The 130,612-nt window shown below is 40.4% G+C and overlaps 5 protein-coding genes across 6 annotated transcripts; all 5 read right to left on the reverse strand.

Moving 5' to 3' along the window:
- Window positions 1-294: 294 nt before the first annotated feature.
- On the reverse strand, window positions 295-14,427 carry r3hdm4 (R3H domain containing 4). The gene is made up of 8 exons (XM_063013238.1): window positions 14,304-14,427; window positions 7,390-7,544; window positions 7,039-7,157; window positions 6,845-6,962; window positions 4,657-4,742; window positions 4,474-4,559; window positions 4,271-4,326; window positions 295-2,209 (listed from the first exon to the last, which is right to left on the reverse strand). The coding sequence occupies exons 1-8, from the start codon at window positions 14,339-14,341 to the stop codon at window positions 2,106-2,108; spliced, it is 762 nt and encodes a 253-aa protein (XP_062869308.1). The 5' UTR covers window positions 14,342-14,427; the 3' UTR covers window positions 295-2,105.
- A 2,295-nt stretch (window positions 14,428-16,722) lies between these two features.
- Window positions 16,723-61,157, reverse strand: abca7 (ATP-binding cassette, sub-family A (ABC1), member 7). Its single transcript, XM_063013246.1, has 50 exons — window positions 61,102-61,157; window positions 57,355-57,456; window positions 57,180-57,273; window positions 54,981-55,122; window positions 54,772-54,899; window positions 53,395-53,516; window positions 52,267-52,461; window positions 51,442-51,534; window positions 50,027-50,264; window positions 49,743-49,882; window positions 48,612-48,728; window positions 48,272-48,469; window positions 46,984-47,189; window positions 45,549-45,725; window positions 44,897-45,119; window positions 44,467-44,688; window positions 43,304-43,508; window positions 42,297-42,410; window positions 42,040-42,211; window positions 40,789-40,920; window positions 40,550-40,689; window positions 40,332-40,469; window positions 38,868-39,091; window positions 38,729-38,786; window positions 37,744-37,946; window positions 37,390-37,474; window positions 34,871-34,891; window positions 34,609-34,751; window positions 33,868-33,992; window positions 32,797-32,889; window positions 32,519-32,714; window positions 31,507-31,601; window positions 31,370-31,402; window positions 31,171-31,276; window positions 29,673-29,747; window positions 29,416-29,585; window positions 27,190-27,367; window positions 26,970-27,085; window positions 25,495-25,639; window positions 24,218-24,341; window positions 24,007-24,136; window positions 23,803-23,926; window positions 22,655-22,717; window positions 22,054-22,160; window positions 21,820-21,961; window positions 21,583-21,717; window positions 20,770-20,873; window positions 20,493-20,585; window positions 19,318-19,561; window positions 16,723-17,851 (listed from the first exon to the last, which is right to left on the reverse strand). Exons 2-50 carry the CDS (start codon window positions 57,418-57,420, stop codon window positions 17,468-17,470), a joined length of 6,978 nt encoding a protein of 2,325 aa, XP_062869316.1. The 5' UTR covers window positions 57,421-57,456; window positions 61,102-61,157; the 3' UTR covers window positions 16,723-17,467.
- Window positions 61,158-63,354: 2,197 nt separating this feature from the next.
- Window positions 63,355-83,079, reverse strand: si:ch73-40i7.5 (amyloid-beta A4 precursor protein-binding family A member 1). The gene is made up of 11 exons (XM_063012466.1): window positions 82,879-83,079; window positions 78,920-79,992; window positions 78,721-78,754; window positions 78,487-78,632; window positions 76,686-76,772; window positions 75,573-75,749; window positions 73,030-73,203; window positions 68,927-69,139; window positions 67,363-67,482; window positions 67,127-67,267; window positions 63,355-63,897 (listed from the first exon to the last, which is right to left on the reverse strand). The coding sequence occupies exons 2-11, from the start codon at window positions 79,616-79,618 to the stop codon at window positions 63,826-63,828; spliced, it is 1,863 nt and encodes a 620-aa protein (XP_062868536.1). The 5' UTR covers window positions 79,619-79,992; window positions 82,879-83,079; the 3' UTR covers window positions 63,355-63,825.
- Window positions 83,080-85,451: 2,372 nt separating this feature from the next.
- pex11g (peroxisomal biogenesis factor 11 gamma) lies at window positions 85,452-91,821 on the reverse strand. The gene is made up of 5 exons (XM_063012892.1): window positions 91,605-91,821; window positions 90,381-90,569; window positions 90,104-90,282; window positions 88,210-88,278; window positions 85,452-86,634 (listed from the first exon to the last, which is right to left on the reverse strand). The coding sequence occupies exons 1-5, from the start codon at window positions 91,665-91,667 to the stop codon at window positions 86,436-86,438; spliced, it is 699 nt and encodes a 232-aa protein (XP_062868962.1). The 5' UTR covers window positions 91,668-91,821; the 3' UTR covers window positions 85,452-86,435.
- A 4,169-nt stretch (window positions 91,822-95,990) lies between these two features.
- si:ch73-40i7.2 (FYN-binding protein 1) lies at window positions 95,991-126,959 on the reverse strand. 2 transcript variants are annotated; one of them, XM_063012797.1, is made up of 16 exons: window positions 126,880-126,959; window positions 114,218-114,758; window positions 112,734-112,788; window positions 109,374-109,453; window positions 107,809-107,846; window positions 106,368-106,405; window positions 106,116-106,248; window positions 104,380-104,539; window positions 102,281-102,428; window positions 102,157-102,176; window positions 102,007-102,070; window positions 97,778-97,841; window positions 97,496-97,658; window positions 96,935-96,968; window positions 96,793-96,830; window positions 95,991-96,285 (listed from the first exon to the last, which is right to left on the reverse strand). In XM_063012797.1, exons 1-16 carry the CDS (start codon window positions 126,880-126,882, stop codon window positions 96,251-96,253), a joined length of 1,614 nt encoding a protein of 537 aa, XP_062868867.1. In that variant the 5' UTR covers window positions 126,883-126,959; the 3' UTR covers window positions 95,991-96,250. The 2 variants fall into 2 exon arrangements, with proteins under 2 accessions (XP_062868867.1, XP_062868866.1); XM_063012796.1 differs by having other exon boundaries at window positions 109,371-109,453.
- Window positions 126,960-130,612: the final 3,653 nt, after the last annotated feature.

The raw sequence follows: 130,612 nt of genomic DNA on the forward strand, positions 1-130,612 counted from the left end.
CTGAACAAAATGGTTTTGGATTGGCCTAGTGAGAATCCTGAACAAACAGGCAGCTCCAATGGTTTAATTTGAGGGGTGGTAACATGGGTAATATAGACTAAATGGCCAAAAGTATTGGGACACCAGACAACAAGCTTGTTGGACATCACAGTAGCCGCGGTCTTAAGAGCTAACACAATACAAGGCATTTTAGTTGTATTTGACTGTTTAGTCAGGTGTGTAAGTACTAGGTGTGACAGGTGACTTGCACCGGTCACACAAAGCTCATACAAATATGATTTTCAAAAGCATCTAGATATCAGTCATATTTTTTTTTATTTATGCCACATATAACTATACACACATATACACACACAATTACACCTCACCATTTACAGTGCATGAAGCTAACAACCTCTACTTAATATATTAACTTATAACATCAAGGGCAAAGTAGTGTCCATATTTTACAAGCTCTAGAAGCCCAGCATTTGCATGTAAAGCAAATATTGGGGAGACTTGGCTTTATATGAAAGAAATGTTTTGACTGTGTAGAACTCTACATTCATGAGGTTGATGCCTGAGAAAACGAGCAACCACACTTTTTTAATTTGGTTAGCAATACCAACACACTGGCTAATCGGTGATCAAGTGTCTCCACTCTACTCACAATGTAAACTCACAATGTAAAAGTCTATAAATGCAATACATGAAAATGAGTGCAACTGACAAATTGGCATGCACAAATAAGGCATGATTGTAAGTGCAAGCTGTTAAAGCATTCAGCGGTTCACTCACAGATGTAAAGACTGTGAGAATAGGGCAAATGTTACAGTTTTAAAGGGTACCATAACTAAATAGAACCTTGTCACACTGTAGAATACACGGATTCTTTAAATGTGAAAATTGTAAACTCTTACAATTAACGTGCAGTTTTCTAACTATCCTGATAGAATAGTAATTTTATATAAAAAAAAAATCATAAAGCACAGAAAAAGAGCACCAAGCATGGCAGTTCCTACCATTTCAATATTACATGACTTAACCAGGAAAAGATAAGCGTAATATTTAAATCAGAATTATTGAGTAAGTCTAAATGGCTTCAAACCATTAACAATACAAACTGAATGAGATACACAACTGGTACCACAACTTCTAAAAGGCTGGTAAGATTTAGTGGATGTAATAATGGCATTCATAATTGTGATCAGTATTGTGTACAGTCACACACTGCTCTCCAATATTCCCAATATCTGTACAGGCGCCATCGAACAGCCAGCAACACAGAACCCCCCCTTAGCCCGCCCACCCTCAGACATAGACCAATAGAGTCTGTAAAGGTGCCCAGCCAGCCGATAGCAGTGCTGATAGTTAAACTCGAGATCTGGGCAGCTTGTTTTACCGCTGTACCACCCAGGCACCCCGACTGTGTGTTTCTTCACCTTCACTTTGCTCCCAAGTTAATCCATATGATAGTTACATTAAAATCTATCAGCTCTGTAGCGGTTTCGGAAAGAGATGCTCGAAGCTGCCATCCGTAAGGCATTTGCTAACACTTTTGCTTTAATTTTTGTAAATCAAGCTTTTAGGATGTAATGCTTACTAAAAAAGTTCAATCATAACTTGGTTTATATTGGTACAAAATATCTAACCTTTGTACCTAAGCAACATAGACAAAAACTACCCAAAAACTTGGTAGAACTTTTACAAATATTTTAAAAACGCAAATCACTACAGTCTTCTTTTATCTAGATTTTGGATGTGATTTTTTTGACCAAGAAACATGCATTAATCAGATTCACCAATAGCACCTAAACAGCCCTCTATGACAAAACAGTACATCCTGCAAACGGCAGTAATCCGAAGGACACATGTGTACTTTTCAAATAAGAGTGTGACCTATGTGAAGTCAATTGAAGATCCAAAAAGCATTTCCAGTATAAACACTTCATCCAGCAACTGGCCCTAATAGGTAGTTAGTGGATGAGCATATCAAAAACAATAGCCTATGTGTTTTATACAAATGAGCAAAAACATGTGTTTGTGACCAGTAAAATGACAGGAGTTTGGCTTCTATATTTTATACTGGCCAGTTCAAGTGGCAGTGCTGGAATACTGCTGTCCTTTCAGCTCTTCTGCTCCAAGTAAGCTGACAGTAATGGGGATGGAGGGAGGAACTCATCCTGTTTGTTCACAACCTTTGTTTGTCGAGTGCCATTATGGGTGGTGCCTGTGATAAGACAAAATACACATGTGTATTATATGTTCATATTCAGTGTAACAAACACAAAAAAACATATAAAACATTTAATCACACTAAAGAAACATTATAAAGCACTGAATATTATCATTCACAGTGGGCTAAAATTGGCTGTTTTACTTAGTTCTAAGGCTTTTGGTATATTTTTACACATTTTTACTGGGTTGGGCTAGGGCGACACAGTGGCTAAGTGGGTAGCACTGTCGCCTCACAGCAAGAAGGTCCTGGGTTTGATCCCCAGGTAGAGCGGTCTGGGTCCTTTCTGTGTGGAGTTTGCATGTTCTCCCCGTGTCTGTGTGGGTTTACTCCGGGTGCTCCAAAAACATGCAAGTGAGGTGAATTGGAGATACAAAATTTTCAATGACTGTGTGTTCGATATTACCTTTTGAACTGATGAATCTTGTGTAATGAGTAGCTACCGTTCCCGTCATGAATGTAACCAAAGTGTAAAACATGACGTTAAAATCCTAATAAACAAACTGGGTTGGGCTAAGATTAGTTTTGCAAAGACAACAATTAGATGATGAAGTTGACAGCTCAGATTCAGAGCTAGCTGATTCTAGAGCCTTTCTTTTCAAAACCGTAACACTCTAGTTTGTGTAGGGACCTACTAAATTCACCGGAAAATGTGCTTAATCATGGACCTCGTTTTTCAAAAATCACAGATTTTACTGATTTTTACAGAGAAGTGCCACATTTCATGGCAGTCATTAAATAACATTCATGAATTGAATGACAGAATGAATAGAAGCTACAATAAGCATAGCATAATTAGGGCAAACTGTAGCCTAGTAATTAAGGTTCTGGTCATCAGAAGGTCACTGGTTCAAGCCTCACAGCTGCCAGGTTGCTGCTGTTGGGCCCTTGAGCAAGGCCTTTAACCCTCAATTGGTCAGACTGTATACTGTAACTGTAATGTAAGTCGCTTTGGATAAAAGCGTACGCTAAATGCCGAAAATTTAAATGTAATGCATAGCCTACCTTAACTGATGAATGTAAACCTAGAATGGTTGACTGTGAATCCAGCGACGGTCTCAAAGACAAGAATTCTCATCTGTGTTTTGACCCCCACCCCCAGAATTGGTTGGAACCCGAGTAGTGTTTTCAAATTGAGCTGGTTTACACTGACATCTCAGACATTTTGACTAATCGATCACTGTCGCCTCACAGCAAGAAGGTCCTGGGTTCGAACCCCAGGTGGGGCAGTCCAGGTCCTTTCTGTGTGGAGTTTGCATGTTCTCCCCGTGTCTGTGTGGGTTTCCCCCTGGAGCTCCGGTTTCCTCCCACAGTCCAAAGACATGCAAGTGAGGTGAATTGAAGATACTAAATTGTCCAAGACTGTGTTTGATATAACCTTGTGAACTGATGAATCTTGTGTAATGAATAACTACCGTTCCTGTCATGAATGTAACCAAAATGTAAAACGTGACGTTAAAATCCTAATAAACAAAGACTAATCGATCGCTAAATTAATTGCCGTAGGACCGCCTCATAGTGCAAATTAACTAGTGAACGTGAGGCACTTAAACGCTAAGTTAAAATGTTAATTGGTTTGAATTTCACAGCAGTTTGCATATTACACGGGTAATGGCTCACTTCACGGACCAAGACGCAATTTTCACGGCCATGAATTAGATAGGGTTTGTTTGTTTGTCATGTTATACATTCATGACAAGAAACAGTAGTTACTCATTACACAAGGTTCATCAGTTCACAAGGTTATATCGAACACAGTCATGGACAATTTAGTATCTCCAGTTCACCTCACTTGCATGTCTTTGGACTGTGGGAGGAAACCGGAGCACCCGGAGTAAACCCACGCAGACACGGGGAGAACATGCAAACTCCACACAGAAAGGACCCGGACCGCCACACCTGGGGATCGAACCCAGGACCTTCTTGCTGTGAGGCAACAGTGCCACCCTCAATTAGGTAGGGCCTTAATTATGTGCTTCATTGCATCACTCGTGTAATGCATTTCTCTCGCAATACAGTTTAAATATTGTTGATGTAACTGCTCAATATACTTACTGGCTGAGGCAAGATCCATGTACTGGCAAATAGCATGAAGCAACAGCCTGTCAAAACTGGTAGGCATACACATGCAAATTAATAATTAATAGTCTCCTTTAAAGAAAGGGTTCAACAAAACATTCATAAAATGAACTGTATGAAAAAGCAAGTGTTTGAGCAGCTTATACTGTGCATCCTGTGTTGTTCTCTTATGGAAATACCTGCTGGTAAGCTTGGTGACATAAATAGACTGTGGGTGAGCTTCAAAGAAGGTCAGCAGTTCCGACTCCAAAAGCTCCAGCGTTGCCTTAAATTGGAAAGGAAATGAATAAAAGCTTGCTAAAGCTGACTGTATTTCGATGGCTACTAGCCACAGTTTATTCTGAATACTAAGCAGAACTTACCGTTGGTACATGTTTGCGTTTCAATGTTGCACGCAACCGCCGATCAATCCTTTGGAAGCATTCCTGAGCAGTGAAGTCAGGGTTCACTAATAAAACAGAAACCATTATTAAATGTTACAAACAGTTACCCCTTTTTCACCGACGCGGCACTGAGCCCATTCCGGTTCCCGAACTTGACTTTGAACCGGTTCCGCGTGTTTCCACCGGGGAAAAAAGAGGTTCCAGACAGCGAACTAGCGGGCCAATCTGGCGGCCTCGGAATACTTGGTTTTTTAGCCCGAACCGTGACGTCACCTGTGGGCGTGTCATGTTGTACAGCATAGCGACAGCAACAATGGCGTCAGCTGGGGTCTCGTATGGAGCTGCATTTTTATCTTTTAAAGTTCACCTGATTACATTTTGAGCCAGTTTGCCGCTGATATTTTCAAAGCGATTTAAAAAAGGTGAAATGTGTGATATGACGTGATAAAAGTGACCCGGACAGAACGAAACACGCTTAACGTAAAAAATAAAGCGTGAAGCTTTTTCAACTCCCCGAGCTGCATAAACACACGTGAAGTAAATCCAGTTAAACACAGATACATGTTGTATTTTAGAGTAGATTTGATGTTTATTTCACACAGATGGATGTTCGTGTTGTGGAACTTTAATGATGTTTCACTGCTCAAGCTGAGCGCTGAGCAAATCGGCTATTTGTGCCGAGGGTCGCGGTGAAACCGAAGCGCAAAGCGCTTCTCACGTCAATAAACTAAAGAAAACAACAACTGAGACAAACACGTCACATCTTCTCATCACCGATTGTTAGATCGATGCTTTTTACATAAAAACAAACATCTGTAACAGCAGCACAAATGCTCGCACATAATCTACACACTCCGCCATGATATTACTACTCTTAACTTTCGTTATGTAACGCCCACCGTTGATGACGCTGCTTGGTTCTCAAAAACTGGTGGAAACCCGCGTTGGTTCTCTACAGAACACCAAGGTTCAGAGAAACCTGAACAGAACCGGTTCAAGAACCATGTTTTTTTTTGGTGGAAAAGGGGTAAGTGTATCCTGTTATAGATTCACACACTGGTATAGCAGTTGCAAATTCCTTGTATTGCTTGTACAAACCCTATTTATAGAAAAGTATGGACATTTTGTAAAATAGAATAAAAACAAGACAAATTTAGACATTGATACTTGTAACACAATAAAATAAGTTGGGATGGGGCAAAATACGAGTGAAAAGTTTATAGAATATTTAAGCTCCACTGTTTTGAAACATTCCACAATAATTTCTAATAGGTAATGCCATCATGACTGGGCATAAAAGTCTTTGCAAGCAAAGATGGTCCATGGCTCATCACTTTGTGACAAATGTTGCATTGGTCAATTGTTTGTTTGATTTTAATGTCATATTTTACACTTTTGGTTACATTCATGACAGGAACACTAGTTACTCATCACACAAGGTTCATCACTTCTCAAGGTTACATTAAACACAGTCATGGATAATTTAGTGGACACGGGGAGAACATGCAAACTCCACACAGAAAGGACATGGCCCGCCCCACCTGGGGATCAAATTTAGCACCTTCTTGCTGTAAGGCGACAGTGCTATCCACTTAGCCACCCCATTTGTCAATTATTAATCAACTTAAAAAGAAAATTTTCCAAGACAAGATTGCAAATAATTTAGTTCTTTATTATCTCTTGTGCAAGGGCGGCACGGTGGCTAAGTGGGTGGCACTGTCCTGGGTTCCATCCCCAGGTGGGGCTGTCTGGGTAGTTTCTGTGTGGAGTTGGCATGCTCTCCCCATGTCTGCGTGGGTTTCCTCCCACAGTCCAAAAACATGCAGCCAGGCTAACTGGAGACACTGAATTGTCCTATAGGTATCTAGCTGCCAGGATGCATAAACCAGTGCATTGTAGGGTCGGTCCAAAGCCCGGATAAATAGGGAGGGTTGTGTCAGGAAGGGCATCCGGTGCAAAAACTGTGCCAAATCAATAATGCGGATCACGATCCGCCGGCGACCCCTAACGGGAGCAGCCGTGGTAATAGATAGATAGATTATCTATTGTGCATGATATTGTGAAAAGATTCAGGGAATCCAAAAAACAAATCAATCCATGTAGGGGCAAGGCCAGAAACCACAATATGTTTGACCCTCAAGCCATGTTCATGTAAGTGGTGCCTCACACTCTCTTTGGTCTTTGGGGCCCTTGTTGGAGTTATTGTGTCTTGCCGCCTCTTCCTGCAGCAGGGACAGCACTTTCTCCTGCTCCTCTCCTGAGCGGTTCATGAAGTCACTCCAGTACTGAGAGAGATTGGAAAAGTGCTTTTAAAAGACACTATTGCATATTTAAATGAATCACTCGAACAGGCTGTGGTACCTCCACATAGTTTCCATTGGTGCAAGCTTCAGTGAAGATAGTGGGTGAGGCAGTCTCACTCGCTTCCGCCTGGTCTTTAGAGCACTCATCTCGCTCCAGAAGATTATCCAGGTAGCGAGCTATGGGGGAAGAGGAAAAAAACATCAAACTATGACAATTCTGGAGACAACCAATATCTTTTGCCATGTCCCTGTGTAGGTTAACAATGTGAAACATTTTAAGAATTCTAAATGACTAAGAGTAAGCCTGTGTTGTATGTACCCATTGAGTTAGGTATGGAAAACATGCTGGCTTTATTTCAGAGAATGATGAGACATTCATCCAAGTTTATGTAAATGGAAAAATACGTACTGTTCTCTAGTCGTCTAAGGCTTTTTTTCCCCTTTGCTTTGGGTGTGAGATCAGAGTTGCGTATGGCTTGGCTTATAAAAAACTGCTTCTTTTTGGCTGGAGAAACCCGTTTGGCAGGAGAGCTGGGCAATGAGGAGCAGCGCTGTTCAATCAAACTAGCAGACAAAAACAAAGGCAGATGTTTATTAATATAGAACTTCTTCTGTTACCTTATAAAAATACTACATTGGTAATTACCTCTACAAAATGTAAATCCCAAAATAAAAAGTCAGAAGTTCACAATTCATTATGACCACCATCCTAATATTGTGCTGGCCCCCCTTTTGCTTCCCCATACGCAACAAACTGTAATGCACTGTGTATTCTGACACCTTTCTATCAGAACCAGCATTAACTTCTTCAGCAATCTGAGCTACAGTAGCTCGTATGTTGGATCGGCCCACACGAGTCAGCCTTCGCTCCCCACGTGCATCAATGAGCCTTGGCCGCCCATGACCCTGTCGCCGGTTTACCACTGTTCCTTCCTTGGACCACTTTTGATAGATACTGACCACTGCAGACCGGGAACACCCCACAAGAGCTGCAGTTTTGGAGATGCTCTGACCCAGTCGTCTAGCCATCACAATTTGGCCCTTGTCAAACTCGCTTAAATCCTTATGCTTGCCCATTTCTCCTGCTTCTAACATCAACTTTGAGGATAAAATGTTCACTTGCTGCCTAATATATCCCACACACTAACAGGTGCCTTGATTAAGAGATAATCAGTGTTATTTACCACCGGTCAGTGGTCATAATGTTATGTCTGGTCGGTGTATGAACTGCACATTTTATATCAGAAAGCATTAACCTTGTTAACAGTGTTTTTCCAATTCATTTTAATACTGCATTAGCTTGGTTAGGGTAGCGACAGGTCTGGTTCAGCAGACACAGGGCGCAAAGCAGGAATACCCTGGACAGGATACCAAGTCATCGCAGGGCTTCAGCCATCCTCCCTCAGACACAGCGAATCATGTTCGTGTAGATGCCTGGTGTCTATGGTGAGCTGCGCTAGAGTGTAACACTGTGCCACCCTAGCACATTGTTACAGAGTTTTTTTTTTTTAAGTGAAATATTCACTGTAGAAATAACTCCAGGTAATACATATCCTGTACAACCTGATATGTTAATAGATTTTTAAATCATATTAAAATGTTCCTTTTGTGGTTTCCAGAGGAAGAGAGACACTTTAGGACATCCAAACAAACCAATTTGTGGAATAGTAAATTATTAATGACAGTTAAAAAACAGTAAAGTGGATGTTGTGTTTCTACACAGAAGGGTTGCATCAGGATGGGTATCCAGTGTTAAAACAGTTTTGTGGACCAGAATGATCTGCTGTGACAACCCCTAAAATGTAAGCAACTAAAAAAAGAGCTGAGACATTGAGGACTGTACACCAATCAGCCATAACATTAAAACCACCTCCTCTTGTTTCTACACACACTGTCCATTTTATCAGCTTTACTTTGCTTTGTTAGCCCCATGTCATGCTGTTCTTCAATGGTCAGGACTCTCCCAGGACCACTACAAAGTAGGTATTATTTGGGTGGTGGATCATTCTCAGCACTGCAATGACACTGACATGGTGGTGGTGTGTTAGTGTGTGTTGTACTGGTATGAGTGGATAAGACAAAGCAGTGCTGATGCAGTTTTTAAACACCTCACTGTCCGTGCTAGACTGAGAATAGTCCACCAACCAAAAATATATCCAGCCAACAGCGCCCCATGGGCAGCGTCCTGCGACCACTGATGAAGGTCTAGAACAGAGGTCACTAACAGGCGGACCGCGGTCCGGGTCCGGACCCAGAAGCTGTCCCATACGGACGCGGACCTACAGCCAAAACAGAAAGTTATGATTTAAAACCTGACAGAGCGCTTCTATTTTAACCGGCGCAGCTTTTGTAGTCTTTACGGTAGCGGTTTAGCGGATGAGAAAACGCACAGACCAATCACGTGACACCACTCAGCCAATTAAGTTTGTGCATTCCAGCCGATAAATACTGCGACTCTACAGTGCAGACAGATGAGAGAGTTAGAGGCGAGTTACATGTGAAAAGACGGTGGAAAGAAAAAGAAAGATAGCGAATGTAGAGAAAACGAAGGGAGAGATACAGACGACTGTGCAGCAGAAAGTTGAGAAAAAGACGAGTGAGACAGGAGACAAATGGCGCTCTCCAAAAAAGAAACGTGTACAGCGAAAATACAGCATTTAATCCATGATGGACTCATTTCTGTTCTTACTCCCCACTGGAGCACAATTTATTTTTATTTTCTCTTAATTTGATAAGAGAAAGATTTGATAAGGTGGGGCGGTCCGGGTCCTCTCTGTGTGGAGTTTGCATGTTCTCCCTGTGTCCGCATGGGTTTCCTTCGGTGCTCCGGTTTCCTCCCACAGTCCGAAGACATGCAAGTGAGGTGAATTGGAGATACTAAATTGTTCATGACTGTGTTCGATATAAACTTGTGACCTGATGAATCTTGTGTAATGAGTAACTACCGTTCCTGTCATGAATGTAACCAAAGTGTAAAACATGACGTTACAATCCTAATAAATAAACAGACATTTGATTTGACAGTCAGTTATTGATTACATGCAGATGTTGACACAACTACTAGGCTACTTATATATATATATATAGCAGTGATAGCTCAGTGGTTAAGGTATTGGACTAGTAAACAGAAGGTTGCTGGTTCAAGCCCCACCACCACCAAGTTGCCACTGTTGGGTCCCTGAGCAAGGCACTTAACCCTCAGTTACTCATTGTGTTCAGCTCATTGCATTGTGTAAGTCGCTTTGGATAAAAATGTGTGCTAAATGCTGAATATATATATTTAGCAACTAAAATTTAAAGAGGTCCAGTTAGAGACAATTTCTTGAAGCAAAGGTCCAGAATGTTTAACTATATATATATATATATATACAGGGGTTGGACAATGAAACTGAAACACCTGTCATTTTAGTGTGGGAGGTTTCATGGCTAAATTGGACCAGTCTGGTGGCCAATCTTCATTAATTGCACATTGCACCAGTAAGAGCAGAGTGTGAAGGTTCAATTAGCAGGGTAAGAGCACAGTTTTGCTCAAAATATTGCAATGCACACAACATTATGGGTGACATACCAGAGTTCAAAAGAGGACAAATTGTTGGTGCACGTCTTGCTGGCGCATCTGTGACCAAGACAGCAAGTCTTTGTGATGTATCAAGAGCCACGGTATCCAGGGTAATGTCAGCATACCACCAAGAAGGACAAACCACATTCAACAGGATTAACTGTGGACGCAAGAGGAAGCTGTCTGAAAGGGATGTTCGGGTGCTAACCCGGATCGTATCCAAAAAACATAAAACCACGGCTGCCCAAATCACGGCAGAATTAAATGTGCACCTCAACTCTCCTGTTTCCACCAGAACTGTCCGTCGGGAGCTCCACAGGGTCAATATACACGGCCGGGCTGCTATAGCCAAACCTTTGGTCACTCGTGCCAATGCCAAACGTCGGTTTCAATGGTGCAAGGAGCGCAAATCTTGGGCTGTGGACAATGTGAAACATGTATTGTTCTCTGATGAGTCCACCTTTACTGTTTTCCCCACATCCGGGAGAGTTACGGTGTGGAGAAGCCCCAAAGAAGCGTACCACCCAGACTGTTGCATGCCCAGAGTAAAGCATGGGGGTGGATCAGTGATGGTTTGGGCTGCCATATCATGGCATTCCCTTGGCCCAATACTTGTGCTAGATGGGCGCGTCACTGCCAAGGACTACCGAACCATTCTGGAGGACCATGTGCATCCAATGGTTCAAACATTGTATCCTGAAGGCGGCGCCGTGTATCAGGATGACAATGCACCAATACACACAGCAAGACTGGTGAAAGATTGGTTTGATGAACATGAAAGTGAAGTTGAACATCTCCCATGGCCTGCACAGTCACCAGATCTAAATATTATTGAGCCACTTTGGGGTGTTTTGGAGAAGCGAGTCAGGAAACGTTTTCCTCCACCAGCATCACGTAGTGACCTGGCCACTATCCTGCAAGAAGAATGGCTTAAAATCCCTCTGACCACTGTGCAGCACTTGTATATGTCATTTCCAAGACGAATTGACGCTGTATTGGCCGCAAAAGGAGGCCCTACACCATACTAATAAATTATTGTGGTCTAAAACCAGGTGTTTCAGTTTCATTGTCCAACCCCTGTATATATACAGTACAGGCCAAAAGTTTGGACACACCTTCTCATTCATGCGTTTTCTGTATTTTCATGACTATTTACATTGTAGATTCTCACTGAAGGCATCAAAACTATGAATGAACACATGTGGAGTTATGTACTTAACAAAAAAAGGTGAAATAACTGAAAACATGTTTTATATTCTAGTTTCTTCAAAATAGCCACCCTTTGCTCTGATTACTGCTTTGCACACTCCTGGCATTCTCTCAATGAGCTTCAAGAGGTAGTCACCTGAAATGGTTTTCCAACAGTCTTGAAGGAGTTCCCAGAGGTGTTTAGCACTTGTTGGCCCCTTTGCCTTCACTCTGCGGTCCAGCTCACCCCAAACCATCTCGATTGGGTTCAGGTCCGGTGACTGTGGAGGCCAAGTCATCTGCCGCAGCACTCCATCACTCTCCTTCTTGGTCAAATAGCCCTTACACAGCCTGGAGGTGTGTTTGGGGTCATTGTCCTGTTGAAAAATAAATGATGGTCCAACTAAACGCAAACCAGATGGGATGGCATGTCGCTGCAGGATGCTGTGGTAGCCATGCTGGTTCAGTGTGCCTTCAATTTTGAATAAACCCAACAGTGTCACCAGCAAAACACCCCCACACCATCACAGCTCCTCCTCCATGCTTCACAGTGGGAACCAGGCATGTGGAATCCATCCGTTCACCTTTTCTGCGTCTCACAAAGACACGGCGGTTGGAACCAAAGATCTCAAATTTGGACTCATCAGACCAAAGCACAGATTCCCACTGGTCTAATGTCCATTCCTTGTGTTTTTTGGCCCAAACAAATCTCTTCTGCTTGTTGCCTCTCCTTAGCAGTAGTTTCCTAGCAGCTATTTGACCATGAAGGCCTGATTTGCGCAGTCTCCTCTTAACAGTTGTTCTAGAGATGGGTCTGCTGCTAGAACTCGGTGTGGCATTCAACTGGTCTGTGATCTGAGCTGCTGTTAACTTGCGATTTCTGAGGCTGGTGACTCGGATGAACTTGTCCTGAGAAGCAGAGGTGACTCTTGGTCTTCCTTTCCTGGGTCGGTCCTCGTGTGTGCCAGTTTCGCTGTAGCGCTTGATGGTTTTTGTGACTCCACTTGGGGACACATTTAAAGTTTTTGCAATTTTCCGCACTGACTGACCTTCATTTCTTAAAGTAATGACGGCCACTCGTTTTTCTTTAGTTAGCTGATTGGTTCTTGCCATAATATGAATTTTAACAGTTGTCCAATAGGGCTGTCGGCTGTGTAGTAACCTGTCTTCTGCACAACACAACTGATGGTCCCAACCCCATTGATAAAGCAAGAAATTTCACTAATTAACCCTGATAAGGCACACCTGAAAACCATTTCAGGTGACTACTGCTTTGCACACTCTTGGCATTCTCTCAATGAGCTTCAAGAGGTAATCAGAGCAAAGGGTGGCTATTTTGAAGAAACTAGAATATAAAACATGTTTTCAGTTATTTCACCTTTTTTTGTTAAGTACATAACTCCACATGTGTTCATTCATAGTTTTGATGCCTTCAGTGAGAATCTACAATGTAAATAGTCATGAAAATACAGAAAACGCATTGAATGAGAAGGTGTGTCCAAACTTTTGGCCTGTACTGTATATATATATATATATATATATATATATATATATATATATATATATATATATATATATATATATATATATATATATATAGTTAAACATTCTGGACCTTTGCTTCAAGAAATTGTCTCTAACTGGACCTCTTTAAATTTTAGTTGAATACCCCTGGTCTAGAAGATGACCAACTCAAACAGCAGCAAAAGATGAGTGATCGTCTCTGACTTTACATCTACAAGGTGGACCAACTAGGTAGGAGTGTCTAATAGAGTGGACACTGAGTGGACACTATATTTAGTGCTGAGAATGATCCACCACCCAAATAATACCTGCTCGATGGTGGTCCTGTGGGGGTCCTGACCATTGAAGAACAGGGTGAAAGAAGCTAAAAAAGTATGTAGAGAAATAGATGGACTACAGTCAGTAATTGTAGAACTACAAAGTGCTCCTATATGGTTAGTGAAGCTGATAAAATGGACAGTGAGTGTAGAAACAAGGAGGTGGTTTTAATGTTATGGCTGATCAGTGTATATACATTGACTAACAAAGACATCAGCTGGTAGACTAGCAGGTTCTGCCAATCAGTGAGATAAACAAGCTACATAACAACCAATTTATTTACTGGGGAATTTACAGGACGTGTAAATAATATATCTTGATAGCAACGCCCTGTTCGGTGTAATTTTTTGTTTTGACAGTGTAAAAATAATAACATATATTAATAAATAAATAAACATTCGATATGCTGTAGTGTCGTCAGTTATTTAGTTAGCTTGTTTTTTATATTGATTCTCGGTTTGTTTAGACAGGTCTATTATGGCTATTATGGTGTTATAGAGTACAAAGTAAAACGTTAACAAAGCTGCTACATATTAAATTTAAACAGACACTTATTATTTCCAGTTGGGTCGAGCAAACACGACTATTTGCTTTTAATTTAACAATGAATTAAAACAGACCAACACTTGTAAATACCAGTGACATCGCTAGCAGCGAAAACAGTGCTAACACAGTTAGCGCTAGCAAGAACCTAACCTGTCAAAAAATATATACTTATTAAATCAACCACTCACATTATATCATGTTCTTCGTCGTTGTTAAGTACAACCATCTCGCAATTCCCGAGTTAAAGACAAGCAAATCAAAGAAATTAAGTAAATAAGGATTGTTGTATGCAGAGCAGACGCAAAGCTAAATGTAGCTGTTGTTTAGCAATGTAGCCGAATCGAACGCCTATTATTTTTGTTCAATACAGACAGGGTTGCCAGATTGCGGATAAAACTCGACAGCCGGGGTTCAAGTTGACAGACAAGAGTGTCCTTCAGGTCAACGACTTGCAACTGGTTTAATGTATTTAAATATCATGTTTTTTGTGTTGCATGTTTGCCTAAAAGATGCCAAATGATGCTGGGTCAAAATTATTTTTCAAACACTATCTATTCGCAATCGCAATAGGAGGTACTAAATAGGTGAATGTGTGTGTTTGTCCTGTGATGCACTGGTGACCTGTCCAGCGTGTTTTTGTACCCACCGCGACCCTGAATCACTAGAATGTTAGACTTTGAGAATAAAGTGTTGAAATAAGGTACATTGAGGATTTGTTAAAGTATACCTTCGTATCAGTTTAACAAATAAAGAAATACTCAGACTCTTGGCACTCGTCAATGCTTTTCTAAACTGACAGCCCCCTACAATTAACTTTATCCTTAAATATTTCAGCTATATTCTTTTTTTTTATTTTTTTATCAATTTTGTAAAAAAATTTTCCCTAATTATCCCCCCTAATCTAGTCGTGTCCAATTGCCCTTACTGAGGACACCTTTCAACTGACATACGCCCCCTCCGGCACGCACAGTCAGTAAAGACTGCATTTTTCACCTGCACGAGTCGACTTCATACACAGATAGAATATAGTTAACAAAATAGAATATAGTTGAAATATTTAAGAATAAAGCTAATTGTAGGGGGCTGTCAGTTTAGAAAAGCAAGGACGACTGCCAAGAGTATTTCCTAAACTGTATTTCCTTTCCGAAAGTACAGTATAACTTACCAAATCCTCAATGTCCCTCATTTTAACACTTTATTGTCAAAGTCAAAGATTCTAGTGTTTCAGGGTCGTGGTGGGTACAGAAACACACTGAACAGGTCACCAGTACACCTATTTAGTACCCCCTTGTGCGTATAGATAGTGTTTACTGGGTGTCGGTGTACTAAAAATACTTTTGACCCAGCATACTTTGGCATTTTTTAGACAGGCGCCATCAACCAGCAGGGGCTGCAGTTGCACCAGTTATGAGGACCTATGATCCGACTTTTTACCCCCAACCCTATGAACAACAGCCAATCGTTGTTCATATAGCCGCCCAGCCCAGTCGGAAGGCAGAGCTGAGATTCGATACGATGTATTCGAAACCCCAACTCTGGTGCGCTAGCGTACTTTTACCACTGTGCCACCTGAGCAGCCTTCAACTCTATTCTCAAAATAAAACGACTTATTCTTAAAATATAGTGAAGCCCTAAAATGCCATCATAGTTATGTGCAGTGCTGTAAAAAGATGTTTCAGATATTACAATAATTTTAATACAATGTAAATTTATTTCATTTATTGAAGATAAAGATTAATTTCAAACCTGTATCCCCCATTTGAAAAAAAAAAAAGTCTGGCCCAAGCATGAACTGCTCCTTTAGAATTGGTTTTTCTTGCTTGTTAAGGTCTTGGTCAAAACTGACCAAATGTTATCAACAAACGAACTAAAACAGGTCCCATTGAGATGCTGTGCTTCTAATTTACAGACCTGTTTTAGTTAGTTTGTTGATAACATTTGGTCAGTTACACACAAAAATGTCCAAACAATTCTAATGAACCCTGCTTTGTACACATAAAAGCAAGTTAGGGCCTTTCCCCAACGGCTGTGACAATATCAAGGGCCCACAATTCATTTTATATAATTGATTTTAATAACCTGTTAAGAAGTAGGATGGACGTGGCCGAAACACCTGAACTAAGTCAGGAGGGTGTCGCTTGGGAATCAAATCCGCAGCCTTTTTGCTGTGAGACAATAGTGCTACCCACTGAGCCATCCTGATTAAAAACTGTGTTGGTCCTAGATGTTATGCTATATATTTTCACTGTTCTTAAAGTACAGCAGTCTGCAAATTACACATTGCAACAATCATCATTAAGAACAAATAAAATTGATTTGACCTACCGTGTCACAGTGATGACGAATGTTCAGACTGGGTTATAGTGACACAGCTATGACAGTAAAAACTGTTGAGTAATTATATGTCCCTTAAGGGGTGCTGGAAAAGAATACAGCTTAACTGCTGTTGTCACTCTGCTCCTAACCTTGCTGCCGAAACACTTAGAACACAAATGACATGTAATTACATTTAAATAAATGTTAGATTTTTATCCAAGCTTATACTTGGATACTAGGTGTCTTGGATAAAAAAAAAAAACCCAGTATATATAATAACAAAGGAAAAACTACAATTTAACATATTTACTTTAATAAATGTATTTTTAAATACATTATTATAATATAGCATAATATGCAGTATACAGTTTATAAAGTGCATCATATTTGCATTGACCGTTTAGATGTGCAGCTACTTTTATGCTACAGTGCCTCAAAACAAACCAAAAGATGTATTGTCAACTTGCATTAAATGTACAAAAACGGAGAAATTGACCCAACAAAGGTAGCTTTTGTGTACAACAAAATGTTTGCAATATTATTTACAGGCTTGTACAAAAATAGTAAAATAATTAAATTAAAATCTTCTTATTTTTAAAAAGTTGCCAAAGACAAACACTGAGTAAAATGCAATTCATGATATAAAGCACCGTTTAGATTCTTTACTCATTTTCAGATTGGTCCTGAGAGTATTACATTTCATTAAAAGTTCATCAATTCATTCATAATTATTTTATTTCCACTAGTTACTTTATCCTTATCAAGGCAGCCGTGGATCAGAGGTTTCCCAGAAACCCTAGGCGAAAAAGCATCCTGGACGGCGTATCACGGCATATCATCTCAGGGCATCACACGCTCACCCATTCACTCACAGCTAAGGGCAATGTAGAGTAGTCAATTCACCAGTGAACCTAAAGGAAACCCTATGGAAATACTAAGACCATTCTTCACTTAAATTTCCCAGACAACAACTGGAGATGAGGATGGAACCCAGGCCACCAAGACTCACATTGCTCACAGAGAGCTGGAAGAATCTTCAGGTCTTGACGACAAACAGCTTGGTAAGGTCTTTGCTCTGAGATTTCTCTTTAGGGCTGCACACCGATCCATTAGCTGCTGACTCCACTAGAGGTTTCATCTGGATTAGCTGAGGTTGCTTTGTCTCTGACGGTCCTTTAGGCTTGCTTTCTTTAACTCTTGACCCTCTGGAATGAGAGAACTGAGCAGGGGAGGAAGATGCTGATCTGCTGGGTCCAGGGGAGGCGGTTAGAGGAGGGGAAGATGGTACTGGGTGAGGATGGACAGTTTGATTAGACTGCTCATGTCTGCTGGACTGAGCTGTTACTGATGCACTGTTTACAGCCACCTCTCTGAGTCGGTCATCATCATCCATCTGTTCTTTGGCAAAGTTAACAAACACCTATGGAGTGAAACAAAACGTAGCATTTTTATCTAGTGGACAGAAAACCTTTAGTATCAGGAAAAGTGAACTTCTAGTAATTGTTTAGTTTTAGTATTCAGTTTGTCAATAGGACCTAAAGGTGATTAGTAATTGCATCATTTTATTTCAATTTTATCAACCGCTATATCCTGGTCAGGGTCATGGCAAGTCCGGTTTATAAGTAAAACATTGAGCGCAAAGCAGAAATACCCTGGACAGGGTGCCAATCCATTGCAGGGCTCCAGCCACCCAACTAGACATAACTGTGTAGTCTGTGTTGACACCTGGCTGATAACATAGTTGAGATTCAAACCTGCATTACAGCAAGGGTGGTCTAGTGTAATAGACTGCTGCACCTCAGTAATAACTGATTAAAATAAAACCATGCTAAGAATTGTTTTGTGTTTGCAATACGCTATGATTACAAGAAGTCTGATCATGGGGTTCGGGTGGCACAGCAGTCTAACACGCTAGCACACCACCCATGAGTCACAGTTGGCCGTTTGTGATAGAGGGAAGGTCAGACTGGATTTCTTCCCGCTGCTGCTGTGATATGAAATCTCCCGGACTGGTCTGGGTGCTTGCGCGAGAGGGGCAGGATGTTACATGGAGCTTAGCATGGCTTGTGTGGAACCCTAAGACTTGCAGGTGATAAGAAGTTTCCGCAAATTGGACACATATTGTAAGGGGTGTGTGGTGATCCAGCTCTCCTTGATCTGATCGAGGGTTGTGCAAGCGGCAGCAAATTCCCAATCGGTAATTGGCAATGACGAGTGAAAGGGGGAAAAATCCAGAAAAAAATGATAAGCGACTCTTCTTCAGCAATTTCAGCTACAGTAGCTCGTCTGTTGGATCGGACCATACGGGCCAGCCTTCACTCCCTACGTGCATCAATGAGCCTTGGCCGCCCATGACCCTGTCGCCGGTTTACCACTGTTCCTTTCTTGGACCACTTTTGATAGATACTGACCACTGCAGACCGGGAAGACCCCACAAGAGCTGCAGTTTTGGAGATGCTCTGACTCAGTCATCTAGCCATCGCAATTTGGCCCTTGTCAAACTGGCTCAAATCCTTATGCTTGTCCATTTTTCCTGCTTCTAACACATCAACTCTGAGGATAAAATGTTAACTGGCTGCCTAATATATCCCACCCACTAACAAGTGCCGTGATGAAGAGATAATCAGTGTTATTTACTTCACCTTTCAGTGGTCATAATATAATCCTGGTATGATGCCTCTAATCACGTAGGGCAAAAATACAATAGCACATTGGACTTTTCTTGTTGCACAAAAGTCAGAAATGCAACAGATTTGAGGTACTGCTTTTGATATGATCAAACACTTTTTCTAAGATTAACATATTCATACCAGTTCTTGTTTTTTCTGTCTTGGTTCCTATACACAAATCTGAACTACAATTCAACAAGAGCATACATTTTCTAACCTGATCCAGTGTGGTCTGAGATACAGAATAATCTGTTATTCCCAGCTCTTCTCTGTTCTTTGACAGAATATCAAACACACGAGCGAGGGAGCAAGCTTGAGTGGGCAGCTGATACTGCAGGACATTGTGGTGTCGCTCCTTTAGCTCTATTCCGGGAAAGGACTTCTGAATGTAAGCATCCACTGGGCAGGGATCCGGAGATGGTGCAGACAAGCGAAGAATAATTGTGTAACCATCTCCAAATCTGTATTAACAAAAGAACACCAAGTTACTGTATGTGGTTACTTAGTAAAATACAGTCCCCTCCACAATTATTGGTACCCCTGGTAAATATGAGTAAAATGGGTTATAAGAAATTATCTTAATATAGGAAAAACCCAACTTTATTAATTAACGAACTTTAATTCAGAGTTAAAACAGATTACTCATCTACAAATAAGGTTACAAAGTTTACATTCTCTGAGTCATTGTTCAACATGGGAAAGACAAGAGGACACAAATAAAATTAAGTATGTTGATAAATCAGGGAATGACTGTAAAACAATAGCTACAAGCCTAAATGCCCAGATCTAATTTGAAAGTTCCAACCAACTGTGATGAACTAGCCTGTACCAATACTGAAGTTTGTTTTGCCCCCATGTACAGTGCAGATGATTGTGAGAGGCAAAAAATAGTTAAAGAAAAATTGCATCTTGGAGTCACTAAGTCTCCAAAAGTACCATCAGATACCACCTTGATGCCAACAGATTTTTTGGAAGACTAACCACAAACATTAGGAGCCTGGATATTGCATAACGCTACTGGGACTTTAACTGAACGTCATGAATGCAACTAGTGTAAAATACTGTTAAAATCCAAATAAATAAGTAAAAATAATTATTTCCTGATGAGATTATTTTTCTGAATACATTTATTTTAATTAAAGGTTGAATTTTTCTCAACCCCCAAATTCCCCCCCAAAGACCAGTGTGTCAGTAATTGTGGAGGGGACTGTACGCCTTTAATAAACTATGTGTAACTGATATATTGATAAAATAAATGTTTAATTAAATTATAAATTATATTTTTAAGTTCTTTATGCATTATAGTTTCTGAAATGAAAACAAGACATGATGACGCAGTCAGACTACGAGTGCAGTAGTTTATAAAACACATCTATTGGACTTGGATGGTACCTGTTTTTAAGATGCTGCACTGAACCCAAACACTGGAAACTGCCATTGACCATGATGGCCATTCGGGTGCAGAGTGCCTCACATTCTTCCATGCTGCACAGAAACAGAGCCATTAGTACAGTAGTGATCAATTGTACAAACCCATGATACAGTGAGCAGATAATGTTTAGACTCTTGATTTAATGTTCTTATTGTGCCGTGGCGAAGGTTCAAATGGTCAAAGGACTGATAGATTGTGAAGCTAGCTTGTGTTTAAAGCTGTACATATGCCCCGTACCTGTGGGATGTGAGGATGACAGCTCGGCCTTCTTTAATAATGCTGAGAATACAGTTCCACAGGAAGCGCTTAGCTTTTGGGTCCATTCCTGTTGTGGGCTCATCCTGTATGACAGACAGAGGAGTGAAACTAAGTGGACTGAAGGAGACCAAAAGGTTTTTATTTATAAATAGTAAGTAGTAAGTAAATTGGATGCTCATTTATGTTTATGGCATTTAGCAGACACAGAAGGGACTTAACAACTGTTATTGAATACAGTCCAAGCTATTGAGGGTTAGGGACCTAGCTGAAGGACCCAACAACCTGGGAATTGAACCAGCAACGTATTTATTATTAGTCTAGTACCCTAACCATTGTGTGGAGAGGTTTTGGGTTTACTTGTGTGGTGCAGTGGTGTAATGCACTAGCCCACTACCGTTGAGGTCTCGAGCTCTCAAGTTCGAATCTCAGGGGGTGCTATCCACCTGTCCGGGTATCCAAACATGCACAGTTTGGTTGATGTGCCCGCACTAGTGATAGGTTATCCACTAGTTCATAGTGTGTCTCTCCGTATGTCTCTCTGAGAGACCCTGTCACTGTATAAAAATAAAAATGCAGCCAGCGACTGGGGATAGGGAAATTGGCAGTGATTGGATTGAAAGAAATGCAAAAATAATTAAATACTTTATTAGAATTTGCATATTTAAGAAACTTATATGTTCAATATATGGTAATATGTCTATATATATTTCTACAGAATTATAAGGCATGGTTACATACATACAAAAATGATATATATGATATAATTATAATTAATATTATTCTAATACATACCAGAAAAATAACTGGTGGAGCTCCAATAAGAGAAATAGCAGTTGAGAGTTTGCGTTTATTGCCTCCACTGTAGCCCCCTGCTTTTTGCTCAGCATAGTGTGTCAATCCCAGCTTTTTCACACCCCACTGGGCGACCTATGGGACAAAAATCAATTCTTAATGTGGTTCAGACATCAAACGGCTGAAGTCTTTTATCAACTTACTGACTGCTTATAAGTGACCTGTAATCTGTAGTACCTTTGTCACATATGCCTCGGGGACTCCTCTCAATCGAGCGTAGAACTCGAGGTGCTCACGTCCAGTCAAAAGATCACTGATGGCATCAAACTGAGGACAGTAGCCCATGAGCTGATGCACTCTGTCCATCTCATTCAGCACACTGTGTTGAAATCAACAGACTTAGTTTAAGATGCCATACTGTACATTTAAGATCTGTGACATTGATTAGTAAGATACAACTAAAAATCTGACCTGTAATTGCTGAGGAAAGCATCCCCATAGGTGATGGATGTGTCTCCTGTCAGCATGCGGAAGGTGGACGTCTTTCCAGCCCCGTTTACTCCAAGCAGCCCAAAGCACTGTCATGGGAAGATATGAAAATTATGATTTTGTCACTGTTTTCATGAATGTTCCCTAAACTTATTGTACCCAAAGTTTCTCCTGAATTTAGACATTGCCAATATTCACCAACTAACCAAATCTATCCTATCACATGATTGCCATTAATTTGGGAGATAAACGACAAGCATGCAATATTTCCAAGACACTTGACTCCTCAGAACTAGAGCTTAGTGTGTGGATATGGTATTTACTAGCAGGATAAATAACTTTGCTAGTGATTTATCTCTATATTAAATAGCATCTGCACTGTCTCCTTTCTCATAGTCTTCCTATGGCCTTAATAAATGGAGCTATGGAGTACAATCCTTATCAGACCATAACTGCCTGTTTTCTTTCTGTATTAGGGGTCCGAAACAGTGGATTATTTTACTCTGCATAGCTGATCTGGTACTGTTTAATAACAGACGACAACCCTGCTATTTTTTTTATCCAGGTTTAAAAATTTACAAACCTCTCCTCGAGGAATGCTGAGACAAAGCTGGTTCACTGCCGGCATCCTTCCAGCTTTATACACCTAACAAATTAAAAGATTAAATTATAAACCTAAAGATTAAAAGATACATAAAACGATTTAGGAACAGGCACCCTGTCTTGATCTAAAGGAATTGACTTAAAAATATGAATGATTCAGAACTAAGAGCTTTGTCCAGTTATGTTCTAGGACAAAAACACACTTGCATCTACATAGCATTAAGTTATACCAAAGTAGCTTTCATTAATCAATTATACATCTTCAACAACCACTCTGTCGCGATTAGGGTCACAGTGTGTCCTGGGCTATCCAAAAAACTGGGAGCAAGGCATGAATGGAGAATTGTTTGCAGGGTGAAATTGGTCACTTCTAAACATTGACCGATCGCAAGTATAAACTCAGGTCCCTAGGACCCTTGTAACTTTAACTACTGTGACACTTCCAAAACATAGTGATTGATATATTGCAGTTAAAACCTTTATTTAATGTTGCAGACTATGTCAATTGGCACACTGACCCCTGATCTGGTTACCCAGAAAGTATTCAGACCCCTTGACTTTTTCAAACTAAGTGTTTTGTTGATTTTAAATTGACATAGTGAGTTCTTAATCACTTATACTGACAAGGTGGAAATCAAAAACTGAAATCCCTTTTATTATTGTTGGGATGCCTCTAGGATTGGAGTCCACCAGTTGCCATTTGAATGTATTGGTCATAATTTGAAAAGGCACACATCTGGGTCTACGAGGGCAAGTCCATGGGACTGTCTGTAAATCTCCACAGTCGAATTGTGGCAAGGTGTTGGCATCAGGGCAAGAGGGGCCTAGGTTAAGGAGTTAAGGAAGAACCCAAAGATCATAAACTCCAAAAGTCCTGTTGGATGATCTCCACAGCACTCTATGAATCCATTCTATGAAAAGCCATATGACATGTTTTAAAATCAAATCCACAGCACAATAAATTGCAAAAAGTCAAGGGGGGCAAATACTTTTTTTAATCCAATGTACAAAATACATTAGCAATGCATTCAAAATTTGGCCCTCAGTTTAAAAAAAACATAGTGAACAGATGTCATACAGGATTCTTCATCCTGCTATCTGAGAAAAAGGATTTCAGTCAGTACAAACCTTGCTTAAGTCTTTGACAGTAAGGATGTCTCGATCCGTTTTACCATTCTTTACTCGTTCTCTCTCCTTCGCTACGTCCTCATCCTCTAAGCCCAAATCCGGCAGGACAGGATCAGACCACGGCCTAGGAGAAAGACTTATGAGATCGAGATCTGCTGTAGTGCCACTACAAGAAATCAATGAATGATTGACACAATACTATACCTGCAATGTATGAAAAACCTATACTGTAACAGTAGAGTAAATATAAAGAAGACGACCCCCTCCACTGCCATAGCAAATAAATTCTTCCCTACAAAATCCCAGGCCAGTGGTTCTAGTGTCTGTTTGTTCCCTACAAACACACAGATGCAAATAATTTACATTCACTGGAGGTAAATGACTGAAATTAAACCACTGATGTGAGATCATTTACCCAGTCTTTGGAAAGCATCTGCCATTGCCTGGTTTTTAGCCATGTCAATAAGACCTCGACCCAAACAAAAGTGAGGAAAGATCAAGAAGACCTTCTTCAGAATTCTGTTCACCTCATTTAGATGCTGGAAATAAAAGAGATCAGTTAAAGGATGCTGGGAAATTCTTTTTACATCAGTTCTAGACGAACAAATATGATCTCATCATTTTACAACAGATTAAATAAAATGCAAGTGTCAGTCTGTATATATATACACTGATTAGACATAACATTAAAACCACCTCCTTATTTCTACACTCTGTCCATTTTATCAGCTCCACTTACCATATAAAAGCACTTTGTAGTTTATTTGTTTCACTACATACCTTTTTAGCCTGCTTTCACCCTGTTCTTCAATGCTCAGGACCCCCACAGAACCACTACAGAGCAGGTATTATTTAGGTGGTGGATCATTCTCAGAACTGCAGTGACACTAACATGGTGGTGGTGTGTTAGAGTGTGTTGTGCTGGTATGAGTGGAGTTTTTAAATACTGTGTCCACTCACTGTCCACTCTATTATTCACTCCTACCTAGTTGGTTCACCTTGTAGATGTAAAGTCAGAGACGATCGCTCATGTATTGCTGCTGTTTGAGTTGGTCATTTTCGAGACCTCATCAGTGGTCACAGGATGCTGCCCTTCCAGGCGCTTCTGGCTGGATATATTTTTGGTTGGTGGACTATTCTCAGACCAGCAGTGACAGTGAGGTGTTTAAAAAACTCATTGCTGTGTCTTATCCACTCATACCAGCACAACACACACTAACACACCACCACCATGTCAGTGTTACTGCAGTGCTGAGAATGATCCACCACCTAAATAATACCTGCTCTGTGGGGGTGGATGGTCGTTTTGGATGCAACATAGATCCCTAAGTCTAAGAAAACTAAAGTAGAATTCAGCAGAATTCAGCCAGGAAGCTGAGTTAGACAATAAAACCTTTACTTAATGTCATGCTTTTTAACGTATGTGCCAAGTTGGCGCCAAGTTGACAAACTTCCAAATGTACAAAACCTTTTGTACATAGATTGTATTTGTATTGTATTTATAATTTTCTAACCATGGATAACCACAAGAATTGGTCAGACACACAGTTAAATATCTAGCTATACCATTATACCCTGAACAAAAACCTTTGTCCATCCAATCCCAGTTTGACTACACCTATTTTGCAAGGTGATTTACACTACGGGTTTCTATTGTTATCACGGCTCACAGCTTTTCTTTCTTTTCATTACCTCATCAACAATGAGTTCAAGAACAAATGTGGCTATGCTGCCATTGATGCCGATGAAGAGGTTGATGGAGGTGAGGACCACATAAGCTGTGCTGGGCACAGAGAACACAAAAGACGCAGGGTACATGAGAGGAGTGATGGACCAGCTGTTGAAGAGAACAGAAATACACATGGTCATTGCACATTAGTACCATTAGCACCATTATATTATTAGATTTACTATAATTAAACAATAACAAAACTAATAAGTAAATAATAAACTCTAACAATATGCAATGAATCTAGCAATAGATAGATAGATAGATAGATAGATAGATAGATAGATAGATAGATAGATGATCAGACAAATAGATAGATAGATAGATAGATAGATAGATAGATAGATAGATAGATAGATAGATAGATAGATAGATAGATAGATAGATGATCAGACAAATAGATAGATAGATAGATAGATAGATAGATAGATAGATAGATAGATAGATAGATGATCAGACAAATAGATAGATAGATAGATAGATAGATAGATAGATAGATAGATAGATAGATAGATAGATAGATAGATAGATGAAAAGCTAGCTAGCTAGCTAGACAGACAGATAGACAGGTAGATGAACAGATAGACAGATAGACAGATAGATAGATAGATAGATAGATAGATAGATAGATAGATAGATAGATATATAGATAGATAGATAGATGATCAGACAGACAGACAGACAGATAGATAGATAGATAGATAGATAGATAGATAGATAGATAGATAGATAGATAGATAGATAGATAGATGATCAGACAAATAGATAGATAGATAGATAGATAGATAGATAGATAGATAGATAGATAGATAGATAGATAGATAGATAGATAGATGATCAGACAAATAGATAGATAGATAGATAGATAGATAGATAGATAGATAGATAGGTAGATAGATAGATAGATAGATAGATGATCAGACAAATAGATAGATAGATAGATAGATAGATAGATAGATAGATAGATAGATAGATAGATAGATAGATAGATGATCAGACAAATAGATAGATAGATAGATAGATAGATAGATAGATAGATAGATAGATAGATAGATAGATAGATAGATATAGATAGATAGATAGATAGATGATCAGACAAATAGATAGATAGATAGATAGATAGATAGATAGATAGATAGATAGATAGATAGATAGATAGATAGATAGATAGATAGATAGATAGATAGATGATCAGACAAATAGATAGATAGATAGATAGATAGATAGATGATCAGACAAATAGATAGATAGATAGATAGATAGATAGATAGATAGATGATCAGACAAATAGATAGATAGATAGATAGATAGATAGATAGATAGATAGATAGATAGATAGATAGATAGACAAATAGATAGATAGATAGATAGATAGATAGATAGATAGATAGATAGATAGATAGATAGATAGATAGATAGATAGACAGACAGCAGTTACCCATAGAGCAAAAGCAACAGCACTAGTGCAGGAAGGTTTTTCTCTGATACATAAGACTGCTGCTGGAAGCTTATGAAGATAAGCACCACCATTGTAGCTGGTACGGTGTAGTTCAGCTTCTCAAACAGAAAACAAAACACAAGAAATAAAACATTGCTAGCATTACCTACAGTATGTTCCATAAGATGTTAAGATGTAAAATAAGGTCTTAAAAACTGACCATGTCCCAAACAAAGTTGGCCGTCCAGTACAGAACTGGTTTGACCCCACTAACAAACTGGAGGTGCTTAGCCTTGCTGACCCTCTCTTCAATCAGAAAGAGCACGAAACTTGCTGGCACAAAGGACATGGCAAAAATCACACATATGGAAACTAGGACATCCACTGATGTGGTGATTCTGGAACAAAATGAAAGACAGAGAATGCCAGTCACTTAGGGAATAAACTCAAGTTTGTATTCTAATTCTAAGAGGCCTGGGTTTTTAAACGGGCATGGTAAGCCGTGAACTAAAGTTTCGAAGATGCATCAGTTTGACTAACTAATAGGTCTAGGCTGCCTTCTGTAAAAGCATACGCTGTGTTTTCAACCTAAAAATAGGCTATAAAAAACAACTAATAAACATTTACAATTAGTGGCTAAAATCTCCAGTGAGCCGGCAGAACTATTTTTGAAACTATTTGTGGTTCCATAAAATTTGTACTGAAACAAAAATATGTTTTATTAGCCGCTCAGGTGGCTGGGATTTTGAATACATCGTATTGAATCTCAGCTCTGCCATCCGGCTGGGCTGGGCGGGCACATGAACAACTATTGGCTGTTGTTCACAGGGGTGGGAAAGCCGGACTGGATTCCTCATAACTGGTGCAATTACGACCTCTGCACAAAGTTGGGGATTAATGCTGATCAGGGTGTGGCTCTCCGTGCACAAGGCTGATCCACATATGAACTCGCCTTGTGCAGGTGAGAAGATGCAGTCGGTACTGCGTGTGTCAGTTGCAAAGCTCCTCAGTCAGCAGTGGAGGGTTGTATCAGTATAAGTGAAGCGTAACGCAGTCAGGATAATTGAATATGACTAAATTAGGGGAGCAAATTGGGGGGTAAATTTGGAGAAAAAGAGAAAAAAATATTTTTTATTAAATTGCAACATTAATATCTAGAGCCTGATTTATTTTTTAAAACCTTTACCTGAAGCTAACGCTCATTCACCAGTGGTTTTCAGCCATGCCCTACACAGACTAACATTTCTCTGAATTGTGTAAAACTTTTCACAATATTATGTACAGTAGATAGTAAAAATCTACTGTACTATCTACATTTGTTTACAGAATACAACTCTGTTGGTCAGGGAAATATTGTCATTTCCTTGTACTTTAGTTAGTTAAATGAAGGCTTAAGAGAATAAACATATGACAATTTTTGTCCCAACTTTTCTGGAAATGGGGTTTGGCGAAAGTGGTGCAAGTGGCAGAGAAGTTAAATACCTGGGGCAACTAGCTGAATACTTAAATACTTTCCACACTGTAACTTCACTTTTAATTTACACCAATCAGCCATAACATTAAAACCACCTCCTTGTTTCTACACTCACTGTCCATTTTATCAGCTCCACTTACTATATAGAAGCACTTTGTAGTTCTACAATTACTGACTGTAGTCCATCTGTTTCTCTGCATGCTTTGTTAGCCCTCTTTCATGCTGTTCTTCAATGGTCAGAACCCCCACAGGACCACCACAGAGCAAGTATTATTTGGGTGGTGGGTCATTCTCAGCACTGCAGTGACACTGACATGGTGGTGGTGTGTTAGTGTGTGTTGTGGATAACACACAGCAGCGCTGATGGAGTTTTTAAACACCTTACTGTCCCTGCTGGACTGAAAATAGTCCACCAACCAAAAACATCCAGCCAACAGCGCTCCATGGGCAGCGTCCTGTGACCACTGATGAAGGTCTAGAAGATGACCAACTCAAACAGCAGCAATAGATGAGCGATCATCTCTGACTTTACATCTACAAGGTGACCCAACTAGGTAGGAGTGTCTAATAGAGTGGACAGTGAGTGGACATGGTATTTAAAAACTCCAGCAGCGCTGCTGTGTTTGATCCACTCACAGCAGCACAACACACACTAACACACCACCACCATGTCAGTGTCACTGCAGTGCTGAGAATGATCCACCAGCTAAATAATACCTGCTCTGTGGTGGTCCTGTGGTGGTCCTGACCATTGAAGAACAGGGTGAAAGCAGGCTAAAAAGCTATGTAAAGAAATAGATGGACTACAGTCAATAATTGTAGAACTTCAAAGTGCTTCTATGTGGTAAGTGGAGCTGATAAAATGGACAGTAATTGTACAAACAAGGAGGTGGTTTTAATGTTATGGCTGATCAGTGTAGATCTACATCAGAAAGTAGAGCCACTCAAATAAAGGTGAGAAAATGATCATACAAAGCTAGTTCAGTGAGCTGTTCTTTGGTGAGATTAAGCGGGTGGTTGTAGGCAGTTATTCCATGTTTCAGTCTAGCAGGTCCCGGAGGGAGACTAGCACGCAGCAGTCCATTGTTCATGATGTTGACAAATGACACCATGGCATGCCAGCCCTTATTATTAAACCACACCTAAAATAGAAATAGAAGAAAGCTTCATGATGAGATGCATTAAATGTTTCTAGCAACTGAAAGAAAAACAACTGCTGTTTCTCCCACCTTCACGTTGTTTTGACTACTAAGATCAGTGAGAACGTCGGGTAGTCTGGCCAGAACTTGATCCAGTGAGCTGTTCTGTAAAAATGTAGAAAGAATAAATACTATTGAATGCTTGCCTATAATGCTAGCCGACAACTGCTGAGATCTGGGTTCGAATGTCAGCGGTGCTATCAGGCGACCAGGTGTGAGAGGGGTGTAATGACCGAAGCCCTGTGAAGGATTAGCTCCCTGTCTAGGGTTTTCCTGTCTTGCACTAGTGTTGCTTTTTTTATCTTTTGCTTCTGCTGAACTCAAGACAGGATGGAACTAAGATAGAATGCCACAATACCAAAATGTCCTTACTTTTAATGCTCACAACAAAGTTCCAAACTGCATTTTATGGACTGGGTTTCCTTACATCTAAAAAGTCCTGCATCTTGGCAAGACCCTTGAGCAAGACCCTTAACCCTCAGAGCTCCAGTGATGCTGTACAATGACCGACCCTGTGCTCTGTCTGACCCCAGCTTACTTACTTACTATTTGGCCATATAGTGTAGGTTATGCATGTAGGTAAAATTTACAGAGGGCTTGAAAAACTAAGCTTGGCCGGATGTAGCACAGCTGATATTTGAACCCACCACCCAAGCAAATAATATTTGTTTTAATATTATGTTCTAAATGTTAATAACTAGGGCCCTACTAAATTAACAGGAAAATGTGCAAAAATCACAGATTTCACAAATTATTAAAGAAAAACTCCGATTTTGTCGCCGTTTGCTCCCCTAATCTACTCGTATCCAATTACCCTGATTGCGTTACGCTTCACCTCTACCGATACAACCCTTCACTGCTCACTGAGGAGTTTTGCAACTGACACATGCCCTCTCCGACACGTGCGCCGTACCGACTGCCTCTTTTCACCTGCATGAGACAAGTTCATATGCACTGTGCACTCAGCCTTGTGCACGGAGAGCCACACCCTGATCAGCATTATTCCTTGACTCTGCGCAGGCGCCATCAATCAGCCAGCAGAGGTCGTAAATGCACCAGTTATGAGAAACCCTGGTCTGGCTCATCCCACCCTGCACAATGGTCGTTCATGTGGCCGCCCAGCCCAGCCGGATAGCAGAGCTGAGATTCGATACGATGTATTCAAAATCCCAGCTCTGGTGTGCTAGCTGAGACCACCTGAGCGGCCTTGTCCGTTTTTTGACACCCCTCTCTGCTTCCACAGAATTGAATGGTAGTTTTTCAAACATATCCGTTATCCGTCGTGTTTTTAGTTGCTTTACACTTCGACATTTTGACTAAGCGATTGCTAACTGAATTGCTGTAGGTTTGCTACGACCGCCTCCTAGTGCAAATTAACCAGTAAACATGAGGCACTTGAACGCTTCGCAAATGAAAAATGGTAAACCACTAAACACAGACCGCATATTACACGGGAAAAGGCTCATCTCATGGTTCGTGACGCAATTTTTACAGCCGTGAATTAGGTAGGGCCCTATTAACAACATACCTCTATTAACCTGTAGCGTGTTCTTATAGCCATAACAGACTCCTCCAGCTGACTGCGGTCTGTTAGAGTCTGGGAGTGTTTCCCACCCAGAGAGAAACCTCCATACCTGAAGACAACAGCATATAACCTCTGGCGTGACGGGTTCATGACAAGGATAGTTAAATGCAGCCTTATTTAATCTCACACCAAACCGTCTTACCTGAACTCATTCACCCACTTTTTAGTCCTTATGCTAGAATAATAAAATAAAACACAAACAAAAAAGGGTTGAATTTCCAAAAATAGATACCTAACCCCCCTTACTGACAAAACAAAAGATTTTAATAGAAATCTGACCTTTTTTTCAAAATCTGCGGATAAGTCTTGATGAGGTAGTCGGATAAATTTCTTCCAGTCAGATTCTGCAGAAAGTCACCTGTCAGCCTCTTGATCTGCAATCAACAAGTAAAAAAAAAACCCAATAATTTAAATAATATTTTTGTTCCTGTAATGCTTTTTAGCTGTTGATTAAAGGGGGTGTCCAAAAAGTTGCAGTTAAATGAGAGCTCTCACATTTCAGAGGTCAGAGAACAATACATAATTTAAATATGAAATATAAACAAAATGTCTTGGTGTATTAAGCTTTGTAGCACTGTGAACTTGTCATGTTTTACACTTTGGTTACATTCACAACAGAAACAGTAGTTACTTGTTACACAAGATTCATCAGTTCACAAGTTTTAATGTCAAACACAATCACACAATTTTGTATCTCCAATTCACCTCACTTGCATGTTTTTGGACTGTGGGAGGAAATCGGAGAACCAGAGGAACCCACGCAGACACGCGGAGAACATGCAAACTTCACACAGAAAGCACCTCGGACCGCCCCACCTGGGGATCGAACCCAGGACCTTCTTGCTGCGGGGCTTCACTCATCTCCCTGCCGAGACACATCCAATTAGGTCTGTATTTAGATGCCCGGCTGGCAGATAGTACTGCTGGGGATTTGAAGCCTGAATTTCAGTGGTAGTAAGCTAGTATAATTTATTACTGTGCCACCCAAGCCCCTTCACAACACAGTAAAACAAAGTATTTGTTTGAAAAAGGTGCCCCAGAACCCCTCCAAAAAAAAACCTCCAAAGAAAATGGTATGTCTATTTTGGAAACATTTACTTTCAGACTTGTGAGTTTTTAAAAAACTGTGGGCATGAGTCTACCCAAATTCAGTACTGTTAAAACCTAGACCCTGCCATGAAGTTCTACCGGTGCGAATCACATTAGGAGAATGCAGCCCAGAAATACGTGGCTCAATGTGATTGGTTGTTGAGCAGACAGTTGTAAAACAAGCATATGTGGTGGTTTTAACCTGAGGTGGTGGTAGACCTCCTGCTCCCATCGGGCAATCGGGCAACATTCTGCGAACCTCCTCAGTACTGCACTCACACTCAGGAGAAGGGTTCTCTGCCGTCCAGTTACCCTTGCTAAAGAATTGCCAGGTAGTGTAGGAGATCTGGGGCCGAAGGAACACTGTCTCCAGCTCAGTGTCGTTACACTGGGGCCCTCTGAAATTCAGTATTGAAAAAAGTTACACAAATCTTATCAAACTAGGCTTATTGAACACAAAGAGGAAAGGAAATATCCTACATGTCTGAGTCTATGCATTTGGTTCCAAATCCAGGTGGATCCAGCAGAGCATCAAGGAGATTTAGGATTTCTGGTTCCTCTGGTGCATCATTGCTGTGTGAAAGAACGTTGGGAAATAAATTAGAACATCTAGAGCACACCTGGGCATCGTATATGTCCTCCGGGCCCTTTGGCTGTCCCCAACCAGAAATAAGTAAGGTATTAGAAATAAGATGTAAATGAGTGTACATCATACATGCAATACACTCACTCACTCACTGTCTTAACTGCTTATCCAATTAGGGTCGCTGGGGTGCTGGAGCCTATCCCAGCTTTTCAATGGGCGCAAGGCACACAGTAACACCCTGGATGGGGCGCCAGTCCATTGCAGGGCAGACACACATACACACACACACACACCCATTCTCCTATAGGGGGATCGAACCCAGGACCTTCTTGCTGTGAGGCGACAGTGCTACCCACCGAGCCACCGTGACATGCAATACAATGACATTGTTTTATTTTATTTTGAAGGGACTGTGTGTGTGTGTGTGTGTGTTTTCAGCTTCACTGTAATGTTTCGGCATGGACATGCCCAGCTAAGTATTTATTTACTGAAGTCTGATGTAAACCTGTTCAAGGATTGCCTGCCACTTCTAAGACTGAATCTTAGTTGTGCTATCAACCAGTAAGGGACCTATACAGACGTGATTGGATGTGTCTGCAGGGTGGGGTATGGTACAGCAGTGGTTCGTCAAGGTGACTGAATAAGTGGTGGTTGATTGTACATACACAGCAGTGTGTGGTTCTTCCTGTGTCAGACCCTGCTTCCGTCATGGGAAAAAAAGTGGTAGTCACATGACTTTGTTGCTCTCCTTGATCAAGATTTGTGGAGAGGAGGATACAGTAGCGACTAAATTGGGAATAAAAAGGGCGTGGCCTCTTGCCAAGGTCAGGACAATATCCATACAGGCACCTTATCCTTTGTGGAAATTTGTCTGGATGGTCGAATGCAATTCAGGAACCATAAAAACACTTTTCTGCCATAAATTTCAGGCTACAAATCCCTCTTTACAGTTACATCATGATTACCTGAAGAAGGTATACTGTTCGCCGTACATCCACGGCTGCAGCTCAAGCGGGGGATACTTGCCAAAGGGTGGGACAATGAGGCTGAAGAGCAAAGCGATCAGGACAAACACTGCCGGTAGCACAATCTGAAAAAATGCCAACCAATAGCACTATGTTTAGAAACCCATTACAGTGATTAGTCCCTGCATTCAATATAAACCATCCTACATTCTTTTTTCCCCCCTTTTTTTCTCCCCCTTTAGCGCATCCAATTGTTCAATTTGCATCGTGCTTCCTCTCTGTCTATGCCGAACCCTGCCCTGACCGAGGAGATCGAAGCTAACCCATATCCCCTCCGAAACATGAGCAGCAGCCAGATGCATTTTGCCACCCACACATCGATGAGTTTGGCGCCACCTAGCGTTGCATGCGGAGAGACACACCCTAAGGGCACTCTTCCTCATCTCTTGTGCCGGCGCCTCTAATCAGCCGGCCGAGGTCGTAATCGCATTCTGACAGAGAGAGACCCACATCCGGTTCTTTGTCCCACCCCCCCAACTGAGCAACCGGCCAATTGTTGCCCATACAGCCACTCAGCTTCGAACTGGTGAAGCAGAGCTGGATTCGATACGAGGTACTCAGAATCCAGCCCTGGTTGCAGCGTGTCTTTTTACCGCTGCGCCACCTGAGCGGCTTCATCCTACATTCTTAATATACTTTCCATAGCTGCCTAAAAATATTAATATTAAAATAGATCTATACCTGAGCCAAGAGGCCTCTACGACTGCGCATAGCGTACTTCAGTCTCTTGGTGAAGAGTGCCCGTAGCTGCTGTCTGGTCAGTCCCCAGCCTGTCAGGGTCATGCCATCCTGAATATCTCTACTCAGCGGGTCAGTCTCTTGGGCTTATGTGTGTAAACAAGGAAGTCTTCTGGTTAATTACGACTCATCAGCCAGACACAGTTTGCATAATTACAAGCAATTTTGGTAAGAACTGCAGACAAGGGATAGATGAGGTTGGTACCTGTTCTGATATTTCGTTTCCCTTATGTCAGCAGTAAGGAAAGAGAAGAAAATGAAACAAGCACCATTTAATTATGCCATGACGCTTACAGTACTAGGATTGTTTTCTATTAATTGCTTTTCATTTTCTATTCTTTTTTTTGTTTGTATTGTCCTATCTTGGTAAAAAATGACAACAGACACAAGGAAAAATAAGATTCAACATCAAAAAAGTATTGTATAAAGCAGTCAACGTATTTTTTACCATTAATGAAAAATAAATAATTACTACAAGGACAGCCTGGCATGGTAACAAGTTGGGAAGCGGTGCAGTGGTGGTTGGGAAACATGGTGGTGCAGTGGGAAGCGCTGTTGCCTCAAAACAAGAGGGGCCTGGATTTGATTCCCCAACCGAGCGGCCAGTGTCCTTTCTGTGTAGTGTTTGCATGTTCTCCCTATGTCCATGTGGGTTTCCTCTGTTAATTGGAGCTACATGTGTGTGTATGTGTGTGAATGTGTGCCCTGTGATGGAATGATGTTCTGTCTGAAGTTAATTAGACCCACCGCAACCCTGACCAGGATACAGTGGTGGTAAAATAAATAAATGAATGAAGTTTATTAACAAAAACTATTAATTAAAACAATTAAAACAATTAATTATAAAAAAAAATTTTTAACAAAACAGTACAGTTTTATAAACACTAGGGATGTCCTGATCCGATCTCAAAGATCGGGATCGGGGCCGATCAAGACATTTTTTAATTGATCGGAATCGGCTTTACTAAACCCGATCTTAATCCCGATCTTTTGTGTTACGTCAGCATGTCCGCTGTGTGGAAATAGTTTAAATTGAAAAGTAAAACAAGTCCAACAGTGAAGTGTAACGTCTGCAGCGTGAGCGTTTCACGAGGCGGTGGGAGCAGAGCTGCGTTCATGTGTGAGAGTGTGTGTGAGTTAAGGATCACACCGGTTTACAAAACAACGTAGTGATGCACTCGTTTAATAAAGAAATAAATGCACAGTATATTCACATATTGTCGGGAGCAGAACACTTTATTAACTTCTTCTGTTACGGTACCGAATAGTCGACAGTTGAGTCAAGCACGCTATTTCATGTTCTATGGAAGGCCTAAAGGGTCAAAACACACTCACTTCGTGTACAAACGTCCATCAAACCACTGTCACAATACAAGCACTTTAAAAACTGGCTTTCCTTCATAACAAAAGAGCCTTTCCATTTTATTTTGGCATTCAAGTTTTACTGTAATGCTTTTAAGTAACTTTTTTTCTTATATTCAAGTTAAGCTGCTACACAGATTTCTGTTCATTTTTAGTGTATCACTGCATTAAACATTTTTTTTTCTTCAAATGTAAAGTTTAAAGTAAAACTGTAATTATCTCACTCATTTTGATTGATTTTGTAAAAATACAAAACATTAAGCAATAGCTTGGATGCAGCATTTTTCCCTTCAGCACTGCAGAGCTATTCAGTTGTTAAACATGTACATTAGATAAGAACTAGATAATACTGTTCACACCAGACAATATCTAGAAAATACAAGTATCGGTTTGAGAATCGGTATCGGATCGGGATCAAACTTAATAATCGGGATCGGGATCGGGAACAAAAAAACGTGATCGGGACATCCCTAACAAACACACATTTACATTTTCAGCATTTACCAGACGCTTTTATCCAAAGCGACTTACAGTACTGTGACAGTATGTTGTCTAAGCAATTGAGGGTTAAGGGCCTTGCTCAAGGGCCCAACAGTGGCAACCTGGCAGTGGTAAGGCTTGAAGGGGCAACCTTTCGATTACTAGTCCACTACCTTAACCACTAGGCTACAACTGCCCTCACACTTGGTTCTTTAGCTGGGTTTTATCTTCTTAGGGGGCGGTTGTAGCCTAGTGGAGGTTAAGGTACTGAACTAGTAATCAAAAGATCGCTGGTTCAAGCCCCACCACTGCCAGGTTGCCACTGTTGGGTCCTTGAGCAAGGCCCTTAACCCTCAATTGCTTAGATAATATGCTGTTACTATATTGTTAGCTGCTTTGGATAAAACTGTCAATACTGTGGATTGTTTTCAAGCTGGATGCTTGGTGGCCCAGTCAGCAGCATCGTGTGAAAAGCATGTGAAACACGGGTCTGTTGTTTTTATACAGAAAAATCTTACTAACTGCACTGTCATCTTTTCACCAGTCAGTCGCAGGTTCTCACAGATAATTAATTTAATAAGCACAGTAGAACACTATATGCTCTTTGTATTTCTCTGTTGCTTTTGCCAGAACTTTTAGTGCACAGTTAGTGTCACTGTTTCAGCAGCAATATGACCCTTAATTCACCCTTTCCTCTAGAAGATAAGGCCACTTGTACCTGTAAAGTACCTGACCAGGCTGGTGCCACTACTGAGACTCGAACCCCATTAGAATGCTGAACTGTGCATGTGCCCAGTGATGACTTATTTGACATAAACTCTCCAATATATATTTAGAATCAGATCAGATTGTGTGTCCTTCTTGTTAAAAGTAAAAATGTACCTGTGTCTCTGTCCTCAGGTGTTTCCTTCTCTCCTCCTCCTATATCAGCATCTACCCCCGTCTCCTCTGCAACCCTCAGAAAAATCTGAAATGTACAAGTGACTGTTAATCAACAGATGCCAATCTTGCTGTTCATGGATTTGTCAAAATGTACCAGCTAGACCTACAGCATGTATATTCTATGAACAAAGCAACTGACCAGTAATGATCTGAATGTTTGTGTGTGAAATAAAATATAGAACGCGGAGCAACAGGTCACATGATGACAATATGATGATCATTCACAACTGAATGATTTTTAAATGCTTAATCATTATATAATGTACAATTTCAGCTTCAAACGACCCTCCTTACCTCCTCTAGTGTGGTGTCAGAGAGCCCATAACTGACAATTCCAAACTCGCACAGGCGCCTGTCCAGCTCTGCCAGGAGAAGGGCGAGAGAGCCATTTTCTGAGGAAGTATGAGGAAAGTTGATGACTGCCTCTCTTCCAAAGTCCTCCACCAGTTGAGCCCCTGGTATGTGTCGCTGTGCGAGAGCGATAAGACCACTCAGATCTGCAAAGTAAACAAAGAATAAACAAAAGTCTGTACTGACAGTGGTCTTACAACATTTCCTTCAGTTTAGTCATTTCCAGTTCCCATCCATGTCATGTTTATATAGCATTTCCTCCAAAATGGTAATTAAATTCCAGGTGAACCAATACAGTAGGTGTATATGTTTTATATGCAATATATGGTCAGATGTATTTGGATACCTGACCATGAGCTTGCTGGACATCCCATTTTAAAACATCCCACATAAAAACAAACAGTAGTAAAAGTAAAAGAGCGTATCCACTTTTCTAAGAAGTCCTCTCACAAATCTGAAGTATGTCAGTGGGAATTTGTGCCTATTTAGTCAAAAGAGGATTTGGCTGAGCACTGATGTTGGTCAAGAAAGCCTTAGTTGATGTTCCTGTTCATCCCACTGCTCATTCAGTGGGGCTGTTGTTTAAACCTCCGCTGCTGGGGGATTCCTGATTGCAGTCGAGGTGGGTATATTGCTGCTCATGCCTCCTCCGACCCGCGTGCAACCCTTTTTAACCCATGCATTCTGCACACATCCTCTCTGTCAATCAGGGTCCTTATACAGTGTTTACAGACCCCACACACAGTCTGGTCATCCCACCCTAGCAGAAATGTGTCTACTGCAGGCACTGCCAATTATGCCCGGTGGCAACCGCGAGTTTCGAACCAAGGAGTTCAAAATCTCGGCACTGGTGTGCTAGCGGAATATCCCGCTACGCCACCTGGGCGCCCATACAAGCTCAATCTTTTACAGACAACATTGTTCCCACCTGAGCCATGGATTTCAGTTCCGAGTCCAGTGTCATCACTTAATGAAGAATCACTCTCCTAAAACAGATATTCAACACTATGTCACTCAGAATTCTACACCTGAACATGCATCACTTTATTTAGCTGAAAGCAACCAACCTTTGTGACCATAGGTGCTGAGAGTGTGGTAGCACTGGTGCTGCTTGCTGTTTGGCTCGGGGGTTCGTTCTTTACTACTGTAAGGTAATAGCCTGTGCCCAGACGTGATTTCAAGAAGAGCGGCGAACCACAACAGCACAGTTTCCCCTGAGAAATGATGGCAATGCGGTCGCCCAGAAGGTCAGCTTCGTCCATGTAGTGAGTAGACAGAATGATGGTACGGTCTGAAAGTGACAGAGATTATTTTTACAATGAGTCTCAAACTGTTTAACTGACTATGAAAAGTAAAAGGGTAGATGATGAATTAAATAATCTAATTGGATAAATTTCTAAATGTAATGGCTGTGAATATAATATAATACAGGGTTTTTTAAAATCCTGGGTAAGGATAGCGAGCCAAAAAAATGGGTTGCAGAGAAAAATAATAATGATTAAATACACCAATAAGGCATAACATTATGACCACCTTCCTAATATTGTGTTGGTCCCCCTTTTGCTGCCAAAACAGCCCTGACTTGTCGAGGTATGAAATCTGACACCTTTTTATCAGAACCAGCATTAACTTCTTCCCCAATCTGAGCTACAGTAGCTCGTCTGTTGGATCGGACCACACGGGCCAGCCTTCGCTCCCCACACGCATCAATCAGCCTTGGCCATCCATGACCCTGTCGCCGGTTTACCACTGTTCCTTCCTTGGACCACTTTAATAGATACTGACCACTGCAGACCGGGAACACCCCACAAGAGCTGCAGTTTTGGAGATGCTCTGACCCAGTCGCCTAGCCATCACAATTTGGCCCTTGTCAAACTCGCTCAAATCCTTACGCTTGCCCATTTTGTGCTGTGATGAATGAAGAGATAATCAGTGTTATTCACTTCACCTGTCAGTGGTCATGATGTTATTATGCCTGGTCGTATATTTCGTTTTGTGTTTCATTTTGATGCATTGTTTGTGTTGCCTGAGTTGCGGTAAAAATCCCAGGGGACTTACAAGGTTGTTTAAAAACAATAAGTATTACAGTATGATCTATTGAATTATCTGATAACTGTAGATGACTGCCAGTAAGTGGATTTCTGCTGCTGACATCCACTCCTAACCAAGTAGGACCGTAACTAACACACAACCACTCCGACACGTGTGCAGCAGCCAACCTATTCTTTTCCACCTGTACAAGGCGTGTATATGAGGATCCAGATCACGCACCGAGTCATGCACCAATCTTAATTAACCAGCAACATTTAAGCCACATCATGGCAATTACAAACCATTTAGGTAAGTGTAAATGATATACATCTCTAAATGTATATGTAACAGGGTAAAAACAAGCCCAAAGACTGGTTAAGAAGGAGGCAAAGGATGAAATAATGAGTGAACAATGCCAGTTTTAAATGATAAGCCCATGCAAAGCTCTCACTAAAGATAATGTAATTCAATAGAGAATAAAGTGAAAGCAATGAAACAACCTTTGCGATATTTAAGCAAAAGGTCCCAGATCCCACGTCGAGAATAAGGGTCAACTCCAGCAGTGGGCTCGTCCAAGACAACCACTTTTGAACCCCCTATGAAGGCTATGGCCACAGACAGCTTCCTCTGCATGCCTCCTACACAAGAGAAAAGGGATTAAACATAAATCAATAATTAGGTAAAAACGTGGCTGGCTTTCACACTCTGATTTAATTACCTGAGAGGTTCCTGGTCTGCTCGTGGCATTTGTGTAACAGTCCAACATCCTCCAGCAGTCCAGCCATTTCCTTTTTAACTTCAGCACTGCTCATGCCTTTCATGCGACCATAGAACCACACATGCTCCTCTACAGTCAGGCTAAAAAAAATGCAAACTTTTGCTTAACAGACTGGTAAAACTAGTTAAAACCTTATGGTTTTGCAAGGTCTTGTTTTGTTCTCAGAAGTGAACACTTACATAGGGAAGAGGACATTGTGCTGGGGACACACTCCCAGAGTTCTGCGAATGGTGTCCATGTGTGTGCGGATGTCAAGACCCTTGATGTACACTGTACCAGCAGTTGGGGGGAAAAGCCCAGTCAGAATGGACCTTCAACAAGCAGATTTATAGTCATTAGTTAAGGCAGCAAGACCACAAAAAACTAGTTTACTCACCTAGTTAAATTCCATGTCGGCTATAAAATCCTCTTTAAAGTTTATGATTTACCATGATATTATTTAAGTAAGTAACTTGTAACAATCTATAACAGTCCTTGTTTATTAAGGTTATGAGATGCAGGTTCAGTAATTATAATAATTAAGTAAATCTAAAAAAAATGCATTTGCTTTAATGGCCCAAAAATTAATTACACCGGGTGCCCTTCCTGACGCAACCCTCCTATTTCTATCTGGGCTTGGGACCGGCATTGAGATTTATTTATTTATTAGGATTTTAACGTCATGTTTTACACAATATGGTTACATTCATGACAGGAACGGTAATTACTGGTTACACAAGATTAATCAGTTCAAGTCTTTAATGTCAAACACAGTCATGGACAATTTTGTATCTCCAATTCACATCACTTGTCTTTGGACTGTGGGAGAAAAACGGAGCATCCAGAGGAAACCCACACAGCCACGGGAAGAACATGCAAACTTCACACAGAAAGGACCCAGACCAATTCACCTGGGAATCAAGTGAGGCGACAGTGCTACCCACCGAACCACCGTGGCGCTCGATCGGCATTGAGAGCACACTGACTAGTGCATCTCCTATGGCTAGGCTGTTTCAGCCACCCCCAGTGTATAGACTTATACACTTGTATAAGCAATACCATGTTATTATCCGGTCCTTGTCAATGCACTGAAGAGAATAGTCCACCACACTGGGGGTCCCCTGTTGATCCCTTTTGATTAATGAATGGAGTACAAGGGGGTAACAAAGTGCAACAGATGGGCTACATAGGTATGGTAGGTGTAGCTTATTAGCTAATTGATGAATGAATGTACAACATACCTAATAAAGTGCTTGAAGAGAGAATACGATTTGTATTAACAATACTTGAGTTGTAATCAGTTGTGATTCTGTGCTAGTCCCTTTTTCTTAAAGTCTGTGGCAGATGTACTGGCTAAAATAACCAGAGAATGCAGCAACTAGATAGGTGTACCTAATATACTGGCAATAAAAGACAAAATCAGATCAAATTAGCATTTTTGTACCACTTACATAGTGGTTGTCTTGCCAGCTCCATTGTGACCCAGAAATGAGGTGATCTGGCCCTCATAAAACTTGAGGCTCAAATGATTGACAGCAAGCTTGGCCCCTTTTTTATACATTTTAACCAAGTTATGTATGGCTACTCCAAGTACGAGGTGGGTGGGTTCCGCTTCAATTTTATCTGGAAAAGAGCAGTAAATGTAACAAGCAATCCTAAAGTGTTTGGGTTTTAGGAATATAGTACGTCTAATATGTTCTGTACTAACTTTGTAGTTGATCATGGGGTGCTGGAGGAATGGGCATGCCAGCCTCCAGTGGAGCTCCTCCCCAGTAATTTAACTGGAAGATAAAGTACCAGGGCCTGGGAATTCCATACTGTCCTAAAACAGAATCAAACCATAGACCCATTTAGCAAAAAATGTTCATACACAGTATACATAGCAAAGCTTCGAATCTGAATACAACAGTAATGCAAATGTCTAGAATGAAGTACCATTTATATGATTTGAAAATCAGGAATACAGTGATCAGTCACCTAAAACATTAGGAACACCCCACCCCCAAAATGTGCACACCAATGCTTATTTTCTAACAGTTGTGAATGTCATGATCATGGATATGTAAATTGTTGGGCTGATGGTAGTCACACGTGTGTTGAATGCAGCATATTCGGGTGTAAAGACCTGAGTGACTGTAATGAGGGCCAAATTGTTATAGCTAGATGACTGAGGCCTCTCTGAAACAACAAGGTAAGCTCACAAAAAGCTGTGTTGAGTACCTACTGACAGTGGTCAGAGGATGCACCAGCTACAAACTGCTGACAAGCTGTTGGGCAGCTAACAGCATTGAAGCCAGATGACATGAATGACATATTCTGGTATAGACCAACAGAAGGGCAATCTGGCTCAAATTACAGATCATTTTAATACTGGTAATGAGGTAAATGGGCCAAAACACTGTGCATCTAACCCTTCTGTGTATGGGGCTGTATAGGCCGTCACCCCAGGTGCCCTTGCTAACTCGTCTTTGTTTTCTCATGAAAGAAATGGCACCAGAAAGCACTGTAGTCACCTCACAATATACAGAAGTTGAAGGACCTGCTGGTAATGTCCTGGTACCAGATACCACAGGACTTTAGATGCCCTGTGGAGTCCATGTCTTAGTTAGGTCAGAGCTGTTTTGACAGCGTATTAGGCGAGTGGTCCTAATGTTTTGGCTCACCAGTGTTTATGTGCGTACTGTATTATAGTCCCAGAATGTAACTGACTCGAACCTGGAAACACTGCTTCAATATACCAAGTTGCCACTGCATAAATGAAGGCATCCACATACAGCATTATAATTGAGGTAGTAAAGTTGTAGTTGTCTCCTTCAGCAGGGCTGGACTGAACATTGAACCACTGGATGCCCACTCCTTGCTCCTCATACTGAGAGAAATACTCACAGCCAAATCCAAAGGCTACTGGAGAGAGGAAGCTCTACAGAGCAAACAAAACACTTTTTTTAGACACGGTGGCACTGATTATTAACATCTTAAATAAACAGTATTCATTTTCTTAAGCAATCAAATATACTATATGGCTAAAGTAAGGGTCAAAAAGACATAGCTAGGTTCCAGTGGCCTGCACAAAGCCCTGAACCTTTACTTAACTGAACACTTATTTGATGTTAACCAGGAATTTCATCATCCAACACCAATGCCTAGTCTCAAAAATAGACACAAAGTTTTTGGACACACTTTAAAATCTTGTTGAAGGCCTTTCCAGAAGTGTGGAGGCTTTTCTAGCTGCAAACGGGAAACTTAATAATAATGCCTATGACGTTCAAACTGGATGTCTAACAAGCTCATGATCAAATGTTTACATACTTTTGACCACACTGTAGAATGTGAATGTGCTTGGGGGGCATGATGAGGTTAATTTAGACATGCAAGAACGTAATAGGTAATAAATTATCCAACATTCTTTTTAGGACATTTTGGATAAGAGTGGAATTATTATTTTCCTTAATAATGGCAAGTTGTTCAGATCTTGACACATACCAACCCTTCACCATCACTACATTCAACTATATCCGTGTATATGTTGGTATGTTCTTCCAATAAAATGCTGCTTTTACTTTTAACTGGACATAATTCAACCCCAAAATTATGTAAAGCGCTCTTTCCATACCCCAGACACCTAGCCATTCATGTCTGTGTAGATGACTGGCTGGCTGATAGCACAAACGAGATTTGTGGTGGGCTATCAACAGGCCGCCGCGCCACCCAAGCATGTGTATTATCATGTTTTGTTTAATTATCTGAAGTTACTTAAATTTAAAGTACAACATTAGGAATTCAAAACAGATGAATGTGTGTAAACTTACTTCTTACAATGCTACCTACATAGAAGATCTTCTATAGCAAAAAGACAGACAGAAAAACCAAATACTTACTGCTAAGATTCTGTGTGTGCTGGTCAGGTATTCCCTCCAGGCCACACACAACACATAGGGCAGGTAGAGGGAGAAGTAGATTAGCCCTCCACATGCTGCTGCCAGGTTGGCACGGGAGAAAAACGTGCTGATGAGGAAGCACAGCATGATGGTGGCTGTGGCAAAGGCAGCCAGGAAAAAGAAGACCACCACAGGGTCACTGTAGGGTAAGATGTCTCCCAACTAGAGAAAAGAAAGCAAGACTTACAACAACATATCTATTCATTTCCTTACTTACTAATATTGGTAACTAATCTAGCTTCTAACTTGTTGGATTGGCTGTTTCTGTCACATGTCATGTCATCTTTACAAACAAGCATAGGTGTAGGACACAATACAGAGGCAAAATGATTGACACTTGACACTTGAACATGCGGATAACTTGACCTACCTTGAGTGCAGTGACGAGCAGGCCAGAGCTGATTAGAAAAGGCAGGTAGCTGCTGATGAACCAGCTGAGCCACAGCGTGCCTGAACCCAATCCCATTATCCTCATGGTCTCTTTTAAGCGTGCCTCCTTCTCATACACTATGCCTTTAATGATCATTGCTACAGAGTAGATCCACGCCAGGGTCATGAAGAGAGGTAGTGAACGATTTAAGATCCTCAGGAAGCTGTAAAGAAAGACAGCAGAATGACTGAGGGTACTGATGGCCTGAGTGTTGTAATGTTACATGGCAGAGAAGCCACCAGGGTAAAATTTGATCTGGGGTTTGGCTTATGCATGGTGCATTATCATATTAAAAGTTACCATTATAAGATGGCAAATAGCCATAAAAGAATGCATCAAATGGTCAGCAGTAACCACTAGAGCAAATCCCAGTCCAAAGATAAACATTGTGACATACTGCCTAGTAAGAATGTGCATTTTATAACTGAAATTGTGTTTGATAAATGTTCTCCAAGTAGCCACTTCATAATGCAAGATGCATTAATCCATAAAGTAAAAATAGTTGTTGTTTGGAGGAAGTATGACACAACATTAGAGGACTGAGCTACACTGGTCTAATAGGGCATGAACTGTAGGTCAGGTGACAACTTACACGTCATCCACAAAGCATGGGTAAGGCATCTGCTGTATATAGATTCCTGTAGTTGGTTGTTTGCCACTGAGCACACGTGTTATTGCTCGCTCCACTAAATCCTGCACATAGACAAAGCCGCCCCATATATAGCGCATGTCACTGAAGGGCTCTGCAGCTGGACCTGGGTCCCAGAACCTACACAACACAGACACTTCAAATTACCACATCATACATTCTCATAATGAAAGAAGACCTAAAATAAAAAATACCTAAAATAATGTATTAATGTAAATACAGACTCACTGGTAACTTTCTTTTGTATTTCCCCCCAAATTAGCCTCTCAATCTAGTTGTATCCAATTACCCGACTGCATTACGCTTCCTCTCTACTCTCTGATGCAGACTTCCAGTCCTGACTGAGAAAAGCCGTGACTAACACACGCCCCCTCTGACACGTGTGCAGAAGCCGACTGCTTCTTTTTATTTGCACTAGTAGAGTTCATATGTGGATCATATTCGTACACAGAGAGCCACACACTGATTCCGTTATCCCTTTTCTCTTTAGAGCCACCATCAATCAGTCAGCAGAGGTCGTAATTGCATCAGTTATGAGCAATCCCCTCCGGCACCCTCCCTACAAACAAGCCAATCATCTACTATTTTGAATGCATAACAACATGGTAAAGAACAATATAACAAGATATTATGTTGGTAAATTTGAAGTGCATATGTGCACAGGATGTCTTTTAAATTCCAAAACCAAAAGTGGTTAAATATCTGTTTCCCCTCACTGTATGTCTCTTCATTCAATTATTCATTTTCCCAACAAAATGAACAGTGAAGGAATTTATGAACACTGCACATTTACATCCTAATGTCATGTTATGTCACAACGCCGCCATCACTTCCCAATGGTTGGCTGCACAGATAGGTCAGCTTTTTCCAGTGCCCTCTGTCTTGTGTTGCTTGTAACAGACTAGCCCATGATAATCCAATCCACGTCTTGATGTTGTCAATCCAGCTTATTTGTGATCTTCTGAGCCCTTCTACAAAACCTGTCATAACACTGCCTTCATTGTTGTCAAGTGGGTGCCTCATCACATGCCCAAAGTAACTAACTTGCGGGACTTAATGCGCTTCAGCAGCTCAATTTATGTTCTGGTCATCTTGTGCAGTTGCTCTATGTTTATCATCTTCCTCAATGAGATGTTCAGCCATTTTCTGATGCACTTATTCTCAAAAGTCTGAATGTGTCTTTCTTCCTCTTTCTTCAGTGTCCAGGCTTCACACCCATATGTGGCTACTGGAAAGACCAAGGCTTGTTTATTCAGAAGTTTTAGGTTTAGCTGTTTCGTCTGTCTCATTTTTGTTTTTTATTTTAGTTTAGGGCATCATTTCTCACTTATTTAGCTTTTATGTACTTAAACTTAAAAGAAACCTGTTTCAAGCGTACTTGTCTTTGATCTTGTTCGTGCGAGTCACATCATCTATGTCCATGCGGATCTTGTACTTGACATGAGGAGGTAGATTTGGAGAGGAAGGGTCTGGAAGGAGAAAGACTATTCCAGCCCAAAACTGACGATCCTCCAGGAGCTCCAATGCCCTCTCAACCAACTCTCCTTCTGTGGCAGCTCCTTCTAGTTTATTCTGTGAAAAACACTAAAACAACCACAGTCATGACCACCAGAGGTGTACAGTAAAATACTTTGTTTCTGTATATGAGTACTGTGTTGTTGGTAGGTAATGTAATTTTTGTTTAGTAATGTTCTAAAACATGTTCTTTTTTTGTCATATGGGTAATTAAATGTGGATTGATGGCAAATATGCATTCAAAATCAAATCCACAACACAAAAATGTACAGTATATAAAAAGTCTGAATACTAGGCCGCTCAGGTGGTGCAGCGGTAAAAACACACGCTGGAACACCAGAGCTAGGATCTCGAATACATCGTATCGAGTCTCAGCTCTGCCTGCTGGCTGGGCTGAGCAGCCACATGAACAACGATTGGCCTGTTGTTCAGATAGGGGTGGGATATTAAGCCATATAGGGACTCTCATAACTAATGCAATTACGACCTCTGCTGGCTGACTGATGGCGCCTGCACAGAGATGGGAAAAGAGTGCTGTCAGGGTGCGTCTCTCCGTACACGGTGCTGATCCGCATTGCACTCGTCAAAGTGTAGGTGACAAAATGCATACGGCTGCTGCCCATGTGTCAGAGGGGGCGTGGGTTAGCGTCGTTCTCCTCAATCATAGCGGGGATCTGCATTGGTGGAGAGGAAGCATGACGCAGTCGGGCAATTTGATGCGCTAAAAGGGAGAAAAAGGGGAGAAAATGCATGTCTGAATACTATCTGCATCCACAGTACATACTGATACTGTCAGCACTAGTATTTTGCATCAGCTGTGTTGATGCACCTATGTTATGTTTGTCCCGATGTTGCTTGCACCTTTTGGATGGACCTGAATGCCTTTGTTTTCTGTGTTTTTGTTAAAAAGAGCTGTACTGAATCCAGAACACACCAACACATTTGTGCTGCAATTAAAGAATCTTGACTTCATTTATTTGGAGGCAAATGGCCACTTTTACTTATTCTCATTCACATTTACTGTAATAAAATCTAAAGATGAGACAAACAGAAGCATGCAGTGAAGAAGTATTACTGACATAATCTTAGGTACTTGATGACTTTACTTGAGTAATTGTTACTGGTGTATAATCCAGACAAACATATGTTACCTTTGAGAGTTCTGATAAAAGCATAATGCTGCTGTTAAAGTCCCTATACACGTCCAGCCATGTAGGTGGTGCATCTTTTCCTCTTGGACTATCTACATTAGAAGTGGACAGAAACTGGGCGATCCGAGACGCCGTCCAAGATGTGTTCACCAATTGCAGGTTTACCATAATGGCCACTTCAGGCCGCTTCAGCAAATTCTACAAAACAGGGAATTTGGCTGCATCAAAAGAAAGGTTGTGAGACATCGTTCTTTGAGGTTACGCAGTCCCTCGTATATTCCAGATTATCAGAGTAGTCTACAATGGGAAATGTGAATGAGGGGTCTGGTTGTGGACATACCTGTAGCATCCGAATTTCCAAGCTGCTCTCCATAAAGGTTTTGAGCCTTGGTCCCACTTCTTCCCATGCATCATGCACCAACTCCAGAATCTCTACATCCTGGAAAGTCCTGTTCATCTAACAAGAAGAAAAAAACCCACAACCAAATAAGCTAATTTTTTTAGCTTAATAATAATACATAATACATCTTCTGATTTCTTTTTATTTAACACTTCTGTTTATTAATTTGCTTAAATTTCATGAATATTCAAGAATATTTGTACAAATTGAAGCTATTTTTTTTATTTACAAGTAATTTTCATATTATTTTTATCCAAAATTATTTGTAAATAATCTAAATCTAAAAATATGGTATTTATTCACATCTGTTTGTATTTTATTGTTTCCATTTAATATTTTGTTATTTTAATTTTGATTAAATTAAATATCCCTGATCTAAATAAATTAATATATTAATTTTGGGTCTGTTCTAATAATGTATACTTTAATTAAAACTAAATTTAATTATTCTGCATTATAATGTGATTATGCTTTCAGAGTCCCTGAATTAATTAATTTAAACCATGATTTTAAAATACCTGTATCATTAATATACTAATAAACTGTTTATTTATATGTATGTTATTTTCTATTATATTTAATTAATATATCATTCTGTTTGTTTTATCATTCATATTAATTGGAAATACATTTTAGCTAAACATCAGGCTCCTAGAACAAAAGCATGGAATAGGTTTTCTTTATTTCATAACTTTTTATTTTCATATTATTGTTGGTTTTGGGTTATTTGTCATTTCCTTTTTGTTTTGTTTGCTTAATTTTAGTGTTTTAAGATGATTTTGTCAAGTTATTAATGCCTGATATTTCTTCTTATTATGTTTCTCTCATTGTTTTCAGGTAATTATAGGCAAATTAATTCAATTTAACAAAGATTCCATTTTAATCAAGACATCAATACCGGACAATAATACTACAAGACTATATAAACAATACAAACAACTATACAAGACTGAATAAAATGCTGCAATTGTGGACATTGTGGACAGAAATACTATACAGTAATGCAAAATACTATACAATGTGCAAATAAATATACAATAAAGAGGAGAATAGCTGGACACAGAAATGTACCTCCTTCATAATGCGACGTGTAGCAGGAGTATCTGGGGTGTATAAAAGTTTCCCGATGAAAAGTGGCTTGATGCCTCTCCACACAATCCGAGAGAGAGGATTCCATTCCAGGCTTTTAATAAATCTTTTACAGAATGGAGCTAAAACAGCAACAACAACATACAGACAAATACAATAACAATTTACATTAGAGCAAGCATAATTACATCATTTTTAAATCATGTTAGCAGAAGTGGATCTGTAATCAGAACCATGTCCACAGCAAATCTTTTAGCTCTACTTACTGGTAGTGTTGTCATTTTCAAGATCAATGTTCTCTGTCCCGTTCCTTCCCAGAAAGGACTTGATGTCTTGGTCTTCATACCAGTTTAAGGACGGAATTCTGTCACCACCAACCTCTGGGTGGCCGCACATGATCCGGGAGAAAGCTCGGAAGCTCTCGCGTGGCAGAGCCGAGCGATTCTCTGGCGAGAGTAGGCTCAGTTCTGAATTCAGCTCCGAGAAACTAGATAGGGAAGATATCTAGAGCGAGGCAGTAAACATGAAGCACATGAAATTAACTAAACAACATTGTGTGCATTCAGGTGAAGTATTGCTTATTTATTTATTAGAATTTTAACATCAAGTTTTCCACTTAAATTACATTAATAACAGGACAGGTAGCTACAGGTTACACATGATTCATCAGTTCAAGTTCAATGTCAAACACTATCACAGCCAATCTCCAGTTCACCTGACTCGCATGTTGTAGCTTAATTTTATTTATTTTATTAGGAATTTAACATCCTGTTTTACACTCTTTGGGTTACATTCATGACGAGACAAGTAGTTACTCATTACACATGATTCATCAGTTCAAGTTCAATGTCAAACACAAACATGGACAATTTTGTATCTCCAGTTCACCTCACTGGCATGACCGGAGCTCCTGGAGGAAACCCACACAGACACGGGGAGAACATGCAAACTCCACACAGAAAGGACCCGGACCAATCCACCTGGGAATCGAACCCAGGACCACCATGCTGCCTCAGCTCAGTGGTTACCAGCTCAGTGGTCACCGGTACTGAACTAGTAATCAGAAGGTTGCTGGTTCAAGCCCCACCACTGCCACCACTTTGGATAAAAGTGTCTGCTAAATGCCACAAATGTAAATGTCTTTGGACTGTAAACTGAAGCTTTCGGAGAAAACTCATCCTGACATGGGGAGAACATGCAAACCCCAGACAGAAAGGAACCAGACTGCTCCATCTGGGAATCTAACCCAGGACCTTCTTGCTGTGAGGCGACAGTGCTACCCACCAAACAACCTTGCTGCCAGGTAAGGTATTGCAATGAAGAGTGCACACACTGTACATGTTTATAAGTTAAATAATTACAAATAAGTACAAAGTAGTAGTAATGATACAGCAGAGCCATGTTTTTCATTCAATCCAATCAAATGACAATTAGTGCCATGAATGTGAGCTATTTTAACCAATTATTTGTTATTTCATTTCATCATTTTATTGAACCACTTTATCCTGGTCAGGTTAACGACTGGATAGGTTCCATGGGTGAACCCTGGGCGCAAGGCAGTAATACCTTAAAAGTGGGCAACTGTTCCACAATACTTAGCAATGCCACGTTTGTAAGAATAGGTCGAAAGAAACATGTGCTAGCAATGAAAGAAATTACTACAAGAGAAAGTGCTGCTTACATCGTCAATTATGGAGGCGAGTTCCCGAGCCACTGAGGAGGCAGCCTTGAAGAGAGGACGCAGTTCAGTAGCACTGGAGCGCAGTCGCTCCCTCTGACAAGGAAAAGAGATGCAAATGAGCGGGTCTGAAAGCAAAGTTCTTTCACACCATAATTCAAACATCATCAGTCATTTTCGTTAGTAGCTATAGCTTATTTCTTTCTCACATTTCTCACTTTTTTCTGATCAGGGTTATGGTGGGTCCGGGTTTTATCAGAAACACATAGGGCAAGGCAAGTATACACCCTGGACAGAGCACCTATCCATCGCAGGGCTTTGGCCACAACCACACCCCCTTTCCCTAGACATACCCTATTTAACATTATGTCTGTATAGATGCCCGGCCATCTGATAGTAATGGTGGGCAAACAAAACAGACCTGATCGCCACTAGAGCGCCTTACTTAAATTCCTTATTAGCTTAAATGGAGTTTTTTTCATGTTTTACCAGCGCTTTATGCTGGTCAGGGTCACGATGGGTCCAGTTTTTCTGGAATCTCTGGGAGCAATGTAGTACCACACCCGGACAGGAGGACAATCCATCACAAGGCCTTGGTCACCCCCCTCTTCAGAGGTAACCACACCGGCTGATAGCATCGCTTGGAATTCGAGCCCTGGATCCGATCCCAGCCGTAGTGGGCTAGCGTAATTTACTGCTGCGCCACCCAAACACCTTCGTTTCTCATTAACATTCAATTATATACTGGCATAAAAGGGGTTTCCTTTCACCCACCAATTCAAGTTTAAATCTACATGAGTGTAAAAAGAATTGTAAAACAGAACTGACTGTAAATATCCTGCTGAAGTCCAGCTGGGAAAGGAAAATCCGCTCAGCTTGCTGCAGTAGATCTGCTGGAATGGCGCACAAGTTTTCCTGCAGCTCTGTAAACGAGGAGTCCCCTTCCACAGAGAGGTAGCGGCCCAAGAGGGTAGCGTTACAGACGATATCAGACAGACGTGTCTGAGCACCTGCCAACGCCACCTACAAACATTACAGGACCTTTGTGAACAAAGTTAAGTACCAGAGAAATACAATAAATATGCAAAAGTAAAAGGACACCTAACTATTAGCTTGCTGGACATTCCATTTCTACCATTTCAACCATTGAAATGGGCATTATAATGGACTTGATCCTTCTCCTGGCAGCTTTAACAGCCTCCACTCTTCTGAGAAGGCTTTTTACAAGATATTGGAGTGTGTGTGGAAAGATGTGCAAGTCAGGCACTGATATTTGACAAGGAAACCTGGCTCACATTCAATATTTTAATTTGAAATGTTAAGTAGGGTTGTGCGGCCGCCCAGGTGGTACATCATATCGAATCTCAGCTCTGCCTACCGTCTAAGGCTGAGCGGCCACATGAACAACGATTGGCCTGTTGTTCAGATATGGGCGGGACTAAGCCGGATGGGGTCTCTCTCCCATGACTGATGCAATTACAACCTCTGCTGGCTGATTGATGGCGCCTGCACAGAGATGAGATAAAAGTGCATTCAGGGTGTGTCCTCTCCGTACACAATGCTGAGCGGCACTGCACTCGTCAAAGTGCAGGTGATAAAATGCATATGGCATGACGCAATTGGACGCGCTAAAAAAGAGAGAAAAAGGGGAGAAAATGCATAAATAAAATATTTTTAAAAAGTAGGGTTGTGCTCACAATTGGCAAACCATGTCTTTATGGAATTCCCTTTTGCACAGCGGTACAGTCACGCTGGAACAGAGGAAGGAATTTCTGAATACCTTTTGAGATCATCAGTGAATAAGGTAGTGTTCACATACTTTTGGCCATATAGTGTATGTAGTAAAAAAGTATGAACAAATAAGTATCACTGTTACTGCTATGTTCTTTGTAAACATGCTGGAAATGTAAAGCAGATCAGTAGAACAGTCCTGTGGCGAATGTTGTCTCATCTTACCACCTGGAGGTTAAGTCGGGTCCTGAGTAACTGCTCCACAGCTGAAGAGGGCATACTGCAATTGTTTCTCAAGAAGGAAGAGAATGTCTCATTGGCTTTTAAGTAATCTCCAACTGGAAGATCTAAACAATCAGGCAAATGAGCACAGATAACATCAGATCATTTAAGTGCAAGACCTAATTCTGATTTCAGTCTTAAACGTCTCACTGTATCAAAACTGATAAACATGCAACCACGTAACTAAACATCTAAAAAAAATTTTTTTTCAAAAAAAGACCCGGAATGCTGATTCATCTGACCACAATACATGTTTCCACTGTGCGACGGTCCATCCATGATGCCTCTGAGCCCAGAGAAATCAACACTGCTTCTGGACGTGGTTAACATAAGGCTTCTTTTTTGCACAGTAAAGTTTTAAGTCACATTTCTGCATGTAACTCTGTATTGTAGAGCTTGACAAAAATTTGCCAAAGTAATCCCTCACCCATGTGGTTATATCTGCTATTGCTGAGTGGCGGTTCTTGATGCAGTGCCGTCTGAGGGATCGAGGATCACGGGCATTCAGCTTAAGCTTGCGCCCTTGGCCTTTACGCACTGAAATTCCTTCCAATTCCTTGAATCATTTAATGATATTATGCACTGTAGAAGGAGAAATATGCAAATCGCTTCCAATCAAACTTTTTAATAATTTTCTCACACATCTGTTAACAAACTGGAGATCCTCTTGGACATCTTTGCTCATCAAAGACTCAGCCTTTCCTGCATGCTGCTTTTGTACCAAATTCTGATTACAATCACCTGTTGACATCACCTGTCTGGAATCACATCATTGTTTAGTTTTTCCATCTCATTACTAGGCCTAAATTGCTCCCGTCCCATTTTCTTTTGGCATGTGTTGCAGGCCTAATGCAGGAATGGATGTTTATTAACAAATTAAATAAAGTTGAGCAGACAAAACATGAAATATCTCGGGTTCAAACTGTCTGCAATCAAATAAAATTCAAAGTAAATTACCATGGAGGGCTTTGACCACCCCTTCTTTCCAGAGACATAGCCAGTCATATCAGTAGTATAATTGGCAATTCTTTTTTTGCAATTAACTAGCAGTTTGTACCACCCTCGGACTGGCTGAGAAGAGCTGAGACTATCATGTACCCCCTCTGGCACATCTTTTCACCTGCTAGTTTAAGTGCCTTGATAAGACAGTAGAAGTCACAGTTGCACAGTGGCAATGAAGCTCATTCAACCTCCCTTGCTCAGGCACGGCTAACTGTGCCTGTTTGAGCACCCAGACAGGTCGATAGCAGGACTCTAACTCTAATTAGCATTGATTTCTGTGTGCCTTTTATAGTATAAAAAAAACCCCAGAAGTTTTACTTGGCCAAACATCCTGTCTTTCGCCCAGTCTTTGAACAGCCAGTGAAAAGTCTTCTAAGGCTGAAGGAGTTGTCCGGTTGGCAAAGTTGGTGAGGATAGTCCTAGCATCCACTAAGAGTCGAGAAATTCTGAAAGAGACAGAAAACAAAATCACATTAAGATAAAGACAGAGCAGAAGAAAGAGATGGTGAAAAGAAGTATATACTGACATGGAGTTATTAAAATTTCCTATCTGCCCCGGAGTCTCCCCTGGAGTTGGGTGGTGGAAGCATGGGTTGTTGATGTTGCAGATAATGCCCTGAACCCATGCTAAAGTTCCAGCAGAGGGTAGGGCTTTGTTTGGAAAGTGACCTATAACAAAGCAAAAAACTGTTACAAAAAGCACTGTAGCCATAACATTAAAACCACCTCTTTGTTTCTACACTCACTGTCCATTTTATCAGCTCCACTTACCATATAGAAGCACTTTGTAGTTCTACAATTACTGACTAGTCCATCTGTTTCTCTGCATGCTTTGTTAGCCCCCTTTCATGCTGTTCTTCAATGGTCAGGACTCTCCCTGGACCACTACAGAGTAGGTATTACTTGGGTGGTGTGGTGGGTCGTTCTCAGCACTGCAGTGACACTGACATGGTGGTGGTGTGTTAGTGTGTGTTGTGCTGGTATGAGTGGATAAGACACATCAGTGCTGATGGAGTTTTTAAACACCTCACTGTCACTGCTGGACTGGTCCACCAACCAAAAATATCCAGCCAACAGCGTCCTGTGTGCAGCGTCCTGTGACCACTGATGAAGATCTAGAAGATGACCGACTCAAACAGCAGCAATAGATGAGCGATCGTCTCTGACTTTACATCTACATGGTGGACAAACTAGGTAAGAGTGTCTAATAGAGTGGACAGTGAGTGGACACGGTATTTAAAAATTCCAGGAGCGCTGCTGTGTCTGATCCACTCAAACCAGCACAACACACACTAACACACCACCACCATGTCATTGTCACTGCAGTGCAGAGAATGATCCACCACCTAAATAATACCTGCTCTGTATTATTTAGGTGAAAGCAGGAACTACAAAGTGCTTCTATATGGTTAGTGGAGCTGATAAAATAGACAGTGAGTGTAGAAACAAGGAGGTGGTTTTAATGTTATGACTGATCGGTGTATATTCTGACCAATCTAGCTTGCTCCATCACATACTCTGATCAATTAAACCCATCCTAAACATACTAACAATTCCGGCTTACGTCTTGAGACTATCACAAAAAACGTCCACTTCCTTCTACACATACTGACAAATCCAGCCCACTACAACTGCCATTCTTAAACAAACCCACGTCCTTCTACACATATTGACAAATCTAGCCCACTATGAACTACATGGCCCATTTCAAATCCATGGGTATTAATACAGAGTTGCCCACACTTTGCAGCAATAACAGCTTGCGCTATTCTGCAATGGCTTTCCACAAGTAACTCAATGGTCTGGGTGATGGACAAAAAGAACACCAGTTAAAGCCCCACTACTAACAAGTTGCCACTCAATTTCTTAACCGCTTAACCAATCAGGGTTGCGGAGGGGGGGGGGCGGGGGTTGCTGGAGCCTATCCCAGCTTTTCAATGGGTGCAAGGCACACAGTAACACCCTGGACGGAGCGCCAGTCCATTGCAGGGCAATTCAGCCTTCCCAATTAACCTGACTGCATGTTTTTGGACTGTGGGAGGAAACCGGAGCTCCCGGAGAAAACCCACACAGACACGGGGAGAACATGCAAACTCCACACAGAAAGGAACCGGACCGGTCCGCCTGGGGATCGAACCCAGGACCTTCTTGCTGTGAGGCGACAGTGCTACCCATCGAGCCACCGTGCCGCCCAAGATGCCCCTTTTATGGAATTTAAGTACCTAAACTCAAAACTTAGGAGTTTTATTGTCATCAATCATTTTATCCTGGTCAGGGTCACGGTGGAGCAGGTTCACCTGAAAATCCTGGGTTCAAAGCAGGAATACTTTGGACAAGGTGCCAAAACATTGCAGCGCTCTGACCACCTACTCCCTCTTTCCTGAGACATAAACAACCACGTCTGTAGACGCCCGGCTAGCCAATAACACAGCTGAGATTCAAACCTGGATCCTAGCGGTAGTGTGTTAGCGCAATTGACCGCTGCTCAACCTGTGCCCATTTTAAATTATATTAATCCAATAAAAATGTAAGGTCATGACTAAACACACTGTATTTATGTATTATTATGCAGAACACCAAGGCACCAACAAAGCAGACTTCAGATAATGGCCCACAAGCTGCAGATTTAGAACCCCAAGTTTCAAAAACCACTGGCAGCTTCAGCTAATCAGCTTAGTTGAGGGCATTAAGATACCAGGGTTTGCATGCACAAACATGGCACTTACACTGGCTCTGCTTGTAGGGAGGCTCAGAGTGACGTACAGAGATGAGAATAAAAAACAGGAAGAGTGGCCAAAGCAGCTCGATGGTCAGCTGGATCTGTGAAAACACTCATTTTTATCAGATATCAGATTTTGATCAGCATATGGGTGGTATTTCACCATATTGATGTATATCTACCTTGTTCCTTCTGCGATAGGTAAAGTTCTTCCACAGCAGGAGCAAGAGCTGGGTCCCGACTGCCATGGTAAAGTTTAGAAAGCCATCGCAGAAGAAAGAGTGCTGGTAAGATAATAGAGATGTGGGAAACAGACCTTACATTGTGTTGCTGAAACTCAAAGCAACAATTCACTAAGCAAATAAAAGCTCAGGCTCGGCTTGATCTGTTCAGGTCTGGCACTAAAATCCTCATTACTCTAACTGGCTTAGTGAATTAAGGCACAGAAAGCTCCTTCCGTCTGCTTATGCAAACGAATATAGATTTAACCTACATCAGTGGTTCTTGTATTGTGGTACAAATACCCCTGGTGGTACTTAAACCTTCCCCTTTGTGCCACAGTTTCTATTTCAGTTTTCTAATAGAAATCTAAAATTACATTATGGATTTAAGCCAAAAACAAAACAGAACAGAACAAATAATGTCTATTTTAATCAGATACACCTGTTGAGAATAAATAGGATGGGGCTTACCATGAAATATCTAATGTCTCTTTTTTTTTTTTTTTATTATCTATTTTTCCCCACTTTTTCCCCCCAACTTTTATCCCCATTCTAATCGTGTCCAATTACCCTGATTGTGTCCTCTACACTGATTCGACCCCTTTTTGCCGCTGACTGAGGACGCCACTCAGGCCCCCTCCGGCACGCAGTCAGTACAACCTGCATTTTTCACCTGCACGAGCCGAGTTCATACACCGAGAGCCACTGTGCACGGAGGGTCACACCCCCCTCAATGTGATTCCTCAGCCCTGTGTAGGCGCCGTCAGTCAAACAGCAGGGGCCGCAGTCGCACCAGTTATGAGGACCTATGCTCCGACTCTACCTCTAAGCCCCTGAACAACAGCCAAACGTTGTTCATACTGCCGCCCAACCCAGCCGGAAAGGTAGAGCTGAGTTTCGATACGATGCATCTAGAAACCCAACTCTGGTGCGCTAGCGTACTTTACCGCTGCGCCACCTGAGCGACTCTAATGTCAGTCTTGACCCAAATAGTACTGCTAGTGTAAACAAGCATCAACAAGTGGCTACAATTTGATTCTCACTTGATTAATAAAAACTGGTAAGACGTGGTAAAGAGGGTGCTGTACAGCTGCATAAGTCCTGAGGACCTGGGTTCGATCCTAGTCTCTGGACTTCTAGTGTCTGTTAGGGGTTTCACATGCACAAAAAGACATGCAGAAGGTGGAATGTCAGCTCTAAAATGCACCAGGATTTAATGCAATGTCTTTATGGTTACGATTTACTCATTATGTGCTTAACATACTGTATAGGCATATTGTGTGTTGTTTGTTTATTAGGATTTTAATTAATTTGTTTTTCTATTTTATTTATGCATTTTCTCCCAATTTGTAGTCAGTTTGTATTCAGTTGCTGGGGGAACCCCAATTACAGTCGAGGTGGGTATATTGCTGCTCACGACTCCTCCCACCCACGCGCAGCCCTTGGCGGAACCCTTTTTCACCTATGCACTCCGCACAGGTGCCTCTCTATCTGCCAATCAGGGTCCTTACACAGTGTTTGAAGACCCCACCCACATAGTCCGGTCCTCCCTCCCTAGCAGAACTGTGTCTGCTGCAGGCACTGCCAATAATGCTCGCTAGACGGCGCCCGGCCGACCGTTGGCAACGCCGAGTTGCGAACCAAGGAGTTCAGTCTGGTGTGCTAGCAGAATATCCCGCTGTGCCACGTGGATGCCTTAGGATTTTAACATCATATTCTACACTTTGGCTACATTCATTCATTCATCAGTTCACAGGGTTATATCGAACACAGTTCTGGACAATTTACTGTCTCCAATTCACTTCACTTGCATGTCTTTGGACTGTGGGAGGAAACCGGAGCACCTGGAGGAAACCCACGCGGACACAGGGAGAACATGTAAACTCCACACAGAAAGGACCCCAGAAAGGATTTTAATGAATGAATTTATTGATGCCTTTGTTTGTCATATATACAGTACATATACAGATGTACAGTACAATGAAATTATTTCTTTGCATATCCCAGCTTGTTTGGTAGCTGGGGTCAGAGCGCAGCGTCAGTCATTGTACGATGCCCCTGGAGCATAGAGCGTTAAGGGCCTTGCTCAAGGGCCCTAGTGGCTGCAAATCAGAGCTGGGGTTTGAACCCTCAACCTTTTAGTTGATAGCCCAAAGCTTACCCACTAGGCTACCACTGTCTGAAATCTGACAGTGGTAGAAATCTGACAGTGGTTGTCCATCTAGTTTATCTGTAATCATCTAGATAGACAAAAATGCAATAAAACAGGAACCATAAACGGTTCCAGTAAAGCGTTCCAAATGTTTTTACACAACAAACCACCACTTGTTGGAAATGACCACTTGACACATTCTCACTTGATTCACAAAAAACTGGTAAGACGTGGTAAAGAGGGTGCTGTACAGCTGCATAAGTCTTGAGGACCTGGGTTCAAGCCTAGTCTCTGGACTTCTAGGGTTGGCGGCACGGTGGCTCAGTGGGTAACACTGGTGCCTCACAGCAAGAAGGTCCTGGGTTCGACCCCCAGATGGGGCGATTCAGGACCTTTCTGTAAGGTGTTCTCCCCGTGTCTGTGTGGGTTTCCTTCGAGAGCTCCGGTTTCCTCCCACAGTCCAAAGACATGCAGTCAGGTTAATTGGAGACACTGTATGTGTGTGTGTGTGTGTATGTGTGTCTGCCCTGCGATGGACTGGCAGGGTGTTACTGCGTGCCTTGTGCCCATTGAAAAGCTGGGATAGGCTCCAGCACACATACACACACCCCACCGACCCTAATAGGATAAGCGGTTAAGAAAGTGAGTGGGTGAGTAAGACGTGGTAAAGAGGGTGCTGTACAGCTGCATAAGTCCTGAGGACCTGGGTTCGATCCTAGTCTCTGGACTTCTAGTGTTGGCGGCACGAAGGTCACACGGCAAGAAGGTCCTGGGTTCGACCCCCAGGTGAGGTGATTCGGGTCCTTTCTGTAAGGAGTTTGCATGTTCTCCCTGTGTCTGTGTGGGTTTCCTTCGAGAGCTCCGGTTTCCTCCTACAGTCCAAAAACATGCAGTCAGGTTAATTGGAGACACAGTATGTGTGTGTGTACGTGCGTCTGCCCTGCGATGGACTGGCGCCCCGTCCAGGGTGTTACTGTGTGCCTTGCGCCCATTGAAAAGCTGGAATAGGCTCCAGCACCCCTCCCCCCACAAACCTAATTGGATAAGCGGTTAAGAAAGTGAGTGGGTGAGTAAGACGTGGTAAAGAGGGTGCTGTACAGCTGCATAAGTCCTGAGTGTTGGTGGCATGGTGGCTCAGTGGGTAGCATTGTCACCCCCCAGGTGGGGCGGTCCGGGTCCTTTCTGTGTGGAGTTTGCATGTTCTCCCCGTGTCTGCTATTACTGTTTCTGTCATGCATGTAACCAAGGTCTGTTAGGTGGACTGTCAGCTGTAAAATGCACCATGGTGTGTGAGCTGCATCCGGTTGGCTCAAACCGACCGTGACCGTGTTAAAAACATGATAAAACGAAACGGCTGCACGGTAACGTTTAAAAGTAATTACTGAGTAATGGAGTATGTTAATATGTGTATAATTAGTCGAATGTAGAGGCTACAATAAATAACCTGTTAAACAGGTTAGCCTGCGCGAGCTTCACATTTCACCTTCCTGTTATGAAACCTCAAGCGGCGAAACTTGTAAATAACAGCAAAAATGATAATATATATTTATACCTACCTCATATATTTGTTGAAGTAACCGTTTTAAACTGTTAACTGTATTAAATGTTAGAAATGTTGCAGTCCTGTTCGAAAAGCTGCAGACTAGAGACCGGCTTCCTTCAGTCAGGAGAAAAAAACGGTGGGCGGGGCATACTGGAAAACATTTCACCACGTTAGGCTTTTAGCCAATCATCATCGCTGTCTCATAAAAGACCCACCCACTATTGTTAATGTTTACCACAGTTACCGGCACTTTGCGACAGGCGTCCTGGTGGCGTCGGGCCCATAGCGACCTTGACCAGTGTGAGCTCGTTAGCGAAACAGAATTACTAAAAGCCGCCATCACCGAGCACTTATTACTTTGTTACATCCACGTACCACACATTTTTAACGAAAAGGTGCCGCAGTGTTATGCTGGGAGGGGAATAGTCTCCCAACCAAAAATACAAAGCCAATAATGTCCTGTGATCAGAAAGTGTCCATAAATTGCTAAAAGAGTGTTTATTTCTTTTTAACATATTTTATTTATGCATTTTCTCCCTTTTTAGCCTGTCCGATTGCCCGATTGCCCGTCCTCTCCACCAATGCCAATCCCTGCTCTGATCGAGGAGAACGAAGCTAACCCACGCCCCCTCCGACACGTGGGCAGCATGCCGTATGCTTCTTATCACCTACACTTTGATGAGTGCAGTGCAGCTCAGCACTGTATACGGAGAGACACACCCTGAAAGCGCTCTTTTCTCATCTCTGTGCAGGCACCATCAATCAGCCAGGAGAGGTCGTAATTGCATTAGTTATGAGCGAGAGACCCTATCCAGCTTAGTCTCGCCCATATCTGAACAGGCCAATCGTTGTTCACGTGGCCACTCAGCCTAACCGGCACATGATACGATGTATTCGAGATCCCAGCTCTGGTTCCAGCGTGTGTTTTACCGCTGCGCCACCTGAGCTGCAAGAGTGTTTATTTCTAATGAAGAGCCTAGTACATTTAAACAGCATTTAAAAATCCCAACAACACTGCTGCATCTGATGCACTCATACCAGTACAACACATACTACTGTGTTAATCCCATGTTAGTGTCACTCAGCCAACAGCGCCCCGTGGGCAGCATCCTGTGACCACTGATGAAGGTCTAGAAGATGACCAACTCAAACACCAGCAATAGATGAGCAATCGTCTAATAGAGTGGACAGTGAGTGGACACAGTATTTAAAAACTCCAGCATTTAGAAACTCTACCAGCACAACACACACTAACACACCACCATCATGTCAGTATCACTGCAGTGCTGAGAATGATCCACCACCCAAATAACCCCTGACCATTGAAGAACAGCATGAAAGGGGGCTATCAAAGCATGTAGAGAAATAGATGGACTACAGTCAGTAATTGTAATTGCTTCTATATGGTAAGTGGAGCTGATCGAATGGACTGAGTGTAGAAACAAGGATGTGGTTTTAATGTTATGGCTGATCGGCGTACAATGGATTCAGAAAGTATTCTGACCCCTTGACTTTGTGTGCACTTTGTGTTGTGGATTTAATTTAATCCAAATTGAATTAATTGCCAAATTCTACCAACGTATCTACACCTAATAACCCATGATGACACAAAAACATAACTTGAAACATTAATGAAAAATCAAAAACTAAAATCTCCCGTGTTCAGGTCCATCCTGATTCCTTAAATTATACTTGAGATGCATCCAGAACCCAACCAGAATTTACCTGTTTTTTTTTTTTTTTTGATAGTCATAACTTGGAAAGACACAAACCTGAGTGTATAACTGCCTTCAATTTACACTGCTTCAGGACAAAACCCAAGCCATGAAGTCAAGATACTGTCTGTTAATCTCTCCAATTAAACTGTGGCAAAGTATAAATCCAGGGCAATAATATAAAACAATACACAACAGGACCATAGTAGTCATTTTGAAATTAAGCTTGGAACATCTTGAACCTTCTTACAGTTGGCCACGCAGCCAAATTAAGAACCAGGCAGTGAGTGGTCAAAGCGATTCGTCATTGTTGCTACTGGCTGGTTGAAGATAGCTGCATGAGAGATGGTGGAATAATGGATAGCAGTGAATGACTCTCTGTATGCGGAAAATGGGACATCTTGTGGATTTTATGGCAGGAGAACTGAAGATGTTTGGAAAGAAAACCAAGGGTAATGAGCAGGGTTAGCATGATGTTTCTCATAGCCATCGAGTGTTCATGTTTTGTACAAGTGCATGTAGCTTTTACTTCAACTGTGCATGTTAAAAAATTTAAACAGCAGTTAATTCTTTATTGAATATAGCAGCCATTTAAACAGACTTGTTCCATTGTTAAAAACAGACACATTGAAATAACCGAGGTCAGTCATTTTTGCCGTCCAAGCACTAAGACTCATATTCTAAACACAACTCTTCCAGCAAAGCAGATGCTAGTAAGTCACTGAGAGCTGAATGACTCAAATGTTAATCGTTTCAATGAAAGTTGATCATGCAAATGACACGCTTGCACATGTTTCTCCGTTTAGGCTGTTTAAAGGCACGGTGGAACATAAACACGCATGTGCTGTATAATGCAGAACAGCTTTCCTTAGTCTGTTATGTAGTTAAAATTCCCATGAAGTGCAGCTCCATGATTTCAGCAACGATTCACGAGGTACATATGAAGTGCAGCGAGCGCGAGTTAATAAAGAGTCACTGGATGGATCTAAAAATGAAAAAGTGCACTTGTTGGGTTATTGCTTTCAGAGATACACAGGCTGCTCTTGTCCAGTCAGAAGTCGATATGTAGATACAGGCATCGTCTTCAAATGAATCTGTTAGAGAAGCATACAAATATTATTCAGAGCTCTTGAGTTGCATGGTGCAAAACAATTAATTGCTTTTCCTTCTGATTTCCTGTTATTGTAACATTTGTCACACAATATTATTTAAGATCTTTAAAATATATTACATAATGGCTAGTTCACACTACACGATTTTCGCCCTGATTTTCGCTCGCCGAGCGCTCAAGCGAGATTTCTAGCTCGTCAAATATCTGAATCTGAGTTGGCCGACTGGCAATGAGTGCTATGTCGAACAGCCAATGAGAACACAAGATACGGGGTTAGGGGAAACGCAGGGGAGGTGTTGTAAAAAGGTGAGACAGGGGCTTAATATACTTTATATCGGAACACATCGGCACACACACACGTTTTACAGTATTTCTGACCTTATCATTCTCTACAAAACACCGTTGCATTGCAAAAAATATTTATTAACCTCCAACTCACTATAGAACAAACCATGCTAGTGGCGTAGCCAAATCCACTCAGATTCATTTATTTTTCCTCTTTGATTTTACGCTGCACATCAGCACACAAACTTTGATCGCTCGCTACTTGTTGACGTGCATTTTTGGACGTGGTATCATTAAACCTTTCGTCACTTTTCGCGTTTCTTTTCATGACAAAACGTAGTTTGGGAGACCAGAGAAGCTCGCCTGCGATTCCAGTTGGTGATAGATCGTGTAGTGTGAAACCCCCTATCGCCGATCAGTCGTGTAGTGTGAAAGCCACACCGACTTGAAAGACTCCCGATTACAAAAGATCCAGTTGTGTAGTGTGAAAGCCACACCGACTTGAAAGACTCCCGGTTACAAAAGATCCAGTTGTGTAGTGTGAACTGTACAGCGACCTGACGACTTGGAAAGTCGTGTAGTGTGAACTTGGAATAAGGTGTAAGTGGGTGGCTAGCTATCTCGGGTAGAGCAGTTACACTAGCCCACTTGCTATTGGCCAGCCTAGTGTCTGAACAGACAGGATTGGCCATGTCTCTTGTGGATTGAATGGTCGAAACCCTGATGAATTGGTGCCAAGTGTTTGCCGCCAAAAAACACCTTTGTCAGCTACTTAAATGCGAACTTGCTTTTATATTTTGGATTTTTTTCCTGCAAAATAACCCAATTAAATCTAAGTGTTAGCTTACAGACAGATTATAATCCTAATAATTCAAAAAAGACTGGGATTTATTGTTTTCCTCAAACACCACAAGTCATTTATCCCCTAAAACACCAAAGACGCAATATCACCACAATATTTGATTGCTCGTATGCTGTTCTTTCTATGTGTGCTGGTTAAGGCTGCCGCGATTGGTCGACCTAGTCGATGACGTCGGTGCTAAAAATGCGTCGACGTCAATATTTTGAGTCGATGCATCATTTTTAAAACATGTTTATAAATTATCCTACTATTTCTACAACGTTTCCATTCATATAACCGTTCACATGATTTCCCTCAGCACTACTTTCTGCATGCATGACCTAAGTCGTATTGGGTCGGGTCACTGGTTGCTGGCATTAAGCGCAGTCTTAAAAAATGGCGTCTGCAGCAGTCAGAAGTCGATTGTAGAGCTTTCAAAGAAAAGCTAAAGGTTTTCCAAGACCCAAATCATCAAAAGTTTGGGAATACTTAAAACTGGCACAAACCAAAATGTGGTTTGTACACTGCTTTAATGGTACCACAGCAGCAGTAGCGTGATGTTGCATGTCTTGTTTCTTTAAACTTAGACTAATCAACTTCTTACTGTATTCCTTAGCGAGTTCAGTTGGGGCACATTGTTACTTCTATATTGTTTCATTAAGCTTCTCAATCGCGGAGATCTTGGAATACCGTATTTCTTACCGAGTTCAGTTAGGGCGCATTCACACGCGCCGTGCACTTGCTCCGTTTGGCTCGCGATTTTTGCGGTTGCCGCGGTGATCAAAGCGCAAAAAGCTTCTCATATGAATGCGCCTTAGCATTTACCACTTTGTTTACATGGCTTAGAATTTGAAGTTTTGAGTGGATGTGTAGGTTAGAATCTGGGCTTATTCTGTCTTTACTGTAAGTTGGACTTAAAGAGACGTGCCCACCTCTATTTTATTTCTGCTATAAGTTTAAGTACTTTGCTTTGTGTACAGAATGCCATAAACATGTTGCACTTTGTTTAATATGGAGCACTTGAGAATTTGATAATATGGACATAAACCCTGTTTACATTTAGTTTTGTGCCATATTATTATGCCATACACAGTTTGTTGTTAAAATAAAAGTGTAAATGAGATTCTGAATAAAATTTTTTAAAGGAAAATTAATTGTTAGATTAATTGATTAAGCCGTTCAGGTGGTGCAGTGGTAAAAAGACACGTGGTATTGAATCCAGCTCTGCTTTACCGGTTCGAAGCCGAGTGGCTGTATGGGCAGCGATTGGCCGGTTGCTCAGTTGGGGGCGGTGGGACAAAGAACCGGATGTGGGTCTCTCTCTGTCAGAATGCGATTACGACCTCTGCAGGCTGATTAGAGGCGCCTGCACAGGAGATGAGGAAGAGTGCCCTTAGGGTGTGTCTCTCCGCATGCAACGCTAGGTGGCGCCAAACTCATCAATGTGTGGGTGGCAAAAATGCATCCGGCTGCTGCTCATGTTTCGGAGGGGATATGGGTTAGCTTCGATCTCCTCGGTCAGGGCAGGGTTCGACATAGACAGAGAGGAAGCACGATGCAAATTGAACAATTGGATGCACTAAAGGGGGAGAAAAAGGGGAAAAAAAATTAATCGATAGTAAAATAGTTGTTAGTGGCAGCCCTAGAGCTGGTGCAAAAAACACTGACTGCCACACGCCCCCTTTTAACACATGTAAAACCATATAGCTCTTCTTTTCACCAGCTTACATAGAGTTGTAACACATGGAAAAACACACTATACTTAGGTAATTCTTCACCACACCTATCTGCACCTAGATCAAAGAGTAGGACAAGAGGACTTGTTGATGGAGCTGCAACAAGGTGATATCCCATTTGGCCTTGCCTCCAACAGCTAATGCAGTGGCAATAATGTGATACTCTTGTCTGGCTTGGTCTCCCTCAAACATGTGCCAGTGGCATCAATGAGAGTCTCTGCCATGGGTTACAACACACTGCTGTAACAGATTGCTGTGCCACCCAAACACACCATTCACATTTTGTTTAATAATCTGAATTTCTCCAGATTAAGAAATTAAAAGTCTGGTGGTGATTTCCCATACTATACCTCTCCCACTGCATTCGTGAGGATGTGGATGATTTTTTCATGCGGCGTAGCTACAACGCTCTGCCCATTAATTTCAATTATGCGATGACCGACCCGAATGCCGCCTCTTTCTGCGATGCCTCCTCGCATTAAACTGCAAATCTGACAAAAAAAAAATAAATAAATAAATAAATCATCTTTACATTACAGGTTTAATACACAGAAATAACCTTTTAACTTTTAACAGAGTAACATACAATTCCATCTTCAACACTGAAGCCCAGCTGGTATTTGGGGTTTGGGCGCTTTATGATGGCCATGGTGACGGGTGGACAGCGGACTATACTGAGCTTCACCTGGGAAAAGTTTTTCAGATCCTGTTGAGTAAAGAAGAAAAAAATACATTCAGATTTATTATGAACCAAGCAATGCAGGTCAAAATGCAATTAATAGACATTAATTTGTTCATTTGTTCTTCATTCATTCATTTCTTTCCTGGAGCCGATCATAGAAACAGTGGGCACATGGTGAGAATACACACCGAATAGGACACCTGTCCATTATAGGCCATCAAACACTCACTATTTTACTCACTTGCCCACTTTCTCACCTCCTCACCCTCTTCATCACACCCAATCTGATATACTGACTACACCTTTACTTATTTATTTATTTGTATGCATTTTCTCCCCATTTTCCTCCCCATTTAGCGCACTCAATTTGTCTTCCGCTGCTGAGGGATACCCGACTGCATCAGAGGAGAGCACGTCGCTGTACTTCTTCCGACACGTGCACAGCCCTCCTCTTCTCACCTCTGCATTCTGCACAGGCATCTCCTCCGCCAATCAGGGTCCTTACACAGCGTATGAAGACCCACCCACACACACATAGTCCGGCCCCCACCCTGCAGATACGGTGGCCAATTAGTATCTGCTGCAGGCCAGATGGCGCCCAACCGACCGGTGGCAATGGCAAGTTTCGAACCAAGGAGTTCAGAATCTCGGTACTGGTGTGCTAGCGGAATATCCTGTTGCGCCACCTGGGCAGCAACTACATTTTTATTAAATACCATTAGCATGTTTACTTAGAGTGCATTCACATGAGAAGTGGCAAAACCATGAGCATTGCTCAGCGCTTGGCTTGAGTGGTATGGTAAAATGTCATCAAGTGTGAATATGAGACAAATATGTATTTGTGTGTAATAACAGACAAATCCACTCTAAATGCGTCCACATGTATCTGTGTTTAGCTGTATTTTCCTCACTGTTTCACTTTTAAACTTGTGTTATAGCTCGGGGTGCTAAGAAATTGTAAGAATCTGCTTTTCCGATTATCGTTAAAAAAGCTTAACATGGTTTACTGTACTAAAAGAACGACACAGGAACACTAAACCTCACTTAATTATTACTGCTCATAAGTTCTCTCCACTAATTATATTCCTTGGTTGTTGTTTTAATACAATAAGTCACGTTAAGCTTTGTTTATGTTAGCTTTCCTCATACTGTCGCTTTTACCGTTATATCAAACAGTTTGTCTCATTGGAGGCGCTTTGCAAAGGTCAGCATCAAACTGGGTTAAAGTTAAATCATGTGAACGTTGAGCGTCAAAACAAGTGCAAAAATTTCGAGCCCAATGTGTCAAGAGAAGCACAGCGGCAAGCTAAGCAGCACCGCAACACTCCATAGGAAACAATGGCACAGCCAGCGCAAAAATGGTTTTGCCGCTTCTCATGTGAATGTGCCCTTAGCCCCGCACTGAACTGGCGCCCCCGCACTGAACAAAGTAAAAGAGAAACGGGAAAGCAGAGTGTTCAGAACTTACTCGGATGATGTCTTGGCAGGTAGTGATGGGAAGGCCCACCAGGCTGGCACCGTTTACAGACATGATGCGATCGCCAATGCTAAGTTCGCCCGAGCGCTCGGCGGCACCTCCATGCAGCAGGTTGGCCACCACCACCGTGGGCAAGATGGAGCCCCAACCGGATTCAACTATCGCTACACCCAGGATCTCTCCAACCTGCTTCGATATGCAAATCTTAGCAGCAAAGCAGAGAAAAGACAAGACATGGTGTTAGTTTAAGATCCAAACGTATTCATTCAAAGATAATTTGACTGTACTATGGTAAACATTGTGATCATCTCTTTGAATAATTGGTATATTAAAGTCCTTTATTGTAATTGTTTTAGAAAAGTGTATATAAGTACAACCCCTGGCAAAAATTATGGAATCACCACTCTTGGAAGATGTTCTGTCAATTGTTTAATTTTGTAGAAAAAAAATAAATCACAGACATGCCACAAAACTATCATTTTTCAAAATGTCAACCTTCTGGCATTAAGAAACAATAAAAAAAGAAACAAATATAATAGTTGTGGTCAGTCACAATTGCTTTTTTTAGATCAAGTAGAGGAAAAAAATATGGAATCACTCAAATCTGAGGAAAAAATTATGGAATCACTCTGTAATTTGCAGTTTAAAAACAAAACATCTGCAGCAGATTAGATTTGCTAATTATTCTTCAGTTTAAAAAGAGTGCTTACACCTCGGAGAGCTGTTGCACAAAGCAGATTGTCATGAATCGTGGTTCCAACACAAGATATGTCAGTTGAAACAAATGAGAGGATTATAAAACTCCTTCAAGAAGATAAATCATTGTGGAATGTCGCAAAAGATGTTGGTTGTTCCCAGTAAGCTGTGTTTAAAATCTGGACCAAGTACAAACAAAATGGGAAGGTTGTAAAAGGGAAGCATACTGGTAGACCAAGTAAGACATCAAAGCATCAAGATAGAAAACTTAAAGCAATATGTCTTGAAAACAGAAAATGCACAACAAAACAAATGAGAAACAAGTGGCCGGAAAGTGGAGTCAATGTCTGTGACTGAACTGTAAGAAATCACCTAAAAGAAATGGGATTTACATACAGAAAAGCCAAACAAAAGCCATCATTAACACCTAAAAAGAAAAGAACAAGGTTAAAGTAGGCTAAAGAAAAGCAATCATGGACTGTGGGTGACTGGATAAAAGTGATCTTCAGTGATGAATCGCGAATCTGCATTGGGCAAGGTGATGATGCTGGAACTTTTGTTTGGTGTCTGTCCAATGAAATTTATGAAGATAACTGCCTAAAGAAAACATGTTAATTTCCACAGTTGTTGATGATATGGGCCTGCATGTCGGGTAAAGGCACAGGGGAGATGGTCTTCAATAAATGCCAAAGTCCACATTGAAATTTTGGACGCTTTTCTTATTCCATCAGTTGAAAGGATATTTGGTGATGATGACTTCATTTTTCAAGATGATAATGCATCTTGCCATAGGGCAAAGGACGTGAAAACTTTCCTTCAAGAAAACATATAATGTCAATGGCATGGCCTGCAAATAGTCCGGATCTCAATCCATTTGAAAATCTCTGGTGGAAATTGAAGAAAATGGTCAATGACAAGGTTCCAACCTGCAAAGCTGATCTGGCAACAGCAAGTGACAGTTGAAGGCAGATTGATGAAGAATACTGTTTGTCATTAGTTAACTCCATGCCTCAGAGAGTTTAAACCATTATAAAAGCCAGAGGTGGTGCAACAAAGTAATAATGGTGCAGTGTTTTCTAATGATTCCATAATTTTTTCCTCAGATTTGAGTGATTCCATATTTTTTTCCTCTACTTGATCTAAAAAAAAAGCAATTGTGACTGACCACAACTATTATATTTGTTTCTTTTTTTATTGTTTCTTAATGCCAGAGGGTTGACAGTTTGAGAAATGATAGTTTTGTGGCATGTCTGTGATTTTTTTTTTTTTCTACAAAATTAAACAATTGAAAGAATATCTTCCAAGAGTAAGGATTCCATAATTTTTGCCAGGGGTTGTATATATTTGTAGAGACTGTTTGTGCCACAGTGACCCCAACCATGTTGCTAACCTTTGTCATATTAATGTGGACATTCAGTAACATTCAGTACTGTTTTTTTTCCTTAACCATCAATTTTTTTTTTAAATGTATTATTATTTTTTAAATATTTTATTTACATTTTCAAACAAGATCAACAATGAACAAAAAAATCCACACTATACATAGATAATGCATTTAGAAAAAAAAATATTTAGTATATAAATACGAAATATGTATTATATGGGAAGAAGGTTAAAAAAAAAAAATAGATAAATAAATAAAATATATAAATTAATTTAAAAAATTGGTAAAAACAAGAATTAGATAAAAAAATAAAAAAATAAAATAAAATTATGGCCTCTTAAGTACATCCAAAAATGCCTTCCAAACAGAAAGAGATCGCCCCAGTGCAATTGCACCAGAGCACCTCAACCGTTCTGGTCTGATCTTCTGTAAGGGGAGTTTGGCAGGTTTCACCCCTTACCTCTTATTTAAGGGGTAGTGCGCCCAGCCTCATACAACACATAAAACAAAAGCGGTAGCTCAGTGGTTAAAGTACAGGACTAGTAACTGGAAGGTCACTGGTTTAAGGCCCCACATCTGTCAGGTTGCCACTGTTGAGCCCGTGAGCAAGGCCCTTAACCCTCAATTGCTTGCAATGTATGCAGTCTCAATTGTAATTTGCTTTGCTCTGATAAATGCTAAAAATGTAAATGTAAATAAAACAGATAGAACATGTTGGGTCTGTTTAAAAACCTAGTGAGCTGCCATGCTGCCTACCTAGGCAGCTGTCTAGATAAAGAAGATTCTAATAAGACATTGAACTCATAAGGTGGGTATTCATATGCACTACTTAGTGATTACATCACTGCAGTTTTTGCTTAATAAGCTGACACAGTTAGCCTCAGGCCATTCAAACCAGTAGGCTGAGGCGACACAACCCGCTAGCATGCCAGCTAACATCTCCCTCTGTGTACCGAAAATGGTTAAACTCGTTGCTCCGCATTCGTTCGCCATATTTGTAATTTTTTGTGAGAAAAGTTGTCCTAGGATTGCCTTCATTGCTTAGCAAGCATCGGATGCTCCTTCGTCATTCAGTCAGATTAGCCCTTTAAAATGAGGTACCTTAGTAGGCAGCATTTTAAGGTATCTAAGAATTTAGACAGGCTTCTTCTCGGGAGTGCGTAGGATGACGTAAGATGCCGTGTATGTAGCAAGCTCGCTAGTTTTTCAGACAGACCCCCCCCCATATTTTCTCCCAATTTAGTCATGTCCAATGCTCAGTTGTAACTTTGCTATGGCTTGCAATTCTTCCATTCTGACCAAGGACGTTTGCGAAACAACACGTGCCCCCTCGACACACTCCCAAACACTAGACGCTTATTATGCCCTTTTATTTCACACTGAGCCGTGAAACCCAATTTAGATACACCCACTCAGTTCTGCTGAGAATTAAACTCACAAGTTAAAACACTCCACAGTGGTATGCCAGCGTGTTAGACCACTGTGCTATCCAAGCCCCTGTAATGGGGTTTTGGTCTGTTGGTCCTAGAGTCTATACAGTTGATTTGAGACAATGTTCATTGGAAAAAAAGTGAGTCTGACTTGACTTGAATTGACTCGATACACATAACTTATTCTGTACAATATCTGCACATTTGGACATTAAAAAAGTATTCTAATTCTAAACTGAAATGTTATATGCCAGAATAATACTTGAAACATTACATTTGCATATTAGAATATGGGTTTTTTTCTACCTCACCCATCATTTACTCAGGACCATGTACTATCCAACACTTGTCTCTAGTTCTGTCTTCCTTAATTACTCCTTAAATTATGAATGTCTTTTTGTATTTATTTTAGGCCTTTTTTGTATTTATTGTACTGTTGTTTATTTGCACTATGTACTGGTCCTGGAGGAATGTTGTTTCGTTTCAATATGTACTCGTATATAGCTAAAAAAAAAAACAATAAAGCCTGACTCTGACTCTCTGACTCTGAAGTGTGCCAACACTATAAATAAATAATGTCTTACCTCTTTAATATTTTCCGATCGTGAGAAGTGCACCAGGTCTCCATTATATTGCTCCTGTGTGCCGAGGCAGTACTCCCCAGCTCTAAGTTCATTGGCTTTGATTCCATTTACTTGCAAAAACTGCTGATATGCCACTCCAAATGCCTGGCCAATAGCCTGAGCTACAATGTGTGCCTACAAAATATAAATACAGAGAATATAAAGTATTTAATGTAATATAATAATATTCAACAATATTCAGTGTACTTGTACAATAGACACCAATCAGGCATAACATTATGACCACCTTTCTAATATTGTGTTGGTCCCCTTTTTGCTGCCAAAATAGCCCTGACCCGTCGAGGCATAGAGTCTGACACCTTTCTATCAGAACCAGCATTAACTTGTTCAGCAATTTGAGCTACAGTAGCTCGTCTGTAGTCAGCCTTCGCTCCCCACGTGCATCAATGAGCCTTGGCCACCCATGACCCTGTCGCCGGTTTATCACTGTTCCTTCCTTGGACCACATTTGATAGATACTGACCACTGCAGACCGGAAACACCCCACAAGAGCTGCTCTTGGAGATGCTCTGACTCAGTCGTCTAGCCATCACAATTTTGCCCCTGTCAAACTCGCCCATTTTTCCTGCTTCTAACACATCAACTTTGAGGATAAAATGTTCACTTGCTGCCTAATATATCCCACCCACTAACAGGTGCCATGATGAAGGGATCATCAGTGTTATTCACTTTACCTGTTAGTGGTCATAATGTTATGCCTAGTCGGAGTGGTAGGCAGCATTTTAAGGTATCTAAGAATTTAGACAGCCTTCTTCTCGGGAGCGCGTAGGATGACGTAAAATGCCGTGTATGTGGAGAGCTCACTAGTTTTTCAAAAAGCAATGATATGTCTACTGCTCTGGCAAAATGATCTACTACTGTAGCCCACCACCAATGACACCCTGGTTCGATTCTCAGCAATGCTATTGGCTGGCCAAGGGTCTACACCAGGGGTGTCAAACTCACGAGAGGTTTAACGACTGTATGATTGTTGTGATGGTTCGAGTCATTACGGAGATGCGCTTATAATTTAACGGGACACCCGCGCCTTTAAGAGACAACCGTGACATCGTAGTCATGGCAACTAACTTTAACCTTCGCTAAGAAGCCATGTGACTTTTACGGCAAAGAGAACGCGAAGTAGCGTAGTCAGTAATGTAAACAATAATAAATAAATACAAATAATTAGCTTTCAGTATAATACCAAAGCATCGTCTGTAAGTAGTGGCGTTTATATTCTCAGTTGTTAGTAAATGTTTAGTGAGTATATCACAGCGTTTTAGTTACAAATTTACCGTAATTAAATACTGTTGTTACGTTACTATAGCAATTAGTATCTTTACACAAAATTTTAACTCGTTAGCGTTATTTTACGTTTGGTTAAATCTCATATTGTACCAGATGTAACACTTGCTTACAGCTGTGTGCCTTTACTGTATTAAGTTCTTTATTGTTTTTATTGTTTGTATTTTTACTTCATTTTGATGCACACAGTGTATCACACAGCTGGCGAGCAAATAAACCGACTGTATTCTGAAGAGAGCTGTCTGTCTGTCTGTTTGTCTAGCTGGGAAAGGGGGATAAACTATTAGCAAGGGCAGAATGATTGTCTTAAAAATACACTGTAAAATCCTAAACAAACTGCATCTTTCAAAATGCATGCTGATTTTGTGACCTGCAAAGTGACACAGCCCACCAGTAAGAAAATTAAGCATAAGGAGGAAATTTAATGAAAGTGAAAACAAGTTTGTGCTTCAGGAAGAGAAACCGGTGCATCTCTTGTGTTATGAGGCTGTGTCTGTGGTAAAGTAGGACAATATAAATGCAGAATTCGGCCTCCAAGAAAAACAACAGACTGCAATCACAGCAGGATACGTTACAATTGGCCCTTTGAGGGCCACAATAATGCTGATGTGGCCCTCGGTGAAAATGAGTTGACACCCCTGGTCTACACAGACAGGCGATGTCAGACGAGGGAGGAAGGCAAAAAAAACATGTTTTTTCTACTACAGACACGGTGTGTATATTTTTAAACATGACAGTACAGATCACATTTTGCATGAGTAATTGTACTTGCATGTATTTGGGCTATTTATGGCAGCGTTTCCCAACCTTTTTTGCACCACGGACCAGTTTCATATAAGATATAATTTCAGGGACCGACGGGGAAGGGAAGATTTAATAATATTGCTCACAAACGGTGTAAAATGAGCTTTTATCGCTGCAACAAGACCTAGGGGTGAAAATAAGACAATAACGACCAAAATAGAAGCAGTGAAAACTGCTTTACTAGCGATCTCTAATTATTCATTCTTTCTGTGCGGCCCGGTAATAAATGAACCGGCCCTGTGGTGGTGGTGGATCACTGATTTATGGCATGTGTATGCATGTGTAATAAAAAAAATGCATATGTTTCTTTTTTTTATTGCCATTTCACATACTGTCCCAATTTTTTTTAAATGAAGCATTGGGTATAAAAAAAAAATAGCTCCTCCAGAACTCACATCTTCCGAAGAGAACACGTGGCAGATCATCCAGCATTTTTTGGGTGCTGAAGAAGAACTAGCTTCTGAATCGGTGGTTTTATGACCTGCTGGCTTCCTTCGCACCATCAGCACAACGAGGCTCCCGATGTCAGCTATGTATGAAATCATCTGCAGAGAATGGTCCATCATAGCCTCCTAAAGGAAGAAGTACAACACACGACAGAGACAAACATCTTTAATTAATACATTTCCTGGGGCGTGTCTTGATTTCTAACGAGGTCAGATTGGATGAAATCTTAACAAAAGTTGGTCTAAAATCATGTTCATGAATAGTCTAGACCCACAGCTTTTGTCAAATTTGCCTGTGTTGGGGTGTTTAGGTGGTACAATGGTCTAGTAAGCTAGTTTGCCACTGCTGGGATATTATTTATATTTATTAGGATTTTAACGTCATGTTTTACACTTTGGTTACATTCATGACAGAAACAGTAATTACTTGTTACACAAGATTCATCAGTTCACAAATTTAATGTCAATCCTGGACAAGAAAGGACCTGGACCGCTCCCACCTGGGAATCAAACCCAGGACCTTCTTGCTGTGAGGCGACAGTGCTACCCACTGAGCCACCGTGCCGCCCGCCTCTGCTGGGATCTCGAGCTTGAGAATTAGAATGGAAGCAGCTACCCCACAGACGTACGGCAATCATGTCTATGCAGACACCCAACCGGTTAATAGCACCTCCAAACAAATGTTTGTTTGTTTGTTTGTGTTTATTGCCATTCCAGCTCAATTAGGCTACGTACATGGCATTAAAAGTGGGTTCAAAAGCCAAGTTTAAATTGCTGTTCTATATTTGAATAGCACCTCTGAGATTCAAAGCCTAGATTCCAAGATCTCAGCAGTAGTGGGTGAACATACTTCACCACTGCACCACCCGAGCACCCCTGCCTTACTTAATTATAATGTTTATCATTTACCACATTCAATATGTTCTACACACTTCTAAGACGTAACTTGGCATGCATGGGTATGACAGGCATGTATTATGCTTTATTAATAGCTTCTTTGAATCAAATTATTGTTAAATATGAAGCCTGGCCTTACAAGACTAAGCAATAACAGCTGCAAACCTGTGTATCAGCACTCAACACTTTAATTCTTTGAGTGGAGATGAAGAGATCCACCTCTGTCATTGGCTGGGACTCTCCTTCAGGGGCCTGTTTGAGACACATTGACACAAAGTTATGATTTAGTAATACAGGGAACAGTTAAGAACACTAAGCTGCAGGTTACACATACAGAGCCGGAATTATACTATGAATGGTCGTGTCTGGTAAACAAATACTGTGTATGTAATTTGCAAGGGTGGGTAGCAGGGATGCAAATTTTGCCAATTTCTGCAAACGCATCAGCTGTTGGAAATGAATTTAAATCAGCTTTTTAACCGACAGCATCAGTCGAACAATAACTTCTGTGTTGGTTGTGGGTTAACCATTAGCATCCCTAGTGGGAAGATTAGCTAAAACTGCTAGCTACCCTGCATTCACAATAGCAGAGAGAAGACCAGAAGTCACCTGTTTCTAAGATAGCTGGCAAGGTACAGCAAGTAATTTCTGAGCAACCAATCTAAACTTGTGTTGGGCAGAGCAGAGATGGGTCGCACGTAAGTTGCTTCAGACTCAGACTCGTTTCAAATGGCTCATGCACAACAAGAGTCCCTAGCATCAGCATGTGTTAACATTAGTTACCTGTGACAACTAATTATATATTATATTCTGATCGTGTCATTTTCTACACAATGGGTAAATGTTCCAGCCAGCTTCCGGCGTAGCGATGAAGCGTCGCTCCCTACCTTTGGAATCGCACTTAAAATGGTGGAATACCCTACTTAGTGCACTTCACTGGAACAACTGGGGTGAATGAAACACTCCTACAGAATTGGCACTAATGGTTGGAAGCACCGCTTTCTGAACCAATCAGACCTGATTTTAGTTTTTTGTAAGAAATGCTGTTATTTGCATTTATTCAGTTTGCGTCACACAGATGATTGTCAATGAAACGCTTGATCGGCTTTCTAACGAGTTCGTGTTTTACTTCACAACCGGGAAAAGTTTGGAGGTTTAAAATTATATGCACATTTACAAACTAACAGATTCTATTCCTAATGGAACACACGGTTATAAATTTAATAGCATCTGGAAGTACAGAAGTTAAGGTAAGCAGTGGTTATGGATTTTTTGCTGTGTTTGGGATTTTGGCCTCTGTGCAGTAATTTGCAATGAAAACAAAACGTCAGTTTAAGCTTTTAACTGGTACCTAGGAAAGTAAAGGCACAAAGTAAAATGGCAAAATACAGTGACTTGACTCTGACTAGCCTAAAGACTCATGACTCTTCACGAACTCATATTTTGTGACTTGTGAACATCTCTGCTACATGAACAACAATTGGCCTGTTGTTCATACAGGGGTGGGGAGCCGGATAGGGATCTCACAACTGATGCAATTACGACCTCTGCTGGCTGGTTGATGGTGCCTGCACAGAGTTGAGAAATAATGTGGAAAGGGTGTGGCTTTCCGTACACAAAGCTGATCCACATATGAACTGCACACGTGTCTCGCTCACCTCAATCAGCAGTGAGGATACGCATCAGTAAAGAGGAAACGTAATGCAATCGGGTAATCGGGTGTGAAATGTGCCAAAATAGAGGAACTGAGAAAAAGGCAAATACTTTTTATGTCACAGTACAAAATACACATACTGTATATTCCTTTAAAAGCTAAAACCACCTCAAAATTTTTAACTCACAGTGACACTGAAACATTAGTTTTAAAATTCAAAAAGTCAACTGGATGCTTTGTGCCGTGTCTTTATGAATGAGAAGACGGAGTAGAAATATTTACATAACCAGACGAACTGACGACATATTTTACCTTGATACGGTCTACAGCCTCTTGTGCCTGAGACATGCGAGCATTGGTGGAGGGGTTCCTATCTGACTGCAGCTGCGTAGAACCGAGGTATTTGGCTGCAAAAATAATCCCATCAAGAAGATCCTCAGGATCACAAGGACCAGGCACTAGAAGAAAATATATCATTACCGTTCTACTGTTAATTACAGCCTTTTTAAATAAGTGAGCATTAAATGCTTAATAAAATCCTACCACCTTTATATGTAGGTTGGGTCCCAGCCTCAGGATCCTATTAAATAAAAGAGTTAAAAAGTTTACACACTGGCAACATTACAAAGAAATCTATTTCTGCTGTTTTGCATTGTCTCCCAATTTAGTCATACCCAATTATCCAGTTGTATTTTTTTTTCCCCACTGCTTGATTTTTTTCATTGATAAATGAAAGTTCACCTACCACATTGGCACTATGGGAGGCCGACTCTTCGGAGGACACCCCTTCGGACTGCTGCCACCGTTCCATCATCTCATCCTCAGAGTACCCTGACATCATAAACTCATCCTGAAAGTGGTTGTGCCAGATGTCCGGACCATATGATACTGAAATCATTTCATCTGCTTCACCGGTCTGGCGTACATATCTTGTCTGGTAGTCGGTTAGCTCTGAAATGTCTCCAATATGACTCTCGGCAGTCTGAGGTCTTTCAAGGCTTTGAGGTTCTTCAGGTTCTGGGTCCTCCAGCAGCTGCAGAAGGTCCTTCTGGTGACTCTCGGTGAAAAGAAGTCCAGCACCAATGTTTCCTTCTGAGCTGGTTGGATGAGCACCGATTTCATGCACCATGCATGATGATGTATGGCTCTCGGTTGCAAAGTCAGTATCAAATGTACTCTTTTTAGGCTCTTGTTCTTGAGCAGGTTCTTCAGGAGGAGTTGTTGGGTGAAAAAGCTGAAGCTGAGTGAGCAGAGTCTGAATGTGAGAGTGATCCAGGTCGTGGTGTCTGGCCTCCCGTTCTGGCTTCTCTGTCATCTGCGCTGGATTCTTCACCAGTACATCAGCAGTGATCGAATCATTCATGGTGAGATCTTCGACTTCTGTTGGTGTCAATCCTGCACTCTGAGATTTAAAGACACTTTTCTTCTCTGACGGTGGATCCATGGGGAAAGATCCGGATTCATCAAAATCCCTAAGCGAACATGCGTCACTGGAAGAGTCAGACCTCCAGTCCAGAGGAGGGGGCTCTATTAAATTAAAGGAATCTAGGTGGTTATTTTCGTCAGATGTGGCATCAGCGGAAGCAAATTTTTACTCTGTTGGACTGCCCGAATCACAAGTTTCTCTGGCTGCCTCTTCAGGAAGAACTGATATCACATCTTCAAATTATGTGACTTTATTGGAGATGTTTGCCTTCTTCTCCATGCCAGGTTTATTCAGGTATGACTGAATAGAATGTCATAGGCCAAGGGTTCTCCCATTCAAGGTTAACCTTATAAGCCTCTCATTTTGCCCCAGAAAAACGTCCTTATATATAGCTATAATAAATAAAACAAAACAAAAAACAAATCAGATTAACCACTAATTACATAAACATTTAATTATGTGTAAAGAATTAGCCTTACTGGTGTGTTCACCACTAATTGCACATTCTATGCAAGACACAATAACGGTTTGGGCAGGGCGAGGTGAAAAAGCTAAGCCGCTGTATGCATAATGGTATAATTATTTTTAAACCAAACACTGCAGCACATGTGTGAGTAGGGTAAATAATAATTTTGGCATGCTTCTCTATACAACATATATTTATTTGTTATTTTTTTATGATCTGCACAGCAAGAGTGAGCAAATAAATGTGTGTTGTGTTGTCCTATAAATGTTTGACTCCCTGTTTAGGGTTAATAAGAATCTATTGTGGATCTACTGCAACCCTGAAAAATATAAATCTAACAGTGAAAATGAAAAAGAACATGTCATTAAGAACTGTGAACTATAGTTATCTTATAGTCCAGTAAACTACAGCAATACTACAAAATATACTATAGTTATCTTATAATAATAGTTAACTACAGCAATACTACACAATATATTATAGTTTTAGTGAAAGTATATAACAGCAGTAATACAGAATATACTATAGTTATAGTAATAGTAAACTACAGCAATACTACACAATATAGTATAATTATAGTAATAGTATATAACAGCAATAATACAGAATATACTGTAGTTATAGCAATAGTAAATTACAGCAATACTACATAATATACTATAGCTTTCTGATAGTAACAGTATATAACAGCAGTAATACAGAATACACTACAGTTATAGTAACAGTATATAACAGCAGTAATACAGAATACACTATAGTTATAGTAACAGTATATAACAGCAATAATACAGAATGCACTATAGTTATAGTAACAGTATATAACAGCAAAAATACAGAATGCACTATAGTTATAGTAACAGTATATAACAGCAATAATACAGAATGCACTATAGTTATAGTAACAGTATATAACAGCAATAATACAGAATGCACTATAGTTATAGTAACAGTATATAACAGCAGTAATACAGAATGCACTATAGTTATAGTAACAGTATATAACAGCAATAATACAGAATACCCTATAGTTATAGTAACAGTATATAACAGCAATAATACAGAATGCACTATAGTTATAGTAACAGTATATAACAGCAATAATACAGAATACACTATAGTTATAGTAACAGTATATAACAGCAGTAATACAGAATGCACTATAGTTATAGTAACAGTATATAACAGCAATAATACAGAATACACTATAGTTATAGTAACAGTATATAACAGCAGTAATAAAGAATACCCTATAGTTATAGTAACAGTATATAACAGCAATAATACAGAATGCACTATAGTTATAGTAACAGTATATAACAGCAATAATACAGAATGCACTATAGTTATAGTAACAGTATATAACAGCAGTAATACAGAATGCACTATAGTTATAGTAACAGTATATAACAGCAATAATACAGAATACACTATAGTTATAGTAACAGTATATAACAGCAGTAATACAGAATACACTATAGTTATAGTAACAGTATATAACAGCAATAATACAGAATGCACTATAGTTATAGTAACAGTATATAACAGCAATAATACAGAATACACTATAGTTATAGTAACAGTATATAACAGCAATTATACAGAATGCACTATAGTTATAGTAACAGTATATAACAGCAATAATACAGAATACACTATAGTTATAGTAACAGTATATAACAGCAGTAATACAGAATGCACTATAGTTATAGTAACAGTATATAACAGCAGTAATACAGAATGCACTATAGTTATAGTAACAGTATATAACAGCAGTAATACAGAATACACTATAGTTATAGTAACAGTATATAACAGCAGTAATACAGAATGCACTATAGTTATAGTAACAGTATATAACAGCAATAATACAGAATGCACTATAGTTATAGTAACAGTATATAACAGCAGTAATACAGAATACACTATAGTTATAGTAACAGTATATAACAGCAGTAATACAGAATACACTATAGTTATAGTAACAGTATATAACAGCAGTAATACAGAATACACTATAGTTATAGTAACAGTATATAACAGCAGTAATACAGAATACACTATAGTTATAGTAACAGTATATAACAGCAGTAATACAGAATACACTATAGTTATAGTAACAGTATATAACAGCAGTAATACAGAATACACTATAGTTATAGTAACAGTATATAACAGCAGTAATACAGAATGCACTATAGTTATAGTAACAGTATATAACAGCAGTAATACAGAATACACTATAGTTATAGTAACAGTATATAACAGCAGTAATACAGAATACACTATAGTTATAGTAACAGTATATAACAGCAGTAATACAGAATACACTATAGTTATAGTAACAGTATATAACAGCAGTAATACAGAATACACTATAGTTATAGTAACAGTATATAACAGCAGTAATACAGAATACACTATAGTTATAGTAACAGTATATAACAGCAGTAATACAGAATACACTATAGTTATAGTAACAGTATATAACAGCAATAATACAGAATGCACTATAGTTATAGTAACAGTATATAACAGCAGTAATACAGAATACACTATAGTTATAGTAACAGTATATAACAGCAATAATACAGAATGCACTATAGTTATAGTAACAGTATATAACAGCAGTAATACAGAATACACTATAGTTATAGTAACAGTATATAACAGCAGTAATACAGAATACACTATAGTTATAGTAACAGTATATAACAGCAGTAATACAGAATACACTATAGTTATAGTAACAGTATATAACAGCAGTAATACAGAATACACTATAGTTATCTAATAGTAAACAGTAAATATTCACCTGGTTTAGGAAGTCCACTGTAACTTTCAACCGTTCACACAAAGTTGCTGTACTTCATCATAATGATCGTTTTAAGTTTTTGTTTATATCGCTCCCTTAATCATAAACCGATACTTATTAACACAAACTATTTAAACACAGCAGATAGTTTAATATACTGATATAATTATACAATATACTCAGTTCAGTACAGCTCCATTCCTAAACACTGCCAGCTCCGCTCTGTAGAAAGTGCGCATGCGCAAAACAACAAGTCAAAAGTAATCGACTGCATAGTGCATAAACATATGAGCAACTCACACAGGTCAGCCAACAACTGCACAGTCCATGTTTAAATACTGTATTAGAGCTTTAAAAGCCACATCTCCAAAGAGACAGAAGTAAAAACAGTGGTTAATTCGGGCAGGAGTTGACTAAACTGTACTAAGCAACAATTCATTTAAAAAGTCACAGAATATCCCTGAAAAGAAAATCTAAAAAGATACCTTAAAACTCGACGTCAGTTGGTTCTGGGACTTGGTGTTGAGTTTAAAAGATGTTGAGTTATAGGGTATTTTTTCCCATTAGGATGTTAATGCGTTCCATGATCCTGTAAAACTGCAAATATCTAAAAGATGGGGGTTGTTCTTGACACTTGACACCTAAAATAACATAAATATAATATACAAAACACTGAAATCCAATAAAAACAGTTAAAAAATCAATTTAAAAAAACCAATAGAATCTGCACTTTAGCTTTACTTCTTCACTGTTTCCTTATGCTTCTTAATCGTTGAGATGCTTGATTTTGGAATACTATATACCTAAAAGCGCAAAATAGCTTTTGCTCTGGTTATGCCGGTGCACAAAGCTTAACGTGACATATTGTACTAAAACAATTTCATTAGTGGAGAGAACTTATGAGAAGTAATAATTAAGAGAGGTTTAGATGCCACTCAGGTGGCGCAGCAGTAAAAACACACGCTGTTCATAAGAGCTGAGCTCTCGAATACGTCGTATTGAATCTCGGCTCTGCCTGCCGGCTGAGCGGCCACATGAACAATTGGCCTGTTGTTCAGATAGGGGCGGGCTTAAGCCGGATGGGGACTCTCTCTCAGACTAGTGCGATTACGACCTCTGCTGGCTGGTTGGTGGCGCCTGCATGGAGATGGGAAAGGAGTGCAGTGGAGGGTGTGGCTCTCCGTACACAGCACTGTACTGCACTGCACTTTCCAGGTGTAGGTGATAAGATGTTCGATTGCTGTGCACGTGTCGGAGGGGGCGTGGAGCAGAGGTTTAGTGTTTCTATGTCGTTCTTTTAATAAATTAGGTCACGTTAAGGTTTTTTTTTACCAATAAGTGTTTTAAACTCTCGAAGAAAAGCTGATTCTCACAATTTCTCAGAACCATGGACTATAACACAAGTTTAAAGGGAAACAGGAGAAAAAATCCAGCTAAACAAAGATACATGTGGAGCTTGTATCTTCAGGGTGAATTTGACGGTTATTCAACACAAATGCAGATTCGTCTCATATTCGCACTTTGATGACGTCTTACTGCATCGCTCAATCCAAGCCCTGAACAAAGTGGCTGTTCATTGTTCATTTAAAATTAAATAAATACATTTTTCTTTTTAAACTAACTTTGAGTTCAAGGGTACAAATTTCTTGATGAAGGGCAGTGAGTTTCAAAGATTTTGAGTTCAGGGGACATTGAGTTACAAGGTACCACTGTACCTTCAAATGTCTGTAGCCTTAACGAAGGTCAATGTTCATGACTCCACTATACAACAGAGACCAGAAAAATGGGCTTCTTGATTTAAGTGTGATCAGATAAATTCATCTCTTTATAAGATAAATCTAAGGTTTAACTGGCTAATCAGCAGGGTAATATAAATAAAAACAATACTAAATTACATTTATGCATTAACAATTGGGAACAAAACAGAATGAATGTCCTGACTTAACAATGCAGCTGTAGTAAGACCTGAAACAAGCAGCTTATGTCTGAAAACTGTGTCTAATTTGAAGCTGTTCTGCAAAGAAGAGTGGCCAAAACATCTAACCTAGTATTGCTGTGTCTAACATTGAATTAAAGAAAGCTTTTAGTTGCAGTCCTTGCTGTGCTAAAGGTGGTGCAACCAGTAATTAGACGAGGGGGGCAATTACTTTTTACAAGAGTGGTATTGGTGTATGATAAATTTTAATACATCACGCATACAAAATGTGTTACGAAGTCGTGTAACTCAGGATCCCTTTGGGGCGGCACGGTGGCTAAGTGGGTAGCACTGTCGCCTCACGACAAGAAGGTCCTGGGTTCGATCCCCAGGTGGGTCAGTCCGGGTCCTTTCTGTGTGGAGTTTGCGTGTTCTCCCCGCACGGGTCTGCATGGGTTTCCTCCGGGTGTTCCAGTTTCCTCCCACAGTCCAAAGACATGCAAGTGAGGTGAATTGGAGACACTAAATTGTCCATGACTGTGTTCGATATAACCTTGTGAACTGATGAATCTTGTGTAATGAGTAACTAGTTTCCTGTCATGAATGTAACCAAAGTGTAAAACATGACGTTAAAATCCTAATAAACAAACAAACAAGATTCTTTTGTGTAATGATTTGTTTAATGATCTAATATGATTCAGTGTGGCAAACATCATTTTTTCAAGTAATTATTCTTTCATTCTTTTGTTTTTCATTTTCAGGATCGCTGCGGGCACAGTTCCACCCATAAACACTGGGCGCAATACCCGGGACAGAGCATTAATCTATTAAAAGGTTTCAGCCACCAATGAGACATAGTCAATCATGTCTGTGTAGATGTCCGACCAGCCAATAGCACTTTAAGGTACAAACCCAGAGCTCAGTAAAGCTGGTCTGGTTTAATAGCTCACACCACCCAAGCATCCAATAGAGCAATCAATGACAACCAAAATCGATCAGGTAATTTTATCCTGATCAGGGTCTTGGTTGGTTATGGTGGGACCAGCTCCTATGAACACTTAACACCATGTAGAAATGCATTCTGCACCAGTCCATTACAATGCAATCACAAACTCAATCTCTCATCACACTCACTCACACCTACGGCCAATTTAGAGCAGCCGATCCATTAAGTAGTTCTGAATTGGTGGGAGGTACCTGAATAAAACCTGTGCAGTCACATGAAGAACATGCACCACTCCACTCCACATAGATGGTAATATAAAATACTTAAACTAACTGTGATGCTACTGTACCACTTCAGACAGAAAGTCATAAGACGGTGAGAAAGTGTACAAGAACATACATAGAAAATAATTTATATAAGCCTTTGTGGCACAATATTATTTTACTTCTCTGTGTATTTCTTTTACAGTTAGTTACTTATATATTAATCTATCTGTTATTTTTAGAGATTTGTACTTGATGTTTTGGTCCTGGATCATCTTGTCCTCAACCTCACTATCTGGTCTCATACATGTGTTCCCTATAGTGCTCCATTTATTAAACCGTGCACAATTTTCACATTAAAAAAATTGTCTGTATGTGCGTCTCATGATTTTTATAGTTGCAATCAGGCACTAGTGGCACTTTCTTCACAGGATCAGGTCTGCAGTATGCCAAACAGAGAAGAGATGGTGCCCATTAGTCCCACTAGCCAGTCGGGAAAGTGGCCAGCCCACAGAAATCCATGTGGCATCCAGTGAATGGCGTTACTAAGATCAGCAAGGCTGCTGAGAATATTGAAAACCTCTCCCTGAATCTGCTTTCGAATCTTAGCAGTGCTGGTAGCAGCATCCTCCCTAAAAAAACACAATCCAACAACATTAGTTTATTCATTCACTGTGTGTTTTACCTCTGCTTTATACTGGTCAGGGTCGTGGTGGATCCGATTAACTAGGAGAAAGGCAGGAAACACCCCTGGATTGGTTGCCAGTCCATCACACACAGGATAGCCACACACTTTTCAGTAGCTTTAATTGTCCTGACTGCAGCACCTGGACATATGGAGAACATGCAAACTCCACACAGAAAGGACCCTGGCCCCCCAGCTTGGGAATCAAACCTATACCCTTCTTGCTGTGAAGTGACAGCACTGTGTTTTTCACCATTTTTATCTCAGTTTTGAAGCTGCCGATTCCCTCCCGCCAACTGCTTCTAACTTATGGCCCTACTGCCACCATTCCAGGGGTGCAGGATGTGCTTCCTTTACAAGATTTGGCTTATGCATTGTCAGGGATAGATAAAATGTTTGGAAGAGGGATTGTTTAAATACATGTGCTCACAGAACACTGGCTGGCCCTACATGAATGACAGGGGTGACAGCTTCGAGTAGTCGGCCACCTACACACAGGCATGTGCATATACGAGAGCATTTGCAGTGGCAATGGAAGATCTGGAGAGCCTAGCATGTCTCTCCAAAACACGAGGCAGCTCTTTCTGAGACTCTCTTGCTGACAGGTGAAAAGATTTGGCCAGTGACTAGTGATCGCCTCAGTCCTCCATGGCCAGCATGGAGGGCAGGCAGTGCTAGCAGGATGATTCCAACAGGAACATTTAACCTATTTTACACTGATAAGATAAGATAAGATAAGACTTTATTGATCCCCTTAGGGAAATTAACTAAGCCATAACATTAAAACCACCTACATTTTTCTACACTCACTGTCCATTTTATCAGCTCCACTTACCATATAAAAGCACTTTGTAGTTCAACAATTACTGACTGTAGTCCATCTGTTTCTTTACATACTTTATTAGCCTGCTTTCACCCTATTCCTCAATTGTCAGGACCCCCACAGGGCCACCTGTGTCCACTTACTGTCCACTCTATTAGACACTCCTACCTAGTTGGTCCACCTTGTAGATGTAAAGTCAGAGACGATCGCTCATCTATTGCTGCTGTTTGAGTTGGTCATCTTCTTGACCTTCATCACAGGACACTGCTCACGGGGTGCTGTTGGCTGGATATATTTTTGGTAGGTGGATTATTCTCAGTCCAGCAGTGACGGTGAGGTGTTTAAAAACTCCAGCAGCGCTGCTGTGTCTGATCCACTCATACCAGCGCATACAACACACACTAACACACCACCACCATGTCAGTGTCACTGCAGTGCTGAGAATGATCCACCACCTAAATAATACCTGCTCTGTAGTGGTCCTGGGAGAGTCCTGACCATTGAAGAACAGCATGAAAGGGGGCTAACAAAGCATGCAGAGAAACAGATGGACTACAGTGAGTCATTGTAGAACTACAAAGTGCTTCTATATGGTAGGTGGAGCTGATAACATGTACAATGAGTGTAGAAACAAGGAGGTGGTTTTAATGTTATGGCTGATCGGTGTATATCAATCACGAATGTCTATATACAACTCACCTGCTGTCACGGGCTGCTCGTCTACAATTCTGAGCTTTTCTCCATAAATTCAGGATTATTCGGAGAGATCTGAAACCAGAGAGATGAATGCACAGCAGTCAATTATGGGTCGTGTCAGCCTGGATCCAAATATTAAAGGAAAGTTTTTAAACCCTTTTGTGTGTTAACGTGTTAAGGTGCAAGTTAAAGTCAACTACACAGACGTCCCTTCTATAGACACAGATCAGGATAGGAACTCAGTGAATGCCGTACGGGGAAAGTAGTACAAGAGCTTATATTTAAGCAATAGAACACGAGATCACAGCCGTGATGTTATTCGCGATAACACACGACCTCGAGTGTTCTATTGCTTTTATACAACAGTTTTTACAAAATAAAGAAAGAAAATAAATCAAAGAAGCCCTGAATTTCATATTAAATATGCTTTAATATTGACGATACCTTCCGCCAAAAAGTAGTTCCACAACGAATATAAAGTTTAACACTACAAAGCAGACATCCCAAGTTGCAAAAACTCATTTCAGGGAGGTAAGAACAACAACAAGAAGAAAGCAAGAACCTCCGAAGGGAAAAAAAGAAATAAAAAAACCTCTCGCACACACCAAAGGCTATGAATGAAAACAGAACTACTAGGGCTTAACTAACTGTTCGCGTTACAAACACATTAATGTTCCCTACATAGTACACTAGATAGTGTATCAGATCATGGATATATGTTCCCTACATAGTGCACTAGATAGTGAATTAGACAATTGGTTATGTTCCCTACATAGTGCACTAGATAGTGAATTAGACAATTGGTTATGTTCCCTACACAGTGCGCTAGATGATTGTGTATCAGATAACGGATTTAAAACGCGACCGGGGAAAAAAGTCTGTGTCGCCTGCGTGCGCGTTTATGTGCATGAAGCTTGTCGTTAATGGCAACGCGTCAGCGGAGTAATACCATTGTGGTGTGAAAAGACCTTTGCTGTTATCACGAATATCAGCACGTTTAGAACGCTTCTCAACCATTTAGATTGTAAGGTCGGAACTACCTGTTGTATAAAGACACATATCTGTTGAATAGGTGTAACGTTTAGTTAAAGGAAGTGAGACAGAAAAGGACAATTAAAAACAGGAACACGTAATCCGCTAGCACACCAGCGCCGAGATTCTGAGCTCTCGGGTCCGAATCTCGGCTCTGCTACTGGTCAGCTGGGCACCCTCTAGCAGGCAGAATTGGCTAATGCCTGCAGCAGACAAAATTGGCTTCCAGTCTGCTGGGTGGGAAAGACCGGACTAAGCGATGGGGTTATCAATGCTGTGTAAGGACCTTGGTTGCCCAGGGCGCCTGTACAGAAAGTGGAGGAGCGCAGAGATCAGGCAGGAATGGCTCTGTGGTTAGCGTTATCTGCAGAAATATAGAGTGTATACGTTGCAAAAAGGTCAAAAAGTCCAGCACCATAAGGATATGGACACTTAAAATATCTAACACCATGCTACAAACGTTGGAGACTGTTCTAAGATTAATGGTCCTACTCTTAATTAATATGATGTTCCCTAAAAAGTGGCCAAATTAGATAAAAAAGGCCACCATTATATCCAGCATAGGTTCTTACCCTATGTTCAGACCAGCAGTGATGCCACCAGCTATCATTTACTTTTAGTTGCCCAAAAACAGGTGGCAGCGCGAACGTTGACAATGCAAAGTGGGTGAAGTTGGGCAAAGTATACATTTATGCAAATTAGGCAACTCAATGACTACAAGTGATGATAATGCTGCCAGTGTGAACACATGACAATAAGCGATCAGCAATGAAAAGTCAGTTAGAAGAGTTAAAAGTGCTAAATACAGCACACTGTAAGCATTACATACATCAACAAGTCAAAATTTGCACCCCTATAAGTTTACCTGAGAGTTCCCAGAAGCAAGGACACCCCCCAGAGCACAGTGCTGAGCGTCCACCACTTGTCAGACTTGACTTTAATGAGCCCCGCATCAGCTGCCCAGGCTACATGTTCACATGGATAATAGAGCTGATCAGCAATGTTAATCAGAACTGAAATCCATCTGACCAACATGTCCTCTTCCTGTACGTTAAAAAGAGCAAATTATTCCAACTGAGTCACAGTCACGGTCAGTTCATCGCTGCGAAGCAAAATTACAGACGACAATGTGAATACTTCACCTTGGCTCCAAAACCATAGCTCTGTGAGTAAGCAGCCATGGAGAGGTCATCAAACAGCCGCAGTACAGTCCGACAGTGACTGAGCTGAGCCGAGAAGAGCAGGAGACTCTTGCCGAGCTGTGAAGAGTTACCCGTCTTTTGGGAAATGGCCCCACCAACTAGCTGTGCTCCATAGCAAAGCGTCCTTATCTGAAAAACACGGATCAAAAGGAAAAGGAAAAAATAGCACTGAGCACCATGTAACCTGAACAAGGTCTCCTTGTTTCTACACTCACTGTCCATGTTATCAGCTCCACTTACCATATAGAAGCACTTTGTAGTTCTACAATTACTGAAGGTAGTCCATCTGTTTCTCTGCATGCTTTGTTACCCCCCTTTCATGCTGTTCTTCAACGGTCAGGACCCCCACAAGACCACTACAGAGCAGGTATTATTTGGGTGGTGGGTCATTCTCAGCACTGCAGTGACACTGACATGATGGTGGTGTGTTAGTGTGTGTTGTGCTGGTATGAGTGGATCAGACACAGCAGCGCTGCTGGAGTTTTTTAAACACCTCACTGTCCCTGCTGGACTGAGAATAGTTCACCAACCAAACATATCCAACCAACAGCGCCCCGTGGGCAGCGTCCTGTGACCACTGATGAAGATCTAGGAAGATAACCAACTCAAACAGCAGCAATAGATGAGCGATCGTCTCTGACTTTACATCGACAAGGTGGACCAACTAGGTAGGAGTGTCTAATAGAGTGGACAGTGAGTGGACACAGTATTTTAAAAACTCCAGCAGTGCTGCTGTGTCTGATCCACTCATACCAGCACAACACACACTAACACACCACCACCATGTCAGTGTCACTGCAGTGCTGAGAATGATCCACCACCTAAATAATACCTGCTCTGTGGTGGTCCTGTGGGGGTCCTGACCATTGAAGAACAGCTTGAAAGGGGGGCTAACAAAGCATGCAGAGAAACAGATGGACTACAGTCAGTAATTGTAGAACTACAAAGTGGAGCTGATAAAATGGACAGTGAGTGTAGAAACAAGGCTGATCGGTGTATACCCCCAACGTTCATCTGTATAGTAGGTGTAGCCTATCAAGTAATCAATGAATGAATGTACCAGATAGATAGGTGTAACTCATAAAGTGCTCAGTAAGTGTGAAGTTGCAGCTTTTACATATTACACTTTTGGATAGTGAAGTGTAAGGAGCTGCAGACACTCACCACTTTATCTCTTCCTCTGTAAGACTCCAGTACATTCACAGCTGACTCCACTGAATTCTCCATGTTTACAACTCACCTCCACCCTGACTATCATCACAACTATACTGCACCAAACAACGGCTAGCTACCAGCGTTAACCTTTTCTCTTTACTCTCGCTGTAAAACACAAAGACTATATGAATAAACACATAAAATATATATATATAATGTATTTTGGTTAGTTATTTAACAGTATGTTATATTAAATTAAGCGTTCCACTGCTTGTTGAGTCCATGTAAACATTGAACTTTAGACAGGACGTTTCCCAGACCGAAGCAACAGATTACCTATTCAGAAATCAGCTTTCGACTCGAGGACACCATACAGCCAGAATTACACTATATTGCCAAAGTATTCACTCAATTCAGGTGTTCCAATCACTTCCATGACCACAGGTGTATAAAACCAAGCACCTAGGCATGCAGACTGCTTCTACAAACATTTGTGAAAGAATGGGTCGCTCTCAGGAGCTCAGTGAATTCCAGCGTGGTACCGTGAAAGGATGCCACCTGTGCAGCAAGTCCAGTGGTAGCCACGTAAAATGACAGAGTGGGGTCAATTGATAAGCTCAAGAACAGTGCGTAGAGAGCTTCATGGAGTGGGTTTCCATGGCCGAGCAGCTGCATCCAAGCCTTACATCACCAAGCGCAATGCAAAGCGTCGGATGCAGTGGTGTAAAGCACGCCACCACTGGACTCAGAGCAGTGGAGACGTGTTCTCTGGAGTGACAAATCACGCTTCTCCGTCTGGCAATCAGATAAACGAGTCTGGGTTTGGCGGTTGCCAGGAGAACGGTGCTTGTTTGACTGCAATGTGCCAAGTATAACGTTTGGTGGAGGGGGAGTATGGTGTGGGGTTGTTTTTCAGGAGTTGGGCTCGGCCCCTTAGTTCCAGTGAATGGAACTGTTAATGCTTCAGCATACCAAGAGATTTTGGACAATTTCATGCTCCCAACTTTGTGGGAACAGTTTGGGGATGGCCCCTTCCTGTTCCAACATGACTGTGCACCAGTGCACAAAGCAAAGTCCATAAAGACATGGATGAGCGAGTTTGGTGTGGAAGAACTTGACTGTCCTGACCTCAACGTGATAGAACACCTTTGGGATGAATTAGAGCGGAGACTGCGAGCCAGGCCTTCTCGTCCAACATCAGTGTCTGACCTCACAAATGCGCTTCTGGAAGAATGGTCAAAAATTCCCATAAACACACTACACTAAACCTTGTGGTAAGCCTTCCCAGAAGAGTTGAAGTTGTTATAGCTGCAAAAGGTGGGCTGACATCATATTAAACCCTATTGATTAAGAATGGGAGTCACTCAAGTTCATATGCGTGTAAAGACAGACGAGCGAATACTTTTGGCAATATAGTGTACGTAGATTTTCCTGTTAATTACGAGCTCGGGTGTATAAAAATGTTCATATTAAGTTAGTCATTCTTGCATCCTGTATAAATATGCCCTGCGCTCAATTGTTTGTTTGTTTATTAGGATTTTAACGTCATGTTTTACACTTTGGTTACATTCATGACAGGAACGGTAGTTACACAAGATTCATCAGTTCTCAAGGTTATATCGAACACAGTCTTGGACAATTTAGTGTCTCCAATTTGCTTCACTTGCATGTCTTTGGACTGTGGGAGGAAACCGGAGCACCCGGATGAAACCCACGCAGACACGGGGAGAACATGCAAACTCCACACAGAAAAGACTCAGACCACCCCACCTGGGGATCTAACCCAGGACCTTCTTGCTGTGAGACAACAGTGTTACCCACTGAGCCACCGCGCCGCCCCTGCGCTCAATTAAAGGTCCACAAAGACATGGTTTGACACGTTTGGTGTGAGGAGCTGCACCGAGCCCTTAACTGAACTCTCACTTAGATCAATTGGAACACTGACTATAAGCAGGCCGTCTCATTTTCCTCTCGGAATGTGTACAAATGTCCACAGACACACTTGTGAGGATTATACTCCATATTAGTGACCACGTTTTTGAAAAAAAGTCAGATGGTTAGAGTGTCCATACATCCTGTTTTAGGGCGGACGGACCATGTTTCCATTTGCCTATCTGCAGTCCTCCTTTGGAAGCTAATCGGATGCTTGTAACAATCATATATAATTTGTCTGTAATTGGCTTACAAACAAAATATTACAAGTAGACTCTAAATGTTTTAATTTTATGTGCAGTAGACACTATCCTGACTGCCCACTTGCCCTCCTTTTTAGACTTCTGGGAGGGTCACTCTAGGTCCCTATGTATTTGGCCATGCAGTGTTCTAATTACAACTGTGTATAAAGGCCCACAAGCAAAAATATAAACACTTTGCCTACAATTATTTACATATACAGCATTTAGCAGACGCTTTTGTTTAAAGTGACAATGCAGTGTAATTGGTTTTAGGGTTGACAAATGTGTCAGTGTGGCATTGATACAGTTTGAATCAGCAACCTTTCAATCAACAGTCCAGTATCTTAGCCACTGAGCTACCACTGCTCGCTTAATTTATGGGACTGGGCAAAAGGAAGAAACACCTTGGGTAGGGTGCCAACTCATCACAGGCCATCAAACACTCACTCACCATAGCAATTTAGAGTAGTCAAACCATTTTCTGCATGTTTTAGTGGGCAGAAGGACACCAAATTACCTGTAGGAAACCCAAGTAGACATGAGCAGAACATCCCAAACTCACTACAGTGACCAGCCCCGGTTCTGGACTGCTTTGCTTGGGGGGGGCAGTAAAACCTAATGAGGGGGCATGTTGATAGTCATGTTTTTGAAGCCAGAAATATATTCAAGGCTTGATTTGTGCATGAATGATGACAGCCAAGCTATTGATACTGGCTTAAAGTGATGTATGAGGTAAAGAAATAAAAATGCATGTTTTCGAACTTAAACTTAAAACCCAATGATTAAAAAATACATGTTGATTGTGTAAATGGAGAAAAAAGATTATCTAATTGTATTTCATTTTAATACGCCCCCTTAATTAAATTGCCATTACTAATAGAACAACTCTATTTCTTGAAAGGCTTTAATACAAATTTAAGTCAAAGCTGACAAATGTACCTACACACAGACTGAGAATATTCAAACGTGGAAATGGGAATGAGTGAGAATATTTATATTATTGGGAAATTAAAATATAAAGAAAACAAAAGAATACTAATTCTGTAAAAAAAAAGTGTTTACCAGTATACCTGCCTCTCGCTCACACTAACAGAACATATACTGCCGAACTGAACTGTTTGGGGCAGTCTGCCGATTTTTATATGACTCAAAGAGCCAATCAGGAATAAGCAAGGAAATATCTTCACACTGTAAAACAAAATGCATTTTTGTGATTGGTTCAGAGATAATTTTAAAAATAGCCATTGCTTGCATTGTGCTTGGGGGGGCAAAGACACAATTTGGGGGGGCAAAGACACAATTTGGGGGGGCAATGCCCCCCTCAGCCCCCCCCTAGCGCCGGCCCTGACAGTGACCCAAGGTAAAGGTAAAACCCAGGTCACCGGGACACATGTTGCCGTATCACTGTACTTCCAATAATTTTGAACAACTGCTTTATACCGATCAGGGTTGTGTGGGTCCATCAGCACCCAGACACACTGGACACAAATCCATCACAGGTCAACACACTTACTCATAGTAGCAGATGAAAGTACTCACTCATCCTTCTGCATGATTCAGGCACTGGGGTGAAACCAGAATACTGTGAGGAAACCCATTTTGCTGTTACTTTTAGTTTACCAGCCTCAGTTGTGTCACTTTATAACACCCTAGGTAAGCTTGTTGGAAATACCATTTACAAACCGTAAACATGGAGTTGCATCCTCTCTGGTCCTCGCATCTACTGTATAACATCCTCCACTATTCTAAGATGTCTTTCCACACGATTTTGGAACGTGGTCTGTGCATATTTATTAACATTCAGGTATTGTTGGACAAAAAAGCAGTGTTCTGATTCATGTTCTAGTTCATCCTAAAGGTGTTCAGTGGGGTTGAGGTCAGTGCGTTGTGCAGGTCGCTGTAGTTCCTTTTATGGTAAATTTGTCGAATTACTTACTACTACACATTTCTTTAATTAAAAAAAATAAAGTATTACCATGGCAGCAAACGTTTATTCAACTTTAGTGGTAATAAATATTACTATTTATTATTATAATTATTATTACTTTAACATATTAAGAGAATCTCAGTCCTTACCCTTTCTGTCTATATTGGTGCATGCACAATGTGATAAAGGTTTGTTCTTTAATGTCTTTAATAAAAAACAGCATTTTATTACACAAGAACAAAATTCTAAAATTACCATTTATTTAGGAAAATATTTATTGCAATTTACAGCTCACATTATGTTTATTATTCTTATCCTAAACTAATAAATACAAAAGAAACAATTATTACAGATTGCTAAAAATGTGAAGTCATTTCTTAAATGTACAAAGATTCTTCCAATACACTATATTTCTTCTCCAGCAGCAACGCTTTATCTTTATAATCCCAAATAATGAAGAGATGGCAACAAGTGTCATCAGGTCAGTCGAGCTCAGTTGCTTTTTACCATTCAAGTTTTTGCATCCATTTTCTTCAACAGCACTCAGTTAACTATCAAGACCTCAGCGGGGCATCATTATCATAAACATCTGGAATAACATAAAAGTAACCAATATGAATTTACAGTATATTTTAAACAAAATATTCATCTCTCTTAAATTATGTTTTCTGTTTAATTCTGGGGGTAAATTGGTTCTTAAATAAAAGATTGGGGCATTTAATATATTTTAACATAATATAGTGATGATTGGCACTTGGGTAGTGTGATGGTCTATTTCGACCAGCTGGGCATCCACACGAACATGATTGGCAATGTCTGAAGGTGAAAATGGCAGAAACCTTAAAACAGACCGGCCCTACCCAGTGTATTTCTGCCTTACCCAGTGTTTCTCGATGGAACCGGACTCGCCACAACTATATATAATTTGGCATGCTTGGTTACTAATGAATAAATTAATTAAAATACTGCCATCTGTCTGGAATGCAGGTAAAATCAATGTTCAGAATTGAAGAGTCTGCAAAATATCCAAAATATCCAAATGCAAATGTGAGGTGATGTAGTACATCAGCAGTATAATTCTGTTAAAGTCACATACCTGGCATGTGGTCAATATCATCATATATTTCATTTTCCCTGAAACATTAAAAATATGAATGTTTAAATACGTCACAGTAAAAACATGTATTAATATTAATAATATTAATAATAATAATAATAATAATAATAATGACACATACTCAAGTAAAAGGTAACTTCTTGGCACGTAGCCATCTGAAAATAATGAAAAAAATAAAGATGGTAAAAATGTATCAAATTTTCTCATTAATATGTTTGTTAAACATACAAATACTTATAAATACATATAATTTTATGTATGTATGTATGTATATATATATCTTTTTTTTTTTTATGCATTTTCTCCCCATTTTCGACCCGATTTAGCACACTCAATTTGTCTTCCGCTGCTGAGGGATACCAGACTGCATCCGAGGAGAGCGCGTTGCTGTACACGCCCCTTCTGACACGTGCACAGCCCTCCTCTTCTCGCCCCTGCATTCTGCACAGGCGTCTCTTCCGCCAATCAGTGTCCTTACACAGCGTATGCATTAAGGATTTATTTCTCTTACACTTTTCTAGCTTATGTACTTTATTTTGAGTGTTAAATATTTGGCCAGAGGTCAGCTGTAACTACTTGTGCTGTCATGAATGTAACCAAAGCGTAAAACATGACGTTAAAATCCTAATAAATAAATAAATAAATGAATATGGTTTTACACAAGAGGGCACATAGTACATACATTTGCCCTGTTGATTGCGGCAGAGGACTTTCTTCTCACTAGTCTGCTGAATGACTTCCAGAATTTCTCCTCTCAGCACGGTCAGGTCCTTCCCACCAGCCTTCTTGATGTTGGCATTCGGATCCACCATCATACAGCAAAGAACTTTGGTAGGCCCCTCGAACTACATTATTTGCAAAACAGCACAACGCACAACACAATTTTTTAATGTATTTTCTGATCGTAAACAGGTCGGTGTTTGGAAGAGGAACATTATGGAGTATTACAAATATAGGAATGCACCTTAAACTTTTTCCTGAATTCCTTCTCCTCCTTCTCCAGCTTTTTGCTCTTTCTAGGATCCAGGCTGGAAAGTTAAAGGTTTGAGAGGAAAAATAAAACAATTATCATGTGGCACTTTTTCCATTCAGTGGAAAAGTAAGACTTTACTAGCATTATTGGCACCCTTGGTAAATAAATAATCTAGCAATTTTGTTTATGCCCTTTTATCAAACATATGTAGTAAGCTATATAGGCTCACAAGCTCACAAGTTATATGGAATCACTTCGTATTTATACTTTATTTATTTAAAATGCCTGTTTGTGTTGTTGAGATTTTAGGGAAGATATGTAGTACTTGTTTAAAATATGCATTTATATCTAATAATATCTAATAAATATCACACTGCCTTTTGCCGGCTTGCCTTCTTTCCATAGTGCATCCTGGTGCCATGTGTTCCCCAGGTAAGCGACGCACACGCACCTGGTCATCCACATAATGTAAAAGAAAACGTGATTCATCAGACCAGGCCACCTTCTTCCATTGCTCCGTGGTCCAATGCCAATGCTCACGTGTCCATTGTTGGTGCTTTCGGTGGCGGACAGGGGTCAGCATGGGCACCGTGGCTGGTCTGCGCATGGAACCAGCATTAACTTCTTCAGCAGTTTGAGTTACATTAGCTCATCTGTTGGATTGGACCACACGGGCCAGCCTTCACTCCCCATGTGCATCATTGAGCCTTGGCTGCCCATGACCCTGTCGCCGGTTTACCACTGTTCCTTTCCTGGACCACTTTTGATAGATACTGACCACTGCAGACTGGGAACACCCCACATTTTTCCTGCTTCTAACACATCAACTTTGAGGATAAAATTTTCACTTGATGCCTAATATAGCCCACCCACTAACAGGTGCCGTGATGAAGAGATAATCAGTGTTATTCACCTCACCTGTCAGTGGTCATAATGTTATTCCTAGTGATTATCACTAATGAAATGTTCGAACTTGCATTACTGTATATATCAACTAGATTCCCAAGGTTTAATTAACTAGTAAACCAAAGTAAACCAGGCTAACAATCTTACAACCAAGTCTTTATGGTAAGGAACTGTGTGCGTTTCTTTCTTCTTTTTTTTTTTTTTACCAAGGATATTGTGTTGGATAACTTGCTGCAGGGTTTTTACATTTGTTATAAGCCTAATAACCATAAAGACATAGACATTACTGTTATTACCCATCCTCACCAAGGCTGCCAACAACTCTGTAGCTAACAGTATATAAATGATGTCAGAATCAATGATACGAAACAAAGCTTCATTTTTTAAGCCTGACGCAGAAAATGGAAAATTTTAATACATCTTATATCATGAATTATTCATATCATCTAAGTACTAATACATAAAAAGTATATCCTTATATTATCACTAATGAAATGTTCGAACTTGCATTACTGATCTAGAATTAATTGCTGACATATCTAAATGTAAGAACAAAAGGGTTCATGTGACTCTTAAGAGGAAGAAGTATGTATGTGTGCTGAGGGCTGACATTTTCTTGACCCTAACTGTCTTAATAATAAGCATCAAAAAGGGAATTAAGGGGAAGAGGTTCCTGAAAGTAAAAGGTTTGAAAGTCTAGTCTATATGAAACTTCCTTTAGCAAAGATGACTTTTTCATGAATTTAGTGGTACGTGAGAGAAACAGCTTAGTCAGGCATTCGTTATCGCCCTTACCACATGAGCATATTGGGGCCCAAATAACGTCAGTCCTCAGGGAGGGGGTCAACTGTCACTCTTTGTGAGTGTTAACGCCTGAGTAACGCCCAAGAAAACGGATGATATGAGCATATGGTATAAATACAAGTGTATATGCTTTGGTTCGGGGCATTTTCCTATGCCTACAGACCTGGTTGGTTCGATAGACCTACTCTGTTGGTAAGAAGGTGCCCTGTTGCAACAGTTTGTTACTTTGGTTAATAAATTGATTTCATTTGCATTATTCCATTGTGTAGTCTGATTTTATTCTGAGTGTCTTTGTCTAGGTTCTGGGATTCTTTTCCACCACAAGCCATAACCATGAAGTTATTTATTAACAAGGAGAGCGAGGGAAACAGAGGATAAATTATATCCAGCTATTATTTAACCAGGAAACAGTCATTGGCCGCTCACACTAGATATTTTTTACTGTTCTATCTAAGTAGTGACAGATACAATTCAAAGAGAATATATTCTAAACACATAATGTGCTGTTATAGCCTTAAAACAAAAATAACTTTTTGAACATAAGGTTATTAACTCTAAAGTTGATTTTATTCAGTTAAAGTCTTTATTTACTATCCAAGCTGCACAGTTTTAAGTCAGTAACCTACAGTATTACATTTCTTTAAGATCCACTAAAAAGTGTAAGCTAGGACCCTCTTCCTTACAGTGTATCAGTCTGGACATACTCAATTCCCCTGTACAATCTAACAGACTCTGCTGGTTGCACGACCCTTGTCTGTCTGTATTTTTCCACCAGACCAGGACGTCTCAACCATACAGATTTCATAGTTACTTAATCAGCTACTTAAGATAGTAATAACCATCTAGTATCATCTTTTTACATCAGGCAGAGCCAAGTGTAGTGATAGCTCAGTGGTTAAGGTACTGGACTAGTAAGCAGAAGGTTGCCGGTTCAAGCCTCGCCACCACCAAGTTGCCACTGTTGGGTCCCTGAGCAAGGCCCTTAACCCTCAATTGCTCATCGTGTTCCGCTCATTGTGTAAGTCGCTTTGGATAAAAGCGTCTGCTAAATGCTGAAAATGTAAATGTAAATGTAAGTGTGCCTTGGCCAGTGGGCTAGTTTACAGCTGTTAGGTGCCAGCCAAGGAGAGTGTGTAGAGATTGTACATGTGAAAAATTAAGAAGTGAACGTGAGTTCCTGATGTATTTATACATCTGTACATGCTTAATTGTATACTACTTTTACAAATTACATGTAATATTGTAATTTAATCATATAATAGTGTAAATTAAGAGTCCGAGAGTGAATCCCACTTGTTTTAGCTAGCTTTCTAACTGGCATAATTTAACCAAAGACTTGATTAAATAATACAAATAAAACAATGCTGGGGTATTAATACTCTGATTTAGAGTACAGTCAAGAGTAGAACACAAGATGACAAGAAAAATAGACCTATCAGAATAGTACCAGCAACATTGCTGGTGCACTTATTTGACATACTGTTTAATGCTGTCCTATGTTGGTTTGAACTGCCAGTTTTGTAACTGTTCTGGTTAATTCATAAATGTGCAGGCGCCATCAATCAGCCAGCAGAGGTCGTAATTGCATTAGTCATGACAGAGAGACCCCATCCGGCTTAGTCCCACCCATATGAACAACAGGCCAATCGTTGTTCATGTGGCCGCTCGGCCTCGGCCGGCAAGGCAGAGCTGAGATTCCATACGATGTATTCAAGATCCCAGCTCTGGTTCCAGCGTGTGTTTTTACCGCTGCGCCACCTGAGCGGCGTAAATTTTTTTTTATTTAATAATATTTTTAACCCCTTTTTCTTGTTTTTCAAATTTAGCATAGTGTAGAACCCAACCAATTCCATCTTATTACACAGCATTCATAACCCCATTCCTTACTCCAGTCTTTCCCACCCAGCAGAGTGGAGGCCAATTATGCCTGCTAGGGCACCCAGCTGACAGGTAGCAGAGCCGAGATTCAGACCCAGGAGCTCAGAATCTCTGCGCTGGTACGCAACTGGGTGCCCCCGTCTGGTTTATTTGAAACATCTTTACCATTCTGGTTAAGAGTCTGACAAATTCACTGAATAAAAATATTTTATGACTAATAAAGCTGTAGCCTAGTGGTTAAGGCACTGGACTAGTAATCAGTAGGTCGCTGGTTCAAGCCTCACAACTGCCAGGTTGCTGCTGTTGGGCCCTTGAGCAAGGCCCTTAACCCTCAATTGCTCAGACTGTATACTGTCACTGTAATGTAAGTCGCTTTTGATAAAAGTGTCTGCTAAATGCCTAAAATGAAAATGAAAATGAAATAATAAAAATCAAGCAGCAGTAGTGAAATGTAACTAGTTAATCATGTATTATGGGGTTAAAGAGCTGCATATCTGTCTATATAAATATGTGCTGTATATAATATATAAAAATGCACTTAAGCTTCTGAAAACAAATCGTCATACTAACCTGTTATCTATTATATTTCAAGTAATTAATTACAGACATGAAGAATCATTTATTACACGTACCATATCTCAGGTGGGGGGAGGGGGAAGTCCTCTGATACATTATGGTCTACATCATCATATACCTCTGAGAAAGGAAAAAAGCACATTACATTCATTCATGATTTAAATGATACTGGTGACTGAATATTCCCAAATGTTTTAATCACTTACCACCACTCAAATTTAGGCTGCTGCAATATAAAAAACACAACACAGTGTTACAAAAAAGCCTTTGCTTATTATAAGTAACTTAAAAGTAAAAGTAAGAAGAAAATCACTGTTTAGTTTATATGACCTGTTCAGTAGGTCTGAACCGATATCATCATAGACGTCTTCGTCCGTGCTGACAGGAGCAGGGATGGAGAAAGGGGCTGCTTCCTTACGTAGTTTCCGTTTTACTTCTTCATAATCCACATCCACACAGGTGTTACTGATATAGCCATCTAAAAAAATCAGATTAGACACAGCTGTATGAAAAGCATTCAGTTTACCATATTCCAGCTAAATATGGAATCAGTGCTCCTGGGCTTCTTGTTTAAAAATGCTTTCTGTTTTAACATGTAGAGGGTGGCATGGTGGCTTGGTGGCCTCACAGCAAGAAGGTCCTGGGTTCGATCCCGAGGTGGGGCGGTCCGGGTCCTTTCTGTGTGGAGTTTGATGAATCTTGTGTAAATAGTAACTACCTGTCCTGTCATGAATGTAACCAAAGTGTGTAAAGCATGACGTTAAAATACTAATAAATAAATAAAACATGTAGAGACGTGTGCTAGAATCTAACTGTGTCATCTTATTTATTAAAAAAAAAACAGGGCTTCAACCTTGGACTGCTGTTTACTTTAACTATAGTAGGGAAATGTTTACTGTGGAAGCACTTCGCTCTGGATAAGAGTGTCTGCTAAATGAAAATGTAAAATGTAAATGTAAGCCTAACCAGGTTGAATAATACTGTATTTAAACAGAATAGCTACTGTGATATAAACTGTATAGAGGAGCTGTATGGAAAAAAGCCTACATTTACATTTACAGTATGGCATTTGGCAGACACTTTTATCTAAAGTGGCAGTGGTCAAAGGCCCAACAGTGGCAACTTGATAGTGATGAAGCTTGAATGTTATATTATTAAACATATAAATACAGAATACATGAATAATATACACCAATCAGGCATAACATTATGATCAACTTTCTAATACTGTGTTGGTCACAATTTTGCTGCCAAAACAGCCTTGAACCGTCAAGGCATGGACTCCACTAGACCCCTTAAGATGTGCTGTGATATCTGGCACCAAGATGTCAGCAGCAGATCCTTTAATTCCTGTAAGTTGTGAGGTGGGGCCTCCATGGATCGGACTTGTTTGTCCAGCACATCCCACAGATGCTCGATTGGATTGAGATCTGGGGAATTTGGAGGTCAAGTTGACACCTCAAACTCATTGTTGTGCTCATCAAACCATTCCTGAACCACTTCTGCTTTGTGGCAGGGTGCATTATCCTGCTGAAAGAGGCCACAGTCATCAGGGAATACTGCTTCCATGAAAGGGTGTACATGGTCTGCAACAGTGCTTAGGTAGGTGGTACGTGTCAAAGTAACATCCACATGGATGGCAGGACCCAAGGATTCCCAGCAGAACATTGCCCACAGCATCACACTGCCTCCGCCGGCTTGCCTTCTTCCCATAGTGCATCCTGATGCCATGTGTTCCCCAGATAAGCGACGCACACACACCCGGCCATCCACATGATGTCAAAGAAAATGTGATTCATCAGACCAGGCCACCTTCTTCCATTGCTCTGTGGTCCAGTTCCGATGCTCACGTGCCCATTGTTGGTGCTTTGGGCACCCTGACTGGTCTGCGGCTATGCTGCCCCATACGCAACAAACTGTGATGCACTGTGTATTCTGACACCTTTCTATCAGAACCAGCATTAACTTCTTCAGCAATTTGAACTACAGTAGTTCGTCTGTTGGATCGGACCACACGGGCCAGCCTTCGCTCCCCGCCTGCATCAATGAGCCTTGGCCGCCCATGACCCTGTCGCCAGTTTACCAATGTTGGTGGAGGAGTCTGGTGCTGAAGTAGCTGGTTAGAGACCCTACAGACTCGTGCAGTGGATGTGCGGTTTTGTCCTTCATGAATGACATCCTCCTTTCTACCACCTCCTCCACAGATTCGACAGGACAGTCCAAGACAGAGCCTGCTCTCTTGACCCATCTTAACAGTGGCTGACATACTCCAAAGGACCTCACTTTTTTCTAGCTTTTTACTGAGTAACATTGTGTAATTTAACAGTTTACTTTGACAGAAAGGTATGCAGGGCACCTATTTGGAACTCTAGTAAATTAGCTTCTAGTTTTAGATTAACAGACACGTGTAGTGTAAATAAGGAACTTACATTCCCCATTCATGTTTCGAGCCAGCCATTTCCCCTCTGGGTTGTTCTTCACACGAACGATCTCCACACACTCTCCTTGGTGTACACGCAAATCGTTCTTGCCGCCCTGCCAGTCCTCCCTCACCCGAGCGATGTGGAGTACCTCTTCTTCTTTTGTCAGCTAAAGCAGGTGCAAGCAGTCACATGATTAAATGAAATTGCACAGCAATATTAAATGAGCATAAGAATATTAACAATTAATTAAAAATTGTGAAAAAGGAGTAGGAGTTTTTCTAATATAAAAAGTGATACAATACATTTTTCTTTTTATTTATTTATTTATTTTAAATGTATTTTGTCCTTTCATTTTCATGCTTTATCACTTTTTTATCCTTACCAGGGTCCAGTGGGCACAATGCAGTAATACACCCAGACAGCATGCCAATAACCCTGGACAGGATGCCATTCCAATGCTGGACCTCGTATATTTTCCATGTCTGCACGTCTGTAAGTAGACGCCAGACCGGCCAATAGCACAGCTGGGGATTCTAACCCAAATGGGGCACAAGACAGGAAGATGCCCAGCTGACCAATAATGCCACTGAGCCTCTGCATGTTTTTGAAGGTGGGAGAGGAAAACCACAAAGATATGGAAGGATTAAAACTCTATGCAACACCTGCTCTACCGGTTCTGCCAGGGTTTCGGCAAATCACACAAATATGGTCATTTTTCTGGTTTAATACGAACCAGAACCTCATTAATGCTATATCACAAAAGTAAATTAAACATTGATTGAAAAAAACACGTATGGTGTATGAAATTAGGATTTTTAAGTGGTGAAAACTTGTATAATAGAGATTATAATAAATGTATAATAATGATTATTAATTAAAGAATAATTAAGGGGCAAAAGATTTAAAAGTATATACACCGATCAGCCATAACATTAAAACCACCTACACACACTGTCCATTTTATCAGCTCCACTCACTGTAGAGAAGCACTTTCTGACTGTAGTCCATCTGTTTCTCTGCATGCTTTGTTAGCCACCTTTCATGCTGTTCTTCAATGGTCAAGACTCTCCCAGGACCACCACACAGTAGGTATTATTTGGGTGGTGGATCATTCTCAGCACTGCAGTGACACTGACATGGTATCCCCCGTGGGCAGCGTCCTGTGACCACGGATGAAGGTCTAGAAGATGACCAACTCAATCAGCAGCAATAGATGAGCAATCGTCTCTGACTTTACATCTACAAGGTGGACCAATTAGGTAAGAGTGTCTAATAGAGTGGACAGTGAGTGGACTCGGTATTTAAAAACCCCTTCAGCGCTGCTGTGTCTAATCCACTCATACCAGCACAACACACACTAACACACCACCACCATGTCATTGTCAGTGCAGTGCTGAGATCATCCACCACCTAAATAATACCTGCTCTGTGGTGGTCCTGACCATTGAAGAACAGGGTAAAAGCAGGTTAAAAAAGTATGTAGAGAAACAGATGACTACAGTCAGTAATTGTAGAACTACAAAGTGCTCCTATGTGGTAAGTAGAGCTGATAAAATGGACAGTGAGTATAGAAACAAGGAGGTGGTTTTAATGTTATGGCTGATCAGTGCTGCGTGTGTCTTTTAACACTTTTTTAAAACAAAATTACAAAATGTCAATGTTGTACATGAAGACATAAAATGTTAATGATATTTAATGACTGGATAATAACTGGATAAATTAGCTGATTCACAAAAACCTACTTTGAATTTTTTCCGGTACTCGTTTTCTTTTTTCAGCCTCTCTTTTTGCTCTCTTTTTTCCAGTTCTTGTTTTAGTTTGTGTTCCTTTTGTTTTTTTCTTTCTGGGACAGGAGGCTGCTCCATTTCTTCCAGACTGCAATTTAACACAGCAAATAAAAAAAGTGAAATCTGTTGCTGGAAAAAAAACACAGATCTTGTATTATATCACATATGATATTTAATATGACTCATAAACAGATAGTAGTGACTTACTCTTCAATGTGTTCGTATATTTCACCTCCATCACTATCCTAAATACCCAAGCAAGAACAAGCAAAACACATCGAGTATGTTTAATAAAGAAAATGAAATGACATTCAGAACATTCAGAAAAAAATAAAGAATATGAATTTCTGAAAGTAATCTGGGTGGCTCGGTGGGTAGCACTGTCACCTTACAGCAAGAAGGTCCTGGGTTCGATCCCCAGGCGGGGCGGTCCGGGTCTTTTCTGTGTGGAGTTTGCATGTTCTCCCCATGTCTGGGTGGGTCTGCACCGGGAGCTCCGGTTTCCTCCCACAGTCCAAAAACATGCAGTCCGGTTAATTGTAGGTGACTATAGGTAAATGGTAGGGATGTAACGATGCACCACAAGACCGATAACCGATTTAAAAATTCCACGATTCAAATCGATTTGACATGAAAAATTTAAACAGCAGAGGACATGGGGCCGCTCAGGTGGCGCAGCGGTAAAAACACGCTGGAACCAGAGCTGGAATCTCGAATACATCATATCGAATCTCAGCTCTGCCTACCGGCTGAGGGTGAGCGGCCACATGAACAAGGATTGGCCTGTTGTTCAGATATGGGCGGGTCTAAGCCGGATGGGGTCTCTCTCCCATGACTGGTGCAATTACGACCTCTGCTGGCTGATTGAAGGCGCCTGCACAGAGATGAGAAAAGAGTGCTCTCAGGGTGTGTCCTCTCCGTACACAACGCTGAGCTGCACTACACTCATCAAAATGTAGATGATAAAATGCATACGGCATGCTGCCCACGTGTCGGAGGGGGTGTGGGTTAGCTTCGTTCTCCTCAATCAGAGCGGGGATCGGCATTGGTGGAGAGAAAGCATGATGCAATCGGGCAATTGGACGCGCTAAAAGGGAGAAAAAGGGGAGAAAATGCATAAAGAAAATATATATATTTTAAAACAGCAGAGGGCACTGGCGCTGTACACCTTGCCTGGTTGACGTCACTGGAGCTATAGGCCTGGTTGCCAGATTCGGGTTTTCCCAGCCAAATTGGGCTTAATTTAAAATTGTATTGCATAGTGTGTACCTACCTCAGAAATAAAAGGGCATACAGTATTTTATTTTATTTAATTAAGAGAAATAATAAAAGGAAACTGTCATAATTTGTCTTCAATTTAAGTTTATAAAAATTGGGAAAAATCGTATCGTGAACCCAGTATCATGAATCGCATTGCATCGTGGGTAGAGTGTATCGTTACATCCCTAGTGAATGGGTGTGTGTATGTGTACGTGTGTGTATATATGTGTCTGCCCTGCAATGGACTGGCGCCCCGTCCAAGGTGTTACCTGTGTGCCTTGCGCCCATTGAAAAAAACTGGGATAGGCTCCAGCACCTGTTAGCCCCGATTGGATAAGCGGTTAAGAAAGTGAGTGAGTGAAAGTAATCACTGCAGAAAGACACTCACATCATCAGCCTGAGATGAGAAACTTCCCGTCCATGATTCTGTATAAGCACAAGATAAACATAGTTAGAGGAATTTTCATTTCCCTCTTACCTTTCACAGTCACATGTATTTATTATAGTTTCTGCTTTTTAGGCAGCTGCTGTGGTTTTGATCACATTTTCTAAGAAATGAGAAATGATTTTTTAAAAATGGGAAATGCTTTTATTCAGTAAATGGTAAAACAAGTCGGGGGGGGGGGGGGGGGGGGGGGGCAAACACTGGGAAACAGACACCCTACAATATCTTCTGTAAAGCCTTAATAGAAGAGTAAATGCTATTATAGCCAAAAAAGACTGCATCTTTTCACTTGCACAAGGCGAGTTCATATGCCTTGTCAGCATTATTCCTCAACTCTGCACAGTCAGATGGCAGAGCTGAGATTTTTTTATAGGTACCAGGCATTATGATGAGCTACAGCCTTAATAAATTGCTTAAGTTAAACTCAGTGTGAGCAGATACACCAATCAGCCATAACATTAATACTACCTCCTTGTTTCTACACTCACTGTCCATTTAATCAGCTTCACTTACCATATAGAAGCACTTTGTAGTTCTACAATTACTGACTGTATTCCATCTGTTTCTCTGCATGCTTTGTTAGCCCCCTTTCATGCCGTTCGTCAATGGTCAGGACCAAGGACGGATTAAGGATAGTCTGGGCCCCTGGGCAAAGAGTTGCCACTACAGAGCAGGTATTATTTAGGTGGTGGGTCATTCTCAGCACTGCAGTGACACTGACATGGTGGTGGTGTGTTAGTGTGTGTTGTGCTGGTATGAGTGGATAAGACACTAGACACAGCAGTGCTGATGGAGTTTTAAACACCTCACTGTCACTGCTGGACTGAGAATAGTCCACCAACCAAAAATATCCAGCGCCCCGAGGGCAGCGTCCTGTGACCACTGATAAAGGTATAGAAAATAACCAACTCAAACAGCAGCAATAGATGAGCAATTGTCTCTGACTTTATATCTACAAGGTGGACCAACTAGGTAGGAGTGTCTAATAGAGTGGACAGTGAGTGGACACGATATTTAAAAACTCCAGCAGCGCTGCTGTGTCTGATCCACTCATAGCAGCACAACACACACTAACACACCACCATGTCAGTATCACTGCAGTACTGAGAATGATCCACCACCTAAATAATACCTGCTCTGTGGTGGTCCTGTGGGGGTCCTGACCATTGAAGAACAGGGTGAAAGCAGGCTAAAAAAGCATGCAGAGAAACAGATGGACTACAGTCAGTTATTGTAGAACTACAAAGTGCTCCTAAATGGTAAGTGGAGCTGATAAAATTGACAGTGAGTGTAGAAACAAGGAGGTGGTTTTAATGTTATGGCTGATCGGGCTGATTTAGCCCCTAGTTCTGCATAGCCAAGGGGAGTTTGCCCCGACTGACACAATCAATTTTATCTTGTTGTTTATGCAACTCAATTAAATGTCATTAAAAGAAATCACATACAATAAAAATGGCTGCACAGATCAGTAGCTAATATTATGTATGAAATATTATGTTGGTTACCACCGGAAGGCAGCTTTGGAGGAGGTGGTGGAGGTGGGGGCAAATCAATGTCATCATACGTGTCCTGTTCATGCTCAGTGTGTCTAAACAAGACAAAAACATAGAAACAGAGTGTTTATCAGGATAGATCTGGTCTCTAAATATAAAAAATAAAATGTTGAAACATCTCATTTCATGCTGATATTTTTACAGTTTACAGAATGATATACAGTAGTATCTTGAAACTCAACATCAATTGGTTCTAGGAGTGGCGTTGAGTTTAAAAGGTGTTGAGTTTCAAGGTATTTTTTCCCATAAGGATGTATGGGAAACCTGTTACTACGTTCCATGGTCATGTGGACTTGCATATATTTTAGGCTAATGTAAAATAATGGGGTTGTTTTTGACACTTATACACTGAAAATAACACAAATATAAGATAAAAACACTGAAATAAAAAGCTGATTCTTACAATTTCTTAGAACCCTGAGCTTTAACAAAAGTTTAAAAGTGAAACAGGAGGAAAATCCAGCTAAACACAGATACATGTAGAGCTTTCAGAGTGAATCTGATGGTTATTCCACACAAACGCAGTTTCGTGTCATATTCTGCTTAAGCGGAGCGCTGAACAAAACGACTGTTCTTTGTTAATTTAAAATTAAATTAAAAAATTTTTTAAAAAACAAACTGAACACAGTGAGTTTAAGGGAAACGTCAAGTTTAAGGGTACAAATTTCCCCACAAAGGGTGTTGAGTTTCAAAAGTTTGGAGTTTAGGGGACATTGAGTTACAAGGTACCACTGTAATCCTTAATGTGAATCTTAGCCTGCGTGATTCTCAGGAAATCCTGCTATTTGCAGTGCAGTTATGATCTCTGCACCCACACAATCTGAAGGCGTTGAACAAAGCAAGGCAAATGACGAAACAATGTTTATGGTGGCGGCTTCCCTTTTGCTTGCTTAGAATTGACGTTAAACTTTTTACTATGCTTCTGATATTTTGTTTGATCACTTCTGCTGTTACATCAGCTAGTACAAAAAAGCTACACAAAAAAAATCTTAAAGGGCCATTTCGCTGAATTTGTGCCATTACTGTCCCCAGGACATTATATGTATAAATGTATATAAAAATTAGGGCTGGCACCGATCCGATATTCTGTATCGGTATCGGTTTGATATTGGCCCAAATCACTGGATCGGATATTGGAAGAAAAAAAACGTGTAATCCGATCCGATACTGTTGCTTAATGTAAATAACACAATGTAAATAACACTTAATGTAAATAAAGCCATTCAGAAATTAAAACACACAGATCTACTTAAACTTTTAGCATAAAAAAAATCATCTACTACCGCCACAACTAAAAACACTGTTTTACGGGGTGTCGTCCAAAGTGTCTACAATTGGAGGATGTGGATGTCAATCAAAGGCGATGAACCAATTAGAACTGACGTAGAGTTTGGTTGAGATTTTCTGTTAAAGTTCTGTCACGTTTTTAGATGATTAAAAACCAAAGTGCGCTTATTAAAAAACCCTTCTGGATATTGAAGAGGACATCTGTGGCTTAACGGGAAACAGTGTAGTTTGTTTTATTTCATAACACTAATGGATTAAATTTCGTTGAGGATGTGAGAGATCTCCAAGCCGGGACAAGATATATACATTTGTTTATTTTTTATTATTTAATTTCATTTTTCATTTAAAAAAAATGAAATTTCATTTTTATTATTTATATATAATATTTTTTATTATTTATTTTATATTCAAGGTGTAGACTTGAGTTGACAGATCTAGAGTTTTATATTGAAAATTATTTGTTAAATACAGATAAAGCTGCACTTTAAATTTTATTTTAAATGTTTGTATGATGCTGTTAAATAAGCCAAACATGCTGCTAAATGTTCTGTGTGTAAAAGTTAAAATAAAAACAGCAGTTTTGTAAAAGTGTGATGTTGTAGGTTCTGTATTTATTCCTTTAGAACATGTGTTTCACAGTCTGAGCATTGTTATTTAGATAGCTAGTATAACCATGGTGCATTGAGACATGTATTATTACTGCTTAGTTGTTTGAGAGGAGAAATGACGGTATGGGATTGGTATCGGCAGATACTCAATTTGCAGTATCGGTATATACATAATAGACATAAAAAAAGTGGTATCGAGCCAGCCCTAATAAAAAGTAACCCTAAAATGTTTTTTTTTATTGAGCAAACTGTGCTGCACATTGATCTAATGGTAAATGTAGAATATATCATTTAAAACATTATTAAAACTTCTCTATAACACTCTAACATGACACTTTACAATGAAATATAATCAATAAAATCTTGCATTTTTCTTGCATTGTTTGGTCAAGTCCCCAGGTTTTCATTCAGTCCTGTTACCTTAACATATTTATCCTTGTGAAAAAGTTCTCCCTTTTTTTCCCCCTGTAAGTTTAATAATATTGTAACTCTGACTGAGAAGATTAATCTCAATCTCATGCTACCTAAATTTTGTCTTAGTTGTTATTTATATATATATATTTTTTTTTTTTATAAATTTTTTTTTGATAAATCACTAGACTGTCCCCGGTGTTCTAATGCTTTAAGCATAAACTCCATGCTGCTATATTTCATGCGCAGTGGTAACTTGTAACTCAACGTCCCCTTAACTCAAAATCTTTGAAACTCAGCGCCCTTCATCGAGAAATTTGTACCCTTAAACTCAACGTTTACCTTAAAATATTTATTTAATTTCAAATGAACAACGAACAGTTGCTTTGTTCAGCGCTCGGCTCAAAGTGTGCATATGAGACGTATCTACATTTGTGTGGAATAACCATCAGATTCGCTCTGAAAGCTCCACATGTATCTGTGTATGTGTGCTGGAATTTCCTCACTGTTTCACTTTTAAACTTGTGTTACAGCTCAGGGTTCTGAGAAATTGTAAGAATCAGCTTTTTATTTTAGTGTTTTTATATTATATGTGTTATTTTCAGTGTATAAGTGTCAAAAACAACCCCATTATTTTACATTAGCCTAAACTATATGCATTATATACATTAACAGGTTTTCCATACATCCCTATGGGAAAAAATACCTTGAAATGCAATGCCTTTTAAACTAAATGCCACTGTATTTACTAATTCTATGTTAAAACTCATATTACTCCTGTTACTTTCAGTCCTGTTACTCATAAACAACCATCTTCCACTTAGGAACCTTGTAAAAATTAAACAAAGTTGCCTGAGATCAAACAATACACATTCTGAGTAGTTAAGTATGTGTGGTACTAGATAGTCTTGAACAAAAATAAAAAATGAAGTTTAATTTCATTGTTACTACAGGCAGATGGCACCTATTCAGTGGAATGGCCCTAAATCCGTAAAACATACAAACTCACATGTTTGAAATCGGCTGTGTTGGGGTAAAAGGTGCTCTTGGTGGTCGCACCGGTCCTGTTAAACACACAAGACATACAAAACTCTCAGGTAAAGTTTTAAGACACTTCTGACATGGAACAACTGGTTTAAGCTGACCAGCTCTTTTGAAGCTCTTTACATCTATGTTGAACAGAAAAGCAGTGTATGGGCAACACATCAAACCTTGCGGCTGATGAGCTATAACAGCAAGAAATGACACTGGATTTCATACCTGTTAGTCAAGAACATTAATCTGTGGCTACCACCCAAATTGAAAAGCCTGATCTGACTAGATCCACTAGACCCCTGAAGGTGTGCTGTGGTATCTGGCACCACGATGTCAGCAGCAGATCCTTTAACTCCTGTAAGTTGTGAGGTGGGGCCTCCATGGATCTGACTTGTTTGTCCAGCACATCCCACAGATGTTCGTTTGGATTGAGATCTGGGGAATTTGGAGGCCAAGTCGACACCTCAAACTCGTTGATGTGTTCCTCAAACCATTCCTGAACCATTTATGCTTTGTGGCAGGGCGCATCATCCTGCTGAAAGTCATCAGGGAATACGTTTCTGTGAAAGGGTGTACATGGTATGCACTGCAACAATGCTTAGGTAGGTGGTACATGTCAAAGTAACATCCACATGGATGACAGGACCCAAGGTTTCTTAGCAGAACATTGCCCAAAGCATCACACTGTCTCTGCCGGCTTGCCTTCTTCCCATAGTGCATCCTGGTGCCGTGTGTTCCCAGGTAAGCGACGCATATGCACCCGGCCATCCACGTAATGTAAAAGAAAACGTGATTCATCAGACCAGGCCACCTTCTTCCATTGCTCCGTGGTCCAGTTCCCTCATGCTCATGTGCCCATTGTTGGTGCTTTCGGCGGTGGACAGGGGTCAGCATGGGCACCCTGACTGGTCTGCAGCTATGCAGCCCCATACACAACAAACTGGGATGCACTGTGTATTCTGACACCTTTATATCAGAACCAGCATTAGCTTTATCAATTTGAGCTACAAGAGCTCGTCTGTTGGATCTGACCACACGGGCCAGCCTTCGCTCCCCACGTTCATCAATGAGCCTTGGCCGCCCATGACCTTGTCGCCGGTTTACCAATGTTTCTTCCTTGGACCACTTTTGATAGATACTGACCACTGCAGAATGGGAACACCCCACAAGAGCTGCAGTTTTGGAGATGCTCTGACCTGGTCGTCCATCACAATTTGGTCCTTGTCAAACTCGCTCAAATCCTTACGCTTGCCCATTTTTCCTCACCCACTAACAGGTGCCATGATGGAGAGCCTGTCAATGGTCATAATGTTATGCCTAGTCAGTGTATAAATCAAACAGCATAAATCAATGGACCAACCTGTCTGACCTGAGCCTGAGCTCCTATATCACATGAAGAAAATATATGATGATCCTGAAGACTTAAATGCTGTTGGAAAACAAATTTGTTGTACATACCTGCATGAATCTTGTTCTCTTGACGTCCTGGTATTGGAGGTGCTGGCCCCTTTACGTAAAAACGATCAAGACATACAGAAGGAGGTCGCTTAGACTTTGTGGGGCGTGTCCCAACAATGGGAATAGGTTTTCTCAGGGGTGCTACCTCAGACAAGCTCCTCTGGCTTGGCAGTAAAGATTTGGGAAATGGATGGGGCTTCTTCTCAATATGTTGTAGCATTCTGTTTTGGAGCAGCTCTCCAGTCAATTTTATTTTCCCTGTATTCTCAGTATCGGTAACTGGAGGTTTAAGATCCTCTTTAGCTCCCACACGTTGAGAGGGTGGAGGTCTGGGAAATACTCCATGGGGAATCTGGTTTAACTTCTTGGGTTCAGGCCTCGGAGTTATAGGTGAAAGCTTGCTCCGAACCACTCCGTTGTCAGACGCTTCAGTTAAATGGCCAGCTGGCCGAGGCCTTGAGAGAGCTCCAGGAGTGGAGGGGGTCTCTTCTGCCTGGGCATGAAACTTGGCCCTCAGGGCCTTGACGTCCACGTTGTCCACCTATTAGAAAAGAAAGTATTAACATTACATCAACCAATTATGCAAAACAATAAACTTAAAATAACTGAGTTATGTTTAAAACAATGTTTATGTTTGTTTGGATTTTAACGTCATGTTTTACACTATGGCTACATTCATGACAGGAACGATAGTTACTCATTACACACAAGGTTCATTAGTTCACAAGGTTATATCAGGACAGTCATGGACAATTTAGTGTCTCTAATTCACCTCGCTTGCATGTCTTTGGACTGTGGGAGGAAACCGGAGCACCCAGAGGAAACCCAAGCGACACGGGGACACAGGGAACCCAGGATCTTCTTGCTGTGAGTCGACAGTGCTACCTCTTAGCCACCGTTTATTCAAGAATCAAGGTTTCAGTAAGTATAATTAGGTCAGGTCATACTTTGTACCACAAACTTGTGTTAGCAGGTGTTTTTTAACATCTTGCAAAAGTTACAGTTCATTCGTCATAACCCACATGAGACCCACACTCATCCCCACCCCAAACGTGTAAACAAAATGTACATTTACACCTATCAGCCATAACATTAATACTACCTCCTTGTTTCCAAATATATCCAGCCAACAGCGCCCCGTGGGCAGCATTCTGTGACCACTGATGAAGGTCTAGAAGATGACCAACTCAAACAGCATTAATAGATGAGCAATCGTCTCTGACTTTACATCTACAAGGTGGACTCATACCAGCACAACACACACTAACACACCACCACCATGTCAGTGTCACTGCAGTGCTGAGAATGATCCACCACCTAAATAATACCTACTCTGTGGTGGTCCTGACCATTAAAGAACAGGGTAAAAAAGCAGGTTAAAAATATGTAGAGAAACAGATGGACTACAGTCAGTAATTGTAGAACTATTGTAGAAGTGCTTCTATATGATAAGTGGAGCTGATAAAATAAACAGTGAGTGTAGAAACAAGGAGGTGGTCATGTTATGGCTGATCTGTGTATGGTTATATGGTAAAATATAAAGCATTGTATTTAATGTTTATTATTTAATACAGATTATTGCTTTCATAAATAGCTTTAAAACATTCAAAAACATTTTAATGCCATATGTGTACAGTTTAACTAAGGGCAAAGACTTGTGGAGACCATGTGAGCATACCAGGTGTGTGTGAGTGTGGTGATGAACATGTATTTGGAGCAACAAAAGTTAAAAAAAAATGAGGTCACATGTATAACCATTCACTTTCAATATAACAGCTATTTCATTTTCAAAAGGAACAACTTTTAACTCTTTCATAATGCTTTAGTAAAGAAATGTATCCATAATTCTTAATTTACTTAACCACAATATGTTTTATTTATTTTAACTGCTTTTAATAACAAAAATGTCCTTATACAGTAGTAGATTTAAACTGCATGTTTAACCTCTACCTCAGCTAAATCATCTACATCTCCATTCATAGCATTTTTTTTAACATGTACATCGTGAACTAGGTGCCAATCCAACACAGGAAATCATACACTTACATACTGAATCACAACTTGAACATCTGAACGAGCCTTTTCCCATGTAATACGCAATTTGCTGTAAAATTCAAAATGTAAGGTTTGTGTTTAGTGATTGAACATTTTTCATTCGCATAGTGTTCAAGTGCCTCACGTTTACTGGTTAATTTGCACTATGAGGCAGATCTAGCAATCCCCACAGCAATTCAGTTAGCAATCACTTAGTGAAAATGTCAAAGTGTAAAGCAGCTAAAAACACTCGGGTAACTGAGTTTGGGAAACTCCCAACCAATTCTGTGGAAGCAGAGGGGGGTGGGAATTTTCATCTTTAAGACCGTCGCTGGATGTTTTAGGTTTACATTCAACCATTAAGGCAGGCTTTGGGAGACATGAAATCATACACTAAGTATTTTGAATCTACAGTTTTAAAACGGGCCTGGAAAAAGAAGCAACAAATTATCTATTGTAGTACAGATACACAATATTGCCAAAAGTATTTACTCACCCATCCAAATCATTGAATTCAGGTGTTCCAATCACTTCAATGGTCACAGGTGTATAAAACCAAGCACCTAGGCATGCAGACTGTTTCTACAAACATTTGTGAAAGAATGGGTCGCTCTCAAGAGCTCAGTGAATTCCAGCGTGGTACCGTGATAGGATGCCACCTGTGCAACAAGTCCAGTCGTGAAATTTCCTCGCTACTAAATGTTCCACAGTCAACTGTCAGTGGTATTATAACAAAGTGGAAGCGATTGAGAATGACAGTGACTTGGCCACAAAGTGGTAGGCCACATAAAATGACAGAGCGGGGTCAGCGGATGCTGAGGCGCGTAGTGCGCAGAGGTCGCCAACTTTCTGCAGAGTCAATCGCTACAGACCTCCGATCTTCATGTGACCTTCAGATAGCAATGCAAAGTGTTGGATGCAGTGGTGTACAGCACGCCGCCACTGGACTCTAGAGCAGTGGAGACGTGTTCTCTGGAGTGACGAATCACGCTTCTCCGTCTGGCAATCCGATGGACGAGTCTGGGTTTGGCGGTTGCCAGGAGAACGGTACTTCTCTGACTGCATTGTGCCAAATGTAAAGTTTGATGGAGGGGGATTATGGTGTGGAGTTGTTTTTCAGGAGTTGGGTTCGGCTCCTTCGTTCCAGTGAAAGGAACTCTTAATGCTTTAGCATACCAAGAGATTTTGGACAATTTTATGCTCCCAACTTTGTGAGTCCTGACCTCAACCCGATAGAACCCCTTTGGGATGAATTAGAGCGGAGACTGCAAGCAGACCTCATAAATGCGCTTCTGGAAGAATGGTCAAAAATTCCCATAAACACTAAATCTTGTGGAAAGCCTTCCCAGAAGAGTTGAAGCTGTTATAGCTGCAAAGGGTGGGCCGACATCATATTAAACCCCATGGATTAAGAATGGGAGTCACTCAAGTTCATATGCGTGTGAAGGCAGACGAGCGAATACTTTTGGCAATATAGTGTTTGCCTGTATCGACAATTATGCTTTTAGTTGGACTCTGTAGGCATCATAGATGTTCCACAGATGTTCACTGATAAGCCATTTAGTGTTTGTTTTAATCATTTTAGTTTTAGGGACTTACATGTTTGTGACAAAATGGAAACTCTGTTAGTTTCTGTCAGTCACTTTATTAAAACAAACACTAGCATCGCTGTGGGAGATGATTGCGTCTCTTCTCCGAAATCATGCCTCAGTACACAGGGACTTTTCCAAATCATCAATAGTAGTAAGAAATCTTAGAACAAATGTCAAAAGTGTTTACAAGTGCATCCCCTTACAGTCTTCTCAGATGTTGATAAAGAGGTTGAAATGCGGATTCTGAACAATAGCATGACAGGAAGCGCCTCCGACCACACACCTTTACAACTACACACATTGCACACATTGCTCTGCAGTGCTTGCCGTAGAAGTGGGAGAAGCAGATGAACCAATAAGCAGCATGCTCTGCTATAGAGACTCTTTGTAATGAAAGACGCAAAGGAAATGACAAGGTCAATTTTCTGCACTACAGTCGCTCTTCTCGAACCTGCTACAGAGACGATGACATTTACGCATACAAGTCTGCTTCCAAACCGAAATAAATTCAAGGCTTGCTGAATAAATCCATTACCGTGAAAATACATTTATCAAAAAGAAATAAATCTATGCCATGCTTGTTTAAATGAACATATCGTTAGGTCCACTCGTTAGGGCTGCAAGTACAAACCTCATCTCCAAAAATGTAACATTTTAACTGTATTCAGTTAAAAACAGATACAGTGGTACCTTGTAACTCAACGTCCTCTAAACTCAAAATCTTTGAAACTCAACGCCTTTTAGTACCCTTAAACTCAACGTGTTCAGTTTGTTTTTAAAAATGTATTAATTTAATTTCAAATGAACAATGAACACTCGCTTTGTTCAGTGCCCGGCTTGAAAACAGTAAAACGTCATCAAAGTGTTCATATGAGACGAATCTGCATTTGTCTGAAATAACCTTCAAATCCACTCTGAAAGCTCCATATGTATCTGTTTTGAGCTGGATTTTCCACCTGTTTCGCTTTTAAACTTGTGTTACAGCTTGGGGTGCTGAGAAATTGTAAGAATCAGCTTATTTCAGTGTTTTTATATTATATGTGTGTTATTTTCAGTGTATAAGAGTCAAAAACAACCCTATTATTTTACATTAGCCTAAAATATATGAAGTTCCACAGCTTTCCCATACATCCTTATGAGAAAAAGTACCTTGAAACTCAACGCCTTTTAAACTCAACACCAGTCCCAGAACCAACTGACGTTGAGTTCCAAGGTACCACTGTATTTATAGTTTCAACTAACAACTTGTTTTTTATGTATATTCAAGCTTATTTCAAATTTGAAATGGTTTAAGGCAGGGTCTTGTTTACTACTGTGTTACATCATCGTTCCTTTTAACAATATTCATTATTAGTTATATTAATTATGTGATTAATACTGCAACAAATTGAAAGCACCAACTGTTGTTATTGTGAAAGTGGATCTTCTTCCACCATTGTTGCTTAATATACCACCAGTCTAGCTCCTGCACCTTTCATAAGCACAATGGCTACTAAATATCCAATTAAGGCATTTAGATTCCAAGTGAAGTTAGAAACAACATTTGATTCTTATGGACTGGCACCCTGTTCTTTATGCAGCAGTGGACTGTGTTAAGTGACAATTGTTCTCCAAAGTAATCCGAAGCCCATGTGACAACATTTATTATGCAGCATCAATGAGAAACCTCATGCAATCTCAAAGGTTACACACATTGTTTTTTGGCCTTGCCTAACACAGACACAGACAATTTCTCTTAATTCCCTGAATCTTTTCACAATAATATATATATAGTGAAAGACCTAAATTATTTGTAATTTTACATATGAAGTTTGGCCATTTGAAGCCTGAGGTTTAATGGATCTTCCTTTTATACCCTCATGTTAGCCTGGATGGTAACCTGGTAAATAGTAACAGTAAACACCGATCAGCCATAACGCCAATACACTCACTGTCCATTTTATCAGCTCCACTTACCATATAGAAGCACTTTGTAGTTCTACAATTACTGACTGTCTCATGGGTAATTGTTTTAGGTAATAATAATGGGTAATTATTTAGGTGGGAATTTTAGGTAATAATAATGGGTAATTATTTAGGTGGGACTGTCTCATGGGTGGACCATCTCAGTCCACCCATCCTCACCACTTTCTACAGAGGCACAATAGAGAGTGTTTTAACCAGCAGCATCTCTCTCTGGTATGAGAGTTGTAACATCTCAGAAAAAAAGGCCCTCAGGAGAGTGGTTAGGACAGCAGAAAAGACCATAGGGGTCAGACTTCCACCTATTGAGGATCTGGCTCAAAAGCACCTCTTGTCAAAAGCCAGGAGCATCATTAGTGACTCCACTCACCCCTGTCACAGACTGTTCACCCTTCTGCCCTCGGGTAAAAGGTACAGTAGTCTACGCTGCAACACGGACCGGTTCAGAAGAAGTTTCTACCCAACTGCCATCAGACTTCTGAACAGAACAAATTAACCCAAATCTGATAAATATTTTCATCCATGGGTATAACATGTGCAATATCCTTAAATCTTAACAAGCAGTAACAAAATGTGCAATAACAAAATGTGCAATAATTATCATTATGTATAACCACTGTGAATTTTTCTGCATGTGCAATACTTTAACTACAATGTGCAATTTTCGTAATGTCAGTATTATTATTAGTAGTATTATTTAACTTTACTATTCTATTACTATTCTATATATATTTCTTATTTTTTAAACCTGTGGTGTTTTTAACGTGAACCAATGCACGTAATCTCGTTTTTTCTGTACACTTCGGTGTACAGTAAAATGACAATAAAGTAAATCTTGAATCTTGAATCTTGTAGTCCATCTGTTTCTCTGCATGCTTTGTTAGCCCCCTTTCATGCCATTCTTCAATGGCCAGGACTCACCCAGGACCACTACAGAGCAGGTATTATTTAGGTGGTGGATCATTCTCAGCACTGCAGTGCCACTGACATGGTGGTGGTGTGTTGTGCTGGTATGAGTGGATAAGACACAGCAGCGCTGATGGAGTTTTTAAACACCTCACTGTCACTGCTGGACTGAGAATAGTCCACCAACCAAAAATATCCAGCCAACAGCACCCCGTGGGCAGCGTACTGTGACCACTGATGACTCAAACAGCAGCAATAGATGAGCGATCATCTCTTTACATCTACAAGGTGGACTAACTAGGTAGGAGTGTTTAACAGAGTGGACAGTAAGTGGACACGGTATTTAAATACCATACCAGCACAACACACACCAACACACCACCACCATGTCAGTGTCACTGCAGTGCTGAGAATGATCCACCACCTAAATAATACCTACTCTGTAGTGGTCCTGTGGGGGTCCTGTGGGGGTCCTGACAATTGAAGAACTGAGTAAAAGCAGGTTAAAAAAGTATGTACAGAAACAGATGGACTACAGTCAGTAATTGTAGAACTACAAAGTGCTCCTATATGGTAAGTGGAGCTGATAAAATGGACAGTGAGTGTAAAAACAAGGAGGTGGTTGTAATGTTATGGCTGTATAGTAAATAGCAATATTAATAATAAATATTCATAAACATTCACTCTTATTTTGCTCCATCCCAACTTTTCTTGAGTGTTGCAGGCATAAAATTCAAAACTTCTTTATATTAAAAAAAGTTGGTCAGTCAAAAATATTAAAAGTAATTTCTTTGTATGTTTGTCAGTTCAATAATGGTTCAAGAGAATTAATAAATCACACGACGGCCAGCAACTAGATTCATGGATACAAATAGAGGAACTAATCTTGATCTAGACGATGTTGTTTTATATCTTTTAAATAATCATTCCAATAATTGAAGATACAGATTTATTTAAAACCTACTGTACATCACCCACGTGAAAGGGTAATTGCCCCCTTTAAACCTAATAGCTGGTTGTGCCACCATTGGTAGTAATAAATGTAATCAAATGTTTGCAATAACTTGTTATTAGTCTTTTACATCACTGTAGGGGAATTTCTATTTGGCTACATTGGAGGGTTTTCGAGCATGACCTACCCAAAGAATCCTAATAAGATTCAAGACAGGAATTTGACGTGGCTACTCCAAAACCTTAATTTTATTTTATTATTTTTTTGAGACATTCAGAGGTGGACTTGCTTGTATGCTTTAGGTCATTGTCCTGTCAACTGCACTTGAGCTTTAGGTCAAACTGAAGAGTGAATATTCTTCTTTAGGATTTTCCAATACAGAGCAGAATTCATGTTATTCAGGTCTTGTGGAAGCAGATTACACTACCACCACGTTTTTTGGGTTTAAAAAAAAAAGCATTTTCTCCCCTTTTTCTCCCTTTTTAGTGCGTCCAATTGCCCGATTGCGTCATGCTTCCTACCCACCAATGCCGATCCCTGCTCTGATTTAGGAGAACGAAGCTAACCCACGCTCCATCCGACACGTGGGCAGCAGAGATAGAAAAAAAATTATTAATTAAATAGGCTCAAGGTGCTTAAGAAATATTAAGTAAGTATTGCAGTACAATGTTGGTATGTAATAAATATATATGCAATATGTAATATAATAGAAAAATTACAAAAGTGTCTTTGGCATTAAATGTCCAGAGATGTACAATGACAAACAGTGTGACAGATCATGCTTCATGAGTCTGTCCTGATAGTCGTGGTATTGACTCAGTGAGCAATGATGTCCTGGCACAGTGGGGATGAAAAACACTGTTACCGAGGTCACAGTAGAGAACAGGACAATCAGATAGAACGTGCAAACACACATGACAAGGATGTAAAAACAAAAGATATCTAAGAAATAACAAGACTAGAATTATTTAGAACATATCAGACTCTATGGCGCCAATATGTATCTTCTTATTTTTGAATAGGTTTCATATAGGGCTGTCGTTAAAAAAATTAATTGAAATTAAAATTTTTAATCAAATAATTTTTATTGGGCTATGTTTGTGCCACGTAAATATGTGTCACTGTGGTAATTTGCACTGCTTTAACACAGTAACATTGTGTTTATATTGTAGCGATAACACTGGTCTTTCTCCAGTTTGCGTCGTGAGTTACAAATTACTCGAGCTACTGCTGCTACATAATGTGAAATATCGGGTATTTTAAATAATCATTTTCAAAAAGCGTGAGAAATCATCACTAGACAAAATAACAGTTATTAATTGACGCTTTAATATCATCTACAGTATAGTCAGAGCACGGATATGCATTACAGGCAAAATGAGCTCAGACAACTTTATTTCGGATGAATTTGGATGTAAAGCGCATGAACTGAACACGTCGTGAGAACATTACAAACACTGGTGTTAAATGCTTTAACATAGTTAACGATGGCGGTTTTCCAACAAGTGATGTTGAGAAATATTTACAAATAATCCCAAAATTACAAGAAGAGAAAATTAAAGCAGAAGTAAGGTTATTTAATGTTTGTGCTTCAAGAAGAAAAACTGTCTGTTGTGAGACTAGGCCGTAGCCTAGTGTTTAGGGTACTGGACTAGTAATCAAAAGGTTGCTGGTTCAAGCCTCACCACTGCCAGGTTGCTGCTGTTGGGCTCTTGAGCAAGGCCCTTAAACCTTAATTGCTCAGACTGTGTACTGTAACTGTACTGTAAGTCACTTTGGATAAAGGCGTCTGCTAAATGCTGAAAATGTAATTGTGCTATGAGGCCGTGTCTATGGTAAAGGAGCGCAATATAAATGTATTATAAATATACAGCATAAATTTGGCATTTTGACACCAAACACAGAATTTAGCTTCCAAGAAAAACAACAAATTGTCCAAGACTTAAAAGGCGGACTGCAATCACAGCAAAGTAAAGCGCATGAGCTGTACACGTTGTGGGAGCATTACAAACACTGGTGTTAAATAGATCGTAATGGACTGTATAAACGCTTTAACATAGTTAACGATGTGGGTTGACAGTACGTTATACGTGTTGCACAGGGGCGTAACTACAGGAGGGACGGGGGTCCTCCACGACATGAACTCAAGCACTCACCTCACTGCAAACCCCCAACCTGCATTCGCCAGGTCGTTATTATTATATTATGATATTACGTTATTATTATATTACAATATTTTCGGTAAGTAAAATTAAAAGAACTAAAACTGTTCATTAAAAATACCAGAGGCAGGAATTTGGACTTGAAGTGTAACTTCTGAGTTAGTACTTTTAATTCATTCTGATCAGCGATCAGCATATGCAGTTTGTTGAGGGGGGCCAAATCTTTTTTTTTTTGCACTGGGGGCCCATGAGCTCCTAGTTACACCACTGGTGTTGCATCTAGAAATGGTTCATATTATGAGCGCCTGTTTTCAGTGTCAGGGTGTCAGGGTTATGAACAGGAAAAGATCCTAACTTTTGTCAGATAATGTGAACAGACTTGTCATTTTGAATAACTGGCTGAAAGATGTGTAGCTGTTAACAACTTTGTACAGGCATTGGCTGGCTTTCTAAAAATAACTTAGATTTAATAATTGTATCATAATTTTATGAATGTTTTTACTGGTATACATGTTCTTGCAATAAAAATGTGCATAACTTCAATTTGTGCTTAGTTATTAGTTAGCCAATAATTGCGATTAATTTGGTTCTTTAATCGCGATTAATCTCGATTAAAAAATTTAACCGCGTGACAGCCCTAGTTTCATAGTACATAGTTTCTTTGTGTGTGCGCCTCCGAGAAGGAGGGGTTAACGATGGAGAGGGCGAAGAGGTATAAAAGACCTATGTAAATTTACTTAGTTGTTCTTACTGCGGTATGCTTCTATGCTGTATGTAAGAATCCACAATTGTGCTTTCATTAAACTTCATTCCAGCTAAAAAGAATCTCGTGTCTGAGTTTGCTTTCTGACAGGAAAGGTTCCACCACATAGTCCACAGAATGTATTTGAATCCCTCTAGAACACATTTGTCAAACTCAAGGCCTGTGGGTCAAATCCGGCACATAATGTCATTATATGTGGCCTGTGAGAGCTTAAAAGATGTATTATTGTCTTAAATACACTGTTAAATCATACATAAACTGCATCTGCCACAATGTATGCCAATTTTGTGACCAAATCCCAACCAAATAGGGGGTTTTCCAACAAGTGATGTTGAGAAATATTTACAAATAATCCCAAAATTTACAAGAAGAGAAAATTGAAGCAGAAGTAAGGTTATTTAATGTTTGTGCTTCAAGAAGAAAAACTGGTACTTCTCTTGTGTTATGAGGCGTGTCTGTGGTAAAGAAGTGCAATATAAATGTAGATATACAATAAAATTATATATAAATTATATATATCAATTGTCCAAGACTTAAAAGGCAGACTGCAATCACAGCAATCACAGCGGGATATGCCCTTGGAGGGCCACCATAATGCAGATGTGGCCTTTGGTGAAAATGAGTTTGACACCTCTGCTCTAGAACATGGCACCATAAGCTGCTTTTTAAGACATTCTAGCCTGCTTCACATTGCCAAATGGGTTCTACTTAAGTGCTGTTAAATTAAACAGGTCTGCCAGTAATAGTGCCTAAAACCAGCCATCAACTGAATGTGGTTACCTGCTTGATTTAGTAGCTAAGACGTCTACTTTTTTCACACAGGTTCAGGTAGGGCTGAAAACCATTTTCCATCAAAAAAAACAAAACATTCTGTTTCTATTTGGGTTATTTTTTCTACAACCTTAAATCAGAAAAAGTTGGGACAGTATGAAAATGCAAATAAAATAAAAATGCAGTGTTCCTTCAACTTTTATTTGATTGCAGACAGTTTAAACATGAGATTTAATGTTTTATCTGCTTAACTTCATTTCATTTGTTGGGACGGAGGCAATTTAGGGCTAGTTAATGAGGTGAAAAACAAAATAATAATGTAATTCCAAACAGGTGATGTCAACAGGTGATTGTAATCATCCAGGTAAGGCTGAGTCTTTGATGAGCAAAGATGGCCAGAGGATCTCCAGTGTCAACAAATGTGTGAGAAAATGATTGAAATGTTTAAAAACAATGTACCTCAAAGAAAGATTTGCATATTTCTCCCTCTACAGTGCATAATATCATTAAATGATTTAAGGAATCAGGAGAAATTTCAGTGCGTAAAGGCCAAGGACGCAAGCTGAACGCTTGTGATCTTTGATCCCTAAGACGGCACTGCATCAAGAACCACCACTCAACAATCGCTGATATAACCACATGGGTGAGGGATTACTTTGGCAAACCTTTGTCAAGCACTACAATACAGAGTTACATGCGCAAATGCCACTTAAACCTTTACTGTGCAAAAAAAAAAAAAAGCCTTATTTTAACAATGTCCAGAAGCAGCGTCGACTTCTCTGGTCTCAGAGGCATCTAGGATGGACCATCACACTGTGAAAACGTGTATTGTGGTCAGAAGAATCAGCATCCAACCAAAGTCCTGACCTGTCCCCAACAGAGAATGTGTGGAGAATTTCGAAACAAAAAATGCGACAACAACGACCCCGTACTGTTGCACATCTTAAGACGTGTTTGCAAGAAGAATGAGACAGAATAAAAGCTTAAACACTAAATCACTTGGTCTCCTCAATGCCAAATCGTCTTTTAAGTGTGGTGAAAAGGAATAGCAACATTACAAAGTGGTAAATGCTTTACCGTCCCAACTTTTTTTGGAATGTGTTGCAGGCCTGATATGCGGGAATGGATGTTTATTAATAAATTAAATAAAGTTGACCAGACAAAACATGAAATATCTCAGGTTCATCCTGTCTGCAATGAAATAAAAGTAAATGTAAGAAACCCAAACTCTTCTGATTTGGGGTTGTAATATTAAAAGTGGTTTGATGCTCTGAAACATGTGTGTGCCAAACATTAAAAATATAAGAAACTGTGAAGGGGCAAATACTTTTTTAAAGCATTGTATGACAGACATTTATCAATAAAGTTTTAGACCCCCAGATTAATAAAGAAATATACAAAAACTACTAAAAACACCAGTTTGCCAAATCAGTAAGCGAAAATTTTGCAGTTACGATTTGCAGTTAACAGAAAGTCACATGACCAAATATTTAACGTAAATATTATTTAAAATGTCTTACCATGAATATCTGAGGTAATGTTTTCTTCCTCACGTTATATAGTTCTCAGCTCCATGGCAGATGTCTCAGTGACTGAAAAACTGACACTGACAAAGAGAGAGAGAGAGAGAGAGAGAGAGAGAGAGAGAGAGAGAGAGAGAGAGAGAGAATGTGGTTTCCTGAGGTTTCCTGAATATATAAACCAAACAATAGTTTGACGTTTAACTTTAAAAAGTCACAACCTACATTAGTACACAGCTAATTTACCACCTAAGAAATAAGCTGTGTCTGTAACAGCCTTCAGGTTTACATGTTGTGGCAGAATAAAAGCTTTGTGGTCATTTTTTATGGCTCTTGTCACTTTCACTGCAACCTTTTAGACAGAAACTGAAGTTTAAAGAACAGCCGGTTTGACTATTTTAATATCAGTATAAGGTAGTATTGTCTGAACTTTCTCTAGTAATTTCAGTTAATGATTCGCATATATGTACTTGCCTGGTGTGGGTGACGAGATGCATACGGCTGCTGCCCACGTGTCGGAGGGGGCGGGGGTTAGCTTCGTTTTCCCTCAAATCAGAGCGGGAGTCGGCATTAGTGGAGAGGAGGAGTGACGCGCTAAAAAGTCGGGAGGAAAAAAAAAAAGGAGAAAAATGCATAAAACCAATATATATACGTATATATTGGTTTTATGCATTTTTCTCCTTTTTTTTTTTCCTCCCGACTTTTTAGCGCGTCACTCCACCTCTCCACTAATGCCGATGTACTGTATATACTGTATATATACACTAATCAGCCATAACATTAAAACCACCTCCACTTACCATATAGAAGCACATTGTAGTTCCACAATTATCCATCTGTTTCTCTACATACTTTTTTAACCTGCTTTCACCCTGTTCTTCAATGGTCAGGACCCCCACAGGACCACTACAGAGCAGGTATTATTTGGGTGGTGGATCATTCTCAGCACTGCAGTGCCACTGACATGGTGGTGGTGTGTTAGTGTGTTGTGCTGGTATGAGTGGATCAGACACAGCAGCGCTGCTGGAGTTTTTAAACACCTCACTGTCACTGCTGGACTGAGAATAGTCCACCAATCAAAAATATCCAGCCAACAGCGGCCCGTGGGCAGCGTCCTGTGACCACTGATGAAGGTCTAGATGACGACCAACTCAAAAAGCATCAATAGATGAGCAATCGTCTCTGACTTTACATCTACAAGGTGGACCAACTAGGTACGATTGTCTAATAGAGTGGACAGTGAGTGGACACGGTATTTAAAAACTCCAGCAGCGCTGCTGTGTCTGATCCACTCATACCAGCAAAACACACACTAACACACCACCACCATGTCAGTGGTGGTGTGTTAGTGTGTGAACAGGGTGAAAGGGGGCTAACAAAGCATGCAGAGAAACAGATGGACTACAGTCAGTAATTGTAGAACTACAAAGAGACAATAGTGTGAATTTCATTTCAATGCTGGGGGCAATTAATCAATAAACAGTCCAATTTCTGAAAAGCAATTCTTAAGGGGGGCCAAATGTGCTACCAAAATAACTGTAACAAATTCAACCAGTAATACCAGAAATGACCTGTAGATGGCACACTATAGTCGTCTTTAAAAATAGTTTTTTACAGTTATATGGAATGGGGTAGGACGCTCTGTTTTTCCCAGGAAGGGAGAGACGGGGTGTTGGCGGTGGTTGAGACAAACAGAGGGCCTGGATTTCCTCCCCTGAGTACAGCAGGCTTTTTGTAAAATAGAAATATGACTATATATTAAGGGCAATGTATAATGTAAATTACAGTATTGTACATTCTTTAGACTGGTCTAAATTAGGTTGCCAGGTCAAAATAGTGGGAGCTGGCCGCTCAGGTGGCGCAGCAGTAAAAACACACGCTGGAACCAGAGCAGGGATCTCGAAAACATCATATCGAACCTCAGCTCTGCCTACCGGCTAAGGCTGAGCCGCCACATGAACAACGATTAGCCTGTTGTTCAGATATGGGCGGGACTAAGCCGGATGGGGTCTGTCTCCCATGACTGGTGTAATTACGACCTCTGCTTGCTGATTGATGGTGCCTGCACAGAGATGAGAAAAGAGTGCTCTCAGGGTGTGTCCTCTCCGTACACAACTCGTCAAAGTGCAGGTGATAAAAATGCATTCGGCATGCTGCCCACGTGTCGGAGGGGGTGTGGGTTAGCTTCGTTCTCCTCAATCAGAGCAGGGATCGGCATTGGTGGAGAGGAAGCATGACGCAATCGGGCAACTGGACGCGCTAAAAAGGGAGAAAAAGGGGGGGAAATGCACAAACAAAATATTTTAAAAAATTGTGGGAGCTTACTGCATGAGAACATGCAACCATAATACTAAATGTAGTCACATGAGTTTGGGAGCACTTTGAAAATGTATTGTCACTTAACACATTCCACCGCTGCATCAAAAAGTGCAACCTGAATCTCTGTTTCAGGTGATGAGAAAGCCATTCATCGACTGTTCAGAAACACAGATTACTCCATTAGCCCATTACTCAGATGGGCAAAAAGATAATGGGAAACATGCAGTGGTCAAATCGGTACACGATTCAGCTTGTTTTTAAGAAAACTAATAGTTGAGTTCTCCGTGCCAAAGACAAAAAGGACCAATCTAACTGTTAACGGTAAAGAGGCAAAAGTCAACATCTGTTATGGAACGATATTAACCAAACACTGTTAAACAGCTATCTTGTATCAGGCAAGAATGTGCAAAACTACAACGGTAAGTGACCTCAATTTCTAGATAATTAAAATGTGTAACTTATAGGAGACGTGATGCAACACTGGTAAAAAAAATACCTTCAAATTCTTAATTAATAGGATCGAGCTGGTCAGTACAATTCTAACCTCACCGCTGGCTTTTGATTCTTGAAGTTGTCATGAATGTATTGTGCTTACTAATACAGATAATAAAATATAAATTGTTCATAATTGCTATATTCTGTTATGGGTGTTTTGTGGGGGTGTCTATGATTTTATATTAGAGATAACCTGTTACTACTGTGAGAGGTGAGATTGATCAGAATTTTAAAGTGGACAGATGTAATACACTGTTATAAGCTGTTTATAAGATAAAGCAGTAGAAATATTGTACATTTTGTTTTTACTTTGTCAACCAAAGAGCACAAGTAATTCTGATCATTTATTTATGTATTATTTACCACTGGCTTGCAACTTACAGCAAAAGCTATGGTCCATAAATAGCTTACAAAGCATCATCATTGTTAAAAAAACATTTAAAGACTTGCCCAGTCACTCCAGTGTTTTGGTTGAATTCTTCCGGTCATTGTTGTGCTGAAAGGTGAAATGTCGCCTCAGTCTGAGGTTGCCCGTGCACAGGATCAAGTTTTCTTCAAGGATTTTCCTGCATTTATCCAGCCATCGATTCCTACCAGTCTCTCTGTCTGTTACTTAACCCGGCCTTCCTTTTTGCCACTGATTTATGAAGTGCTGCATAGATAGTTGTCAGTCTCCCATTTCTGTAAAGGACTTTTGAAGCTTTTTAAAGCTATGATTGGGTTTCCTACATCCCTGACCCAGTCTCTTCTTACCCGAAGAAGATGAGAATGGTTCAAGGTTGTGCCAAGCTTCTTCCATTTCAAAAGAGGTAAGGACACTGTGGTCCTGGGAACACTCAAAACCACACATACACACATCACTTTGTTAAGTAAACACCTGTTACTTAACTTTATTGAATATCTTACAAGGTACACCTAC

Source organism: Trichomycterus rosablanca, chromosome 17 (assembly GCF_030014385.1).
Source record: "Trichomycterus rosablanca isolate fTriRos1 chromosome 17, fTriRos1.hap1, whole genome shotgun sequence".
Taxonomy (NCBI): Eukaryota; Metazoa; Chordata; class Actinopteri; order Siluriformes; family Trichomycteridae; genus Trichomycterus; species Trichomycterus rosablanca.

Excerpts from the sequence above, each read along its gene's own strand:
- si:ch73-40i7.5 (XM_063012466.1), bottom strand. The coding sequence starts at position 79,618 with ATGGATCCACCGTCAGAGAAGAAAAGTGTCTTTAAATCTCAGAGTGCA. Across the intron at positions 76,773-78,486 it reads AGGCTGTAGACCGTATCAAG|GCCCCTGAAGGAGAGTCCCA; the intron begins GTAAAATATGTC and ends TGTCTCAAACAG. Across the intron at positions 69,140-73,029 it reads GATCGGAAAATATTAAAGAG|ATTTGCATATCGAAGCAGGT; the intron begins GTAAGACATTAT and ends TTTGCTGCTAAG.
- abca7 (XM_063013246.1), bottom strand. The coding sequence starts at position 57,420 with ATGGCAGTCGGGACCCAGCTCTTGCTCCTGCTGTGGAAGAACTTTACC. Across the intron at positions 43,509-44,466 it reads GCACACACAGAATCTTAGCA|AGCTTCCTCTCTCCAGTAGC; the intron begins GTAAGTATTTGG and ends TTTGCTCTGTAG. Across the intron at positions 42,411-43,303 it reads TATTGAAGCAGTGTTTCCAG|GACAGTATGGAATTCCCAGG; the intron begins GTTCGAGTCAGT and ends ATTCTGTTTTAG.
- si:ch73-40i7.2 (XM_063012796.1), bottom strand. Across the intron at positions 112,789-114,217 it reads AGAGAACAAGATTCATGCAG|GACCGGTGCGACCACCAAGA; the intron begins GTATGTACAACA and ends TGTGTTTAACAG. Across the intron at positions 109,454-112,733 it reads ACACAGCCGATTTCAAACAT|ACACACTGAGCATGAACAGG; the intron begins GTGAGTTTGTAT and ends TGTCTTGTTTAG.
- r3hdm4 (XM_063013238.1), bottom strand. The coding sequence starts at position 14,341 with ATGGTTGTACTTAACAACGACGAAGAACATGATATAAT. Across the intron at positions 7,158-7,389 it reads CCTTAGACGACTAGAGAACA|CTCGCTACCTGGATAATCTT; the intron begins GTACGTATTTTT and ends CTTCCCCCATAG. Across the intron at positions 4,327-4,473 it reads GTCACCAAGCTTACCAGCAG|TTTTGACAGGCTGTTGCTTC; the intron begins GTATTTCCATAA and ends TATGCCTACCAG.
- pex11g (XM_063012892.1), bottom strand. The coding sequence starts at position 91,667 with ATGGAGAATTCAGTGGAGTCAGCTGTGAATGTACTGGAGTCTTACAGA. Across the intron at positions 88,279-90,103 it reads TTGCTTCTGGGAACTCTCAG|ATCTCTCCGAATAATCCTGA; the intron begins GTAAACTTATAG and ends CTCTGGTTTCAG. Across the intron at positions 86,635-88,209 it reads CGAGCAGCCCGTGACAGCAG|GGAGGATGCTGCTACCAGCA; the intron begins GTGAGTTGTATA and ends GTGTTTTTTTAG.